At 47.9% G+C, this 142,502-nt stretch overlaps 3 protein-coding genes across 3 annotated transcripts; 1 reads left to right on the plus strand and 2 right to left on the minus strand.

The window, feature by feature from the left end:
* The first annotated feature begins 12,191 nt into the window (after window positions 1–12,191).
* On the plus strand, window positions 12,192–66,249 carry CCNJL (cyclin J like). Its single transcript, XM_057749138.1, has 5 exons — window positions 12,192–12,257; window positions 40,008–40,221; window positions 62,235–62,537; window positions 64,108–64,267; window positions 65,826–66,249. The coding sequence occupies exons 1-5, from the start codon at window positions 12,192–12,194 to the stop codon at window positions 66,247–66,249; spliced, it is 1,167 nt and encodes a 388-aa protein (XP_057605121.1).
* A 7,910-nt stretch (window positions 66,250–74,159) lies between these two features.
* On the minus strand, window positions 74,160–79,495 carry FABP6 (fatty acid binding protein 6). The gene is made up of 4 exons (XM_057710383.1): window positions 79,384–79,495; window positions 78,091–78,266; window positions 76,727–76,816; window positions 74,160–74,266 (listed from the first exon to the last, which is right to left on the minus strand). Exons 1-4 carry the CDS (start codon window positions 79,448–79,450, stop codon window positions 74,213–74,215), a joined length of 387 nt encoding a protein of 128 aa, XP_057566366.1. The 5' UTR covers window positions 79,451–79,495; the 3' UTR covers window positions 74,160–74,212.
* A 28,502-nt stretch (window positions 79,496–107,997) lies between these two features.
* LOC130850394 (NADH dehydrogenase [ubiquinone] flavoprotein 3, mitochondrial-like) lies at window positions 107,998–108,327 on the minus strand. Its single transcript, XM_057729914.1, has one exon. It carries the CDS (start codon window positions 108,325–108,327, stop codon window positions 107,998–108,000), a length of 330 nt encoding a protein of 109 aa, XP_057585897.1.
* Between the last annotated feature and the right edge of the window lie 34,175 nt (window positions 108,328–142,502).

Below are 142,502 nucleotides of genomic sequence, written 5' to 3' on the forward strand. Positions count from 1 at the left end.
AGAGTGTAGACCCTTAGTGAGAGATGACTTTGTCCTTTCTGTTCACTGCTGTATCCCAAGAGCCCAGCACGGTGCCTGGCAGAGAGCAGGTATCAATAAATACTAGTTGAAGGAACTTTATGCTCATTTTTTAAAATTAATTAATTTATTTTTATTATTTTTGGCTGTGTCAGGTCTTAGTTGCAGCGTGTGGGATCTTTCGTTGGGGCACGAGGGCTCTTTGCTGTGGTGCATGCGCGTCTCTCTAGTTGGGGCATGCAGGTTTTCTCTTCACTAGTTTGTGTGTGCACGCACGCGCGTGGGGCCTCTAGGGCTCATGGGCTCTATGGTTTGCGGCACATGGGCTCTCTAGTTGAGGTGGGCAGGCTCAGTAGTTGTGGTGTGACGGCTTAGTTGCCCCAAGGCATGTGGGATCTTAGTTCCCCGACCAGGGATGGAACCTGTGTCCCCTGCATCGCAGGATGGATTCTTTACCACTGGACCACCAGGGAAGTCCCTATCCTCATTTTTTGATGAGGAAATTGAGACTCAGTCTTGCTCACTGTGGTCACCCAGCTCACTGGTGATACAGCTAGCATATCAACGCAGGCAATTTGACTTTAGACCCCAAAGCTGTGAACTACAAGAACTTCCTTCATCAGCAGCTATAGTTTGACTTAGTCATCAAATTTAGTATTGGCAGCATAAGGTTTTTAGGTATTTCCTAGAGATTATCTTGCTTATACGGCATCATGGCTTTCATGTTGTATTAGGGAGTGATTTAGAGGACGAAAAAGAATGAAAAATGCAAATGTATGAAAGGCCTTGGAGGGCAAGATAAATGCTTGGAACCAGCTGGGTTTGATATGAGTGGGGAAGTTCTGGCATAAACTGGAGGGCACGTGCTCCATTTAAAGGAAGCCTCTATGGCGGCCCACCGTTGGTGCCTAATAGCAGGGGTCAGCGAATCTTTTTTGCAAAGGGCCTTGCAGTAAATAGGCTTAGGGAGCCATATAAACTCTGTGGCAGCTACTCACCTCTGCCTTGCAGATGAAAGTAGCCCCTGAGCATTTGTAAGCAAATGGGTGTGGCTGTGTTCCAATAAAACATCATTTACAAAACATCATTTACAAAAACAGATGACAGGTGAGATTTGGCCCTAGGGCTGTAGTTTGCAGACCCCTGCCTTATAGGAATGTAGTCCAGATCTTCTGATTTTTCAACAGAAGATGGAAATTGGGATTGTATGTGAAATTTCCCAGTTCTGAAAATATCATCTAGGCTGTCAGCTTGCACTCACTGCGTACAGTGGCTTCTCATATTGCCCCAGAGCTTTGTATACTTCTGTCCAGGAAGTAAGACATAAATATCAACAGTCAGGGACTTCCCTGGTGGTCCAGTGGTTAAGAATCTGCCTTCCAATGCAGGGGATGCAGGTTCAGTCCCTGGTTGGGGAACTAAGATCCCACGTGCCCGTGTGCTCTGGAGCCCACACACCACAACTAGAGAGGAGCCAGCATGCCACAATGAAAGATCCCATGTGCTGCAACTAAGACCCCATGCAGCCAAATAAATAAATATTTTTAAAAATATATATCAATAGCCATAATACATGTGGCATGTGAAAAACACTGCAGTTCCAAAGAGAAAATTCCCTCCGGACTGGGAAGCAGTTACTAAAGGCTTTATGGTGCATAGCTGGGGTTAAGAGTTTGGTGATATTTTTCCACGTAAAATTTACAGTGTGGGAGCATTCCCAGCAAAGGCAATGGTATGAGCAGAAATATTTGGGGAACCACAACTATTCATTTTGACAGGGAGCAGGAGGCGATAAGCCTGGGCGAGCAGGAAGGAGATCAAAGGCTCGGTTGGGGTCTGGCTTATGGGCCTTGAGCAAGGTGCTCAGAGCTGTCCTTTCAGAAGGTCCCTGATGATAGCGATGCTGTTAAAGATCTGAGCACGGAGGGATCGAAAATGGGAAGCCAGTTAGGAGACTGACTGTTTGTATCCTCCACCTTCACTGCATAAGTTGAAGTTCTAATCCCCATTGTGATGGTATTTGGAGGCGGGGCCTTTGGGAAGTAATGAGGGTTGAATAATATCAGACAAGTGGAGCCTGCGTGATGGGATTGGTGCCTTATAAGGGGATGAAGGGACCAGAGCTTTCTCTCCCTGCCTTGTGAGGATACGGCAAGAAAGAGGCCATCTGTTAACTAGGAATAGGGCCCTCCCCAAGAACCTGACCATGCTGACACCCTGATCTTGGACTTCCAGCCTCCAGAACTGTGAGAAGTAAATATCTGTTATCTAAGTCACCCAGTCTACGGCAATTTGTTGTAGCAGCCCCAGGTAAGATAGAGAGCATTGTAATGGGCAATGATAGCCTCTTGAAATAAGCTGTGAGCTCGGAGCCAAATTTCCAGCCCTAGAACTAGAATCAGAGGAGGCCAGAGTTGGGAAGAAGCTCGAGGCCTAATCAGATCTGCCCCCCACTGACAGGTGGGTGTATTCTGTGATCTGAGTGATGTTGCGTGCCCACAGGTGCATATCAAGTTAGGGCAGGGTGGGCCTGCACCCTGGGTTCCCAGGTGCATTTGGAAATGCATACTCTCAGGAAGGGAAGAGTGGTTTGACTACATGTGTCATAAAAACCCAACATAGGGACTTCCCTGATGGTCCAGTGGGTGAGACTCTGAGCTCCCAATGCAGGGGGCCAGGGTTGGATCCCTGGTCAGGGAACTAGATCCCACATGCATGCCACAACGAAGATCCTGTCTGCTGCAACTAAGACCTGACACAGCCAAAATAAATACATATTTTGAAAATGAATAAATAAAAATAAAAACCCAACATAAAATTTAAAGACAGCAGGAAAAACATCCGCCTCAAATGCAACGGTCATCTTAGTTTTAATATACAACTAGCACTTCCTTTAGCAAGACTAATATGCCAACAGGAAGATGGATAAAGGACAGTTTGTAGAAGAAATACAATCACATTTTAAAACTCCAGTCTCACTGCAGAGCAAAGAAATGTGAACTAAAACAATATATTCAATTTCATAATCAGTTTGGAGGAAATTTTAACATACTTTTTCTTTTAGTTTTTTTTTATTAGTTTTTATTGGAGTATGGTTGCTTTACAATATTGTGTACATACTTTTTCTTTAAAAACAATTTTTTTAATGATAATTTAGTCTTGGTGACAGTCCAGGGAAGCAGGCAGTTTCTAACACTGTGTTTATAGAAATGTGTTTTGATAGAACCTTGCCGGAGGTCCATTTATAATCTATTTCAGAAGGTGTAAAACTGGTTCATACCCTTTATTACAGCAATTTAACTTCTATGAGTGAATCCTCAGGATACAATTGGAGAAGTATAAAGAAAGGATGTTTTTAGAATTTTATTTATGACGTGCAGAAGAAAACCAATGTGTTACCAATGGTTCCTAGTCGTATTTTAAAATATCCCACAATGAAAGACTGATTAAATAAATGATTTAGCAACATGATGGAATATTATGCAGCCACTGAAAATATTATTATTATCATTATTATTTTTAACACAGTATCTTTTTTTTTTTTTTTGGCCACATTGTGTGCCTTGCAGGATCTCAGCTCCCCAACCAGGGATTGAACCCTGGCTACAGCAGTGAAAGCCCAGAATCCTAACCACTAGGCAAACAGGGGACTCCCTGAAAATATTTTGAAAGATATTTTTCAGAGATCTTGGGAATTCCCTGGCAGTTCAGTGATTAGGACTCCGCACTTCCACTGTAGGGGGCAAGGTTCCATCCCTGGTCGGGGAACTAAGATCCCCCATGCTGTGCTGCACAGCCAAAAAAATAAAAGACATTTCATGAAAAATGTTTGTGAGCTAATTTGGGGCTTAGAAGCAGCAGGATACAAAACTGCATTTAGATGATCATAACATCATGATTATATAGCAATTTTGGTTCTTGCTTACTCTGTGCCCTCTACATACCAGGCATTATATGATTTGATCTTCATATAACTCTATAAACGATGTACCCTTTATTATCCCCATTCTACAAATGAGGAATTTGGGGTTAAGCAACTTGCCCAAGATCATCAACTGGAAAGAAGCAAGGTCAAGATTGCAGTCTGGGCAGTCTCACTCAGAGCCCTGATTTAGCCACTGAGCTGGCAGGAGGTGGTGGAAGCCAGGGTAGCAGAGGGCAAGACATCAAAAATGTCCTGGGTGATGAGATTAAGTTCTCGGGAAATGCGAACTTCCAACTCTAGGTGCTCAGAACTAAAACCTTGAGGTCATCTTGATTCCCCTCTTTCACACCCCACATCTGTTCCATCAGCAGATCCTATCAGCTCAAACTTCCAAACATGCTCACAGTCTGGCCCCTTCTCACCTCCTCCACCACTTCCACCTGGAGCCTCGGATCTGGTCTCCCTCACCCCGCCCCCCGTCTATGTGCCCAGCCCAGGATACCATCACGTTGATGTCACGTGGTTGTCTAGTGGCGGTAGAAGAGTGGGGTTGTTCAGGATCTTAAACATATTTTAATCAAATTTTAAGTGTTGGGACTTTCCTGTGGGGCAGTGGTTAAGAATCCGCCTGCCAATGCAGGGGACAGGGTTTTGACCCCTGGTCCGGGGAGATCCCACATGCTGCAGAGCAACTAAGCCCGCGAGCTGCAACTACTGAGCCCGCATGCTGCAACTACTGAAGCCCGCGTGCCTACAGCCTGTCCTCTGCAACAAGAGAAGGCACCGCACTGAGAAACCTGTGCACCGCAACCAAGAGTAGCCCCCGATCGCCACAACTAGAGAAAGCCCGCACGCAGCAACAAAGACCCAACGCAGCCAAAAATGAATAAATAAAATAATAAATAAATCTTTTTTAAAAAGTTTGAATATTGTTACAAGGAGGGTGATACCTGTATAATCCAAAAATGTCAAACTACCCAGCACCCTCCCCTGCCCCCAGCCTCAGACCCCGCCAGCTGAGCAGCTGCTGGCCTAATTCTTGGCTCTTCAAGCCTGGGTCTCTGTGCACCTGCAAGTTTTGGAAGCCCCTCATAGAAGGTAACCTCATGGCATCCTGTGGCCTGGGGAAAGCGGCCCTCTGCTGCAGGCGGTCAGGACCTCCTCCGCTCGAGGGTCCCACCGGCAGGCCCCAGCAGGCTTGTCTGGTTGCTCTTTTACTGTCCAGTCTCAGTTTCCTTCCTGTTCATTGTCTGTCAGAGGAGGGGCGTCTGGCAGGCTCAGGGGCTTTTAAGTTAATGGCTGCTTTTATTTCCTCCTGGAGTCTGGGAGTTCTTAGGCTCTGGTTCCATTGTTCCCCACAGACTCCTGGTCAGGCTGGAACGCTCCTTATCACACACCTAGTTCAGAGTCCACAAACTAGCGTGGATGCAGAGGGTGGCCACAGCATTAAAAAAAAAGAAAAAAGAAAAGAAAAGGGAAAAAAGGCCAGTATTTTAAAAATCAGGAGATACCTTGGTTTCTTCTTTCTTTGAAAAACCTAGCAAACTGGCAATAATGGGCCCAAACTCTGGAGCTGGAACAATCAGAGCGGCACAGCGGGCACCTCGCTCTGGATGCTCCAGGAGCTGTCTGGCTCACTGCAATCCTCACCACTCCCTATTGCCCCTGGCACCTCGGCTGCATGGCCCTTGACCTTCAAACTTGTGCTGTTGTTTTCCTCACAGAGAAGAATACTTCTCCATCCCCGTGTCTCTTCCAGAGTGGGGAGTGGGGGTAGGGGGAGTTACACAGGAGGGCTGTGAGAGCTTCCTTCCACCCAGCAAGACTCTGTTGCCTTGTCTTCCTGACCCCCGATCCCCCTGGCTTTGTGTCCCCCATGAGGATCTAATCTCATCCCCCCCCCCCCATTGACAGAAGGAGAAACTGAGGTCTGTGGAAGGAGAGCTGCTTGCCAAGTCCCCACAGTGAGTTTACACAGCGCTTGCTTCAGGCTCTAAAGAGCAATGTCCTAGGAAGTTTCTGGCATGTTGTTATGAGTGACACATTAGAGAACAGTCTGTACTTCCACTCACCTTTCTTCTTCTCGTAGTCAAAACAGTGTTTTGTTTTGTTTTGCCATGCTCCTCCGCTTGCGGGATCTTAGTTCCCTGACTGGGGATCAAACCCTGGTCTTCTGCAGTGAAAGCGTGGAGTCCTAACCACTGGACCGCCAGGGAATTCCCACCACAGTCTTTTAAGGAAGTGGTAGTTCCTCTATTTTACTACCAAAGAGCACAAGTGTCCAAGGTCACACAACTTTCTGAGTCTCATTTGAAAACTGGAGATAACACCTTACCAAGCAGAAGTTTAAGTCAGGTGATTCCTTCAGACCCCATTAGCTCTGCTAGCCGTACGTCCCTCGTTGATCTCTTAATTCAGGAAAGCTGTACTGACCACCTCCTTTACATAAGGCACTGTGCTTGTCTTCAAGGAGTCTGAGTGGTGTGAGGGTAAATAGTAATGGTAGGGAGAAGCGGAAATTTTTGCCCCAAGGATTGCCCATGGAAAGGGATGGGTAAATTCAGATTAAGAATTATAAGGTGGAACTTCCCTGGAGGCACAGTGGTTAAGAATCCGCCTGCCAATGCAGGGAACACAGATTCAGTCTCTGGTCCAGGAAGATCCCATATGTCGAGGAGCAACTAAGCCCGTGTGTCACAACTACTGAGCCTGTGCTTCAGAGCCTTCGAGCCACAACTACTGAAGCCACACGCCTAGAGTCTGTGGTCCGCAACAAGAGAAGCCACCGCAATGAGAAACCCAGGCACCACAGTGAAGAGAACCCTCTGATTGCCACAACTAGAGAAAGCCTGTGAGCAGCAACGAAGACCCAAAGCAGCCAAAAATAAATAATAAAACAATAAAATAAATCATTAAAAAAAAAGTAGTATGAACCAGCTTTATAAATATCCTAGGTTTTGAGTTTTGTTTGCAAACTACTGCTTTTTAAAATTCTTCCTGCTGGGGTGTCAGATCTAATCTGTAGAATTATATCTCAAGAATTTCTAATCAAGGATCATAAAGGATTTGGCCAATGTTCATTTGACTATGTGGAGCATAGAACTAGAAAGAGTTTAAAGGGGTTGGCTTGGTGTTTGGTTAAAGACCGAAGTGATAAACAAAGCTTGTCTCAAAGTTTATAGCCCAGATGTCTTCCTTCTGTCCCTATAAACTGAGCCAGGCTTCATGCCTTTGGTCCTAAATGGAGCAACGCAAACCATTAAGACTCTAAGGAAATACTACTCAAAGTCTGCCTCAGCTTAGGCTGAAAAGCTGAGTGCCCGAAGAATTTATATCACTGACTCTCCTGCCACCCAGAACTTTCACTGCAGTGTGGCTGTGGCAGCAAAAGACTGGAAACAACCTGTGTCCAGCAAAAGAAGGCTGGTTACATATATCCTGATAGATTCATACTATGGGACTGTAGGGTGAGTGTGCAGCTCGTGGGCACTGCCATGAAACAACCAAGAGGGAAAAAGAAGGTGCAGAAGGATGTGTTCCATATGCTGCCACTGGTGTAAAGGGGGGAACGGTGTGGGTGTTCATGTTGCTAAGTGCGTGGGTCACTTCTGGAAGGAAACACAAGGTGCCGTTTATCCTTGGAGAGGAGAACAAGGCCTGGGACCAGGATGAGAACACATCCATTTCACCATAAATATATATTTGAAACATGAGAGCTCATATCCACAGGGGGGAAAAAAAAGACAAAGGAACGTTAAAGTGAGCAGTTGATAATATTAGATTGATTTGTTCTCTGAGGAAGATTGGAAAGGTCAGAGAAAAAAAAATTATTTTCTTATTTTATACCTGGGACAGTTTTAGGTAGGATGGTTTTGCTCTAAATGTTTGGTTCCCAACCTGTGAGCTTCAGAGGCAGAGATTGGAAGTGGGAGGGTGGTAATCTGCTCACAGTAAGCACTTGATAAAGGTTTTTGGTTTTGAGTGAATGAGTGAGTAAATGAATGGGTGCTTCTTGGCTTAGTTGGGGATGGAGTGGGTGGGAGAAGTAACTCCAGTTGCATTGTTCCCTGCTGTCCACCCGAGGAAGCTTCTTCTGCTAAGGGCACCGACATCATTTCTGCAAGTGGGCAGGACTCACTACCAAAACAATCAGTGCAACATATTTTTATCTTTCAGAGACACTGGGAAAATGAGAGACTCCTGAGAATGATACACAAAGAATATGCAGAATATGAATGAGGTTTAGTAATCCTCTTAAAATAGCCCTGGGAGAAAAGCCCAAATATTCTTCCTCTTTCTCACCTATCAGAACTCCAGATAACTGAGAGCTGAAGTTTAGGAAAAGAGGACTCCAAATCAGTGAATAATAAAGGGTTGCCCTTTTTTGGTGTACCCTGAGAAAGAAGTAATACTGCTATGAAAAAACCAAAACCAAACCAAAAATGAAACAACACTATGAATTGTTATTCAATGGAAGGCCACGCTAGTAAATATACCACGTGATTATTTAAAAATAACACTCACCCTTTTTTTTTCTGATCGTGAAAGTAATGCATATTTCTTACAGAAAATTTAGAAAATTCAGATATATTTTATATAGAATAAAAAGTAAATTAAAATTTCCCATAATCCTACCACTCTGATTACACAGTTAATATTTTTACGGATATTTTTTGTTCCTTTTGAGTGTGTGTGTGAATGTAATATATAATTGGGATCATAATCTAATCTTTTTCACTCAATATCTTGTGAACATTTTCTCAAGTCATTATTCATTCTTCATGTTAAGAGCCAAGTTATTTAACCAGTCCCTGTTCTAACAGTTCATTATAATAAAAAAGCATTGTTGATGAAACCCCTTGTGAAGAAATCTTTGTACTCATGTGCTTATTTTTTTAGAATAAATTTTCAGATGTGGAATAGTTGGATCCAACGATACATTTTTTAAAAATAAAATTATTTATTTATTTATGGGCTGTTTTGGGTCTTCGTTGCTGCACACAGGCTTTCTCTAGATGTGGCGAGCGGGGGCTACTCTTCGTTGTGGTCCCCTGCATTGGCAGGCGGATTCTTAACCACTGCGCCACCTAGGAAGTCCCCAATGATACATTTTTCAGGTTTTTGAGTGATGTCTTTCAGAAGATGGTATTAATTTATATTCCCACCAACACTGTGTATTTGTCAATCCTGTGTATTGTGTTTTTAAAAATTCTTGACAAAGATACATCTTGTTTCTAAAACATGTTTAATGTCTTTGCTCATGAGTATAAGCACTTAAAAAATAATTGTCTTCTTTCATGCATGCCTGTTCATCCATTTCTGCATTTCATGTGTTAGTATTTCAAAATAAATATCGATTTACAAGAGGTCTATATAGTAAGATCAACCTTTGACAAATTTGTTAAAAATATTTTCTCCAATTTGTCATTTGTCTTTTTGGTGATATCTGATGTCTAAGTCTTGCATATTTATTCAAGCGTGTATACTCATCCTGGGCTTTTGTTTCTTCCTATGCCTTAACCTCTAGGCCTTCTCCTCTGAAGTAACCCATGTTTTCTTTTAATTTTCGTGTGTGTTTGTCTGTGTGTGTGTGTGTGTGTGTGTGTGTGTGTGTGTGTGTGTGTGTGTGTGTCTTTGGCGGGGAGGGTTGTTATTTGTTTGTAGTTCTTTGGGTTTGATAAAGTTAATTCGTATGTTGGGACCCACAAAATGGAGGCCACCCTGTGGCATGGCCTACATCACAAACCTAAACCTCAATCAAGCCCACATTTATGGGAAGTGTCTAGGAAACCTAACCGCACCAATCACAGTCCTCCAACTCAGCTAAAGCTGGCTCACCTTACCCTAGAAAACAGAACCTCCTACCCAATCATGCCCTGTTTCCTCATTGCCTCTTCTAACGCTCTATAAAACTGACTTTTGCCCAAAATCCCTTGGGAAGAATGTTCCACCGCTTGTGAGGCACTGTACTCTCCCAATTCATGAATTCTTTTCCCTTAAATAAAGAACATCAAACTCATTACTAAATTGTTTTACTTTTGTCATTTGACAGATTCTTACATTTATTTTGATGATGCTTTAAATAAATCCCTTGTTTTACTTTTCCCCCCAATTAACTAATTTCCCCTCCCCAATTTATTGAAGAATTTATCGTTTTCCTCTCAAAAGTGAAACGCCACATTTATCACACAGTTAATTTTCAAATATGTAGGATATTTTCTAAACTTTCAATTATTCCACTGATACTTATCTATCCATTCTTATGTCAACACCACACTATTTGAATTATAGCTTTGCAATATGTTTTAAGATTTGCCAATTTATAGATCTATCCCCCATTTTTAAAATATAAGAATTTTAGCTTTTCTCATATTCTTCCATTTGAGTGTTAGTAAAAATGTTGCATCCTTCTCCCACCCCCACCTACCCACAATTGTTAGAATTTTATTAAAAGAGCTAATTTGAGTAAAGTTGATATTTTCACCTTTTTCTATTTCAAGTCTTTCTTATTATGTTTAACCTTTATAATTTCTTTATTAAGAGCCTACACTTATTGTTTATTCTTAGACAATTTTCAATTTTACAGGAGTTTTTAAAATTTATTTTATTTTTTTAATTAAAACTTCTCTTTAAACACCTATCAAAGCTGATTTAAAAATTTTTTTTTCCAGGTGGGTACTTGCTTGCAGGAAACCCGCCAGAAACCAAAGGCTCTTTAGTAGCAGCTACTTATTTTTTTTATACTTGGCATGGCGATTATCCCTTTATATGAATTATTTAATGATACAATATCTACAGCAGGTTGGTGCAATTTTTATTCCCAATTTACCCATGAGGGTTCCCAAGCTTGGAGAGTCTGAGGAACATGGCAAAACTCACCCAGCTGGTAGTGGGATTTGAAACAGATCTGTGAATCTCCAAAAGTATCACAGAAAGCAGTCAACCTGTTGTGCCAAGAGAGGAGCTGATTCAAGGGCGTGCGAAAACAATCAACTCAATTAAAAAGACAATGCTTTCCATCCACCGGACCCTCCAAAAAGATCGGTTTTCTCCCACGGTAAGGCGTAGAATCTATAATTTGCAGAAGCACAAAAAAATCCGTTGATTTACTGAGCCCGCTTTAGAATCAGGGACTCGTGGATAATCAAGAACGGGTTCTCTGGCGCTTTCGTGGGAACTGTCCGTTTGGAAATCCACCTCCCCACGGCAGGGCCGGTTTTAAAAAGAAGAGAGAGCGAGAGAGAAACAGGTGGAACCGACGCAAGGTCGGCGAGAGCAACGCGCGCGGGAGAGCGCTATCGGGGGGCTTCCCGCCCGCGCCGTTCACGAGTGGCGCGCGCAGGTGGCGCTGCGGTGCCAGCGCGGCGCGCGCCAGTCCGCGGGCTGCGCAGGAGGCCACCGGGAGCCTTCGCGAAGGTGAGGGGAAGCTTTCCACCGAGGCGGGGGAGGAGAGCTGACAGGAAACCCAGCCAGCGCCGCCGAAAGAAAGACTCCAATTCCCAGCCCCCCGCCCCGCGGGGTGCGGGGGCCGGCGGCGCATGCGCGAGGCCCGGCCCCCAATTCCCCCAGCGAGGGAGGAGGCCCCCGGCGGCCCGGAGGCTGCGAGCCGCGGCGGGACCCGAGCGCACGGAGGGGCGCGGCGGCGGCGGCTGCGGGGGCGAGGCGGGCTACGGAGGCGGCCGTCAAGCGCGTGGAGCGCCCCGCGCCAGGCCCCATCCGCGTGCAGGCACCCGAGGGCACCGCCGGCTCGGCCCTGGGGGGCGGGGGGCCCGGCGCCCGCAGCCCCCCACGCCCGGCGAGGGATGCGTGAGTTTCGCCCCGGCTGGAGGGCAGGATGTGGGAGCAGGACAAAGGCTGGGCGGCGGGGGTGGAGTTGGGGACGGCGAGCCGGTGGCCGCAGCCGGAGCCACGGCCTCTGGAGAGCTAGCGGGGTCGGCAACTTTCTCTGAAACTTTTGCAAAAGGGAAGATAAAAATTCTGCAAGTTGTCGCACGGCTCCAGGTCGCCCCGGGTCCCGCGAGTAGAGGGGAGGGGCCACCGCAACCTTCCCGGGATGGGAGGCGACCACCAGCTCCGCTGAGCGGGGCAGGAAGGGGCGCCCGGCAGAGCCCCCGGCCGAGGACGAGAGAGCATGGGGATGCCGGGGGTCGGAGCCGGGGGGCGCTCTGCGGCCGCTGAAGTTGGCCCGTGTCCACGCAGGGTGCGCCCTGAGAGCCCGGTAGCTTCGGATCGCGGCGTTGTAGACGAGATGATGGATGAGCCTTGGTGGGAAGGGCGTGTCGCCTCGGACATCCACTGCACCCTGCGCGAGAAGGTCAGTCCCTCCCCGCGCTTGTCACTCGCGGGGCCGGGTATTTAAAGTTCCTCTTGTACTCGACTCCGTATCCTCAGGTCGCCCTGCGTGGGAACTAGGAACTCCCGGTGCTTTTCTTTCCTCCTCCTCTTAGCCTCCTCCTGGGACAGTCGTGAGGTGAGAGCTTAAATTGGTTTTTCTGCTTAGGAGCCGAGTTCTTAGACAACTAAACTTACTCCTTAAGGTGGTGTTTCCCGTAGTACTGTCACCCGACGTTATTTTAAAGGGTACATGAATGAACTTTAAAAAAATAATTATCGTGTATTTAATGTGCAATTTAAAAACATACATCTAGCAAGTTCTGCATAGGCTAAATGATGCTGATTTTTCATATGTTGTAACGATGTAGCAGTTACTTTCAAAATAAATTTAAGTAAAAGCAGTGACTTGATATAAAGAATAATTAAGTAAATGGTAGTATGTCATAGGTAGTTATGACCCCACACCAAATATACCTAGGATGGGACTGAATAAGATTTAAGAAACACTCATCTAAAGGAGAGGCTACAAAACTAGGAGAATGTGGGGAGGAAACAAACACACCCCTGCCAGTTTGCCTTGCCTCCCTTGCCAGAAGGTGGGGGCAGCTGAAATGTGATCTCTGCTCTCCTCTCCCCTCAAAGGGAGAAGTGCTGATGGGCTCTGGGAAGGTGGAAGAGTCCAGGTGGGTTAGAGGTGTGGCCTGTGTGTCTTGTCTCCTACCCCTGGGCTGAGACTGGGAAGGGTGGTTTGGGGAACAGGTATGAAATAAAGGTGTGTATTGTGTATTTCCTAGGGCTGCTGGGACAAAGTACCATAAACCTGGGGACTTAATAAAAATGTGCTCTCTCACAGTTCTGGAGACTGGAAGTCCGAAATCAAGGTGTTGGCAGGGCCGTGCTACTCCTTGGCATTCCTTGGCTTGTAGACCCATCATCCCTGTCTCTGTCTCTGTTGTCACATGGTCTGCTCTCTGTATGTCTGGCTGTGTCTCTGTTTTCTCTCCTTATAAGAACACCAGTCATGGGAACAGGGGCTACTTTAATCCAGTCTGATCTCATCTTAATTTAACTAATAACATCAGAAAAGACCCAGTTTCCAAATAAGGCCACATTCTTAGGTTCTGGGTAGACATGAATTTTGGGGGGACACTGTTCAACCCAGTACAGGGAGGGAGAGGTCTTCTTAGTGGATTACCTGGCTCCTTACACAAACAGGTCTCACATCCAGTGCATTTGCACCCGGTGTCTATGGAGTTCCTCTTAAAAAGTCACCAGCTATTCACGGTTTTTTCCTCATGGGGGGTAGCTGTCTTCTAGTCAAATTATTTTTTCTCTTTCATGTACCTACTAGTCTGTCTCTGTCTTGCATTGCTTGTCTGGGCTATGGCTTTTCTCTGCTTCCTTTGCTCTTCTCCCCAGAACAGAATGGCCCAGGGTGCAAGCACATCTTAGGCATCTGGGGAAGAAATCCAGGTCTTGGTGGTTCAGTTAAAAAGCTGGGGCAGTGGGATGGTGGACCAGGCAGTAAGATCTTGGTCCTTTTCTGGAGGTGGTGGCTAAATAAATGAGTGAGGCCTGCCATGGAAATCAGGCTTCCCTGTTCATTGTAGGCTCGAGTGGTTGTCAGTTCTGCTCATACATTAAGGAGGAAAGGCTTTGACTTCATTGGTCCCTTTCTAGCAGGATTGATTTCTGAGAGCAGTATAAACTCAACCAGCTCAATTACCTGAGCATTCTCAACCTTTTGTATATAAGCAAGAATGTTCTAATCTCTCCTCCAGCCGCTCAAAGGAGCAGGGCAGGCAGTTCCCCATTCATTGTGCCTCACCCATGCCATAACGCCGTTAGTTCACTACAGGGCTGCCTACCTTGAAGGAGGACGGGTTTGTCCAGGTTTTATGGGTTAGAGATAGAAAAGTCACTCAGGGGTTGGTGCTCGGGGTCACCTGTGACTTGAAGGTGGTTTTGTTTTGTGTTGTTTTAAATTAATTAATTTGTTTATTTATTGGCTGCATTGGGTCTTCATTGCTGCGCCCGGGCTTTCTCTAGTTGCCAAGAGCCAGGGCTACTCTTCTGCTGCGCCCGGGCTTTCTCTAGTTGCCAAGAGCCAGGGCTACTCTTCGTTGTGGTGCACAGGCTTCTCATTGCAGTGGCTTTTCTTGCTTCAGAGCATGGGCTCTAGGGACGCAGGCTTCAGTAGTTGTGGCTCATGGGCTCTAGAGCACAGATTCGGTAGTTGTGGGCCCACGGGCTTAGTTGCTCTGTGGCATGTGGGATCTTCCCCGACCAGGGCTCGAACCCATGTCCCCTGCATTGGTAGGCACCACCAAGGAAGTCCTTCTGCCCAGTATTTGATTGGGTTGTTTGTTTTTTGTTATTGAGTTGTGTGAGCTGTTTGTATATTTTGGAAATTGAGCTCTTGTAGGTTGCATCATTTGCAAATATTAAATTACTCCTTTGATACCCTGCCTAGCCCTGCTGCTTGTGCTGGAGCAGACCTAGAGCCCCCCTCATGTGGCTGCTCCTCCGCTGGGGCTGGGGGTGCCAGCCAGTATAGGGGAGTCAGGATTCTTCCTCAAACCTGTGCCCTTGAACTTCTTCACTGAACAATGAGCAGATCATCCCCGCCAGCTGGTGGTGACAATGAGGCTGTTGGTGATGTTCTTCTGGCACCAGGTGTATGCCCCAAGGAGTGTTCCGATTAGACTGACAGCCACTTTTTTTTTTTTTTTTTGGACTAAAGATGCATCCACTCAGGTTTAAAATTAGCAGGTTCTGGGTACACGTGATAGAATTAGGTCACAAGACAGCTCTCAGCTTGAGGGCCAACTTCCTTGTCCTTCAAGCCTCTCTCCCCTCCCCTGTGTGTCCTGGCCCCAACCTCGTGCTTCTCTCATTGCCCTTGTCACCTGTGTAATAACGTGTCCTTCGCACTGGACTGTGAGCCCCTCCCAGGCAGGAGGCGTGTGTGATAGCTGGGCATTCCCAGACCAGTGTGACATGTGGAGGGAGGACAGGGGGTGTCCACCCCCTCACCTGCTGGAGACCCAGCCACTGGGGGAGGCACAGAATGGAAGGATGAGGCTCCGATGGACTTTCCTGGGGCATGTTGAATGGTGGTGCAGGAATGCTTCCCAGGAACCCTCCGTCAGGTCTGCGGCATGTCCCCGGGGGTGCTCCTGGCCTGGCTGGGGCAGTCTGTGTGTGCCAGAGCACAGGACCAGGTGGAGGCTTGCCTCCCCGCCTCCTACAGACTTAGATAGTAGCCAGTCTTGTTCTCTGCTTGGATAATGTCGGCGGCGGGGTGGGGGGGGCTAGAAAAGAATTCCCCACAAGGGCAGATCTACTGACCTGGACCAAAGTCCAGCCTCTGGATCTTAGGAAAAGAACTACAGGTTAAGCCCGAATAGTAGGAGTCTAGATCATTCCTCCCATACTTCTGCCTAGAGGTTCCATTTTTCCTTACTGAATTTTACCTTTTAATGAGCAGTACAGTAGATAGAACTTGCTCTGGTCTCTATTTATTTATTTATTTATTTATTTATTGGCTGCATTGGGTCTTCATTGCTGCACATAGGCTTTCTCTAGTTGTGGCGAGTTGGGGCTACTCTTCATTGTGGTGCACAGGCTTCTCATTGCAGTGGCTTCTCTTGTTGTGGAGCATAGGCTCTAGGCGCATGGGCTTCAGTAGTTGCGGCACACGGCCTCAATAGTTGTGGCTCACAGGCTCTAGAACACAGGATTAGCTCTGCTGCATGTGGGATCTTCCTGGAGCAGGGATCTAACCCATGTCCCCTGCATTTGCTGGCAGACTCTTAACCAGTGTGCCACCTAGGAAATCCCTCTGGTCTCCTTTTGACTTGTGTCCATTTTATACATAATCGTCATTCCAGTTAAGAGGAAGCGCTTCTGTTAGTAAAGCAAGGAACGTGTGTAAGGACCCTCATCCCTGTGATTTAAGTCTTCTTGGGTATGTGAAAGGCTTTCTCAGTATAGGGATTTTGGAGGGTACTTGGGGAAAAAGTACCCCACCCTCCTGAAGCCACGTTGACAAGCCCTGCTTGGCCTGACCTGGTAGCCTTATCTTCCGGGGCTCCAGGGAGCCCACGTACCAGAGGCTCCCTCCTCCACCTTCAGGCATTTGTCTTCTCCCAGGATTGGAGTCACTTGGTACCTTAGGAGTCTTCTCCATCACCACAGATTTGAGATTGGCAGAGCAACCAGCCACTGAATGTGTTTTCCCTACTGAAGCAGGCTTCCTTGTACACTTGAAGGTCTTTAGCTTGTGAGACCATGTTTTTTCAACCAGTGGAGTGATAAAGGACATTTTTACTGATTTGTGACTGAATTTATACAAAGAGCTTCTAAAACAACAACAAAAAAGACATTTAGTGATGATAATGTTAGTGGCTCCTGCTTATGGAGCATGTCCCGTGTTTCAGGCAGTGTGCCAGGCACGCCCGTGTGTTATTTCACGTACCCCTCACATCTGCCCCGGTGCTGGGATTGACCCTGTTTTATAGATGGAAATTACAAGACTCAGAAGATGTAACTGTCTTGAGATCAAATCCCTGATTGTATCAGAGCCTGAACATAAATTTGGGGGAAAAACATCCATTTTAGCAAAGAATGGAAGTGCAAGGCAGAGAACAATCGAGGTTCTGCCCTCCATGACACTGTAGGCTCTGTATTTTATTTTATTTTTAAATAAATTTTATTTATTTTATTGACTGTGTTGGGTCTTCGTTGCTGCACACGGGCTTTCTCTAGTTCCAGCGAGTGGGGAGGGGCTGCTTTTTGTTGCGGTTCACGGGCTCCTCATTGTGGTGGCCTCTTTTGTTGCAGAGCACGGGCTCTAGGCACGTGGGCTGCAGTAGTTGTGGCACATGGACTCAATAGTTGTGGCTCACAGGCTCTAGAGCTGTGGCACATGGGCTTAGTTGCTCCGTGGCATGTGGTATCTTCCTGGGGCAGGGATTGAACTCATGTCCCCTGCATTGGCAGGTAGATTCTTAACCACTGCACCACCTAGCAAGTCTGGCTTTGTATTTTAGTTTATGGTACGATGGTTCTCCAAGAGCTGAGCTCTCCCTAAACCATCCCAAGAAGCCTTGCTCTGGACATTGCGGAAGGCTGACTGCCGGCCGGGGCCTCCCTTATTTGGTCCTGGAGGGTCCTGGTGCCCCACCTGTGCATGGTGCTTCTCACCTTGAAGTGATTTGGCCTCTGCCGCTGCCTGCCCTGGGGTGCACTTGGTGGGCTGCTCGTGTTTCCCCCGGCCAGGGAAAGGGAGAGGCCCCTCAGGGCCTTCTTCTCGTGCCCAAACTCTGACAGCTGCATGTGGTAGAATCTTATCCCAGCTCTGTCCTTCACCTGGGTTAAAACTGCACCATTTTCTAGTGACCCCTGAAGCTTGCACATTCTTTTATTTATTTGTTTATTTGCACCAGATCTTAGTTGTGGCTCGCTGGCTTCTTAGTTGTGGCTCACTGACTCCTTAGCTGTGGCATGTGAACTCTTGGTTGTGGCATGCATGTGGGATCTAGTTCCCTGACCAGGGATTGAACCCAGGCCCCTGCATTGGGAGCGAAGAGTCTTAACCACTGCTGCACCAGGGAAGTCCCTTGCACGTTCTTTTATTTTTCTTTTCCAACATCAATAGCCTCTCTTCTCACTCCTCCACTTAAATTCGTTGAATTTCCCCACTGCAAGGCTGAACATCTGTCTCCTTATAGAAGGTGGTGACCCAGATCCATGCTCAGCCATTTGGCTAGGTCACCCCCTAATTGGTTTTTCTGTTCCTTTCCCCTCCTTTTGGGTTTCTGCACCCCCAGGGAGCAGATGTTCCCAAATCATGAAGCACACCCAGATCCACCCATAGGAAAATGTTCCAGACACTGGGACGTGTCTGCCCAGCTTCATTCCAGGAATGTGTCACTCAGGCCTCGCAAACCCACATGCTGGTTTTGACAAGCCCTTGGGTACTAACAGGGCCACCTTGTGGTGGTCTTCAAGCGAGACCCTAAATAGCCCTCCGGGCCCTTTTCTGGAGATAAGGGTGAGGCTTTTAGTATAAGCGGGAGTTTCCTGCGTGCATCCTGCAGAGATGATCCAGGCTGCTCCCGAGGTGTGTGCAGAGGATGGAAGGTGGGTTGAGGAATGGGCTTCAGAGGTGGGATGAGATGTCATTCAAAGTGGCATCTAGCTCGGAGACATCCTGACTCCACTGCCTCCTGTATTCCGTAGGAAGCTGGGGACAAAACTGAATCAGAATTCAGTGTTTTCTCTTGAGTCCTACATGCCTTAGGATACGGCAGTGTTCAGTGTGCCCTCAACACACAGCTGAGACTTGGTCTCTGCACCTTATCTGTGGAAGAAGCAGATTATCTTGGAGCCTCCCTTTCATCTGTAAAGGAGGAAAGTGATCCCTGCCCCCTACCTCCCAGGAGACAATGGGTGTGGGTGTCCTCCATCAGTCTCCCAGGCCTCTGGATTGTGGGGTAGGGAAGGGTCTTGGGGGGCACCCTTGTTGGCTGGGGAAGCGTGTCCTCCCTCAGTGAGGGGAGGACAGTTAAGGCTTTGGGTTGGCCTTGTGCCCTTGCCCTTGACTTGGTCTTTGTCTTCTTAAACCACATAGCCGCTTGGGTGAAGGGAGTGCAGCCATCAGTTCTCTCTGAGAGAACCTGGCAGAAAGAGGTGACATTGTTGGTCTACTGTTTTCTCTCTTTTCTTTTTTTTTTTTTGGCCACACCGTGCAACTTGTGGGATCTTAGTTCCCCGACCAGGGATCGAATCCATGCCCCCTGCAGTGGAAGCACCAAGTCCTAACCACTGGACTGCTAGGGAATTCCCTTCATTTTTTTTTTTTAAGTTATTAAACACACAGAATGGGGCTTTTGTTTGTTTAGGAAACTTCAAAAATAAATACAAACAAACAGAAGAAAGTAAAATTCCCCCCCCACAATCCCACCCCTTGAAAGTAATCTGTTGACAGCTTGGTGTAGGTTTTTCTGTTCTTTTGTGTGCATGTCATCACAATACATTTTTATTTTGGATTTTTTTTTTTTTAGTAAAAATGGAAAGTATCTTTTCTGAAAACACTTTGTTGATCTCATAGCATATCATGCTCACATTTCCATATCGTTCTTCCCCACCCAATTCCTGATTATTGGACTTTTGTAAAAAATTAGAAAAGATTGTATTTATTTAGAATAGACAATATAAGAACATGGTAAAAAAAAACAAAAAAAACAACAACAAACCCAAGTTATATTAAAAAGTGGATGGTGAAGAGGCTCTAGTTTCCCTCCCTGAAAGGTACCACTGATTCCAATTCCTCATGAATCCTTACAGAGTTACTCTGTGCGTGAACAAACCAAGAGTGTGTGTTCTAACACAAGTGGTAGTAGAATTTACACACTTCCCTGTACCATTTGATTTATTTTTAATGTTTACATTTTAATAATTTAAATTTTTTTTTATGAAACCACCAAAACAGAAGCTTCATGACCAGAAAGGAATTTTTTTTTGTCTTTTCTGCTCATTGTAACAATAAAGGTATAGCGCAGATATTCAATATATTTGTCTTTTTGGTCTTTTTAAAAATCTAAATATATACATTTTATTTTACATAAATGCTATTATAGTATATTATAGTTTCATAACAGTTTTTTTCTTAATGCATATACTAAATAACTATGTGTCATTAACTATTTGTGGTATCATGCATAATGTTTTATTGTACAGATACACCATGATTTGATTAACACTTCTTTTTTGGATACTTAGATGGAGATGCTTATTCATTTTTTAAAATTGAAGTTAATTTATATACAGTATACAGATCTTAAGTGCATATGCAGTTTCAAATATACAGCGAGTTTTTTGTTTGTTTGTTTTTAGGCTCTTTATTGGAATATAATTGCTTTACACTCTTGTACCAGTTTTTGAGGTACACCAAAGTCAATCAGCTGTATTTATACACATATCCCCGTATTCCCTCCCTCCCGCGACTCCCCCCCACCCTCCCCATCCCGGCCCTCTAAGGCATCATCCATCATCGAGTTAATCTCCCTTTGTTATACAGCAACTTCCCACTGGCTATCTGTTTTATAGTTGGTAGTATATATATGTCTATGCTACTCTCTCACTTCGTCCCAGCTTCCCCTTCACCCCCTGCCCCCCCCCAACCCCGTGTCCTCCAGTCCATTCTCTGCATCTGCGTCTTTATTCTTGTCTTGTCACTGGGTTCACCAGTACCTTTTTTTTTTTTTTTTAGATTCCATATAATGAGTTAGCATACAGTATTTGTTTTTCTCTTTCTGGCTTACTTCACTCTGTGTGACAGACTCTAGGTCTATCCACCTCATTATATATTGCTGCATTTCATTCCTTTTTATGGCTGAGTAATATTCCATTGTATATATATGCCACATCTTCTTTATCCATTCATTTGTTGATGGGCATTTAGGTTGCTTCCATGTCCTAGCTATTGTAAATAGTGCTGCAATAAACATTACAGTACATGTTTCTTTTTGGATTATGGTTTTCTCTGGGTATATGCCCAGTAGTGGGATTACTGGATCATATGGTAGTTCTATTTTTAGTTTTTTAAGGAACCTCCAAACTGTTTTCCATAGTGGCATACAGCAAGTTTTGATGAATGTATACACTTATGTAACTACCATCACAGTCAAGATACAGAACATTGCCATCAACCTAGAAAGGTCCCAGGTACCTTTTCTCAGTCACTCACCCCATCATGGTCCCAGCCCCCGGCAATCACTGACTTGCTTTTTGTCTGTGTGGATTAGTTTGTGTTTTCCAGAATGTCATATAAATGGAGTTACATGTATGTGCTCTTTTCTGTCTTCCTTTTTTAACTTAGTTTAACATTTTTGAGATTTACCTATGTTGTATCTATTAGGAGTTTATTTCTTTTTTATTTCTTTTTTATTACTGAGTAATATTCCACTGTATGTGTATTACATAATTTGTTCATTCATCCCTCTCTTGATGGTCTTTTGGGTCATTTCTCCTGTACCATTTGATTTTACACAGCACTGCAGTGGTGATCCTGTTCTATCCACAAGTGTGCTTACGAGAATAAATGCCTAAAATAGAATTGCTGGTCGTGGGGTATGATTTTAAGAACTTGGCATTTCGCCAGTTAATAAATTCTGAAAAGTCACACCAGCCTGCACTTGCACTGGTGGTATGGGAGGGTCCCTGCTTCCCAGTAACTTTGCTAACCCTGGATATTAGCCTTTAAAAAAAGTCCATGCCATTTCAGTAGGTCAAAATGGTGTCTATTGGCTCTGTTTAAAAGAATCAAGAACACAGAATGGGAAAAGCACTAAAGGATGAAACGGAAGGGGTACAGAACTCTGAATACTTTCCAGGATCTGGGGGGCCCATCTGCAGCAGGGGAGCAGCCTGAGACCTGTGTCAGGCTGGGTGAGGGCTGGGCGAGGGCTGCTGACCTTTGGCCACGGCCAGAAAATCCCCGTGCTCCCTCTGAGCCCCATCGTTTGCACTGTGTGCCTCCCTCTACCCCCAGGTGGCAGTTACTTGGAAACTGAATCCTGAGGCCAAATCAGGTCACTGGAGCAGATGGTACCAGAGCCTGGGCATTCTTTGTGGTAGGGACATCCACACTGGTAGTACCAACTACTTACTCTGTGGGAAAATGGTCATCCAGTGACTTGAGTGGGTGGATTGGGGTGAGAAGGAAGGGTAGGGAGGATCATAAGAACAGAAAGAAGCATCAGGAATTGGATCGGGTCAGTTATCGTAAGGAGAAGGAGAAAACCTAAATGCCCATCGGAAAGGAATTGGTTTCACTGTGGTGCATCGGTGCTTTGAAATAGGTGGGGTCATTAGATGTGACGAGGTAGATAATGTTGTACAACAATTGATTTTTGTCATCATTGTAAAAAATCCACGTGATTCAGTACTTCTGCCTCTTTGAAGCGAACCACTGCGTTTTCCTTTTTATTATAGACATTTAAAAAGATACACAAAAGTAGAAAGAAAAGTGGAATGAATCCCCATGTACCCTCCACCCGGCTTCAGTACCCCTTTCATCTTCCCCAGACAGCATGTCATTTCACCCATAAATATCTGCTAAGAGATAAAGGCCTTTTTTTGACATAGCAACTGTGCCATTATTACCAAACTCACCGTCATTCATTAATAATCTTCTATGGCTCAGTCCATATTCAGTTCTCACAGTTGTCTCAGAAATGACTCTTATAGTTGCTTTGTTCAAATCACAATTCAGATAAGAGCCATGCATTACGTTTTTTAAAAAGTTGAATGAGAGGTTCTTTAAATTCTGTAGTGCTTTATAATTTTCAAAAGTTTCACATACCTGATTTCATATAATCCCATAATAATCCCCTTTTAAAATCTGCTACTTCTATCTTGCCCCTCCCCCTTTCCCTCTCCCCGCTGGTAACCACTAGTTTGTCCTCTGTATCTGTAAGTCTGCTTCTTTTTCGTTTTATTCACTAGTTTGTTGTATTTTTTAGCCTCCACATATGATATCCTGCAGTATTTGTCTTTCTCAATCTGACTTATTTCACATAGTGTAACACCCTCCACGTCCATCCATGTTGCTGCAGATGGCAAAATTTCATTCCTTTTTATGGCGGAGTGGTATTCTGTTGTACACATGTACCCCATCTTTATCCATTCATCTGTTGAAGGGCAGTTAGGTTGCTCCCATACCTTGGCAATTGTAAATAACGCTGCTATGAACATTGGGGTACATGTACTTTTTTGAAGTAGTGTTTCTGTTTTGTTTTGTTTTTTTCCCCAGATATATATACCCAGGAGTAGAACTGCTGGATCATATAGTAGTTCTGTTTTTAGTTTTTTTGGAAATCGCATACTTTTTTCCGCACTGGCTGCACCGATTTGCATTCCCACCAACAGTGTAGGAGGGCTCTCTCTTCTCCACATCCTCGCCAACATTTGTTGTGTTCTTTTTGATGACGGCCATTCTACAAGTGTGAGGTGATATCTCCGTGTGGTTTTCATTTGCATTTCCCTGATGATTAGTGATGTTGAGTGTCTTTTCATGTGCCTGTTGGCCATCTGCATTTCCTCTTAGGAAAAATATCTGTTCAGTTCTGCCCGTTTTTCAATCGGGTTTTTTTCTGATGTTGAGTTGTATGAGCTATTTATATATGTTGGATATTAGCACCTTGCAAATATCTTCTCCTATTCAGTAGGTTTTAAAAAATTACTCGTAAGTCTTTTATTCTATAATGATTTCCCTGTCTCCCATCCCCTTAAAAAAATTTTTTTTCATGCCATTGGGTTTTGGAGAAACCAGGTCATTTGTCCTGAGAGACAGCCACTGTTCTAGATTTGGCCTGTGACTTCATAGTATCCTTAAGTTGCATTCACTGTTAAGAGTCTGGCTGGTATACTTCCCTACTCTGTGGGACTAAAATATGCTGTAATCTGCTCCTTCTCTAGCTGTCAGTCAAATGTCAGTTCCTCAGAGGAACCTTCCGACTCCCACACAAGGTCAGTCTGGGCCTCTTTCATGTTCTCAGACTACCCTCCATTACTCCTCCAGCACCCAGCACAGTGTGTAATTGTACACTCATTAGTGGGATTATTCCATTTGCATCTGGCCCCCTAGACAGCAGGCTGGTGAGGGCAGGCTGGGGCTGTGCCTCCCCTGAGCACAGCAGCTGCTGCCTACGAGCCCCCGTTAGTGGGAGCTCATCCCGGACGCCTGGTCTGGGGTCTGTGCCTTACAGCCCACACATGGCCTTCCTGGACTTCACTGTCTGGTGGGGTAGGTAGCACGGCTGCCCAGTGACTCCATCTGCTGGGAGAGAAACAGCCTCTGGGGGCTTAGGACTTGGCCAACGTCCCCCATTAAGTGGGAGAGGTGGGACCTTAAAACCTCGCGATCTGCTGTCCGGAGTCTGACTTTTGACACGCAGAGGAGTGGCCGCAGCCTTGAAGGCAGTGATCTGTAACAGGAACTTCCCCTCTGCGGAGCGACACCCTGGGCACCCACGCAGGGAGGTGAGAAGGTGGGGGCGAGGGATACAGAGCGGCCCGGAGTGGAAGTCTCCCGTTGCTCTCTTCTTTTGTGTTAACTTTCTGTTTTGAAATAATAACAAACCCAGCAGAGTTGCCAGCACAGTACACAATTATAAACACTTCAACACATTTGCCTTATCATCCCCTTTTACTGTCTTCAGGGTTTTTTTTTTAATCTCTTCAACCAAGATGCAGACATAATACCCTATTCTCCCTTAGTATTTCAGGGTTTATTTTGCATGGTTACTTTTTTTTTTTTAAGATTTATTTATTTTATTATTATTTGGCTGCTTTGGGTCTTCATTGCTGCACGTGGGCTTTCTCTAGTTGCGGCAAGCGGGGGCTACTCTGTTGTGGCACACGGGCTTCTCATTGCGGTGGCTTCTCTTGTTGCGGAGCACAGGCTCTAGGCTCTCGGGCTTCAGTAGTTGTGGCACATGGGCTCAGTAGTTGTGGTGCACGGGCTTAGTTGCTCCACGGCATGTGGGAACTTCCAGGACCGAGGCTCAAACCCGTGTCCCCTGCATTGGCAGGCAGATTCTTAACCACTGCGCCACCAGGGAAGTCCCTGCATGGTTACTTTTAAGATGGGCCATAAAGTGGTTTCTGGGGGGAGTTTTTGTCAGACCACTAGTGACACCTTCCCAGATGTAAGGATCCTCCCTGGAAGCCTGTTTTGGGTGAAGGGGATTCAGCATCTGGATCAGGAGGGAGGAAGCTGGTGGCCACGGGTGGCTGGGCCATGAGTCTGGGAAGGCAGAGTTCTGTCTCATTTCCTTGGACCGTCCCTGTGGCTTGTTGGCAGACAGCTTCTTTATTAATCAATCATTTACTGAACCTGTGTATCACCTGCAGACCCTGAGAGGCTCTACCACAGCCCCAAGCCCCGCTGGGGAGGAGGGGTTGTTCTTACCACAGCTGAGGATAATCATCTCATACCACTTCTGGCCAATCTGTTTGTAATGCTCGTAATAGCTAGTGAAATGTAGCAATGCTGTTCCCCATTAATGGGTGCCTGTTGTGTGCTCCACCATGTTCCCTGCTGTTATCTAAATCCTCGGGCAACCCCCTGTAGTAAGTACTAAGGTTATTCTCATTTTATCCCCACTTTGCAGATGAGACTGGCTAAAGTTTAGAGAGTTAAATCATTTACCCAAGATCATTCAGTAGGTAGATGACAGAGGCAAAATTTGAACCCAGGTGACCTGGTTCCAAAGTGCACTCTTAACCACTCTACCCAAGTCTAGGGACATGTGAGAAGCTTCCAAGAGAAGGTGAGATGTGGAGGAGGTTAATCTGCCAGGGCCCAGAGCCGAGTGTGATAGTCAAACATCAGTGACCTGCCAGGGGCGGTGTGGTGAGATGGGGAGGAGGGGGAGATGGACCGGGAGCATTGGCTCTGGGATGCAGGTCTCTGTACATGTTCACAGTTATCCTGAGATGCATGGAGAGCTGTGAGGAGCGAGGGCTGGATCACTGGAAAATGGCGTTGGCCTTGGAGACTGGGTATTGGCAGTGATGCAAAGAGATGGCCTCTGCACCAGAGCAGGAAGTGGGGAGACGTGAGAGTTTTAGGAAATAGGGTCAAAAGGACCAGTTAACAAACAGTGAAAGATTTCACATTTCTTACTTGTTGAAACAATGAGATTTTCTGTTGCTTAGGTTCTGGCCTTTTTCACGGTGAACAGTGTTCTTAGAAAGCGCCTTCCAGCAGTTGCTAGTTTCTGTGTAATCTTTCAAGACTCCCACTGCCCTCTAAATTAAGGGAGTAGTTTACTGGGCACAGTGTGCCAGACATTGTTGAATGTTTGATGCACGTAATCTCATTTGGTTATTAAAGTTGCTTTAATGTCCAGACCAAGGCACTGGTAGTTCTTGCACACTGGCCCACACTCATTCTCACATTCAACACATGTTTTTTAGCAGCCGACCACATGCCACACACTGCTAGTCACTGGGGATAAAAGTGATGAACGAAACAAAATTCTCTACCTTCGTGGAGCTTGTAGTTGAGTGTCAGGCTCACGTGAAGTGCTTGTAAAGCGCAGATAGGTGCCTGACTCCGTCCCAGGACATCTGATTCAGTAAGTCAGGAAATGGGCAGTGTAGTAGATTCCTAGGGCTGCCTCAAACTGGGTGACGTAAAACAACAGAAATTTATTCTCTCACAGTTCTGGAGGCCAGAAGTTAGAAATCAAGGTGTCTGCAGGGTGGTGCCAAAGGCTCACAGGAAGGATGCCTCCTTGCTTCTTCCAACATCTGGTGGTTGCACAACGGCCCTCCTTGGCATTCCTTGGCGTGTAGCTGCGTCCCTCCGTTCTCTGCCTCCATCGTCACCTGGCCCTCTTCCTGTGCTTGTCTTTGCCTAGTCTTCCCTCTGTATGTCTGTGTGTCTCTGTTTTCTCTTCCTATAAGGACACCAGTCATTGGATTAGGGCCCACCCTAATCCAGTATGACTTCGTTTTAACTTGGTTGCATCTGTAAAGACTCTGTTTCCAAATGAGGTCATGTTCTGAGGTTCTGGGTGGACATGAATCTGGCGGAGATGCTATCCAACTCAGTATCGGGGGGGGCAGCCTCCACGTTTCAGTAGATCCCCTGGAGATCCCAGTGCCTGTGATCGACTGACCACAGTCGCAGAAACCCAGGTCACTGGAGACCAGCGTCCCAGCTGGAGCGAGTGGGGGTTACTGGTGGTGGTTACCCTAAATGATGCGTTTCAGGCTGCACAGTAGGGTCCGGGTGCCCAGGAGAATCAATCAGAAGGAATCTGGAAATTGGGGAGGGGAGCTGGAAGTGGGGAGTGAAGAGCTTTTGAGGCCACTGCCTAAGAATGGTGACCCAGTGGGAAAGGAGGAGAGATTCAAGGGTTGGACCTGTTGCAAAGAACCAGTGTGGAAGGGGGCATATCCTGACCTCTGCTCTTAGGTGATGGAGGGCGTGGGAGAATGAGGGGCACCCCCAGTCGAGAAGGTGTGGGGTATGGTCATGTCAGGAAGCTGCTGAAGGGAGCTCGGAGGGAGGGGGGCATTTTAGGGAAAGGTTGTGGGTGTTTTCTGTGGGGGGTGTTGGCAGAGCTCAGTGGTGGTGGGAGGGGGGCCACCCCAGGGCCCAGGGGCAGGCAGGCATGCCTATGTGCCCAGAGGGCAGTGGCTCTGTCTGCTGGGAATGAGAAGATATGTTTGGAGCTGGCCCTCCTGCTGTTTGCAGAGTTCAGGGGGCCTGTGAGAGATGGGGTGGCTGGGGGTGACCTCTCTCTCTGCTGGAAGGAGGCTGCAGGCCAGACATCAGCGGGAGAGGATGTCACCAGCATTGTTGGCTTCATTTTCTGCAAGCCACCCTCTCGAGAATGTTGAAATAATGTTCCCGCAGAGAAGTTGATTCTTTACGGAAAATGCCTCCTCAGGCTTTATGAAGCAATCGGGTGAGAGGGGAAGGGAGGGGAGTGATCCTCCAGCTTTGCAGGGCCTCTCGGGTCTGTGGTGTGTCCTCCTGAGGCCTCTGAAGAACCAACCCACCCCCTCCCCTTTCTTTTTCCCTTTCAGTTTGCAAGTCCCCACTTCCTGTTGGTCACCTTGGTTACCCATGGTGTTTCTTCACGTCTTGCTGTTCTTTGTTCTCAGGCGGACTCAACCCCTGGAGCCGTTTCCCAGGCAGCTGGCCTAGCGCCTGGAGGCCCAGCCTCCCTCAGGAGGCAGCAGTTGGCAGCAGGGAGGGTGGGCATGGTGGGAAGCACGGGCGGGAGACCCAGAGTGGTTTTCTTTCAGTGGCTGGTGTGGGAGAGTGCTCAGCCATGCCCTGCACCTCTAGCGGGTTATGAAGCTGTTGTCACACTCAGAGCCGTGTCACACCCCAGGCCTGCCCGGCCAGCTCTTCCGATGTCCAAGCCAGTGCGGCCTTGGCCATTAAACTTCTGTGCCTCAGTCTCCTGGGTGCTCGTGTCAGTGACAGTACTTCTGCTTGGGCCCATGTCTAGGAGGTGGCTGTTGGGATGGAGAGCCTAAATTGGGTTAAATTGTCGGGGGCGTCTGCATGCAGAGAAACAGTGTCGGAAGGGCATATATTGGCAGTCGTACAGACAGTTATCTCCTGGTGGGGGGTTTGCTGTTGATTTTAATTTTCTTTGTACTCATCGTATTTTCTAAAATTTCTGTAGTGGTGAGATATTTTATAATCAGTTACGTATAGCATTATTTTGGAAGGAAGACAAACCTAAACTATCCCATGGAGCCCCAAAATGTAGTGTTAAGATCAGGGAGTGAGAAAACCCAGGCTCAGATCCATCCTTTGTGACCTGGGTGCCCTTCAGCGGGTTACTTAGCCTCTCTGAGCCGTCCATGTCTGGACACCTGGATGGTAGTGGTCCCCGTCTCATGGGCCTGTGGGAGGACAAGAGGACTAAATGCATGGGACCCAGTGTCTGGCAAATGACATGTAAGCTTTCAAATTTTATCTATAACACACACATATATATAATGGAAGCTCGTTTAAAACTAACATAACGAGCAATTCCAAATACTCACGAAGACCAGAGGGGAGGTACAAAACTCAGAGAGCTGAATTCCAGGGGAAAGGGAAAGCTGTCCTTGCCTCGGGGTGGTGTGTGCCTCAGTCTACCCCCGTAGCAACAGAGATTACCAAGGAGGAGCCAGGTCTGTGTTTACAGAGAATTGGGAGCTGCCAAAGTTATAAATATATATATATATATATATATATATGAGTTGGGATGGGGCAGGAGATTTAATCTTGGGCCCAGTCTCTGGACCCCTAAAGGCAGAGACTTTTTTTTAATTAATTAACTAATTACTTTGTTGGCTGCGTTGGGTCTTCGTTGCTGCGTACAGGCTTTCTCTAGTTGCAGCGAGCAGGGCCTACTCTTCATTGCAGTGTGCAGGCTTCTCATTGCGGTGGCTTTTCTTGTTGCGGAGCACGGGCTCTAGGCACTCGGGCTTCAGTAGTTGTGGCTTGCGGGCTCTAGAGCACAGGCTGAGCAGTTGTGGTGCAGGGGCTTAGTTGCTCCGCAGCATATGGGATCTTCCCGGCCCAGGGCTCGAACCCGTGTTCCCTGCACTGGCAGGCTGATTCTTAACCACTGCGCCACCAGGGAGGTTCCTCAAGGCAGAGATTTAATCTTGGGCCCGGTGCCTGGACCCCTCAAGGGGTCCTCTGAACCTACCCTCGGCTGCCTGGGGCTTCTGTGGCTGGTGTCTGTGGCCTCTTGTGCCCCTGCTAGGCTCCTAATACCATGGTCGTGTGGAAATTCTTGCCGAGGGCCATCCTGCAGGTGGAAGCTTTGGTTTTTAATATCAGCAAACTTTTCAGTTAATCTCTCGGTTCAGAATCATCCAGTCATTAGGCACTGAGCCAAGGATTTTCACCAATCTTGCCTTGCGGACATGCTGGGGTTTCATCTTCCCCAGCGCACCAGGGCCCAGCTGCCAGCACCCTATGGCACCATTTCACAGAACAAGCTCTCTGGGACATTGTTAGTCTGCCCCTCACAAAAGCATGAGGGCTGGTAGTGGCCTATGGATAAATAAATTTAACCTAGAGTTTCTCAAAACTATGTAAGTTTTTTCCTGAACAGATGTTTCAGGGCCTCTAATGGGCTAATATGTATGCAGTGTTTCCCAAACTAACAGCCCAGAGAACCCTTTTCTCAGGGGCTGATGTGTCAGGGAACGCATATCGGGAAGCATCACCTTTGGAATGACCAAGTATGGGGGGCATAATTTATGATTCTTAAAGCTCCCAGTCCTCTGTAAACACTGACCAGCTTCCTCCTGGGTTATCCTGTGTTGCTACGGGGTAGAATGAGGCACATGCCAGCCCGAGGCAAGGACAGCTTTCCCTTTCCCCTGGAATTCAGCATCCGCCCCACCCCCACCCCCATCCCAGCTCTGCTCCTGCACTGCCAGGCTTTGTGAGTAGTTGGAATTCCTCGACTAGATGAATAGTTTTATTCAGCCTAAGATCAGGAGCACCTCATTTTTTTCTTACCTTTTATTTCAAGTATTTGCCTTTCGCCAAAAGTTGGAGATTTGGGTATTGAGTTTCTCTTTTGTGTCAGGCTCTGGGGTCACTGAGCTGAACAAGACAGTCCGGTTGTCGTGATGCCTACAGTCAGGGATGAGGAAGGCTAGTGCTTGGACGGATGGAGGGATGGATGGGAAGTCCTGGATGCTCCGGGACTGTCTGACAGGAGCATGACCAGGGAACACTCTTCTCAGAAGTGACTTTTAAGCTGAGATTGGAAGGAAGAGTGAGTTAATAGTGAGGCAGTTAGAAAGTAACACAGTGCGGGACACCCAGGGGTCAAGTGAAGACTTCCCTTCTGCCCCTAATATGAGAAACCAGGGGTGACTGGCTGAACTTTGACAGTGCACGTGACCTTCAAAGCCCTACGAGGTTAGCCTCAAAATGATGGCAGAGGCTGTGTGCGAGGGGCACACGCTGGATTTTCTCCCCCGTCTGTCCTGCAGCGGTGACAAGCTGGGGTCCCTGCCCAGCAGGGCTGGCCGTGGGCTTGGGGTCTGTCGAACTGCACTTGGGGCTGGCCTTGCCCGTGCTCCCAGGCACATCTGAGCCCATCACAGGTGCAAAGGGTTTGCTACCTCTGCCGAGGTCAGCACCTCTGTGCTGGGGGTGGGGGAGGGGGAAACCTGGAATCCTCTGAAGCCTCTCCAGGTAGCCCTGCTGCCTCTGTGTAGCTCAGTTTGGGGCTTCACGTCGGTCACGCTTCACTTGTCCCTGGCCTCTCTTGGAGCCCTGCCCCTCTCAGGTAATTCTCTTTTTGCTTTGGAAACCTCAGGCAGAGCTCTTGGGCAGCAAAGAGAGTGTTTCTAAAGGACTCAAGTCTGTCCTGACATCCACCACCTTCGTCTCCCCAGAATGGCACCTCTGGTCTTCTTGGGGTTTCCCATTTGGGGGCCGTTACCCCACAGAAGGGTGCAGGACCAGGTAAGGGAGACCTGGGGGAGGAGGGCAGAGAAGGCCCCAGGTGGAGGAAAGATCCCCCAGGTGGTGTTTGCTTGGGTCGCACCTGTGTTCATCACAGAACACTCCATTCATAGGTTTGTTCACTGATTCAACAGGTAGTCATTTGCCCTGTGTGCCAGGTACCAGGGGTACAGCTAAGACCTGGAGAGAAGTGGCTCCATCCCTCCCGGAGATCACATTGTGGGTGGTGGTGAGGGTGGAGGACAGATGAACACTTGAGTCAGCAGTAAGTGCTGATTGTGGGGGCGTTGCAGTCTCAGAGGAGACCAGAAGGAAGAGAGCTACAGCCCAAATGTCCAAAATCAAGGTCTAGTTAAGTCACAGCACAACCTTACAGTGAAACTCCAGGCTGCCATTGAAACCAGAGATTCTGATGCTGTCTGAAGGGGGAGGGGACATGCTTGTAGATGAGGATCCCGTTTTGTGAAAGTTTGTGCAGAGAAACATCAGAAGAATCCATGTGAAATGTAATAGTGCTTTTCTCTGCACCAGGGATTATAAGTGATATTTGTTATTCTTTTTTTCTTTAGAAAATTTATCAGTGAACACATAATTAGTGAAAAGAAAAAACAAACACTGCTTCTGGGTAGTGCCTTGGTGGGTTCTCTGCATCTTGTGAGGATGAAGCAGGATATTTGGCACGGCACCGGCAGGGGGGATGCTGATATTAAAGGGCTGATTTTGTCAAAGCGATGATGCAGGCTTGCCAGGGAATCTTCTGGGATACGGTTTGAGCTGGGCCTTAATACAGTGGGTAACTAGTGCCTCTCTCTCCATTTTTTTCAGACTGGAAATACAGTCATTGAAATAATAAAGTGAATGTTTTTTACATTGAATGTTTAAAAAAAAAAGCTGGGTAGTGTTGAAAAGCTTGAAAGTAAAAATCACATGGGATCCCAGCCCTCTGAGATAACCACTCTTTAACCTTTTGCTGTATATCTAGTAGTTTTTTCCTAGTCCGTTGTTATCATTTTTTAAAATACAGTAAACTCTTGAGATAGCAAAAGCAGCGTTTTTTTTTTTAGGTGGATTCCCACCCCCTCCAACCCCATCTCGGCCATCTGTCCTTGTGCACCCACCTGTAGGTGTACCTGAGGCACAGGTGCTCTCCCATCTGGCTCAGGTGATAAACGCCCAGAGCTGGGGAGGGAGTTTCAGGACGCCTCTGCCCGGCCCTCCACCCCCTCCTCATCGGTGCCCTCCCCGCAGCCTCTGTGCCTGTGCCGGCCACACTGATGCTGCCCCTGGCCCCACTGTGAGCAGGGTCACCCTGTCTGGCTGGTTCTCGCCCCCTTTCCGCCCTCGCCGGCGGCTGCATGCCTGCCAAGTGCCTGCCTAATCCAGGAGAGCTTCCTGAGCCGCGCCTCGCAGGCTGCTCTTTTGTTTCTGGAATCCAGGCCACTCAGTGCTCAGCGGAGGGGCTGGCTTCATGCACCCGGCTGCTGTAGCCTTCAAGCTGACTTAGGTCAAGAGTGCTTGGGGAGGAATGCGATCCTTAGAGCAAAGCCCTTGTAATGAATGCCTTTCCCCGCTAATTGGGTTAAGGGAGTAATCAGCTGGACTCTCAACTAAACAGGGTAGGCACGCTGGCTTCCCGCATTGTTGTGCATTTGCCAAAGAATCACCCTGCTCGGAGGTGCAGCGGGGAAGTGAAGGCTCAGAGCTCCTAATTCAACTGCGGGGCTCTGTAGAGCTCGTGGGGTGGGCAGACTTCCTTTTCTGCACAGCTCCCCCAGACCCAGCTATAAACCCTCATTCCACCATACAAAGCAGGTTCCTTTGAGAGCCCAGCAGAGGCAGATAAGCTCAACTTATCTGGGGTTCGATCGCCCAGTTTGAGGGAAAGGCCACTAACGCCGTTAAGTGCCAGATGCTTTACATTATGGCACCGTGACCCCCGTTGTTCAGATGAGGACACTGGGGTTCAGAATTCACATGCCTCAAGTTAGTAAGTAGTGGAGGTGAGATTCCACCCCAGAGCTGCCTGACCTGCTCCCCCATAGGTGGCAGGGAGGGGTGTATTTGGAACAGGGAGGGATGTCTTTGTGTTCATCCCTATTTTTTGTAGTTGACTTTATGTTTTAGGGCAGTTTGAGGTTCACAGCAGTATTGAACGGAAGGTACAGAGCTTCCCCATGTACCCTGGCGTCGCCCCTCCCCACATGCACAGCCTCCTCCACCATCAGTAACCCCCACCAGAGGGGTTCATTTGTTACAACCAGTGAACCAACATGGACACATTATTGTCACCCAGAGTCCACAGTTGACATTGGGGTTTACTGTTGGTGTTGTGCATTCTGTGAGTTTGGACAGGTATCCATCATTATAGTATCATACAGAGTAGTTTCACTGCCCTAAAAATCCTCTGTGCTCCCCCTGTTCATCTGTCTCCCACCCAACCCCTGGCAACCACTGATCTTTTTTCACTCTCTCCATAGTTTCTACTTTTCCAGAATGTCACATAGTTGGAGTCATATAGTCTGTGGCCTTTTCAGCTTGGCTTCTCTCACTTACTAATATGCGTGTAAGTTTCCTCCATGACTTTTGGTGGCTATTCATTCCTTTTTACTGATAAGGATATTTTTTTGAGCACCCACCCCTGTGCCAGGCTCTGGGCACTGGGCAGATGGTATCAGCAAGGTGGACGTGGCTGCTGCTCTCTGAAGCTAGAGTTTAGCAGGAAGAGACACATAGATAAGTAGATACCTGGCCACGAAGAAGCGCGTGCTAAGGGAGAGGACAAGGGGAACCTGATTTAGAATGATGAAGGGTCAGAGAAAGCCTCTCTCAGGAAGTGACGTTTAAACCCGTGTCTGAGGTTTAAACAAGCAGAGATGGGGGCTGGGGAGCACCGCAGGCAGCCGTTGTCCCAGCTTTCAGACGCCTGCCACCCTGGAGGGCAGACTTTTCCAGGAAGCCCTGCCTGCTGACTCCTTCTTGAGCTGTTGTTGCCTGTTCCAAAGGTCCCCAGCTTTTTCTTTTACGCAGCGATGGCTTCCTGTGAGAATCTGCTCAATCCAGTGGGCCGTTTTCTCAGGGGAGAGTTCAGAGGGAAGACCTGCAGCGTGTTGCTTTGAGCTTCCCTCCACACGAGGGAGAGTCCAGAGGGAGGGAGTGAAGCTTGGTCGGGCTGAGCTGAGCTGAGCTGCGAGGGAGGTCAGGACATTGCATATCTGACTGCTTGTGTTTGGGGCCTTTGAACCGCTTTGATGAGGGCAGTGTGGCCCAGGCCAAAGGTCACTTGGCTAATTTCCGGCAGCTGCTGCCTGCGGAACACCAAGGATCTGTTACTTCTTGTCCAGAGCCTTGGAGCCCCCTGCTTAGAGGAATTACCCAAGTAGGCTGCAAGCTTGTGGGGGCTGTTGGAGGGTGGGGAGGGGGGCCTGTTGTTAAGGGGGCTGCGGCCGCACAGTGGCTGCTGCTACAGCTGTCTGGCTGTAGCCCACAAGCCCGGCTGAGAGATCTTCCCACGTAGATGTTCTGCTCGTGTCGGTGCCCTGCTCTAAACCCTTCCATGGCTCCCCATTGCCCTCAGGGCAGGCCGGATATCTCAGCAGGACATACAGGCTGGGACCCTGCCCAGCCTTGCCGCCTGCTGTGCTCAAGCATGCACTCCCTCTCCGGCTGCTCCGAGGGCTCCAGGTCCCACAGACGGGACACCAGTGTGGCCTTGCCGGTGCTGTTTTTCCTGCTGGGCTTCCTTTCCTTCCGGTTTCTTCAACAGGTTAATTCCTAGACATCCTTCCCGAGTTTGGCTACACCGGTCTCGTCTCCTTGAAGTCCCCACTGACCTGCTACCCCGTACAGATGGCCACACCCTCCCCTGGGCCCCGGGTGGTCAGTGCTCACCACTGCAGTCCCTCCCTTCTTCTCCCCCTCCCTTCTTTCACGCCTTCACAATTCAGTGTCGGGCACCTGCCCAACCATGTCCGCGTCACGCCAGGGTGGTGGCAGAACAAGCACAAGCAAGAGCAGGCGCGGACGCCCCCCTCGAGGCTTTCCACGGTGGCCGTGTGAACCTGTCAAACCATGCAGGTTATGAAACACAAAGAAGTCGCATCTTTTCCGTAAAGAAGTTTAGATTTTCTCCATGATTCAAATGTCTACAAATAATAAATGCTGGAGAGGATCTGGAGAAAAGGGAGCCCTCCTGCACTGTTGGTGGGAATGTAAATTGGTGCAGCCACTATGGAATACAGTATGGAGATCCCTCAAAAAATTAAAAATAGAGTTGCCATATGACCCTGCCATCCCACTCCTGGGCATATAGCTAGAAAAGACAAAAGCTCTAACTCAAAGATACATGCACCCCAATGTTCACAGCAGCACTATGTACAATAGCCAAGACATGGAAGCAGCCTAAGTGTCCATCCACAGATGAGTGGATAAAGAAGATGTGGTGCATATATACAATGGAGTATTACTCAGCCATGAAAAGAATGAAATAATGCCATTTGCAGCAACATGGATGGATGGATCTAGAGATTATCATGCTAAGTCAAGTAAGTTAGGTTAGAGAAAGACAGACAAATATGTGATATTGCTTATATGTGGAATCTAAAAAATGATGCAAATCAATTTATTTATAAAACAGAAACACAGTCAGAAAACAAACTTATGGTTACCAAAGGGGAAAGGGAGGGTGGATAAATTAGGAGTATGGGATTAATAGGTACTACTGTATATAAATATATAAACAATAAGGATTTACTGTGTAGCACAGGGAACTATATTCAATATCTTGTAATAACATAGTGGGAATCTGAAAAAATATGTATATGTTAACTGAATCACTTTGCTGTACATCTGAAACTAACAAGATATTGTGAATCAACTATACTTCAATTTAAAAATTGTTTATTAAAAAACAGATTTTCTCTGTAATTTAAAAAATAGGTTGAGAAAAAGGGTTCGTTAGAATTCTTCTAGTCTCAGATCTAATATTGCTAGTTAGTTAAGCCCTGAGGTTATAGGACTTTCAGTTTCTTCATGTGTAATGTTAGGGACAGGAAATAATTGATTCAGGCTTTGGGCACTTTCCTTGAGCACAGCTTTAGGGTTACTAAGAGAGCTGTGTTGTGGCCTCAAGGCTCTGGGGGAATAAGCCAGAAGAGAAGAGACCCCAGCATGAAATCTCCACCAGGCTTCGCTTTCAGAGGGCAGACCTCTCCTCTGTCAGGGAAGATGAGCTTTCCCAGTGACCACAGCTTTCCACTGTAGTGTTGATCATGGTTTGGAATTTTTTTTTTTTTAAGGTTTGTTTGTTTGTTTATTTATTGGCTGCATTGGGTCTTCGTTGCTGTGCATGGGCTTTCTCTAGTTGCGGTGAGCAGGGGTCTACTCTTCTTTGTGATGCATGAGCTTCTCGCTGGGGTGGCTTCTCTTGTCATGGAGCACAGGCTCTAGGCACAGGGGCTTCATTGCTGCATGCAGGCTTCCTCTAGTTGCAGAGAGTGGGAGCTACTCTTCGTTGCAGTGTGTGGGCTTCTCATTGCGGTGGCTTCTTTTGTTGCAGAGCATGGGCTCTAGGTGCTCGGGCTTCAGTAGTTGTGGTGCATGGGCTCAGTAGTTGTGGCACACAGGCTTAGTTGCTCTGAAGCATGTGGGAGCTTCCCGGAGCAGGGATCAAAGCTTTATCCCCTGCATTGGCAGGCAGATTCTTAACCACTGTGCTGCCAGGGAAGTCCCATGGTTTGGAATTCTGCAGTTGCCTGTTCTTTGATGGCCATCTCTTTCTCACTGGACCATAAACTCTGAGAGTGGGTGATGTGTCCATCTTATTTTTTTATAATAGGTTTATTGAGATATAATTCACATACCATAAAATTCACCCTTTTGAAGTATGCATTCAGTTGCTTTTAGTGTATTCACAGAGTTGTGCAACCATCCACACTGCTAATTTCACAACATTTTCATCATCCCTAAAAGAAACCCCATATCCATTAGCAGGTCCCCCCTGCCGTTAACCACCCCACCCACCCCCAGCTCCTAGCTATCACTGATACACTTTCTGTTTGTATGGATTTGTTACTGAAAGGGGGACCCATTCCAGGACCCCAGCACGGGCTCTTGTCTAATACTCGGAAATGAATTGTCCGAGGAGACACATGTCCTTACAAAGCAAAGGGCAGAGAACAGCGGGATAAGGGAGCCCAGGAGAACTGCTCTGCTGGGTGGCTTGCAGTCTCGGGTTTTATGGTGACGGAATTAGCTTTCCGGGTTGTCTCTGGCCAGTCGTCTTGCTTGTGCCCATATTTGGTCTGAATCAGGGTCCTTCCTGGTGGCGTGCGCATCTCTCAGCCAAGATGGATTCCAGCGTGAGGGTTTCTGGGAGGTTGAGATTGGCAGCACACATTATGGGCCGGCGTCTCCTCCCTCCTTCTGGCCCCTCCCGTATTCTCCTGGTTAGTTTTCAGGGGCAGCACCGCATCCCTTATCAGGACCTCCTGTTGTGAGACAACGTATGCAAGAGGTTATTATCCTCACTGGCCAAAGCAGGCAGTTTTGGTCAGCGATTCCCTAACAGATTTTCCTATACTGGACATTTCATATAAAGGGAATCGTATGATACCTGGCCTTTTATGACTGAATTTTTTTTCACTTAACATAAAACTTTCAAGGTTCATCTACGTTGTAACACACATTAGTATCTCATCCCTTTTTGTGGTCTAATACTGTTCCATGGTATGGATAAGCCATATTTTATCCCTACATTCATCAGTTGATGGACATTTGGGTTGTTTCCGTTTTGAGGCTGTAATGAATAACGCCTCTATAAACATTCCAGTGCAAGTGTTTGTGTGGTCATGTGTTTCCATTCTCTTGGGTGTGCACCAGGGGTTGGAATTGCTGGGTCATGTGGTAACTCTGTTTCACATTTTGAGAAACTGCCAAGTCATTTTCCACAGTGGCTGCACCATTTTACTTTCCCACCAGCAGTGTATGAGAGTCCCAGTTTGTCCATATTCTCACCAACACTTCTGTTTTTTCTTTGTTGCTGTTTTTTTCTTTATAATAGCCATTCTAGTGGATGTGAATTGGTATCCGATTGTGGTTTTGATTTGCTTTTTCCTAATGATTAGTAATGTTGAGCATCTTTTCAGGGGCTTATTGGCAATTTCTATATCTTCTTTGAAGAAATAATCTATTCAGTCTTTTGCCCATTTTTAAATTGGGTTGTTTGTCTTTTTATTGCTGAGTTGTAAGTAGTTCCTTATATGTTCTGAATCAGTCTCTTATTGATCTATGATTTCCAAACATTTTCTCCCATCCTGTGGGTTGTCTTTTTACTTTCTTGATGGTATCTTTTGAAAGTTTTAAATTTTGAAGTCTAATATATGTATTTTCTTCTTCTTTTGTTCCTTCTGATTTGGATGTCATATCAAAGGAAACCATTGCCTAATCCAAAGTCAAAAACATTTGCTCCTGTTTTTTTCCCTAAGGTTTTATAGTTTTAATCTTACGTTTAGGCCTGTGTCTGTCTCATTCCAGATTGTACCTCCTGTGCCTAGAATAATGTCTGATGTACAGGAGGTACTTGATACTGAGTGAAATGAATGAATTGGTATCTTTTGAATGAGTGAATGAACAGCTATCTTCTTGTCTCAGAGCTGTTGCTACTTCAGTAAAGCCCCAGGGTTAAGAGAGGGCATTATAACACTGAGGACAGGCACCAGTTTGTTTTAATCTCCTCCCCCGGTGAACCTACCCTTAGTGGGCTTTCACAGTTCCTTTTCTGGCAGCTTTTCTTTTCCTGTTTTTCCTCAATTTTGCTTCTCTTTAGTTTCCTATTTGACAAAATGTTGCTAAGACACTTCCTAAATAAATTGTGTCTGGTCTACTTTGGTTAAATTGTAAATTTGGTAGACATACAAGAAAAATTTTTCCGTCATAAAAATCTTGGTTGGATGACATTTGTCTTGTTGGTTTTTCTTGTGTTAGACTAATAAATTCAGATGACACAGCATTGTATATATTAACAAAGGAAAAGTGGGTGGATGTATGATGTCTGGATGTATGATGTCTGGAACTTACTTTTAGAAAAAAGTGTGTGTGTGTGCAGAGAGAAAAGGTAAAAATGTCAACTGATGAATCTGGGTGAAGGCTACTGGGGAGTTCTTTCTACTCTAATTTTAACAACTTTTGTAACATTAAATTTTTTCAAAACAGTGTCTCTCACAGTTCCACTCACAGAGGGAATTAAGCCAAGGGCCCTGAGAGGTTGCTGTGCGCTAGGTGCTTCGCATCTATTTTTCATTTAATCCTCAGCTGTTGAGGAGAAAACAAAGATGAAGGCAGGTTGACCAAGGTCGTACAGCCTGGTTGAGTAGAAGAGCCAGAATTTGGACATGGGTCTCCTACTCAAGGCCTCCTACACGTTTTATGGCCTCAGGCATCGCAGATAGTCGACCTTTTGCTGGAAATGACCCACTCCTTCACCTGCCTCTGTCCTCATGTTCTTGATACTTTATGAGCCTGTGCTCAGTGAGGGCGGGTGGGAGACAGTCCAGGAGTTTCTAGAGTAGAGGGGCTGCTATCCTGGGACTTGAAGGAAAACAAAGAGCGTGTGGAGGGAGTTGATGCCCCCTCACCAGCCAGCAGGTGGGCTCCTGAGGCTCTCGGGAGGCAGCCCTGACCCCCATTCTGCCCTGCCTGTTCCAGGAGCTGAAGCTACCCGCCTTCCGAGCCCACTCCCCGCTCCTGAAGAGCCGCCGGTTCTTTGTCGACATCTTGACCCTGCTGAGCAGCCACTGCCGGCTCTGCCCCGCCGCCCGGCACCTGGCCGTCTACCTGCTGGACCACTTCCTTGATCGCTATAACATCACCACCTCCAAGCAGCTCTACGCCGTGGTGGTCTCCTGCCTCCTGCTCGCAAGTACGTGGAACCCGCTTCCTTCTCCGTGCCGTCTCCTACTCACTGAGCCCAGGTGCTCCTGAATCGTTCTGCGTTTCCGTGATCTTTGCATGTCTTCCGTGTTCCTCCTTAGCTGAATGCGAACCATAGTAATAAGCAACATTTTCTTTAGCATCTGTAATATACCAGGCCAAGGGATAAGGGTCATAGCAGCTTGATCTTAACGGATCCACGTGATGACCCTAGAAGACAGGTGCTTTTAGTACCCATTTCACCAAGGCACAGAGAGGTTAAGAAACTTGCCTTGGGTCACCTAGCTCATCTGTAGCGGACAGGATTTGAGCCCAAAACTGCATGCTGCCAGAACCTGCGTCTTAACCCCATGTCGCCTGCTTTCAGGCATAGGACCTCTGAAATTGCTGGGTGGAGCTCTAGCAACCACTGTTATTGGAGGTGTTTAGAAATGTGACAGTTTGTGTGGGGCCCAAGCAGGACCCATTATGTAGTCATCAGGCCCGGGCACAGCCCTCTTGGAGTTTGTATCTTCCAATGAGGCCTCACTAAAAATACAGCATGATTCTGACCATCTGTCTGTCTGCCTTGGTAGGAAATGAATATGCACCTGGTCTGGTCATCTGCTTAAAACAGTCTGCCATGCCACGCTGCCACTAAAAATTGCCCCCTGGTTTACCAGCAGTCTTAGAAGGACCCTCCGTCAGGGTCCTGCCTCTCTGACTTCAGGCCTTTTTCCTCTTCCATCCCTGAGTTCCAGCCAAGCCCCTCCTGTCACAGATCTTTGCACATGCTGTTCGCTCTGTCCGGAGCGCTTCCTCTTCCCTCCCCCTGCCCATCTGGTCCTGGTTAAATGGCACTCAGGCCCTGCACTCACATCCCCGAGAAAGCCGCCCCTGCTGCCTTCCGAGTGGTGTGTACATAAGGCGTCCCTGAGGGGCAGCCGCACCGCGTCATGGACGTTTGATTAACACCCACCTCCCCCACTAGGCAGTGAGTTTCAGGGAGGGAAAGGAGCACGTAGTAAGGCCTCAAAAAATATCTGTGGACTATCGTGCTTCCAGTGCAGGGGGGTCGAGGGTTCGATCCCTGGTTGGGGAACTAGGATCCCACATGCCACGTGGTGCAGCCAAAAAAATAAAATAAAATAAAATGAAAGTAATATTTGTGAACTAAAGGAAAGGATGGAGCCAGGGGTTCCCTTAGAGCTGAGCTTCCGTGCTTCTCCAAGTTTCCCTTCACGCAGAAGAGCCAGACACCCCAGAACGGCCAGCTGCCGTCCCATTTCCTTGACATCTGGTCTTTTCTCCTTGAGATTCAGTCAGGTTTTACCTTCTCCGCTGCAGTATGTTCCTGTCCCATTTTATTCTGTGGACCCCTTCCACAGTCTTTGACTCCCGTTGAGGCTTCGAGGAGACCATGCCCATCTTCTCCCGTGGCTCTGTCTGCCCTGGCATGCTGCTGCGGCCCTCCCGCACGATCACCCAGGTCCAGACACACGGCGTTAGCGTGTTCCAGTTCTGCCTTGTTCTCCGCTCTGGCACCTGCCACCTGCTGTTATCTATAATCCCTTTGGCTGCTGTGGGTTTACGGCCTCCCAATTTATGATTTTCTCTGCCTTGGGCAAGCTGGGTTTCCCGTGTTACACAGGGGAGCCTGTGTTGCCCGGAGTCCAGCCTGCTCGCTACTTCAAAGTCTCACATCAGCACGCGGCTCTCTTTTGTCTTGGGAGGAGCTGGGGGGCCTGCGAGACGGCCCCGTCCGCCCCGCCAGCGGAGGGCAGGACGGGCGTCGCATTTCGGGGGCCCTAGAAGAGCCTCTGGCCTGCCACCGTCTGTGATCTGTGGGCTGCGTCGAGGCCCCTGGGGGCAGGGGACTTGGATTTCCATGGGGCCACCGAGGCTCCCGGCGTCTGTCTGGGGAGCTGGGACCGGAGGCCCACACTGGGGACTCCTTTGTGCCGCTGCTGCCGTGGCAGAGGGAGGGGGCCTTTCAGACAGAGAGGCAGACGCCCCAACCCACACGTCTGAGGGCAGCAGCCAGCCTTGGGCGGCAGGAACAGATTTTTCAGGACACCTGCCATAGGCTCAGAGGCCCCAGGAAAGAAAAGTTTCCATGACAGCCTGAACTCCCATTCATTCCTCCCTCCCCTCCCCCAGGCTGTCTGTCAGCCACAGGGGGTCACCTTGCCTCAGGAAGTTTTGAGTTCTGCTAATTTTGTTGCAAATAATTAATTCTCAGGTAAGAAAGGGGACAGTTCTTGCCTCCAGCTGTCCGTTCTTAGGTTTATAAGCTGCTTCCAGGTCTTTGCGTAGACGGAACCCTCTCACCTACACACAACCCCTTCTGCCCCCATGAAACAGTGGCCAGTCAAGGACCCATGTCTTCAAGCCTGTGAAGGGAGGCAGAAAAGTAAGAGCTTGTGGGTCGTTCCATGGCAGACCAGTGGCAAAGCCACCCTTTGCCTCTCTGTGACCAAGTCAACTGCATTTCCTTCCTTAACCCAGGAGAAAATCCTACTGTAAATATAATCTAGATGTAAATATACCATAAATAGCTTAGAGCCACTCTCTTCTTTAGTCTCTCATCTTATATAGCACCCCTCCCTAACTGTCTTTTGGTTGTTGTTTAATTAAAAGGACAATTTGGGGCTCCCCTGGTAGCACAGTGGTTAAGAATCTGTCTGCCAGTGCAGGGGACATAGGTTGGATCCCTGGTTCGGGAAGATCCCACATGCCTCGGAGCAACTAAGCCCATGTGCCACAACTAATGAACCCACATGCTGCAACTACTGAAGCCCACGTGCCTAGAGCCTCTGCTCTGCAACAATAGAAGCCACCACAATGAGAAGCCTGCGCACCACAAGGAAGAGTAGCCCCTGCTCGCCACGACTAGACAAAGCCCACAGCGTAGCAATGAAGACCCAATACAGCCAATAAATAAAAATAAATAAGTAAATTTTAAAAAATAAAAAACAAAAGGACAATTTGACAACACAGACACCCTGCCACTTGCAGGTGAGTTGGCTTTGACAGTGCCACATAATAACTGTCATCCTGGCAGGGGCCCCTTCATTGCTTACTGATCCCTTTCTACACACCCAGCCCTCTGCCAAGCACTTTACACACACGTCACTTGGAAGCCTCACAACCAGCTTTTGTAGTCATGCTGTTATCTGACCATTCTGTAGGTTCAGAGAGGCCCAAGGTCACACAGTTTAGCATTTTGCTTTCTTTTTTTAAATTGAGGTAGAATTCATATCACAACATAGAATCTACCATTTTAACCACTGTAAAGTGTACAGTTCCGTGACATGCAGTACATTTAACACTGTTGTGCAGCCATCACCTCCCTCCAGTTCCAGAACATGTTCATCACCCCGAAAGGAGCCCATGTACCCATTAAGCAGTAACTCCCCGTTCCTCCCAGCCCCTGGCAGCCATGAATCTGTTCTGTGCCTGTATGGAGTTGCCTATTCTGGATATTTTATATGAAAAGGAATCATACAATATGTGACCTTTTGTGTCTGGTTTCTTTCACTTTGTGTTTTCAAGGTTCATCCATGTTGTAGCAAATATTTTGGCTACTAGGATCAGTGCTACTATGAATATTTGGATACCAATTTTGTTTGAACTCCTATTTTCAATTGCTTTTTTTTTTTTTTTTTGGCTGTGTTGGTTCTTTGTTGTTGCTGGCGGGCTGTCTATTTGCGGCGAGCGGGGGCTACTCATTGTGGTGCGCGGGCTTCTTGAAGAGCGCAAGCTCGTGGCACATGGGCTTCAGTAGTTGTGGCACATGGGCTTCAGTAGTTGTGGCATGTGGGCTCAATAGTTGTGGCATGCAGGCTCTAGAGTGCAGGCTCAGTAATTGTGGTTCATGGGTGTAGTTATTCTGCAGCAGGTGGAATCTTCCCAGACCAGGGATCAAACCTGTGTCCCCTGCGCTGGCAGGCGGATTCTTAACCACTGCGCCACCAGGGAAGTCCTATTTTCACTTCTTTTGCGTATCAATCTAGGAGTGGAATTGCTGCTCATATGTGGTTATTCTATGTTGAACTTTTTAAGGAAACTTGGAGTTTTGCTTTTGCCTGGTTGTTGCTGCTCAGGGATGACTGGGTGCTGAGTCTTTAGCCTCAGGGCATGGACCAGCCTGAGGAAGGAGAGAGGGAGGGAAAGAAAAACAGAAGGGCAAGAGGCATGCTCAGTGGCATTTTGCTAGGGTACCATGCCTTAAATGTAAGACCCTATGGTGATGATACAAAAAGTATGAGATACATTTTTATTGTTAAAAAAAAATCTAAAAGATACAGAGGCACGTAGTGTAAAAAAAATCAGTTTACCCCCAAATCCATAGTCCCATTCCCAGAGTTTGGTATGTGTCCTTCCAGATCTAGATGTACTTATGTATTTTCTTAATTGGGAAGATAAACCTATTTTCATTTCTGGGGGTGTGAGAGGGAATGAATCATAGATTAATAGCTGTATAAACTACCCAGTGAACAAAATTGCCAGATTCCCTCCCTTCCTCCTTTTTCCATTCCTTTTTTTTTTTTTTTCCCTTCCCAGCTAATCCCAGTTCCATCATACTTTCTCTTTGCAAACTTGTGTTTTCTTTCATTGTGACTTTTAGATCCCCACCCACCTCCCTGGAAAAAACAAGGGTTCTTAGTGCTGAGTTGGTGGGCCCGTCCTGCCCCTGGCTTCTGGTTTGTGAAAAGCAGTCCATCTGTTTCTTGGGATAAAGTTCTGACTTCCATATTTTTGTAGTTGAGCCTGAATCCAGTGCTGGCTTTCATCTCAGCCCTCATCCTCCTCCCCAGGAGAGGGAGGCATCAGGCAGGAGGGTGGTCCCATGGTCTCTACAAGGAAAGGACCCCTCTCTGCACATGGGTCCTCCTTCAGGGCAGGCTCCCTTAGCCTGGTGTGAGTCTGTCATGCTGCACTTTGCTTACCTGTAGAAAGGCCCATCTCCCCGCTGCAGAGTTTTAAAATTAGAAACCTCACTTGTCAATGAGGTTCAAAGAATAAAATTTAAAAATCTGTTGCTTCTATCTCACTCTCCAGAGATAACTTCTGGGAACAGTTTCTTACATCTTTTTCTGAAACCAATTGAGTATATTTTCTAGAAATGTTCTGTGTGCACACACACACATACAGTCAGCCCTCATGAGTCCAAGATTCTGTACTGGTGAATTCACCTACTCACTAAAATTTATTTGTAACCCAAGACCAGCACTCCTGGAACTTTCGGGGTCGTTCATGGACTCGAGCAGAGCAATGGAATTTGTGAGTTGCCTAGTGTGCGCGTTCTCCCCGGAGGTCGAACAAGGCAGTGCTGTGCTTTCTCTTTTTAGCCCTCATACTAATAACAAATAACAGGTGTCCTGTTTTTGCCCTGTTTAGTGCCATGTTTTCTCATTTTTCTGCTGGTTGGTGATTTTGTTATGTAAAATGGGCCCCGGCGGGGGCTATTTACATTGCCAACCTTTTTTTTTTTTTTTTTAACTGCTATAAACACTATGACAACAACTGTCCTTTTCCCTGCGTTTTCACACACTAAAGTATGACTGTGAGATAAATTCCCAGAGGTGGAATTGCTTTGCTCAGAGGTGTGTGCATTTAAGATTTGGGTAGGACTTCCTAGGTGGCGCAATGGTAAAGAATCTGCCTGCCAAGGCAGGAGACATGGGTTCGAGCCCTGCTCTGGGAAGATTCCACATGCCACGGAGCAACTAAGCCCGTGCGCCATAAAAAAAAAAAAAAAAAAAAAGATTTGGGTAGGTAGCGCTGAATTGCCTTGCAGAGATTTTCACCAATAGCTGAGGAGATCCCTTTTTTCTTTTCTTTTTTTTTTAATTAATGTATTTATCTATTTTATTTATTGGCTGTGTTGGGTCTTCATTGCTGTGCATGGACTTTAGTTGCGGCAAGCAGGGGCTACTCTTTTGGCGGTGTGCAGGCTTCTCATTGCAGTGGCTTCTCTTGTTGCAGAGCATGGGTTCTACGCGCACGGGCTTCAGTAGTTGCAGCACGTGCGGGCTCAGTAGTTGTGACTCACGGGCTCTAGAGTGCAAGCTTAGTAGTTGTGGCACATCGTGGGGTTAGTCGCTCCGGGGCATGTGGGATCTTCCCAGACTAGGGATCAAACCTGTGTCCCTTGCATTGGCAGGCGGATTCTTTACCACTGCGCCACCAGGGAAGTCCCCCCCTTTTTTCTTAAATTGAATTTAATATGCAGGAGCCTTTGGAACCATGCTTCTCCACCAGAGCAACACACCATAAGAAGAGGAGCAATGTCCCTCCCCCATCCTGGCCCCTCCGCACTGTCCACTTGGGGCTTCTGTCTGTGCTCCCAGCGGGGAGTGCATTTGTATCTCACCTCTCTGCCCTGTCCTTTCCAGGGTACCCAGGTGAGAAATGAGTTCCCAGACCAACTGCCTTTAAGGCTCCTTGAGCCAGAAATCAGTAGCCTTGTCTCTGAGGTCAGGTACCAAAAAAGGCAGTGCCTCTGAGCCTCGGGAGATTCTGGGAGAGGCCTTTCTCCTCGTAAACTGCCTCAGTTCCCCTCTCTCACCCTGCATCCCTCCCTTCCCCTGCCCCGCTTTGATTACTGAGAAGCAGCTTATTTGACAGCAGAATGGGGGGATGAGGTTGCCCCTGCAGAGATTTCAGAAACTTGAAAGCAGTCCTAATCCCTCCTGGATGTCCTTTCTAGACAAGGATGAAGGAAGGCACCCCAGCTCCCCCCAAAGTTAGGAATGCATGGGACCCCTCCAGGGTACTAATCGTTGGCAGCAGATGCAAAGGGGCAATTTTTCCAGGTGGCCTTGTTCAGGGGTGTACTTCACACAAAGCGTGAGACTTACAGGATTAAACCCAAATCTGCGAGGAAATGTGTCTGCCCCCATGCAGGAGATAATTTAACACTCCCTGCCTCTCCTGCAAGAGTTGCCAGCACTGAGCTTCCTCCCTGCCATGGTTTCACACTTCAGAATCCAGGATGGGCCTTACCTTTGATGTGTGTGCTTCATATGACCATAGTCTATTATTTCCTCCAAAAAGCTGCTGCAGCATCAGTGGTACATCCCCTAATTGGTGGCATTTCGGCGGTGGCCACACAGCACAGGGCCGACTGGAAACAGTGGTCTGTCACAGGAGGGCCACGCTGAGCAGATCTGGGCTCGGGGCTCCAGTGTTACTGCACAGTGAGTGAGGACATGGTGATTTTCTATTTCCTGTTCCCGTCTCTGCAGACTTGCAGGCTTAGAACTGTTTGGGGGGAGGGATTTTGTGTGATGTCTGTCAGACAGCTGGCTGGGCTGGAAACTCAGAAATCACACCATTTGCCTAAGCAGTTCTAGCGCTCAGACCCGTTTGGCCAAGGCCTGGGGTTTCTTGAGGGGAGGGGGGATCTTGAGCTGCATGGGTTCATTAATCATGCAGTGTTTAGGGGCCATTGACCGCACGTGGGTAAACCAGTTAAAAGTTTATTCCGCCTCTTATATATGCCAGACACTGTGTGCAGCCCCGGGGAGACGGGGGTATCTGCAGGGCCTTTTGTTGACACTGATTCATTCCACACACACGTACCTACGACGCGCTGAGCCTGGGAGACAGTGGGTCACGAAGCAGATCAAGTCCCCGTCCTCAAGAAGCAGCCTTCAAGCCAGGCGTGACCAGCAGGTCTCTGGGCACATGCCAAGAACAAGCCAGTCCCCCTTCTCAGAAAATCCACGTGTCCTTACTGTCAGGAGAGCAGCCCGGCTCACACAGTTGGCATTGGGCGCTCTCTCTGCTCCTCATGCTGCCTGCACTTTGGCTGCTGGGAGTTAGGTGTTCATCTTTATTTTGTTTTTATTTACAGTAACCTTGAACCCTCTCTGTAGTGAATACTCGTGTCCTGTAGTACCTTCTCCGCTCTTACGACCAGGATTGCATCATACACGTTCTCCTGCTAGTGCTGAAGTCTGAGAGGGCAGAGCTCGGAGTCCTTCTTCTTAGGCACTTGTTCCCCACACCGAGAGACTGTCCTCCAGATTAGAGCCCCTCCTTTCCTTGCCTAGAAGACCCAGGCTCCACGTGGTGGGGCATTCATTCCCCTGGTCACAGCAGCCGGTCCTCCACGGGGCTCGCACCACCTGTTGGCGTTGGTTACAGTCGTACCATCAGGGCAGCTTTCAGTTGGTTTTAAAACCCCTTCCAAATAGATAACTAACGAGAACCTGCTGTGTAGCACAGGGCACGCCACGCAATACTCTGTAATGGCCTATATGGGAAAAGAATCCGGAAAAAAAAAAAAAAAAAAGGTGGATATATGTATGTGTATTGGGCTGGCCAGAAAGTTCACTCGGGTTTTCCCATAACATCTTGCGGAGAAACCTGAATGAACATTTTGGCCAACGTGATATAACTGATTCACTTTGCTGTACACCTGAAACTAACACGACATTGTAAACTATACTCCAATAAAAATTTATTTCTGCAAGGCAGAAATAGAGACACAGATGTAGAGGACAAATATATGGACACCAAGGCGGGGCACGGTGGGGGGTGGTGGTGGGATGAATTGGGAGATTGGGATTGATATATATACACTAATATGTATAAAATAGATAACTAATAAGGACCTGCTGTATAGCACAGGGAACTCCACTTCGCTGTACAGTAGAAACTAACACAACATTGTAAAACAACTGTATCCCAATGAAAGAAAGAAAGGAAGGAAGGAAAGAAGGAAGGAAATAAAAAAATAAAAATGCAGGGAAATACCTTGCTACACAAAAGCCATCAACCTTGTTACAGAAAAGAGGCAATGCATGTTCAATACCAAAAAAATAAAATAAAAAAACCCACAAGAAAAATCCAGGTCCAAAGGAAATATGCCAGACTGTCCCCTCCCTGGGTGGTGAGATGAGATGATTTTTATGTTAGGAGTGCTTGCCTGGATTTTCAGGATGGTCTTCAAGGAGCATGCCTTGCCTTTTCCTACTTCCTAGTCTTGGACTAGGGCAGATACACATTCAGGAACCTTCTCTGGCAGTTACTTTGCCAGTTCTGGCTTCTAGGGGTCCATCAGTGGCATCTTGTCTTCTGAGAAGTTGAAACTGTTTTTCCTCAGAGGGAGAGTGATATTTGTTCCTTGTAGAAGATTAGAAAATAGAAAAAAATATAAAGAATAAAATAAGGACTTCCTAGGTGGCGCGGTGATAAAGAACCTGCCTGCCAATGCAGGGGACACAGGTTCGAGCCCTGCTCTGGGAAGATTCCACGTGCCACGGAGCAGCTAAGCCCGTGGCCACAACTGTTGAGCCTATGCTCTAGAGCCCGTGAACCACAACTATTGAGCCCATGTGCCACAGCTGTGGAAGCCCATGCACCTAGGGCCCGTGCTCCACAACAAGAGAAGCCACTACAATGAGGAGCCTGAGCACCACAGTGAAGAGTAGCCCCCATTCGCAGCAACTAGAGAAATACCGTGTGCAGCAACGAAGACCCAACGCAGCCAATAAATAAAATAAAATAAATAAGTAAATAAATTTATAAAAAATTAAATAAAATAAAATGGGCCAAAGACCTTAACAGATTCCTCACTGAAAAAGATACACAGATAGCAAATAAGTATATGAACAAGTACTCCACATCGTATGTCATCAGGGAAATGCAAATTAAAAAAAAAAAGAATAAAATAAAAACTCCTTGCAAACTCACTGCATTTTTTTTTTCTATAATCAGAATTTGGGGCTGGAGGGCAGATCCTGGCCTCAGTAATCATGGAATGGTTAATATTGATTGTTTATGCCAGGCAGTGTTTTGAATTTTTTGTGTGGATTTGCTTATTTAATCCTCAGAACAATCCTGTGAAGTAGGCACTGTTGTTTTCCCCATTAGTTGGGTAACTTGCCCATGGGCACACAGCTAGGATGGGGACCCAGGTGGCTGTCCCCCCTGAGCCCCTGCTCTCAGCCACTGCACAACAGCAGCCTTTGTCCCACATCAGATCACTTTCCTCCTTGGCTGTAGCAGGAAGACTCAAATCAGCAAATGGAGAGGTTGCTGGGAGATGCCTGGCTCCTCTGCTTTCCAAGTCTGCCGAGCCATGTCTTAGCTGACCCGGATGAAGACTTCAGCCCTAAGGACTGAGTTTCCCGTCTGGAAGTGGCTCCCCTTCTAACCTTGAGAGAGGCGGCCAGGTTGCCACCCTCCTCCCCCTTCCCCTCCCCCTCCGCCCTTCTCTGAGCAGAGAGGTTGGAACAACAAAGGAACCAGGGCCCCTGACATCCATGCCTTCAGCACCGCAGCCTAGAAGGACTCCTTCTCAGCTCTTCCGGCAGGCAGCAGCCTGGTCAGGCCCGGTCCAGAGCAGCCCCTGGTGAGCCGGGAGTGGGCATCCTGCAAAGCAGTGACCCTCGTTACAGGGGAGAACTCTCTTCCTCTGTTCCTGAAGCACTTGCTAGACCCTGGCCCCAGATGCCAGCCATGTACACGACAAGGGGCCACATCCCATGGCCCCTACTTTTACAGTCAGTGAAGTTACTTGGGTCCCTTGTAAAGAGAAGCACAAAGGAGCCTGGGCTTTGCTGGGGCCACCACGTGAAGTCATCGCACCAGTTGCTCCATCCTGAGATGGGGAAGTCCTTGCAGCCAGAAGGGAAGCCAGTGTGTGACCCAGCTGGCTGGATGCATTTTTACAGTTTCTTCCTGGAGAAAACAACCACTTGCAACCTCACCTCCATTCCACAGTTGGACTCAGGAATTGAGTCAGCCTGTCAGACATGTGCTTTCATTCATTCATTCATTCAGTGTTTATTGAGCTCTGCTCTGCCGGAGACTGGAGATGCAGCCGCCACAGAACAGCCTTGCTCTGTGGAGAGGAGGGAGGGAGGCTCTATGAGGCAGGGTGAGGACGGGGACCTGATCTGTGTCCCAGGCTCAGCAAACAGTAAGTACAGTGTGTGTGGAAGGAGTCTTCAGTGACAGGCACCGTGGACGTTCCTTCAGGGCATGTCTTTGTGTCCTGAGGAAGGAAGGGAGCTCAGCCAGGCAAGGTCCCAGCTTCACCTTCATGCCGTGTCACCCTGACGCCCAGGTCTGGCTGAGATTACAGGCTTGTTTCTGCAGGACATTTCCTAACCTCCAGATCCCTGCAGGGGCTGGGGATCTTGGATGCAGCGCATCTGCTGCGGGTCTCCAAGGAAGGGGGGTGGTGTGTGGCAGGCAGTCTCCCTGCTTCCCACCTGCTGTGGTCTTCACAGCTTCCTCCCTTCCCTGAAGACCACCCCTGGATCAGTCTTATAGCTGGAGGGTTTTCTTGCTCTGTTCCAGGCTTTCTCCCACCTCAAATCCTGTCCACAAATGAAGCTGTCATTGCGCCTGTGACCGTGACTGCACAGTCGGTCCTGAAGCGAACAGAGGTTTATAAGCAGTGCGTGTTCCAGTCCTTGTTGAGTGCTGGGCGCGCTTCTGTGTCATCCTCACCACGCTTTGTCTCCTCCTGTTACTCCCATTGCCCTGGCACGAGAGGTTGAGACTTGCCCCAGACCACACAGCCAATGAGTGGCTGAGCCTCCAGAGAACCCAGAGTGACTCGGCGCCGTGCTCACTCTGCCCGTCTGTGCTGCATTTCTAAGTCAAACAGCCTTTTGGAGGGTGTAATTTCCTGGCTTCTCCATCAGGTTGCTCAAAATCTGTCTCTTTCCTGGTTCCTCGGAAAGACACTTGTCTGCTGGAAATATGAGCAATGTCCTTTTGGGGACAAGTAGGAAGCAACCTTCTGGCCTCAATAACTACAAAAAGCCAAAGAGCATTTTTTTTTTTAATGAAAAGCCGATATGGGTGGAGGGGAGGCTATTCTTTTTTTTCTTTTATTTTTTAAATTTTCTAAAATTGAAACAGTTGATTTACAGTGTTGGTGTTAATTACTACTTTACAGCACAGTGAATCAGTTATACATATATATATATATATACACACATTCTTTTTAATATATTTTTTTCCATTATGGTTTGTCATAGGATGTGGAATATAGTTCTGCTATAGCGTAGGACCTTGTTGTTTATCCAGTCGATATATAAAAGCTTACATCTGCTACACCTGACCTCCCACTCCATCCCTCGAACACCTCTCTCCCCCTTGGCAATCACCAGTCTGTCCTCTATGTCCGTGATTCTGTTTCTGTTTCATAGATAGGTTCATTTGTGTCATATTTTAGATTCCACGTGTAAGTGATATCATACGGTATTTGTCTTTTTCTTCATGACTTCACTTTTTATGGTAATCTCTAGTTGCATCCATATTGCTGCAAATGGCATTATTTCATTCTTTTTTTATGGCTGAGTAGCATTCCATTGTATATATGTACCACGTCTTCTTCATCCAGTCATCTGTCGATGGACATTTATGTTGCTTCCATGTCTTGACTATTATAAATAGTGCTGCTGTGAATATTGGGGTGCATGTATCCTTCAGACCATGTGTTTTTCCAGATATATGTCCAGGAGTGGGATTGCTGGGTCCTAATGGTAGTTCTATTTTTAGTTTTCTGAGGAACCTCTGTACTGTTTTCCACAGCGGCTACACCAACTTACATTCCCACCAACAGTGTGGGAGGGTTCCCTTTTCTCCACATCCTCTAGGGGTGGCTTTTCTTTATTACAGAAAGTATCCCTGTTGGAGATTTACTCTTGCGACTTCAGTTCTTCCATTGGAAGAAAAAACTAAGTCTTGCTGATCATACGAATCTTTAGTGGAAAGGCTCTGGAATTAAATTACTAAATAGCATAAGCAAGAGGATTGATGGCAGTGAGTATTTGTGGAGAATAGGGTGGTGAGACGGGGAGGCTGCGGCTGGCCTGACACCCACATCCATGGGAGTTCCTGCGCCCAGGTAGATACACTCACTTTGGAGACTTTCTGGGATTGCGGGGATCTTTGTGACTGTATCTGAGATTTCCTGCTTGTGGTCTAGAAAGCTCTGGACTTTGGAGCCAGTATGTATTCGTTTTTTAAAAAACTACTGAGTATTAAATTTGTGCTGGCTGCTGTGCTAGGTGAAGGGAATCTGTAATGTTCTACAAGACAGATGTGGTCCCCATCCTCATGGGATAAGTAGCCAGCCAGACTTGTCATTTTGCTTTCGCCCTTCATAGCTGGGCGATTGGGACAACTCACTTATAACCTTTCTGAGCATCTGATTCCATGTGGAAAACACTCGCAGCCCCTGGGGTTGTTCCCAGGATGCCCTGAGTTCACTTGTCAAGGGCATAAGAAGCATGGTCCGTGGAGGCTGCCCCTCCCTGGGGACTGCGTGCATTGCTTGATGCCTGCTGTGCTGTGCGTGGAGCCTGGTATGCGAGGGGAGCCAAGCGTGAAACTCCCTGCCTTCTGGGGCTCACGTCCTGGTGTGTGGATTCTCCGCCTCTCGCTAATCAGCTGGGAGACCTGGGAAAGTCCCGCCCCTGTGGGGAGGACCCATTTGGGAAAGGCCTCGGACCCCAAGCTGCCCTCAGCCGCCCTCTCTGTGAACCTTGGAACCCCCAGCAGAAGGGTGGACTTCAAGGTCACAGTCCAGGGGAAGGAAGCTGGAGCCACTCTGGGGGTCCGGCACAGCCCAGCCAGTGGCATCGTTGGGGCTGGGGGAGCCTTTGGTTGGACTTATTTCCACCCCGTTTTCAGAGCCTGTAAGAAAGTGTTTGTAGCATTGGCTGCCAACTCTAGTTCATCTCTACCCAGCTCCCGGCGGCAGAGAGTAAGTACAATGTTCAGTAAATAATAGCAGCAGCTGCTACGTTTGTGGAGCACTTCCTGTACCCTGGATCCTGTGCTGGTCACGATACCTACTATCTGCTTGAGCCCTCCCGACCATGTTTGGCTGTGTAGGTTTCCAAGTGATTGCCCAAAATCACACAGGTCATAGCAGCAGTGAGGATGGAGAACTAGTACTTGAGCCTGAACTTGAGGTCCTGGGTGGGGGGAGGTGGGGGGCGGGGAGGGTGGCATTCTTGCCTGTTACCAGTCAGGACCTCCCCCCAGAATCCAGGCTGCTCCTGATAGCAGGTAAATATCATCAGGACTGGCCATAAATAAAGCTGGCCGGGCCTGCCCCTCCTCATGCCCCACTTCTCTCCCCTCCGCTGAAGGAAGAATCTGAGGAAGGAAGGATTCGCATCAGAAAGGTCTCCGTGTACACTGCCAAATGTAACATAGATAGCTAGTGGGAAGCTGCTGCATAACACAGGGAGATGACGGGTGATGGCTTGGAGGGCTAGGATAGGGAGGGTGGGAGGGAGTCGCTAGAGGGAGGGGTTGTGGGGATGTATGTATAAATATAGCTGATTCACTTTGGTGTACAACAGAAACGCACAACAGTGTAAAGCAATTATATTCCGATAAATAGCTAATAAAGAAATAAGGAAAATCAAAAAAAGAAAAAAGAAAGGTCTCCATTCAGCCTGGCCCAGCCTGGGAACTAAAGAGCCCAGTGCTTCCTCTCCCAGGAGCTGGTGAAAAGCCCTTTCCACCAGGGCTTTCTCTTTCGCTCGGGTCCCCACCTCCTCTACCTCCCGTCCCTTTCTGCAGGGCCAGGCCGCCGTGGGGGCCGCTCTTTACCGCTGACCTGCTTCCCTCCCTTCCCTCATCAGCAGCAGCTTACAGAGTAGGGCAGGGGGCTGCTGGAAGGAGGAGGGTGGCCATGGGGTCTCGATTCCTGATCAAATTTTGTTTCTCATTCTCAGATGAAAAGAGGGGGAAAAAGACTTTCAAACAGGAGAGTGGCCTTTCTTGAGAAAGAGCAGTGTTGCCTGTTTTTTTTTTTTTTTTTTAAATTTTTATTTATTTTTATTTTTGGCTGCATTGGGTCTTTGTTGCTGTGCACCGGCTTTCTCGAGTTGTGGCGATCTGGGGCTACTCTCCATTGTGGTGCATGGGCTTCTCATTGTGGAGCACGAGCTCTAGGGCGCAGGCTCAGTAGTTGTGGCCCACAGGCTTAGTGGCTCCGCCGCATGTGGGATCTTCCCGGACCAGGGCTCGAACCCATGCCCCCTGCATTGGCAGCTGGACTCTTAACCACTGCGCCACCAGGGAAGTCCCTGTTGCCTGTTTTTAAAGGCATTGTTTGCACTTCTTTAGCAAAGAATACTTTTAGTAGTTGTTACATGAAAACCTGGTTCTCTTCAGCCAGGAAACTTTGGCCTCATGTCTGAGCCTAGGTTTAGCTCCTGAATGGGCAGCAGGTCATCCTGAATGAGTCTGTAAATGGGCATCTTGCCAGGCATGAAGGACTGCTGGGGGGATTAACTGGGACCTGTGTAGTAGAGAGTGGGCAGCACTGGGCCTGGGCATGAGAAATGGGCAACTCTGGCTTTTTAGGGTCCCATTCTCTGTTGTTTACCTTTTGTTTAAGAATTTTTCTGAAGACAGTTATAGATCATAGATCGTAGAGCTGCATAGTGCATTCATGGGGGTTCATTATAACATTTTCTCTTTCTTTTTTTTTTTTTTTTTGGTGTATTTAAAAATTTCCAAAATAAAGAGTTGGGGGTTTTTTGTTTGTTTTCTTTTGTTTTTGTTTTAGCAATTAAAAATATTGCTTCTCTTGACCCTACTACAGAGAAGTCATGAATCTGGTGTGCTTTAAGGCTTGATTGTCAGGACAGTAGGTAGAAGAAGATCAGTCAATTCATAGAGACGGAAAAAAGAAAGGTGGTTATCGGGCTGGGGGAGGGGAACGGAGTTGTTTAATGGGTATAGAGTTTCAGTTTTGCAAGATGAAAAGAATTCTGGAGATTGGTTACACAGCAGTGGGAATGGACTTAATGCCACTGAACAGTACAGTTAAAAATGGTTAAAATGGTACATTTTCTGTTATGTGCGTTTTACTACAATTTTTTTAAATTCCATTTTAAAAAAAAAGAAAGAAAAAGAAAAGCCAGTGTGTGAGTGCTGAGGCTTGCTGGCTGGCAGCGTCTGCCCCTGGCCTACTCTGTGGTTAAGAGTCTAGGCCACTTGTTAGACTCACGGTCATCAGTCCAGTGACTAACTGTGTGACCTGTCAGGAGTGGCCCAGGCTCTCTCTGCACCAGCCCTGGGAGCGTGGGAGCAGTCACCACCAACACTGAGGGCTCACGTGCATGTGCCCGGCCTCCCAGATTCAAGGTGAATGCTTTGATAGGCTTAGGATTTGTTTGTAAGCTTTAGTATGTTGACAGTGCTCCCACTGTTCCACTTTGGGACAGTGTGAATATCCAAAAAGAAAAATGTAGATGAAACGGTAGAGTTGTTAAAAATTCTTTTTTTCAACCCCAATGTAATAATTTACCCAGGAAAGGATGCCAAACCATGGAGTGAAAGGTTGTTGGGAAACAGGATATTCACTTCGTCTGGAGGTGTCCCCTCACAAGATGACTTACTAATTTCACAGGAGCATGGTACCTTTAAAATGGAGAAATCTGGTGTCAGCATTTTAACCAGGTGATCAAACTTAGCATCGCTCTTGCTGGGACAAACTGACATTGTATATGTATAATTCCTGATGTGATCCAGTGAGAAGGACAAAACGTCACCTTAGTAGTTTCCTTGCCCAAACTCTTTGTCACAGGGAAACTTTCAGGCAATCCAGAATATGGGACATTGTACAAGACAAAAGATTCATCCAAAGAGTCTGTGTCATGAAAAACAAACAAAGAATGGGACCAAAGAGATGTAACAGACACCACGTGTAGCCTTGTTGGATCTGGATCTGAAAAACAAAGGGTACAGAGGCATTTGCGGGACCCTTGGGGAAAGTCAAATATGGATTGAATGTTAGAAAATGTTACTGCATTGAGGCTGATGTTCTTGGGATGGCTAATAGCATTATGATTGTGTAGGAAAATGACCTCAGGGATGGATTCCGAAGTATCCAGAGGTGGCATGTCGTGTGTGCAACTTAATTAAAATGGTGCAGCAGAACCAGTATTTATGTACCACTCCCCCCTCTATGCCACACACACACACACACACACACACACACACACACACACACACAGCAATTGTGTGGCTCCGTGTCAGCAGTCGGTGAAGCTGGGGAAGGGTCATCTTGGTTCGTTGTTCTGTTCTTTCGTCTTTCCTGTGGATTTGAAAATTTTCCAAATAAAAAGTGCATCAAACAAGTTGAAGACAGTCTGTGGCTCTTGTCTGACTGGGAAAGACTGGGACTTCTGTCCCCCGCCCCTCCCAGGGGACCCTCCTGGAGACCCCCAGGCATCTGCTGTCTGTGCCGTTTGTCAATAAAGAGCAAGCAGCAAGCTCAGTGGTGGCGAGCTGGGGACAAAGGGCCGCCCGGCTCACGGTCACGGGAGGAGGGGAGGAAACGTCTGCCGGGCACGTGCAACACCAGGAAACTCATAAAATCTTCGCTGGCTGTCAAATGCGGTGTTCGCTAAGAGCAGGGGCTGCGGGGTCGTTCCTAGGTGTGGAGCTGAGTGCTCGTGTGCACTTTTGCTCTGAGCCTCTGGGGCTCCGAACAGAACCTACCCGGGGGGATCCGGTGTGTGCCCAGCACAAAGCCCGGTGCCCAGCCCTACATGGGAGCTCTGTCCGGTTCTGTGTGCTGGGCACTTCTTACAGCACTTTGCATCCTGCATGGCCTTGCTTTCTCCATGTGATGCGTATTCCTAGAGAAGAAGTGAACAGCCTGTGGAGTTTAGTGCTTTTAGGTCCAGGGTTAACTTGGGGGATTCAGACCCAGCTCTGCTCTGCTCTGCTCTGCAGCGCAGTGGGTCCCCGTGTAGCCTCCCCAGTGTGGGAGCAGAGGAAAAGCAGGCTTTGATTTTCAAAAAAAAAAAAAAAAAAGATTCCCCAGTAGTCCATGACGCCTTCCATTGGAGGGTGATCCTTTTGGTTCTGGTGGCTGAGGAGAAGGAGAACTCAGAAAAGTTTGAAAAGCGCTGAGGGCAGGAAGAAATTAACCTAATTGAACACATCTGCCCATCGGAATAGATTGCTGGCTGCCAGCAGGGCCATGGGAGGGTCTTAGTGCCACTGCTGGCACGATGCACGTTTCTGCCAGAGCCTTGACCTTCACCATGCCCCCTGTGCTCCGGGAAGAAAAGAGCTCTAGCTGTTGAGTGCCTGCGAACAGCATTGGCTCGGGTCAGCCCAAGGTTCAGGGAAACCTTGACAATTTTGGGAAAAAAAATTTTTTTTGGCTGCGTCGACGAGGGATCAAACCCGTGCCCCCTGCAATGGAAGCAGAGTCTTAACCACTGGATCACCAGGGAAGTCCCGTTTCTTCCTTTTTTCTTTCTTCCTTTCTTTTTTTTTTTTTTAAGCATCTGGCTCTTTTTCGTTCTTTTTTTTTTTTAATTTATTTTTATTGGCTGTGTTGGGTCTTTGTTGCTACATGTGGGCTTTCTCTAGTTGTGGCGAGCAGGGGCTACTCTTGGTTGGGATGCACGGGCTTCTCATTGTGGTGGCTTCTCTTGTTGCAGAAAACAGGCTCTAGGCATGCAACCTTCAGTAGTTGTGGCGAGTGGGCTCAGTAGTTGTGGTGAGTGGGCTCTAGAGTGCAGGCTCAGTAATTGTGGTGCAGGGGCTTAGTTGCTCTGTGGCATGTGGGAGATTCCTGGACCAGGGATCCAACCCTTGTCCTCTGCGTTGGCAGGCGGATTCCTAAACACTGCACCACTGCAGAAGTCTCCCTTTTCTTTCTTTTTAAATTGCAGAAAGTATACATGAATTGCTGGAGAGAAAATTAGGGAATACAGATAATCAGAAGCATCAGAGAACAATTCAGTGGCCTACGGGGAGTTCCCTGGGGGTCTAGTGGTTAGGATCCGGCACTTTCACTGCTGTGGGCTAGGGTTCAGTCCCTGGTCAGGGAACTAAGATTCCACAAGCCACACGGTGCAGCTGAAAAAACAAACAAAAAAACCAATAGCCTACAATTCAATTATCCAGAGAGAACCATTCATTCTCTCAACAAATAGGCATTGGGCATCTACTGTGTGCCGGGGACTGTGCTGAGACCTGGGGGCACACCAGCAAATGCGCGCGACATGGTTCCTATCCTTCTGGGCTCACACTTGTCAATGACCTATTAATGGTCAGGTACTAATATTTGAAATTAAACTATCTGAGTGTAAGAAGTGCCTTGATGACACTGCGTGGCCTCTGATCTGAGCTCTGGAGGACATGGGATAAGGTGGTTGAGGGGATGAGCCTGCCCTGCTGGAGGAGGGGTCAGATGCCAAGTGTGGCTGCATCCTGTGCTTGGGGAGGGCACAGGGCCGTGGGGCTGTGGAAGGCGGCAAGGCCTGGTAAGCAGGTCCCCCCCCACCCCAGGATTTCAGCATACAAGAGCCTCTTCCCCTTGCGGAAGGGGCAACTCTGTCCTTGCCTTTTCCTGCCAGAGTTGCCCTGGTACGAGGCAAGGGAAGAAGGTGTGTGCTCTGGAGGCAGGGCCATGCTTGGATGGGGCTCGGGAAGGAGGTGAGTCTGGGTTGCTGTAAGCTGCTCCGGCACCTGTCAGCATCATCTCTGCTCCTCCAAGGCAAGCACCAGAGCTTCACGTCACCATCTCTGTCCACCCAGGGGGCTGTTGCCTGTCTCCCTGAGAAGAAAGATGCTTTCCAGAGTTGGTGTTGCATTTCTCAGTGACATCTTTTGAGGCCTTGGTGAGGAATGTGTTGTATCTGCTGCAGAGGCGGCTGCCCACAGGGGTTACTTCCTTATCTCTCAGCCAGCGTGAGCGTCTGCTGAGAACTGGGTCAGAGGGCGCTGGCAGTTGTGCACAGGTGTGTGGACGCTTTGTTGGTGCTTCCCTTCACGGGCACAGATGTGTGCTCGGAGCGCAACTGGGTCGCCCACTGCCCCTTCCGACACCCGCTGCAGCAGCTGTTCTGCACCCAGTGAGGTTGGGCTTGGAGGCCGAGGTGACCAGACCGGGGCGCGCTGTCTGATGTGGACGTCGGGCAGCATGTGGGGACTGTGGTCAGGGAAGGCTTCCAAGGGGCAGCGGCTTCGAGGTGAAGGACAGAGCGAGCTTGGCGGAGTGAAGAGGTGGTGGGGAAGGGTGCTCCGGGAGAGGGGCTGTGCGGACGAAGGCTCGTAGGCAGGGGGGGCACGGTGCCTGCAGAGAACGTCAGTGGCCGCGGCCGCAGCGCGGGGTGCATGGCTCCCCCTGAGTGAGGGTGTAATGCCTGCACACCCCCCGCCTGCGGAGCCCTCCGCAGTGGAGGCTGCCACTGCTGACTGCCCCGGGGGCATTGCTGTGGAAATACGCTGTTCCCTTGACCCTTGAATGGGATAACCCCGGGCTTGTGTGTTATTTTTGTTTGTATCTAGCTCCATGCGGATTTATTTCATGCAGTTTATTTCTGGGACTTTTCGGTATGTCGTCATTCCTCAGTACTTCCCGAGCTGTGTGACACGTCTGTCTGTGGGGTGTGACATCTTTTTGCCATTGTGCATTGATATGAGTGTATTCCAGTTACCTGTTCCTGCAAAACAGATCCCCCTGAAACGTAGTGATTTAAAACGGCAGTGGTGTGGGTTGCTTGGAGTTCCTGTGCTGGCAATCCCCCGGGCTCATTCACACAGATGCTGGAGGATCCGCTGGCCTGCAAGGTCCAGGGTGGCCTCATTCACGTGTGTGAGAGTCAGTGCTGGCTGTCACCTGGGCACCTTGGTTCTCCTTCTTGTGGCCTCTTCGTCTCCAGTAGGCTAGACTTGCTTCTTACACGGAGATCTGGGAATGGCACCGCAGGCCGGGCCAAGGCAGGAGTTGAAAGGCCTCTTAGAGCCTCACCTTGGAAGTCACCTGATGCCACTTTTTTTGTTCTTCAGTTTATTGAGGTACAGTTGGGATACGCCATTCGTTTAAGGTGTACAGTAGTATAGTTTGACACATGCATATATTGTGAAATGATCACCACAATGTTTAGTTAAATCCATAATCTCACATAGAATTTTTTTTCTTGCAGTGAGTGCTTTTAAGATCTACTCTCTCAGCAATTTTCAAGTATACAATACAGTATTGTTAACTATAGTCACGACACCCTACGTGACGTCCCCAGGACTAATTTATCTTGTAACTGGAAGTTTGTACCTTCTGACCATCTTCACCCATCCCCCACCCCACCCCCACTCTGGCAACAAACCAGAAAATCTATAAGCTTGATTTTTTAAGATTTCACACGTATGAGATATCATACAATATTTGTCTTTCTTTGTCTGACTTATTCACTTAGCATAATGCCCATAAGGTCCGTTCGTGTTGCCCCAAATGACAGGATTTCCTTCTTTTTATGGCTGAATACTATCCTATTGTCTATAAATACCATATTTTCTTTATCCATTCATCTGTCAGTGGACATTTTGGTTGTCTGGGCTATTACGAATAATGCTGCAGTGAACATAGGGGTGCAGACACCTCTTCAAGATAAAATACTCTTTTGGTTTTTGTCCCTTTCCTGTCTTTTCCTACTTACAGATGTTTCTTAGTCTCGCCTCCTAAGAAAACTGTTTCTGAGGGAATCCAAACAAAGAACCCACTGACAGCTTAAACTCAGTATTGAAGATCCTGGGGAGCCACCAAAGGACTTTTCCTTGTCTGGAGGGACAGGGCCAGGTTTGCAAGGTCACTGTGACTGTGGCCCCTCGACCAGTCCTGAGGTTGAATTAGTGAGGCCCGAACGGGAGGGCCGCCTTATTCCCCAGGCCCTTGCTGCGGTTGCTGTTGTTGAGCACCTTCTGTGATCCACATGCTGGTCTGAACATTTGGTGTGCGTTGTCTCATTGAATCTAACAAAAGCTTTAGGAGGTATAAGTTCCATTTTACATGTGAGAGAATTGAGGAACAGAGAGGGTGAGACACCTTTCCATGATCACACAGCTGGAAGTGATGGCGTGGGGATTCGAGCCCAGGTGTGACAGATCTGGAGTGTGTGTCTTTGGGCTAGCTCTTCTCCCTGCCAGCACCATCCGGGTACTTGAAGGTGGGCCTTTACAGCGAGTGCCGTCTCCCAGTAACCTCTTCTTCTCCCTCAGGTAAGTTCGAGGATAGGGAAGACCACGTCCCCAAGCTGGAGCAGATCAACAGCACGAGGATGCTGAGCAGCCAGAATTTCTCCCTCACCAAGAAGGAGCTGCTGGGCACAGAGCTGCTGCTGCTGGAGGCCTTTGGCTGGAACCTCTGCCTGCCCACGCCCGCCCACTTCCTCGACTACTACCTCTTGGCCTCCGTCAGCCAGAAGGACCACCACTGCCACAGCTGGCCCACCACCTGCCCCCGCAAGACCAAAGAGTGCCTCAAGGAATACGCCCACTACTTCCTGGAGGTCACCCTGCAAGGTGGGGCGGATGTCAGGGCCTGTCTGCCCTTCCCCAGCCACATGGGGCCGGGGGTCAGGGGGCCCTGAGAGGCCTGCCCCAGGGAGTCCTTGCTGACAGGGGCCCGTCCACCCAAATCACCAGACCACCCCACTTCACAGGGATATGCAGAGAAGGAGCAAGGATTCACCCACATGTTAGCAATAACGTGTAAGAGAGCAATAGCAGCTTGCATGCAGGCAGCTGGTAGCCTGTTTACTGATCACCTGGTAGTTTTTTATGCACTGACCTGGAGCACTACAAATGATCTGAGTAGCACAGGTTCACAGGTACGTCATTTGGGAAGAGTTATCATCATTACAGGTAGGGTGGGAGAGAAGATGATGTTTACAGCTGCTTTAGCAATAAACTTTTACTCTGGTAACTTTTATTTGAAATGTCTTAAGATCTAGGTATTAGGTACAACATTAGGTCAGAAATACCGTTGATATAACCAGCTGATAACCCATCGCAAACCAAAATGGTTATGAGTAACAATATCAACAACTGTGCTGTCAGGCATTAAGTGAGCACTTACTGTGTAGCTGACACCTTACTTTAGTGCTCTGCGCACAGTCTCTCATTTGAGCCGCACAACGACTCACGTGAAAGTCATTTCTGCTGTTCTCATTTTACGTATGTTTCCTTAATTGATACTCAAGACATGAAGTAACTTACCCGAGGCCATTGCTGGGATTTGAACCTGGGGAGGCTGACTCTGTGCCTATAACCAGACCACCCTACCTAATTCATATTTTAACAGACAAGTGTTGAAATCATTGAAAGTCACAAACAGTTTAAGACAGCATGGGAAGGCACTGATAACCACCTCTTCTTCACGAGACTTGTGGGAATTTCAACAGTTTGCCTTTGCACGTAGGCAGCACCAGCTTCGCCATGTTGCCAGATACCTTAGTAGGACATGATGACTTCTCAGAGCATTTCACAGTGTGTACATGTACCAAAACATGCTATACACCGTACATAAGTACAGTTTTTGTCAGTTGTATGTCAGTAAAGCTGGGGGGTGGGGGGGACAGATTCCCCAGTAAATGTAAGTCAAGTTCCAGTTTTAGTTACGATATCAAACACTTATAGGCGTTCATTCATCTGTTCGTGTTATCAACAGATTTTCAGTGAGTGTGTACTGTGGGCCAGGCTTTGCTACTAAGTAGGCTTCAGTCATACCCTCAAAAAGAAGCCTTTGACATGGTGTGTTGTTCACCCTTAGCAGCCAAAGGAAGGACAGATGATTGGCAGTTCTGCTTGTAGCCTATCAGCAAGCCGCTGGCAGCCCCTGGAAGCCAGGGGCGATATTTTGAAAATTGCTGCTCTAGGCTGACATAAGAAATCCCAGCCTGAGAGAGCCAAGGTGTTTTAAGATTCAAGAATGGAACTTCATGCTGTTTTAAGTTTTCATCGTGTGTGTGCGTGTGCAGTGAACAACCCTGGGCCTAATCATTTGTCTGCCAGTTCCCAGGGAGCACAAGGCAGGACTCCAGTGCTAGGCTTTCTGATGTGGACTCTCTCTCTCTCTGTGATTCTCTTTCAGATCATATTTTCTACAAATTCCAGCCTTCTGTGGTGGCCGCAGCCTGCGTTGGGGCCTCTAGGATTTGCCTTCAGCTTTCTCCCTATTGGACCAGAGACCTGCAGAGGATCTCAAACTACTCCCTGGAACACCTCAGCACGTGCATCGAAATCCTGCTGGTGTAAGTTCCTCTCCTGATCCTTCGTGTTTCTGAAATAGCGAAGTTCCACTTGCTGGTAAGGCCCACCTCAGGCAGTTTCCTGCAGTCTGAGGCTTATGGTGGGCTGGTGGCTCACGGAGAGTGGGCCTTGGTGACTCCTGAGAGAACTGGGATTTGGGGAGTTAGTCCTTCCCATTTTGAATAGCTTTGGGTTTGCAGTTTTCAGGTCAAGAGTGTGGGAGAAGAAGGGCTCTGTGCACATTTTTCTGAGTGTCTGGGCTCTTTGACTAACCTAGTGTATCAGTCAGTCTTCTGGGTGATCACATTGAAAGACCCTCATTATGAGCTGCTTTTCTCAGAAGTGGCCACAAAGCTGGCTCTTAGTCGGCTAAGCCCAGAGTGGCTTCGTGTAAGAGGCCACAGCCTCCTTGCAAGGGTCCCTGGGAATCTTGGGGAGGAAGTATTCAGTGTTTCAGAGGGGATGCTTAAAGGCATCATAGACAGAACACCCTGAAACTGATATTGGAGGCAAAAGAGCTCAGTAGTGACTGCAGGGAGGAGGACAGAGACAATAGAAAGCTCCCGCCTGGCTGCACCTGGACTCTCTGCCGCCCAGCGGCTGGCGGCATCTTCCGGATGTTGGCCCCACTGACCACGGGGCCAGGCCCCTAAAGAGCCACCTCTCAGCCTCCTGGTGCAGCTGCCTTTGTCCCATTCCTCTGAAGCCAGTCCTGCTCCCTAGCCCTGATTTTAAATCTGTGCCTTTTAGAAGGCGCCCAAGGCCAGAGAACGTGGTCCGGCCTGAGTGAGGATGGCTGTCCCTAGATACTGAGCCACTGGCCTGGCCTCTTCCCCAAGGCTGTCTCTCTGGGGTAGCCCCCTGCTCAGACCTGCTGCAGCCTCTCTTGCACCTTTCTTATTGAAGCCTCTGATGGATTTGTTTTCCAAAAAAGCTTTATTTTGGGAAGCTGGGGTTTTTTTTTGTTTTTTTGTGTTTTTTTTTGAGATGGAAAAAACCTGTTCCATCCCCCTTTTTAGATGGAGACATTTAGGCCTCTGGGGACAACCTGCTTGAAGTCTGCCAGCTCACAAGTGACCCATTCAGGGATGGAGCGGTCCAGAAGTGCCTTGAAGGCAGAGGTTGTGCTCGCCTAAGCACCGGGAGCTCTGCCCTCTCCGGGCAGGCACTGTACCCAGTGTGGGATGCAGTGATGAACGAAAGCAGACTAGTCCCCCCTGTTGAAGTGCAAACGCTGCACAGGGGGCCAGGTAGTGACCTGGAAGTTAGTCGTCTGCGGTGTTGACCACCCGGGTGGTACAGTGCAGAGAGGCTGCAGGGACAGCTAGGCTAGTCTTGAGGGGTCGGAAGAGGGTTTCTGTAGGAAGTAGATCCAAGCTGAGATCTGAGGCCTGAGTTTAGTCAGAGAGCAGCTGAGGCAGTGCCGCAGGCAGTGAGCACAGGCTGGGAGAGACCTGGCAGAAACAGCACACAGATCTCCTGGCATCCCACTCAGCAAGGCAGGTGTCTGGTGCTGCGGCCTCTGACCTCCCAAGTCTCACCCAAGTCCTTTCCTTTCAGAGCTTATGACAACGTCCTCAAGGATGCCGTTGCGGTCAAGAGCCAGGCCTTGGCGATGGTGCCTGGCACACCCGCAGCCCCCACCCAGGTGCTGTTCCAGCCACCCGCCTACGCCGGCCTCAGTCAGCCCCCAGCGACGGCCCTGGCCCAGTTCCAGACCCCCGTGCAGGACCTGTGCTTGGCCTATCGGGACTCGCTGCGGCCCCACCATTCGGGGACCCTGCTCTCAGGGGGCACCGGTTCGTCCCTCCACGCCCTGTACCCCACGCTGCAGCCCCTAGACGTGTGTCCCGTGCCGCTGCCCGCGGCCCTCAGCATGCAGATGGCCATCACAGCCGAGCCCAGGCACTGCCTCGCCGCCACCTATGGGAGCAGCTACTTCAGCGGGAGCCACGCGTTCCCCGCGGGCTGTTTCGACAGATAGGGCACCTTTAGCCACACAGCGAGGCCTTGGAGACCCGGGCGGAGGAAGAGGACGCTGACGAGGAGAGCTCCGGCCAGCGAGGCACCTGGGACGCTGTCCCCACAGAGCCTCAGGGCCCTTGAACAGAGAAGGTCCGTGCTCTTTTTAAATAAAACTGACCCAGAGCAAAACAGGCAATGATATACCTCACCCAAGAGCATTCCTCTGGAAAACGTCTTCCATCTGTGGCTGGGTGCAAGAGGATGGCTCGGTGGCTACCCCCTGGAGAGGAGCCCAGCAGGTCGAGAAAGACCTGGGAAGAGGCCAGGAGACTGGGGTCTGGATGCAGACCCGCAGTCCACGAGCACATCCAGGTTTTAGCATCAGAGACTCCTTTATTCTTTGCCGATGGCAGCTACACCACTGAAAAGGGGGCAGCCTGACGTGTTCTCAGGAGCCCCGGTAGATGCCATCCGTGGTGCTTTTTTTCTCTGGCTCCATCCATAGGGGTCTATGTGTGTGTTCATGCCCAAGCGTCTGCTTTCCGAGGCATGGTGGGCAGCTGTCTTGCTTTGTTGAGGAACCTAAAATATTTTTCAGCCTTTTAGATATTTCGTGTGCTGCTGCTTCCCAAAGTGACCTCGCTTTCTGTTCCGTAAGATGTCTTGTTTACATGCTGTATCAGGGATTTTGTGATACTTGAAAATTCCTTAGGAGAAAAACGATGGTGATTGCCGCACTGCCTGTCCCGCTCGAGGGCCGTAGGTTTTAACCCACCTTGGAGCAGGCCCGTGGTTAATCACAGAGCTCCCTTTGCAAAAGCGTGTTGTTGGGGAGAACCACTTTCCAGGCTCTCGGTTCCAGAAGATTCCACGTCTTGGATGCTCTGTTTACCTGTAGAACTTCGATAACCACCCAGAGGAAAAAGGTTGTTGAAAAGTAGACAAAGCTTTAAAGCCAGTGACCCCCACCTCCCTCCACCGCATGCTTCTAGTGTGTGAGGTTAAACCCAGCCTCAGCCTTGAGTTTGGCTCAGAGCAAAGGCTCGTAACGTGGGATGCATGCCTGATGCCAGCTGGATTTGGGGGCGTGCAGAGTCTGTGACACCACTGACAGCCAGCGATAGGTTGGATCGAAAGCCAGTATTTGGGTGTCTGCAGTGGAGGGCTCTCAGGAAGACTCTTGGAACCATGTGCAATATGTTTTTATTCCAGCTCGCAGCTTGTGCTCAGCGTGTTTCGTTTTTGGTTGGTTTGGGGTCAGAAGTCACGTTGTTCACCCCCCAGGACTGGGAGGTGCAAAGAACCACAAAAGCGTTTTTTGGTTTGTTTTTTTAAGAAGAACCCATCTTGGTTTTCTTGACTTGGTTGCCAGTCCAGGAGACTGGCAGGGGGACGGCCAGGAGTCAGAGCCGAAGGCGGTTTTCGCAGCAGGTGGGAGCCTCGGCGTGGAAGCCAAGAAAGAGAAGAGCCTGGACGCAGGCACGACAGGGCCACTTTGTCACACTAGCATAGGAGAGTGCACGTTCGTTTGTTGTTTTCTCTTTTTCCTTTGCCACCCTCCTTCTATTTATGTGCCGCTGGTTTGGAATCCAAGTTATTGTGTCTGTCTTTTCTGGGCCTGGTGTTTGTGAGGGTCCTCCCCCCACCCCAGCTCCCAGTAGAGCCTCCCAGCCAGCCCAGCCCCTAGAAAAAGTGGTCCCACAATAAACACATCCCCTGCTCGTGGCCTCTCTCTGGGTTCTCTTCCTGACCTTCTCTCAGCCAGCCCTCCCTCCCTCTCCCACGTCAGCTCCCAGGGCTGGGTGTCCGCACCGGTGCCAAGAGGTTGTGAGGGGGTGGGTGACAGCAAGACGGGCTCCTCCCTCTGACCCGGAGCTGGGCCGCCCTGGGACACAGGCTGGGCAGCAGGAGTGAGTGAGGCTTGACATCCCAGCTCTCCCACTGAATCAGGTGGGGCTCTCCAGAGAAACAGAACCCATCATGTGTGTAGTGAGAGTGATTTATTTGAAGGAAATTGGCAAACCATTGCAAATGCCTGGATTAGGGTCAGGGTTAAGGTTCCACGTCCTCATACCCTCTGGATTCAAAGTCCATCTCTCCAAAGCCATCTGTTCTGTCATGTGAATGCCCCTCTTAATCCCTCGCATCACTGATTCTCAGCAGGGCTCATTGGTGTCCTCCAGGGGACTTCTGGCCTGTGTGGAGATCGTTTTGGCTGTCACAGTTGGGAGAGGGGCATGGTTGGCATTTAGCAGGTGGAGACAAGGGATGCTGTTCAACATCATGCAATGCACAGGACGGCCCCCACACTAAAGAACGGACTGGCCCCAAGTGACAGCAGTGCCAAGCTTGAGAAACCTCAACCCACATGTCACCTTCCAAAGAGGTCTCTGTCATCCCCCAGGTCTCTTTCCTTACCCCTTTTATTTTCATCATAGCTGTTAAATCATCTGATATGATCTTGTTAGTTTGTTTACTGGGTTTGATGGCTGTGCCCTAAACCACCTCCAGCTAATAGAATGTATAGGTACCTGGTGATGGTGGTACTAACCGCACAGCTGGCGTTTATTAAGTGTTTGCTGCGTTTAAAGCACTCTGCTAAGGAACTTGCTAATATTCTTTCCTGTAATCATCCTGATAATCCTACGAGGTAGAAACTGTTATTAGCTGTATCTTACAGATGAGGAAACAGGGGCACAGGGAGGTTCTTTGTCTAAGGACAGAGTGGGTGAAGGAAGGAGCCACAATTCAGATGCAGGCAGCCTGGAGCAGCCCCGCCCTGAATGAGCGCAAGGCTCCAGCGGGCCATCCCGCTCACCTTTTGGAGAAGACAGGACAGAATGATGGACATGCATTCTTAAAGAGTTTCCAGGCATTCGTGCTCCTGGTTGACGGGTTGCGGGGGTTCTCAGAGCCTGCTCAGCAGCAGACAGAATTACAGAAACATAGCTTCTTGCGCAGCTGCCACAGGCCAACGTGATTTACGGGTCCATCTGCCTGCCTCCAACAGGTTGTGATCTGGGAGGGGTCCCCCCAGCCCCGTCTGTGAAGGTGTAAAGATCTGGGACCAGGCTTGGGGCTTCCCTGGAGCATCCCCTGCGAGGGACCCCCACCTCTGGGCTGCCTCTGGCAATCCCTGGCACCCAAGTTCCTGGGAAAGAATCTTACCAGCCTCGTTAACTTCATTCTCTGTTCCTCAGGGAAGCCCTTTGTGACGAATTTCAGCAGGGAGGCCGTAGCGTTTGGCAGGAGTCGCAAATCCAAAGGCCCACCAGGACCAGGCAGGTGCCACAGTGAGTGAATCAGCTGGATGACAGAGAGAGCGTGAGGTGGCAGGGACTGTTGAAGCCAGTGTCCCCTGTAGGGGGTGTGGCTTCTGTTCAGCTCTGACTAATTACAGCCTTTCAGGGATGTAAGCTGTGTGTTGCCACAACTTCAGATTTTCAGAGAAACTGCAAATCTACACTTTCTAGGAAATCTCATTTTTCGTGATTTAAAAAAAAATTCAAAAATTTGTAATACAACAGAAGACTAATAAAACACATCGTAGGTTAGGGTGGCTCTTAGGCTGAAAGCTTGCAATATAGTATATAGACAAGAACGTTAGGCCAAGAGGTGGAAGGTCCGAGTTTGTCTGCTCATAGCTAGATGACCATGCGAAAAGCTTCCTCTCCACTCTGAACTTGTCTCCTCGTTTGTAAGGTGAGAAAGCTGTCAGCCTGGGCTACGTTTCAGGTTTATGATGAGAAAGCATGGAATACATGGAATCATTATTCAGTGGAGAGTTCTATGAGGAATATTGTAGGTAAGTGGGCCTCTCCCTTTTGAGGAGGGGCCAGATGAGCCCCAGGGCTTCACCTCCCTCCATCCCAGCTTTAGCTTTAAAGGAAGAAGAACTCAAGTGGTCAGCCTTCTGCTGGCCCAGCTCCAACCAGCATTTCAGGCCCTGCCCTTGCCAGAGCCACCGCAGGCAGGGTATACTGGAAGTCCGACCTTCTGCTACTCCCTAGCCATGTGAATGTGAGCAGGTCAGTCCCCTTTTCTAGATCTCAGTTTTCTTATCTGCAAAATGGGAGGGTTGGGACTGGAATGGTCTCCAAAGTCACACCTGGCTCGGGAGCGCTTCAGCACAGTGACGGCTCTCTGGTCTTGGTACCCAAAGTGTCCCATTCTCCAGGTTTGCGGTGGGGCTTGGGCTATCCTTTTAATAGGACAGCCAGGAGATGCACATGCACGCCAGGTTTGGACACATCTCTCTGCTCTAGAAGCACTGACCCAGTGTGTTCCCAGTCACAGCAGGAGAACCTCCAGGAAGGGCCCTGTTTAGTGAGCACTTGCTGTGTTCCAGGCCCTGTACTTGACACTTTCCTCTTGGTCTCTTGTTCCCCCTGCTCTTTTCTCCTCACGACAATATTATCACCGTTTTCCAGATGAAGATACTGAGGTTCAGAGAGGCCCAAGGTCTCACATGGGTGAGTGATGGGACTCAGTTTTACACTTAGGCATGCTGGACTGAGGAGCCATGGGGCCTCCACGTTGCCCCCCTGCCCAGGGGAAACATACACACCCACACCACTGCCCAGTCACTCGGGATTTCACTGCTTACCCCCCGGCCCCACCCCCAGCGTGCACACACACCTTGGTGTCCTTGGGGCCCCAGGTGTGGTGGAATGCCACCTCGTGGTGGTCTTTAAAGATACTTTGAGAAGCTCCTGTTTCACCAGATGAGCTTGGCAGGAGGGAGATAGTTGCTGGAGATGACTTCCACGGATCAGGGTGAAAGGCACTTGAACTGAGTAGGGAGTCGCTACCGCACCTTGGACGGCACAGCAAAATGGTGAAGCGCCTGTAACTGTGTGGAGGCCACTAGCATGGATTTTTACCCTTTACCCTTGCAACTCTTCTGTGACCCAAGAAGGGAAGGTCTTATTAGCCTGTTTCACACATGGACAAGAAGGACGCCCAGAAATGCCGCGGCGTGCCCAGGTGCCTCACGAGTGAGTGGAGCAGGCACTGCTAACATGCCTCACGCTGGTTTGAGGACGACGGTGTGGATGATGGAGGTGATGGTGACCGTGGTCGCAGTGGCTAGTATTTAATTCGTAGCACGGCGACTCTATTAGGTAAGTGTAGTTTTCCCCACTGACAAGGTGGGAAACTGAGGCTCAGAGAAATGGATGAACTTATCCCAAGGTGACACAGCTTTTAGGTGGTACAAGAGGGATTTGAACCCTGGCAAAGTGACTCCAGAGTTGAAGCTCTTAACCCCTGTCCCTTCTACTGGCTGAGGAAGCCTCTTTTCCAAGATGCCAGCAAAATGGACACTTCACCCCATCTCACCTTCCTCCACTTACACCCAAGAGCTAGGATGAGAAACTGTAGCCTTCATCAGTCAGTGATGCACAGCCCCTCATTAATCTGCTGTGTGATCTTAGATGAATTTCTTCCCCTCTCTGAGCCTTGGTTTCCGTATCTGTGAAATACGGAGTTTAAACTAATGGAGCTCTGAGTTCCTTCTCTTCCATGAATCTGTGACTCTGTAACACTGGCTGCAGTGTTTGAATTTGTCCTTGAATCGATTACCAAAGTAAAAACAACCTCTCTCTCCCCGGCTCTTTCTTTTCTACTCTTTCTCCTCTCCTTCTCTCTCTCTCAATTTTCAGCCTCATTATGGTTAACGCTGTTATTTAGAGACTTATTATCCAAGCTCATTATGAGTAATTATTCAGTCTGGAGGGAAAATGGCAACACTGCTAGTTTAATTTAATGCTTACCTAGTTCACTTAATTAGCAATAAGTCTTGACAAAATGATGGAATTTGCAGGGTCCTGGCTTGGTGGGTGGGTGGTGGAGGCTGAGTGCTATTCTTGGAAAGATACACAGGTTTCAGGACACAATGCGGGAGGAGGCAAAGACTGAGCTGCCAGGGAGCTGGGCTGTGCTGTCTGTCCACACTGAGGCTGGCCCCCGAGACTGAAAGGCCATGGGTTACATGGGCTGCAAGGACCTGAGGGCAGATAGCACTTATTAAGCACCTGCTGTGTGCCAGGCCCTTCGCAAGGTGTCAGGGAAACCTTATGTCTAATACCCCATATATGGGACTTGTATATTCAAGATAATTTAGACAATTCCGCTCTTTCTGTATTATATAAGTTTCAGGTGTACAGCATTATAATTCAACATCTGCATACACTACAAAGGCATGACCACCACAAGTTTAGTTACCAACCATCATCATATAGTAGACCCCCGTAACCATTTCACCTCCTTACCCTAACCTCCTTCCCCTCTGGTAACCGCCAGTCTGTTCTGTGTATCTATGAGTTTGTTTTGTTTATTTTGAAATCATACGATATTTGTCTTTCTCCATCTGACTTATTTCACATAACATAATATGTTCAGGGTCCGTCTGTGTTGTCACACATGGCAGGACTTCATTCTTTTTTATGGCTGAATAGTATTCCACTGTGTGTGTGTGTGTGTGTGTGTGTGTGTGAGAGAGAGAGAGAGAGAGAGAGAGAGAGAGACATCTTTATCCATTCATCCACTGATGGAGATTTAGATAATTCAACTCATAATGAGTGCATTCTTCTCTTTTCAAGGAGTTCTACAGAAGTTTTGATTAGGAAAGGAGAGAGTTTCCTGTTTGATGCTACTGCTCATATATGGTTCTTCCCCTTTTCACTAAGGGAGGCCTCAGACTCACAGCTTTGGCAGCAGAATCCAGCTAGAAGTTGACATTTTTCAGCTTTGACTTTTTTTTAATAGTTTTAATCTATTTATGGCAAATGATGTTGGCTTTCCATGTAGTGATATAAAGTTTCCATTGGAGTAAAAATAAGTGAATTGTCGTAGAGAAAAATATGGGGTAAAAGAAGTCAGGGTGGGGACTTCCCTGGTGGTCCAGTGGTAAAGACTCTGCACTTTCACTACAGGGGTCATGGGTTTGATCCGTGGTCAGGAAACTAAAGATCCCGCATGCTGCGTGGCGTAGCCAAAAAAAGTAATAAAATAAAACTCAGGGTGGTACCCAGATGGGGAACACTCCCAGGGAGAGAAGAGAATGAAAAAAAGCCTGTTCAGGGTTAGAGATTATCTATCCAGGGGATAGGCAGACCTCCCTCCTCTTCCATGCCCCGGACAGAGGCCGTAATCAGGCAGGGATGTCTGCTCTGTCCAAATGCTGCCTTGGAATCCTTCCTGACGCAGGGCTCCAGGCACCTACCAGAGGATCAGAGGGACACTTCCAACCACCTTTCTCAGCCCACCGCAGCCTCTCCAAGTTTCTCCCAGGCCCCTTCCAAGCCCTACTAGTACAAACCATGACACCTTGCTTCCCGCCTGACACTCCCATAATTGGTCCTCCTGGCCCCCTCTTGTACCAGCAGGTAAACTAAAACCCGAAGGAACGACTCCACAGACATTAGCGGAGAACCACAGCCTTGTTGAAACACCTGCCCTGGCTAAGCCCTGGTGGGTCCACCCTAGTGTCTGCAGCCCCAGGGCCCTGCAGTGGGGGGCCCTTCCTGGAAATGCCAGTCCTGCCCCCCCTCTTCTGTGACACCTTCCTGTGGCCCTTCTGAGAGTCCGTGTGTCTCCCCTCCCAGGGGATGTTTGTCTCTTGAAAGGATGGTCTCCGCCCAGAGTGTGGGTGGTAGGCTGGGGCAAGGGGTCCACAGAAGTGTGCCCGCCATGAGCACACTGCTGAGTGTGCTCCTGAGCACCACCTTTGCCCTGTCCCCAGGGCCAGGGGCCTTCTGTCCACACCCATGTCCCTCTGCCGTGACACAGGTCCCACAGGGGTCTGAGGGCCAAGGTGTGGCCTGTGTAGCCAATCCTCAGGGGTTTCCCACCCCCACCAGCCAGAACTGCCCCAAGACACCGGAGAACAAAGGCAAAGAGGTTCTGGAACAAACAGAATGTCTGTCGTTACATCAGTTTTATTGGTGGCTCTGCAGCTTCATGGAGCCCCGCCCGCCAGCTCAGGCCAGCCTTCTGCTCACGCGTTCGTAGGACACGCCTCCGACAGTGGAGATCTGGAAGAAGCAGTGGGGACAGATGGTGTCAGTGCAGGGGCCCCAGGATGACCATGGAGCCCAGAGAAGGTAGCCCAGCCTCTAGTCCCAGCTCTGAGTGGGAGTGAGCCTGCCACACCGCTTCTCTGGGCCCCAGTTTCCCGATTTGTTACAGGACCCACTGTGCGGACTCTGCGTGGCCGAAGTGCTAATGGATGTTGGCATGATGTGGCTTTTCGTGGGATAACCTTCCACCCATCTGTCTATTTCAGTTCACCCATGCTGGGCATACCCCCACAACACTGAGCTTGTCCCCATTGTACAGATGAGAAAACTGAAGGTTAGAGAAATCAGTCACCCCTCTAAGGCCAAGGGGCTACGCTCAACCTCTGCACCACTTATGGGGCCCCTGTGTTTGGTGATGGGAAGATAACGGTCCCTGCCCTCTTCCATGAAACCCCTTCCACGAGGTTTCGTGGAAGAGGCTGGCAAAAGTCTGCTGTTGAGCCAAGGCCCACTGAGTGCGGTGCGCTGGGCTCGAGGCCAGGACACGCTCTCATGGGGTGTGCGCGTAGCATCAGTTGGTCCTGACCCCCGGCAGAGAAAAGCAGCTTTCTTGTGGGGAGGGGTGGGTGGCAAATGGAGTTTTGTGGAAGCAGTTTTGTCAAAGGGCAGCCGTGTGAAGTGATGGGTGATTTGCATGTGGGATGGATGGAAGATGGAGTGGAGGGGGAGGCTGGGAGGAGGCTGGGGCTCTATGTAGAGGAGAGGTGATGAGAGAAGGGGTGCTGTGGTGGGTGGAGATGGGAGGAGGCGTGCTTGCAAAATGCACCCGTGTTGGTGGAGGTGGAGGGAGGTGTCCAGAGTGATTCTGGGCCTCCAGATGTAGGAGATCTGCAACCAGGAGAGCTTGTCTCTGGTGTCGAGTCTGTGTGCGTGTGTGTGTGTGTGTGCATGTCTGTGCCTGCGTGTGTGCGTGCGCATGTGTGTGTAATGGCCCTGAGCTCTGGGCTCAGCTCACACCACACAGGCGCCATAGTCAGGCACCTCTAGGAATTAGGAAACGGGGTTTGTTCCATCTGGGAAGATCAGTTCTCCTGGTAGATACAAACCTGCTCCATTCTCCTGCCCTGTACTCTCCCTGCACATCTCACAGGCTGGGGAGCTGTGCCTTTGGCGGTCAGAACCCTCTAGCTTTCATCAGATTCTCCAAGAGGTAGATTTCCATCCAGAAAAAAATGTATGGTCATTTATGTATATGTACGTATGTGTGTGTGTACACATACACACACGTTCACATACATACATAGATATATTTTTAAAACACTACATCTATTTGTTTTTAGATTTTTTTTTTTCAACTAAAATGAAGGGGAGAAAGAAGACCCACTGGCCTGGGAAGAGCAGGCAGAGAATTTAGTCTAGAAGTCAGCTAATGTGATCTACCTCCACCACGAACCAGCTGTGTGGCTTTGGGCAAGTTACGTGTGTCTCTGAGCCTCTGTGGCCTCTCTGTAAAGTGGGAGTAATGGGAGGGCACTGAGCTTTTTGGGCCACGTGCTCCTTTTCTCTAGACTGGGCTTGAGGTGAGGAAAACAAGGAAACAAGTGAGAGATTGAGAGGCAGAGGGGACAGGGAGAGGCAAACCCTGCTTCCCTCATCACTTTCCTTCTGGAGAGGCTTGGGGAGAACACATCAGACATCCCCCGGGGGGACACTAGCCCAAGACCCAGGCTCATGAAGGGGGAATGACGTGCAGAAACGCCTTCCTTTTTCTCTTAACCTCACACAATTTCTTTCACCTGGGGAGAACTCTGGAGCCCCAGGGGGAAGAGATGGATGTGAGTTGAAGGCCTTCCATGGCAGCCCCTCCAACCTATGTTTACAGAGAATGGTGTATAGGAGGGGTCAGTCCACAGGTGTGTGAGTTGTCCCTGTCAGCATTTCAAAAAATGTTTAATTAGTTGGCAACATTTGCTAGTCTGGAAATTTCACTTAGAAGTGCGAATTTCCAACTTCTCTTGAAACACCAAAAGATCTAGCAGCAAGGGCCTGAAGTTCCTTGCAGAAGCGGAGTGGAGTGATGGCTGCCCTTGCAGGGCCAACCCAGACTCCCCACTTCCTTTACACTCAGAAGGGCCCAGACTTGTGCCCCCGGGGTGGCCGAGTATGGGCACTGGAGTCAGACTGCCCAGCACTAAATCCCTGGTCTGTCCCAAAAAAAGCTCTATGCCCTCTGGCCAATCACTTAGCCACCCTGTGCCTCAGTTTCCTCACCTGCAAAATGGGGATAAAAATCCTTACCTAGCAGAGTGATTGTGAAGGTCGAATGAGGTCATGTGCACCCTGTGCTCAGCACAGAGTCCAGCCCATGGGGAGTGCCCATAAAGCCAGCTGCCCAGAGGCCCACCTCTTGGGAGCTGTGGCTGAGGTCAGGAAAGCATTCTCATTTATCGTGCCGGGAACCAGCAGGACACTCACCTCCACCAGTTTGCCATCCACGATCTCCGCAGTGTGGTGGTACTGGGGGAAGTTCACCACCACTTTCCCACCCTCCATCTGCACAGTGACCTGGGAGAGAAGCAGAAACACAACCAGAGTTGCAGAGGTCCCCTCAAAGGCAGGCCAGCCCCTCAGGGGTGAAGGGCCTGCCTGCAGCCCCAGCAGTCCTCTCTAGGAACTAATTTGCCTTACGGACATTACATATATCCAGAGACACAGATAACCCATGCAAGTCACTGAAACTTTCTGCGCCTCGGTTTTCTCATCTCTAAAATGGGGATTGTAACTGTACCTACTTCCTGGAGTTGCAGCGAGGATTAAATGATTCACTGTGATACATGTGAAGTGCTTAGAGCAGTGCCTGGCTCGGTGTTGAGCACCGCTTGTTAACTACGGGGTCGGGGTCGGTTATGATCACCATTGCTGGGATGATGCTGACATCATCCAAGGGTGTTAATTGCAGCATTGTTTGTAATAGTGAACGACTTAAATATCCCAACCTGTGTTATCCACTGGTAAATATCTATTAATGAGGGAGTTGTAAGTAAATGATAGCATTTCCATACTACAGGACACCATACCACCATTAAAAAAGAATAAGGCCAGTCAATAGGTGCTGACACAGAAAGACATCTGTGAGAAGGTGTTAAATTTGTAAAATACCCAAGTGGCAGAATATGGATATTATGACTACTTACCCTCCACCTTGGCAGCCTGAAGGAGGAAAGTACTCTCTTGGCCAGGGTCGGAGGCTACAGAGGGGAGCGGGTGGAAGACCTGGGGGACCAGTCTGGGTAGCAAGGAATAAACAGCCACCTTTTCACGTCTTCGCTACCCAAGATTGCAGTTTCAAACCCAGATGAGTCTGGTTCTAAGGCCTGGGCGATTTATCTTTAGGCCACCCTGGAGGCAGCATAAAAATGTGGTTATGCTCTCTGGAACCAGACCGCCTGGGTGTGCAGGCCTGCCGCTCCTGTGGGGTCCGGGCAGCTGTTTAATCCTGTGACTCAGCCCAACTCCCACATCTGTAAAATGGGGCAGTAATTGTAGCGCCCGCATGGGCTTACCTGCATGAAGACATGTGACACATCCAGCAGGTGTCTGAAATATATGTGTGAAGGGTTCAGCAAATGTTAACAGTTTTTACTGTCATCATAGTGTCCATTATGACGGTGGCATTAAAAACGAGAAGCTAAATTGTCAAGTAACTCAAGCTCTTAAAGCTGGAGGGTACACTCAAGAAGAAGCCTCAGCTTGAGGAGCAGCCCCAGGGCACATGGGGGAGACCAAGAAGTCAGCCAGAGGCCTGGGGAAGGAGGGAGGGGTGGCTAGCTGCCTCTCACCTTGAACTTCTTGCCCAGCACGGTATCCATGTCGCACTCCTTGCCAATGGTGAAATTGTTGGTAGTGGAGGGGCCTCCGGGGTAGTGCTGGGACCAGATGAAGTTCTGCCCATCCTGCTTCACCTCCGAGACGATCTTGATACTGCGACCCTTTTCAATCCCGTCGCTGGAGACCCCTGAGTGGGCGGCAAGCAGAGTGGCCATGTAAGAGCTGCCTACAACCTATGGCTTTGGGCACAAGTTTGCCTCCCCTATGGCAGGCTAGCCTGACAGTCGAGCATAAACCCCAGTTCTGTCATGAGTGGTGTGGCTTGGGCAAGTCACTGTCTCTCCCAGCCTCAGTGTTTTCATCCACAAAATGGGGATAATAAGGCCCATTTCACAGGGCTGTTGCAGGATTAAATTATGGTGATCGTGTCTGGTAAAACTCCTGGCATATAGTTAACAATAAACAACAGCTGCTCTTCTGATAGTATAATAAGAATTTGCCAAGCTCTGAAGTTCTAAAGTGAATAAGACCTTCAAGACTATCTTGTCATGCTCTTGTTTTACAGATGAAGATTCCTGCAACCAGACTGTTGTAGGTGAAGCCAAGTCACTGTTCCTTCAGGGCCAGTCCCAGGAATTGACTCAGAAGGGCTCTTGCCTTCCCAGGACACACAGATCCCGCTCTTGGGGCTTCTTTCCTCCCGGAAGGTGGGGCCCAAGTCCCCTGGGGCTGTCCTCTGAATCTAGACAACTGTACTGCCTCACACTTCGCTAGCACACCAAGATTTCTGCAGGACTGTCGAGCCTACTGTCTCTTTGGTTCCTCACAACCAGTGCTGTAAATCAGGCAGAAGAGTGGGGTCTTCCATCTCCCCCCTCGGTGCCTAGCAGTGTAAGAGGCCCCTGTTTGCTCAGTGACTGAGTGAATGAGTGGCTTGTCAAACCTGATCCCTGTGCTCCCATCCCTTGGTCACCTCTTCCCAGGCAGGATGTGGTGACACCACTCATCATCTCATCCTCGAGTCCTGGGGGTCTCATGACCTCTGCCACTGTTGGCACAGTGAGACCTTGGGCAAGGCTTGCTGAGTCGCCCCATCAGTAACATTGGGTTGGCCCGTGCGTATAGCAGGCGTTCAGTAAATGTTTGAATTAAAAAACCAGTCAGCTCTCCACCTCACCCATTACCAGCTGTGTGACCTTGCGCTAGCCACTCAGCCTCTCTGAGCCTCATGAATTTGGGGTTCCCTGTGCAGAGCTGGCTGTGACAGCTCAGCCCCAGGAATGTGGTCTCAGGAGCTCACTCACCCAGGCGCTTCATGAACTCTTCATAGTTCCTCTCACTCTCGATCTCGTACTTGCCGGTGAAGGCCATGCTGCTGGAGAGCTGGAAGCTCGGGAGCAGAAGGAGGAGCAAGGAGAGGTGCAGTGCTCAGGGGTCTGGTGCCTCGGCTTATAAACCCTCCCAGATGCTGAGGCTCAGCCCCAAAGTCACCCCACTTCTCCTTCCCGCCCCTGAAGAGGAAGCACTTGCAATTTTATGATGTGGGCAGGACCCGGAGGAACAGAACCCCGAGGTTATTCACCCTGGGGACTTGCTGGCTGGAATCCCATTGCTGTTGGCAAGGCCACGGCCAGCTCTGCCCCAGGGTTTGAGGTGTCATCCACCTCTGCCCAGCCCTCCCTCCATCCATGCTCCCATCTTCCCTCATTTACTCAGTCACCCCCGCATTCATCAACCAAAGTGTGCCGCACCTCAATGTGGGGCCAGCACTGAGGAAACAGTGAGACATACCTCCTTCCCAAAAGAGCTTCCAGTCTTGTCCAGGGACAAACCACACCTGCAGAGGACCCTCGTGCAAGCAGGATGGGATGTGTGCTGAGAGGCATGCAGTTGTGTGGCCTGGGGAAGGAGCGATGGTGTCCAGCTGGCTGGTGTAGCTTTGCATAGGGGATGGCATTTAATACAGGTCTTGAAGGCATTTGGGTGTTTAGAGAAGTGGTAAGGTTAGAAGAGACTGAGAATGTAGGCAGATAGCATTCTAAGTTGAGGGAATTTAGATGGTGGGAAGGGCCACAATGAAAGGAAGCAATGAGTTTGGCTGCAGCAAAGGGCACTTGAAAGAAAATAGGCGTGAGGTGGGTGCAGAGGGAGGCAGCAGCCCGTGGGCTCAGGGAGCCGATCGGAGGAGGCAGTGCCAGGTGCGCTGAAGACCTGCTCTGTGCCAGGCACGGGCTGGGAGCGTGGAGACTTTTACTCTGTTCCGTCTTCACAGCTGGAAAGGCTAGGAGTTCAGCCCCCACTTCCTGTGCCTGTTCTGATTCTGGCACCACTTCACACTCAAGGACTCCATCTCCTCGGTGGTAACTCCTACCCTGCGTGTCTTGTGGGACTGCTCCCTGGATCAGTTTCGCCATGCAAAGTGAGAAGCACTTGTAAAGGCTGTCCCTCTTATTATTAATTAAGGAAAGTTTTGAGTCTATCTCCTTTTCCAGTGTTGGCTCTCCGAGAATCCCCATCATTTCTATCCAAAGCAGAATTCACCGCAGTTGCTAACCCCAGACCTGAGACTGAGTGGTTTCTGAACTGATGAAACCAGCTTTGCCACATTTTGCCAGTCTGTAGTCTCCAATCTGAGAATTCCTTACCCCAGCCAGGGGTCTCACTTTAAAAAAACAAAAACTATGCACCCACACTACCCCCACCCACACCTCATCATGGATTTTCTGATGCTGAATTATATATATTAAAATTTATAATTCAGAGCAGTGACAGTTCTGGCAGAGATGGCCCTTGATAACAGTTGGTAGCTATCCTAGACTTTTAAATGCATACCTATACTCTCTAAGTAAGATTATATTGTTCTGTCACCTCTTTTTTATATAATGATGTAAGTACCTGTGCATATCATTACATAAAGATACATCATACGTATTCTATGGTATGTATGTTTCATAATTTATGTAACTATTGCTGGGTCCTTAGGTTGTTCCCAGTCTTTTTCTATTATAAATAACTCTGAGATAAACATTCTCATTCACACCTCTTGGTGTACATGTCATATTATTTACTAAGATTATTTGCTAAGGATAAATTCCTAGACAGGCAGTTCCTAGAACAAAGGGGTTTTGTATATAAAGTTATAGCTAAACTTATATATAAGTTTATACTGTAGCGCCTCTCTGAAAGGCTAGAGCGATTTACGCTCCCACCTAGAGCCTATGAGAATTTCCCCTCATTGATAACGGTGATGAAATAGCGATGACGATAACAGCTAACACTCACGAAGTATTTATCGTGCATTGGGCATGCCGCTGAGTCTTCTCTATGGATTGTATCATTTAAACTTCCAAACAACTCTATGAAGTAGCTGCCATTATTGGTCCCCATTTTGCCAAGGAGGAAGCTGAGGTTCAGAGAAGTTGAGTAGGTTGCTCACAGTCACAGAGCCCTTGTTTTCTTCCTACCTCTTTCACTCATCTCCTCTCGAATCCCTGCTTTCTTTCCCACTGACTCTAATTACAGCTCTTAGGATGTTTTGCCATGTTGAGACTGCTTTGATTTCGCCCCAGATTGCCTGGGTGCTGATACTCTTGGAACTCAGAGTTTAGAACATCTTTAGTACTTTTCCCCCAAACATCCTGCTTCCCAGCACCACCAGTGGTGCCACCTTGAGAGTCTATTTCTTTTCTTTTTAAACAATCTTTATGGAGGAAAGAGTTTTTAATTTTCTGATTATAAAAGTAATAGATATTCCTAGTAGATACTTTGGGAGGAGCAAAGCACAAGTGAACTAAAAACTACCTGTCATCCCACCATGGGGCCTTGTTTTTTGGTTGTAAATTAATACATACTCAGTGTTTAAGAAGACAAAAGCTCCACGCTGGGCAAAGTAAAGGTGAAAGCCTCACACCCTACATCTCCTTTTCCAGAGCAGCTGCTCTTACATTCAGTATATAACCTTCTGGACATTTCCCACATGCACACAAACATATTTGTGCTTATTGGGGCTATTTTTTTTTTCAGGTTTGTTTTTTTTTAAACAAAAATTAAATCCAAAGACACTGTTTTGTCTTGCTTTTTTTCCCCACTTAGCAGTATATCATAGACATTAATGGATCTTATTTCTTCATGGAAACTGAAACTATCCCATTAATTATTAAAAGGGACTTTCCAAATGGAGGAACCCACTAATAGAAAACATGCCATACTGGTCTGGGCATGGGGACACAATAGAGCATTTGCCATCTCCCTGTAAACCTTGGAGGAAAATCATTTCACAATAGTATTTGGGATGGAGTTTAGATATAAGATGTTACGCTAGAGAGGCTTAGGGGATGGGGTGTAATCTCCTGAAATCCCCTGGGGTCTCTAGTCTTGGAGGAGGTGTGCCCTTTGTAGAATCTCACCTTCACGCCTTGGTCTGCCTGGAATGACTGCTCACCTTTCTCTTGTCTTTCCAAATTTGAATTGTCCTTCCAACTCCAACTCCTCCAGGGAGCCTTCTCTGATTACTCTGACCTATAGATTGTCCCTTAGAGGAATCCCCCTGGTGTGTACCAGCTACTTGTAATGGCTCAGGGGGAAACTTGGGCTTTGGAGTCACAGTATTAGCCCTGAGACTTCACACACACAATCTTTATTCATTCAAAAAGCACTGAGTACCTACTGTGCACCGGACTCTGGAACTACCAAGTATTTGTCCTCAAATCTTGTGAGAGACCCAGCCTAGTAAACAGACAGTTGCAACATGGTGTGAAAAATGAGATAAAGTCTGTAACATTAGGGTATCATGGGAAAACAGAGGCATCACCCTGATCACCTCTTAAGGGTTAGGGAAGGCTGATGTGAAAGAAATTGGCAAATAAGCCAAAGGCTTAATTTACTCATTATTAAGTGGGAATAAAAATACCTGTCTTCCAGGATTTTAATGAGATTAAATCAGAGTATATAAATAAAGGGCTTAGCACAGGATCTAGTATTTTGTAGGTGCTCATTGAATGATACTGTTATTCGCATTCATTGGCAATTTGTCCGGCTTATCTGCCTATTGTTTTGAATTATTCTTTTCTTGTAGCATTAATTTAACTCTTCACAAAGTATGTTTTTTAACTCCCAGTTAGATTATAATCCCTTTAAGGAAAGAGGCTGCATTTCATACTTCCTTAGGGCTACGCACCTAGTAGGCACTGGGATACCTCTGATTTTATTTGCTCAGGTCAGTCTGGAATAGGCTGTGAGACTGTCAAAGTGTGGTCTTCACCATACACTGCTGAGGGTGCAGGAGGGGAGGGCTTGTGAGGAATGGAAACCTCTGGGCCCTGACCACAGAAGTTCTGATTTGGTAGGCCTGGTAGGGCCCTGGAATCTGCATCTGGCAGGTTCCCCGGTGATTGTGCTGCAGCTACCCCGAGAACTCCAGGCCAAGGGACATGGGCAGGAGCTGGCAGGTGGGCCTGATGGGCTCTCCAGACCCCCATTAAGTCCGTTTCCCATTGACTTCCTTGTACACGGTCAGAACCGTTTTCTCTTTAGAAGCTCATCCAAAGTCAGCATCGGGGCAGGATGGGAGTGGCAGGGGTGTGGGGAAGGACAGTCTTGGCACCGGGATGCCTGACTCAGCTGTGCTCTCCTTCACTGGAGTCTATGTGTGCACTGACCCTCCAGCCTCCCTTCTCTCTCTCCCTCTTCAGCTGGGGTTCACCTGTTTGCTCAGACACTCATTGAGAACCTTCCAAGAGGGGTAAATGAACTCCAACTGCCTCCGTATCACAGTGAGATTTTATGGGGCAATTGAACAAATAGAGCAGCTATACCCCATGGAGATAAAGAATGGTCCCAAGGCTAATCCCCCTGGGCCACCCCAACTTCCCACCTGGACTCTGGCTCCTGCCTCAAACCAGCCACCATTAGTCTGAGAGTAATTATTGAAGGAAGTGGGAAATACAGGTGCTTGAGCCCATGGTTGGAAGAGGAGCCCTTGACCTCCCCATAACCTCCCCACCCCAAGACTTTCCAGGGCTGTGTGGAGTAAGTGATCCACCAGGGTTATAGTTTCCTTGATCAAACCCCCCTTTTCTCTTCTTGCCTCAACCAAGAATCTGCAGTGCTAATTGGGGTTAATCCTGGAGTATCAAGGCCGAATGGGACCTCTGATGGCCGTTCATTCCAGGATGATTTTCCTAGCTCTGCTCTCAAAGGTCAGAGACTAGGAAATTCAGCATTCCCTTGGAAATTCCAGTTGGCAATTTGTTTATCCACAGTAGAAATTAGAATTAAAATTTTAAAATCAGAAGAGAGAGAGACTCTGAGGTCAGGCTGCCTGGGTTTGAATCCCTGCTCTGCTACTTGCTGGCCGTGTGTCCTTGGCGCAAGTTAGCTATCTTCCTGTGTCTCAGTTTTCTCATCTGCAAAACGGAGATGATAACTGCTTCTAACTTAAAGGGTTGTTATGAGTACTAAATGAGTTAACTTTTGTAAAGCACTTTTTTCAGAGCCCGGCAGGGCATATAAGAGCGTGTTAAGTGAATGTTGCCGGGGCAGGCTGGCTGTGCAGCTTCAGCACCACCGTGTCTGGTCACCAGCTTTGCACTGACAGTTATCTCCATCATTGCTAAGCATCAGATGACCCCGAGTTCAGTCCTCGCATGTGTCTTTTCTCTAAGCACTCACTTCCTTGGTGATCTCATCCAGGCCGTGGCTTTAAATATCATCTATATGCCAATGACTGCCAGCTATTTTCCCCATCTCAGACCTCCCCTCTGGGCTTACATCCAACTGCCCACCTAGCAGCTGCACTTCATGTCTTATGCCACCTCAAACCTGACAGGTCCAAAACTCCTGTTCTTCCACTTCCACCCTCAACAAAGCCAGCTCCTCTCAAGGTCTTCTCCATCTCAGATAATGAGGAATCCTAGCAGCCAGTATCTACTGTGCACCTGCAGTGTGCTAAATGCTTTACGTAAATTATCACCCAGTTTTCCCCATCAGTCTATCGGGTAGGTCCTTATATTATTCGCACTATATAAATGAGGAAACAGGCTTATAAATGTCACAGTCAGGAAGGAGTTTAGCTTCAGGCCTTGCACTCATGACCTCCAACTAAATGCAGCAATTGGATTTGGATGCAGCCTCCAGAACCAACCAGGTTCTTGGAGACAATTATTCCTCGATACTTAGCAAGTGAGCTCAAAGTGCCAGACACTGTGCTAAGTGCTCAACACATGGCGTCTCATTTAATCCTTGCAACAAACTTCCAAGAAAGCCGTCATTATCCCTATGTACAGAAAAGAAAGCCTAAGCTCAGAAAGCTTAGGTGACTTGTTCAAGGTCACACAGCTTGTTGTTGATGAAGCTTGGATCTGAACTCAGTTTTCTCTGACCTGAAGTGGTACTTGCCACCACTGTGGATACCGCTGGTTCTCTGATGAAAAGCAGAATGCCAGTCTCTGGCTCTAATGTCAGAGTTATAACCCACACATTCATTCATTCAAAATACATTTACCGAGCACCAGCTGTGTTAGGGAAGGAAGACACACAGCAGAAGAGAAAACAGTGTGCAACCCATGGAATGAACCTCTTAGCTTCACAACTCATCCCCTTTCCCCCAGTCCATCCCCTGCTCTTAGCCTCACTTCTTTCCTATCCAGCCCATGGAAGCTTCACTCTTGCTTGGGTCCTCAATGTCCCCTGGCCACCTTGGCTTCCCAGGTCCCATCTTTGGACACGCCCCCCCCCCCCCCCCAAATTGTCTTTCCACCAGCCGTCTCCAGGACTGCTGGCTACAACCAGATGAAAAGACACAAGAAGTGGGGGGGGCGCATCCGTACGCATTCATGGTCCGCCCTCAGCCAAGGTTGGAAGAGCTCAGTGGTACTTCCCTTCATCAGTGAGTGGTTCTCAACCCTGATCTCCATGCTCACTACCCTTATCAAGTCTTCAACATCACTTCCACTGCCTGCCCGCCTACCCCAGCCCCAGCCATCACTTGAACGGTCATATAGCAATCCACTCTATGAATGTATCACAGTTTATTCAACCAGTTCTCTATTATTGGACAATTAGGTTAGGTAGGAAGAAGTGCACACATGACTAGCAAACACCACCATGTGGAGAAAACAAAAACGAAAACATTACTCAAGACCATGTATTAACATGAGTACAGTTGAACAATGTGAGTGATTAGGGCCACGGACCCTCTGCATAGTTGAAAATCCGTGAAAAACTTTCAGCTCCCCCTGTATCTGTGGTTCCTCTGCATTTGTGGATTCAACCAACTGTGGATCGTGTAGTACTGTAGTATTTACTATTTTAAAAAATCTGCGTAAAAGCAGACCCTGGCAGTTCATTCCCCTGTTGTTCAGGGGTCAACTATGGTATTATTTGAGGTAAGTAGGGTGGGGCTGAAGGTCTCTTGGATGTTCATGGATTATAAATCAGCGGAGGACACTGACCTCAGAGTCAGTGCCCAGAGAGGAGATGGGAAGTCCTTTAGCCACTGATCTGCAGGGCAGCCTCCTCACTGGGGACTGTCTTTGCCAGACATGGAAAACCCTTATTTCCTGCTTCTGTTCTGTGTCTCTGCCTGCTCCACTCCCTTTTTTTTTTTTAAATAAATCTATATTATTTATTTATTTTTATTTTTGGCTGCATTGGGTCTTCGTTGCTGCGGGCAGGCTTTCTCTATTTGCAGTGAGCTGGGGCTACTCTTTGTTGCGGTGTCTGGGCTTCTCATTGCTGTGGCTTCTCTTGTGGAGCACGGGCTCTAGGCGCATGGGCTTCAGTAATTGTGGCTCACGAACTCTAGTGCGCAGACTCAGTAGTTGTGGCACATAGGCTTAGTTGCTCCGTGGCATGGGGGATCTTCCCAGACCAGGGCACGAAGCTGTGTCCCCTGCATTGTCAGGTGAACTCCCAACCAGTGAGCCACCAGGGAAGCCCCTCTCCCTATTTTTGAGCTAATGGAATGTCTGACTGTTGTAGACAAAGCCCTTTGTGTTGCAAGTAAACAAACCCTTGGGGACTTCCCTCCTGGTGTAGTGGTTAAGACTCTGCTTTCCCAATGCAGGGGGACCTGGTTCCATCCCTGGTCAGAGAACTAGATCCCACATGCATGCTGCAACTGAGAGTTCGCATGCCATAATTAAGGAGCCCACCTGTCACAACTAAGCACCGGCTCAACCAAAATAAGTAAGTAATTAATTAATTAGAAAGAAAGAAAGAAAGAAAGAAAGAAAGAAAGAAAGAAAGAAAGAAAGAAAGAAAGAAAGAAAGAAAGAAAGAAAGAGAAAGGAAGGAAGGGAGGGAGGGAGGGAGGGAGGGAGGAAGGGAAAGAAAGAAACCCAACTTGATTCAGCTTAGGCCAAAAGGGGAATTTACTAGGTTACAGCATACATAATTGCTGCTATTTGACCTTTTGACCTATAAAAACAACAATTTCATATAATTCAACCTAGCATTTTAAGGATGCAAGGGCAACTTGGAGAACCCAAGGGGAAACAGAGGGATTCATGAGGATCTAGAGAAATCTGTCTCTCTCTCTCTCTCCTTCCCTCCTTCCCACCCTCTCTCCCTCCTTCCTCTTTCTCTCACTCTCTCTCCATCTGCAGCTTCTCTCTTTTTCTATTTAATTCTCCATAGACGTCCTTTCTTAGCTGTCCCTGTGCTCACAGACAACGGGGGCTGTTGGAACACAGCAGAATTGTCAGGAGAGAGAGGATCTGATTGGTCTATCATGAGTCAAGTGTCCGCCTCTGGTCCAATCACCTGTGGGCAGGGAGGCGGAGCTCTTCATTGCAAACAATGGAAACTGATTTGAGCAGAACATAAATTTATTGTGAGGTTATCAATTAGATCACAGAATTTTCAGGTTTGGAAAACAAGCAGGGAGGAGAGTGGACAAAGAGCTAGAACCATTGGCACAACCACATCACAGAAATGGTTTTGTGAGGACCCCGCTGCCAGTACCTCGGAAAGCCGGACTGGGCAGTTTGTAGCCCTTACCGACGCTGGCACTGCATACTGGCACTGCATACTGGCACTGCAGCCACCGTTCCCCTGCGCACTGGACATGTCCCCCCCCCGCCACCAGAGTGGACTCTCTGGCACCTGCTTCTTTGCATCGCAAGCTGCAGAGAAAATGTCTTTGTGAGAATGTCTGATAGGTCGAGCCCAAGCCACAGGCAGGCACCTCGTTGCCACGTGATGGGGTGATGAGAACATGAGTATCTGGCCTTTTCAGCCTCATACTGGAAGGTGGGGTCCATGCAGTGAGGAATGGGGTGCAGATGTTCTACCCCACCAGCAGGGTCCTGAGGTACCACCTCGTCCATCAGAACCAACTGTTCTGAGTAGAGAGGGACAGTGTTTGAAGAAGGGACTGTGGGATGGGCAGATGATCAAAAGGTCCACAATAGTGACTGTCCCCAAAGGTCATGTACTGTGCCCTCCATGAAGCCTTTTCTCCACTGATCTAGCCCACCCAGGTCTGGCTCTCTTTCGCTTAGAACCTGCGCAGGAGGGCATGGGATTCAATTGTTACCATTGCTTTTGTTTTCTTTTTCTTTTCTTTTTTTTGGCTGCGTTGGGTCTTCGTTGCTTCGTTGTGGCACACAGCTCCTCAGTGCGATGGCTTCTCTTGTTGTGGAGCATGGGCTCTAGGTCCGTGGGCTTCAGTGGTTGTGGCTCACGGGATCTAGAGCGCAGGCTCAGTAGTTGTGGCGCACAGGCTTAATTGATCTTCCTAGACCAGGGATCGAATCCGTGACACTTGCATTGGCAAGCGGGTTCTTAACCACTGCGCCACCAGGGAAGTCCCTCCCATTGCTTTTCTTTTATTTTTCTTTTTTTAAATTAATTAATTAATTTATTTTATTGGCTGTGTTGGGTCTTTTTTGCTGTGCACTGGCTTCCTTCAGTTGCAGTGAGAGTTCCTACTCTTCGTTGTGGTGTGTGGGCTCCTCATTGCCATGGCTTCTCTTGCTGCAGAGCACGGGCTCCAGGCACGTGGGCCTCAGCAGCTGCAGCACACGGGCTCAATAGTTGTGGCTCACGGGCTCTAAAGCGCAGGCTGTGGCATACAGGCTTAGTCGCTCCGCAGCATGTGGCATCCTCCTGGAGCAGGGATCGAACCCTTGTCCCCTGCATTGGCAGGCGGATTCTCAACCACTGCGCCACCTAGGAAGCCCTCGCACTGGTTTTCTATCTGAGGTGTAAGCAGCCGGAGGACAGGAAATCTGCCTTATGTTTCTGTGTGACCTGTGTGTCAGCTGACCCAGGGCAGGCCTGTCTTAGGGGCTTTACAGGTACTTGTCGGATGACTCGGGAATCTTTCAGTTGTATATACAGACACTGATTCTTGGTGACAAGCAAAATTTTAAAAAATGGGAGTGGGTTTCTTGGAGGGTATGGGGTAGCTCATAGAAGGCATGGAAAAGCTAAAGCACCAGACCTCCAGATAGCCCATAGCACTAGAGAGCAAGAAGGAAGGAAGAGACAGACCCCATGGGGTACTGCCATCCAGTGAATCACCTTCAGCCACGCTCCATCCCTATAGCCCTCCACCCAAGACTCAAATTCTCAGCTCAACCAATTACTGGCTGTATCACTTGGACACATTACTTAACCTCTGTGTTTGGGATTCCTGGTTGGCAGAATGGGGCTAACAATTAAACCCGCCTCCTAGGGACATGGGAGGACTGGACAACTCAATACACGAAGGTCCTAGGAAGGGGACTGGCACCTAGCAAATACTTAATAGATGCTAGCTTAAAAAAAATAAAAATGTGGCAGGAGACAAAGCTCAGTTGGCCTAGCTAGGTTGTATCCAATTCCTGGGGGTGGGCGCAGGGGCTTGACTGACAGTCCCATGAAGAGCCATGTGCAGCAGGGGGAAGGGTGGCTCTTCAAGGAACGTGGAAAGAACACAGAACAGCTCATACAGAGGAAGGGGAAATGCATGCTGGGCAGGCCAGAACCCTAAGTCCTCTCGATAATTTCTCAGCACCCCAGAACTGGGCATGCCCACCCCCATGTCTCCCGGCCTGATCCTTGCTGGGGCAGCAGCCAGCAAGGAGGAGGAAGCAAGGGCAGTAGATCCAACAACATCCAAACAGCCTCGCCTCCAAACTTTACAACCAAAACAGCCCATGACCCTCGAAAAATATTGCTTCAGGCCAAAGTCAGATGCCAAAAGGTCTTCATCCAGTTCCTGTGCAATTATTCATCGCCCCTCCCCTGCTGCTGGCTAACCGTGATTAATTCCTGTGGCAGCCACAGGAATCGCTCCTGATGAATTTCTAATGAACTCATTTGGTGTTAATGCGGTGTGTAATTCTGCAGGACACTCATTATAATTTAGCCTTATTAAGTCTCTAGTTATTGGGAACTACTATTGCTCTAAGCTCCTAAGCAGGAGAAAAGTAATTATCCGGAGCCGGCAGTTACATTATGGAAAGGATTGGACATTCAGAGGCCAGAAAGTGGCCACTCCTCTATTTTTTCTTCTTGGGGTGTACTGCTCTACAGAGGGGAACAGGCTCTGTGGGGCTTTGAGCTCAGACAACGCGTGCCCTTCCTGACTTTATATTCTGTAATGTCAGAGCTGTTCAGGCTGCAGCCTGCGTGGTGGGATGTTTAAGGACCATCCAAAGATGGCCCTCCCCCCAAATGGGCTACTCCACTTGCCTACTGCTTGGGTCTGAATTTCCATCATAGGGATGGATTCCTTTGCACTGGAGGCTCTGTTGCAGGCTGCAGGGTGACCTGTGGCACACCTCAGAGTTCACAGAGGAGTCACAGATAGGGTATCTCATCTAATCATCACAACATCCCAATTACCGTCATTATGCCTCTCTGACAGATAAGAGACTGAGGTTCACAGAGGTGACGCGACTTGCCCAAGGTCGTTGGGTGCCAGAGCTGGGCACAGAACCCATGTCTCCCCACCCCCAGGTGAGTTAGCTCTCCAGCTCACCTCATTTACTGCCTGGCATACTTTTCCTGTGCACATGACTCAGACTGCCACCTAGATCAGATGTTCGTTGAGATGGGAGCTGTTTCTATGATCCTCTACCTATTTGACTGGCCTTGGTTCAGAGGATGGGCTGCAAGATTCCCTTGATAAGGGTAGGTCAGGGCTCCTGAAGCCACTTGGAAGATTCCATTATGCACAAGTTGATTTCATGTCTCCTTTCCCCACTTCTCCCTGAAATTTTCTCCTTATTCTCACTTTCTTACAACCAACTTCATACTTTTGGCTAAAATGTAGATTAAACTCTTCTTTTAGTTTGAAATCATTTTCTCCTGCTGATAAAAGTAACATGCTTTTTGCATAAAATTCAGAAAAATGCACAAAAGCCTAAAAAACTGTAAGGATCATCTGTAATCCCATTACTGAGATATAACTATTGTTTACCAGTGGTGTATGTATCCTTCCAGATCTTATTATGATGCACACATAAATATACATGCCAGCATTTTACCCAAAATGGGATTGTATCATATGTGCTATTTTAGAACGTGCATTTTATTAAGCTTAGAAGTAGGAAGTTTCTGGAAGATGAATTTACATTATCAGATGATAAATAAAAACTAATTTAACAAAAAATATCCTTGGTAACTCCTCTGGCTTATGGGAACGTACAAAAGAAGGGGGATTGAGAGAATAAAGTCCAAATATCATTGTACGCAAGGCAGAAAGGTAATTTGCTTATTGCTTATAAGCAAATCTTCCAGAATATCTTGTTTAGGGAATTCCCTGGCAGTCCAGTGGCTAGGGCTCTGCACTTTTACTGCTGAGGGCTGGGTTCATTCCCTGATTGCACTAAGATGCCACAAGCCACACAGCACAGCCAAACAAGCAAACAAACATCTTGTTTATCAATTTGAGGTAGGAGTTTGGCACGAGAAGACCAGTGGATGGAGGATAAAGACCTACGTGCAAAGTCAGTTGACACCGGGGTCAGGGTGAGTGGACGGGGCTGGGGAGTTTAGGGGCCAACTGTGGCCCTTGCCCACCTCCCCAGCCTCATTTTCTGTCGCACCCTGACTCTGCTGCAAACTCATGGTCCCTGGAACCCCCCACACACACTACACTGTTTGGCACCTCTGTGCCTTTGCATACACTTGTCTCTCTACCTAAAACACCCACTGCCATAAATGGTGAAAATCCACTTTCATGCAATGTGTGAGTCCATTGTTTGCCTATGAGGAAAGCCAAAAGAGGCCCTTGGAGGGCAAGCTAGCTTGGGCTTCCTCACAGCACAGGTTTTGTGTCAGTGTGGAAGGAGGTGCTTGGCAGGTGGAGGAAAGTTTTCTTTCCCCTTTGAGGGTGGAAACAGGCTTCTCGCAGCCTGCCTTGGTGCAGTGTTGAGTTCAGCCTCCATGGCCACGGGGCTGTGGTGCACGTCCGGGTCACACTAGAACTGACCTCCCGCCTCCTGGGCCATGTTCTGGTCTGCAAGTCCCTCTTCCCCATCTCTCTCCAGAACTTTCTATCAGTCCCAGGTGAGGTGCTGTTGGCCTCTGCCAGTGGCCTCTCACTGTAGCCAAGGAGCCCTTCAGAGCTGTACATATGTTGTGGTGATTCAGACATGGACAGGAATGGGTAAATTCACATTGATATTAACATGATCCGTGTGTGTCTCTGTGGTATTGTACGTAAGAACTGCGTGCATGTGTGAGAAAGTACGCGTAGGTTCGCCTGTATCTGTGTGTATGCTTTCTCTGTGTGTAGGTGTGCATCACTGAGTACACATGCAGATATTATTGTGTGCTTGTGTACACGTGCAGAGCAGAGTGCACACGTGCTCCACTGTGACTTGCTGAGTACGGCTCTGGATCCGTGTGTGTACAAGTATGTGTGCGTGTTTATTTACTGCAGGGAGGGTAGATAGTAGTTGGATGCCTTAGACGACAAACAAAAACAAACCACCCTCTCCAAACAATAAATAAGTCTTTATCTCACATGACTGGAATTCCAGAGGTGGGGAGAGAGGACTCTCAAGTTGACTGAGTGCCTGGATCAATAATGTCTTTAAGGGCCTGTCCGCCTCTCCACTTGGCTTAATTCGGCATCCTCATGGTCGCAGAATGACGGTAGCATTTCCATATCCCACACTTGCGCATTAGGAATCCAGTGACTGAGAAACACATCTTTGCTTCTGGGTGACTTTCCTGAGGATGAGGAAGTTTTCCCAGAAGCCCAAGCCTACCTGCCCCCATGCCTCATTGGCTAGAACTAAACGTGGCCAAAGCTATACCCCTCTCTGTTGAGGGGACGAGACCACCAAGCGTGGTTTAGGCTCATCAGGGTCCCTCTCCTGGAACTGAGGATGGTATCAGCCTTTCAAAGCACAAAGCTGCTTGGAGGAAGGGTAGTCAGCTGACAGAGCTCTGTCCGGAAGGAAGACAGTGGGAATGGATGTTGGATAGACAGTCAGTAGCGTCTAGTACAGGAGTTCCCTTGTGGCCTCGTGGTTAGGATTCCGGGCTTTCACAGGGTTGAGTCCCTGGTCAGGGAATCCCGCAGGCCACGTGACATGACCCAAAAAAAAAAACATCTAATACAAAGGTATGTGCATGTATGCAAACATGTCTATGTATAAGTGTACAGGAGTTTGTGTAGATATGAACATAAGTGAGTACGTAATACGTGTGGGTGTTTCAGTGACCTATTGTTGCTATCCTAATACATAGTGGCTGAAGACAACAAAGGTTTATGTATTACTTCCCACCATTCTGTGGGTCAGAAATTTGGGCAGGGTGTGGCTGGGTGACCATCTGCACCCAATGACATCACGGGGGTCACTCACAAAGCGCTGGTCCACTAGTAGCTAGGCTGAGCTGGAAGGTCTAAGAAGGCTTCCCTCCCGTGCCTGACACGGTCGTGCCCCTCAGCATGCCTCCTCTCTCTCTGGGCTTGCTCACAGCATGGTAGTCTCAGAGTGGCTGCCCTTCCTCTGTGGCAGCTGACGTCCAACAAGGAGGAAGTAAAAGCCGCCAGTTCTCTTAAAGCCTGGATTCAGAAATCTCAGAATGTCTCTCCTTCCACAAACGTTCAAGAGGAAGGGAGTAGAATTTGCCTTTTGATATGAAGGCAGCAGGCACGTGCAGAGAAGAAAAGAATTGATGGCAGCCATCTTTAGAAATGTTCTACCGCCGCGGGAGTCTGTCTTGAACATGAGGTCGGGTGCATCTGAGTGTGTGCATTTCTCTGTGTGTGTGTGTGTTTTAAGGATTGTGGGTATGTGCAGGTGGCAGGGTGTGTGTACGTGTGCAGGCGTATGTACGTGTCGGTTTACACATGCATGCCTGTTTATGTGTATATATGCACAGGCAGGTGGGTAAGTATGCGTGGAGAAAAGGGCACATACACGTGAGGAAATGTGTCCGGCGTGCAGGTGCAAGCGTCCGCCTGAGCCAGGGGCTTGCGTACGTGTGCATACACAGGAGCAGAGTTGATGGGGTCGAGCTGTGGCCTTCCTGGGGAGGTACGCTGAGACTGCAGATCCTGGCCAAGGGTGAGAATCTAATCACTACTGGGATCTTGTCCTTGACTGGGAGGCCTTGGGTCCCGAGCCAGGCAGAAGATTCAGGCCTTATCAGAAACCACAGCCACACTGCTGGCAGGGGAGGAGGAGACCCGCCACAGGTTTTGATTTCCCAAGAAACTGTGGTTTTCCACCTGGGACACCGCTGGTCTCACACAGCCAGTAGGAAAGCTTAGCTGCCATACCGCTTCCCTCCCCCAGCCCCGCCCGAACCCCACCCATGGGGCTGTAAACCTCGGGACAGGATTTCAGGGACAGCAGGAAGCCGAGCTCAAGGCTGCTGGCAGGGTGAGGCCTGCTGCCCCAGGCGGGCCCTGAGCCCGTGGCTTCTCCTTCACTCTCTACAGGGCATTTCCCAATAAAGACAAGACGGCGGGGACAGGAAGCAGGGAGGGAAAGGCCTGTCACTGTGACTCCCCTGTGGAATGTCACTCCATCTCCACCGTGAGCTCTGAAGCAAGGGCTCTCTGGGCCTTTTTACACATGAGGAAAAGGATGCTTGGAAAGGGAGAGAGACTTCCCCATAGCCACACCCCTTAGAAAGAGCAGAGGTGGGATTTGAACTCCAATCAGCCTGATTCCAGAGCTCACACTCTGTCACACAGGAACACAGATGGCTAAACATCTTGAAGGAGAGAAATAACTGCTCAACCTGCAGAACATGAAAGCACAGTTCGGGCTCAATGAGGAAGCCAGGTATTCGGCTAGAATAATTTCTTTCACTGCCCACAGATCATCTCTCAACATTGATTAAAGCCATTCAGGCGCTGCTCATTGCTTTGAGGATAACATTTAAAGCCAGACTCCTTACTGCAGCTTACAAAGCCCCAGATGGTCTGGCCGCTGCCCCACCACCCTTGTCTTCTTTGCTTCAGCCACATGGGCCTTCTCTTTATTCCTTAAATCTACTTATATGTGTGCCCCTCTTTTGGGGGGGGGTGGGGAGCGGGGCCACACCACGCCGCAGCATGTGCAATCTTCGCTCTCCAACCAGGGACAGAACCCACGCCCCCTACATTGGAAGCACAGAGTCATAACCACTGGGCCACCAGGGAAGTCCCATATATACGCCCCTCTCTGCCTCAGGCCTTTGCACCTGCATGGCCTGCTCTCAGGTTAAATGCCCACTTCCTCTCCTAAGGAAAGGTTCATTTTGTTTAGGCATGTTGATGGTGTTGTGACTATATTTTTCTTTTTAAAGAATCCTTATCTTTTAGAGATACATAATGAAGTATTTACAGATGAAATAATAAGATGCCTGGGATTTTCTTTCTTTTTTTTTTTTTTTTTCAAAATAATTGGGTGGGGGTGAAGTGGGGGAGTGAGTCGTGCAGACGCAAAACAAAATTAGCCATGTTGCACATTGTGGGAGCTGGGTGATGGGTGCATGGGGTCATGATAATATTTTCTCTGTTTTTGTATGTGTGTTTGAATTCTTTCATAAGAGATTATAAGAGCTTGCTCAAGAACAAATGGGAAGAAAAAGTCACTTCCTCAGAAAAGCCTTTCCAACCCAGAGGCTAGGTCAGGTTCTCTTTTCTGTGCTGCCATGTCACCTCTCCTTCACGGCAGTTATGCTAATTGTAATGACATTGTCGGATAGTTGTGTGTTCACAATATCTCTCTCCTGCACAGACAGCAGAAAGTGGAGTTATGTCTGTCTAAATCCTGCTTCTGTCCCAGAGCACATTTGGTGAATAACCCTAACCCTAACCCTAAACCTAACCCTACCTGGATGGTAGGGAGTAAATCAATGACAAGGGAATGAATGAATGAATGAGTTCAGAGACAGCTCACCATGTGGGCTGATCTAGAAAAGGCAGCTTCCTGAAGAGAGGGAAGAGGAAGAGGAAAAAGGAATGAAAAAGAGGGAGCAGACAGGGGAGAAGGATCCCAGCTGGATTCTCTCCAACCCAAATATATTACATCATGTCCTATCATATTATGTTGTATTATATAATTTTTCTTTGGGCACCATTTCTTTTCATTAAAGTGAGTTTTAAAATCAATTTTCAAAATAGGTAATATATTCAAGTGTTTCAATATTCAAGAGTAACAAAAGGGGCTACAAAGAAAATCTCCTTTGGGAATTCCCTGGCGGTCCAGTGGTTAGGACTCTCCTCTTTCATTACCAAGGGTGCAGATTCAATCCCTGGTTGCCGAACTAAGATCCCACAAGCCTTTTGCAGCAAGGCAAAACAAAACCAAACCAAACAAAAAAACTCCCCTCACACCCAGGTCTGTTGCCACCCTAATATCCCTCCGCCCCAGGTAAACAGAATGATCAGTTTTGTGTGTGTCCTTCAGAGCAATCTGTTGCATATATACGCAAGTGATGTATACCCTCCTTTGTCACACTTTGATTTGATTTTTTTATTTAATATAATGTTCCATGTTGATTTTGATTCCAAAGATGTCTTTGGTTTTTTTTTTTAATTAATTAATTTCTTTAATTGGCTGTGTTGGGTCCTTTTTTTGGTTGCGTGAGTGGGGGCTACTCTTCATTGTGGTTGGCGGGTTCCTCTTATTGCAGAGCACTTAAGCCCACGGGCTCTAGGCGCACGGGGCTTAGCTGCTCCGGGCATGTGGGATCTTCCTGGAGCGGGGATCGAACACATGTTTCCTGCATTGGCAGGCAGATTCTTAACCACTGCGCCACCTAGGAAGCCCCGTCCTCATTCTTTCCTGCAGCGGTCTAGTGTTTCATTCTATGACTCCACCATAACATATTTGACCAATCGCCTACTGAATGGCCGTTTAGGTTACTTCCCATCTGTTGTAATTACAAACCAAGCTGCAGCGGAAAATGTGCCTTACTTTACTTTAATCTGTGAGATCATGTCTGTAAGGTTAAGTCTCCTGAAGAAGATCGGCTGGGACAGAGTATGTGCTAGATCCTGGCAGATGGTTGGAGACCGCCTCTGCCTCCCCCCACCCCTGGGCTGGTGAGAAGGGAGCTCAGGTGTAGCCAGGCCAGGAGGAAGGGTGGAGCCATTCCCGAGGGAAGCCCACGGCAGGAAAACACAGGTGAGGCACCTCGGTACAGTCCTGTGACATCAGCTGGTAACACAGACCTCTTCCCCAAATAGGGACATAACCAGAGGTGGCCTCTGCCCACCACCGCAGGAAGGGCTGGGGCTGAGAGTTAGAGGGCTCTGGGCCCAGGTCTGCCACCTCAGCTCGACAGGTGGCCTTCAGCAGGCCACTTTCATAATGATAATGGCTCTCTCCAGGCGCATAGTGCTAAGCCCCTCCTGCAGCCTTCAGAGGCTGGAACGTCTGCAGCCCGAGCCCAGAGAGGTTAGGGAACCCACTCAAAGCGGTCCAGCTCTTGTGACGAGAGTCCGGATATAAATCCAGGCTCAAAGCTGTGTTTCACTGCCTTGAATTAACCCTCAGCGAGGTAAGGCAGCGAGGCCCTGACTAAGCCTTACCCATCTCAGAAGGTCAAGTGGCCTGTGACTGCGCAGCGACGGGCTCAGTCAGAGGAACGGGCTGCAGGCAGGGGGTGGGGACGTGGAGCCCCCTCCGCAGAGAAGGCCACGTCCAACCCCACTTCTTGCAGGAAGCCCTGAGAGGGAGACGGGGAGGGAGAGAAGGAGAAAGGCCCCAGCCGGTGCGACAGGCAGCGCAACCCAACCCAGCCCCGCCCGCCTCGGGCGTCCAGCACGGTGGCCTGGAGCGCCCTCTGGCGGCGCGCTCCGCACGCTGGCCTGGAAGGCTGGGCCCAGGGCGGGCAGGGCGGCCTCCTTTCCCCCCAAGCTCATCTCTGGGCGCAGGCCAGGCGGGCCGGCGGCTACTCCTCGGAGTGTCCTTCCGCGGAGAGACGCCAGCTTAATAATAATAACAATGAGGCACCCTCAAAAAGGGTCACAAAGAGACTGGTGAAAGGAGGGAAAGGATTCTTGAAGCCATGGAGTCATCACTAGAGTCGGGTGGAAAGATGTCCAAGTTCCCCAAGTATCCTCCCCACTGTGACCAAGAACATCTTTGAGTTGCGGGAGGGAGGGGATATAGGGTTATATATATAAATGTAGCTGATTCACTTTGGTGTACCTCAAAAGCTGGTACAAGAGTGTAAAGCAATTATATTCCAATAAAGAGCTTAAAAAAAAAAAAAAAAAAGGACATCTTGGCATTCGCCTCTGATGGACGTCTTTACACCTTCACAGGGCTGCCAGATCTGCGCCTGCTGCCCCATCACCATGGGCTGAGCCGGCCCTGCCAATCAGCCTCACTGAGCCTAAGGCCACAAGGCCGGTGATGAGACACAGCCACAGCAAGGACAGGGTCTCTTGAGGCCATCAAATCATCCATTTGTCTGTTCAATAAATAGTTATGGAGCCCCTACTACGTGCCAGCCACATGGGCTCTGGGGATGCCGAAATTAATGACAGGCAAGGAATTGAGGTTCCAGGCAAGGCAAGGCAGACCACAAAGAAACAAGGTAAGCCATGTGGTTGAAAGTGCTTTGAAGACTACACAACAGGCGAAGGTGGCAGAGTTTGAGGAGGCTGTTTTAGACGGGGTGGGCAGGGAAGTCCTGTCTGGTGAGGGACATCTTAATGCTGAGGACACAGGACTGGGGAGAGCAGGCAGGGGAACTTCAGGTAAAAAGATGGGGGCTGGGGACCACATATGCCTGAAAGTGTGCCAGGGCTTTGGATTTGATTCTGGGGGCCAAGGAAGTCATTGGAAGGCTTTGAGCGAGGACGGCGTGATCTGAATTGCAATTTTAGTAGGTTATTCCATCTGCTTTGTGGAGAACAAATGATAGGGAGGGTGAGGGTGGAAGCAGGGAGGCAGCCAGGAGGTGACTCCAGGTCTCCAGGTACAGAGGGATGGTTGCTAAACCAGGCTGGGGAGGAGTCAGGTTCTGATGAATCTGAGAGGCTTGGTGGACACGACCAGCTGGTGCGCTGTCTGGCAGACCAGGCTGTTGCCTCCCCCTCTCCCTCCACACCCCTTCCAGCCTGAGGATGGGGCCACTGAGTCATCTTTCTTGGATCACTTAGAGGAGGGGCAAAGGACCCTAGATTCCATTGCCAGAGGCCCCCAGGGCTTGGTGTGTTCAGAGGCTTGGCACCTGGGGATCAGAGGGGCTTCCAGCATCACAGAGCTCTTTTCTCTTCCCCTGCATCTGCAGTCTCTCTCTCATTCTCCTCCCAACCTCTCTCTCCCTCTCTTTCTCCCTCTCTCCCTTCCCTCTTCAGCTCTCGCACACACACACACCACACACATGCGCACAAACAGACAGACACACACACACACACAGTTTACTGCAGCCTTATCGGAAGGAAGCCTCCAGCAGAGACAAAGGGTCTCCAGGGACAGAGCGAGAGGAGCTGACTGTGGAGTTTTGCATGGAGGGGGAGGCAGGCTTTGCTGCCTTTCACATTCCACCTCCTGCTTCTGCTGCCTCCACGCCACCCTCTCCTCTCGGCTTCTGCAGCATTTCCCCCAAGACCCATGTTTCTCAGCTGGAGGCTATTTTGTCTCCTTGGGTCGTTTGGCAATATCTGGAAACATTTCTGGTTATCATAATTGAGGAGGAGGTGCCACCAGCTTCTAGTGGGTGGAGGCCAGGGATGTTGCTAAATATCCTTCGAGGCACAGGATGGCCCCCACAACAAAAGAATGGTCTGGCCCCAAATGTCAACAGTGCTGAGGTGGAGGAGAGAGCCTGGAAGAGACTGTCCTCTTGATCGCAGTCCCAACTGTCATCACGCTGCAGTTTACCAGGTGGTCATTTTGTGACAACACTGTGCCTGCATTATCTCTTGCAGTCTCTCAGCCACACTGGAAGGTAGGAAGCCACTGAGGCTGGGGCAAAGGGAATGTGGCCATGCGTGGGGGGCAGGGGAGAGCCACGGGCTAGATGGTACAGTGCCCTGGGGGCAAGGTAAGGTTTGGGATTTTATTCCAAGTCCAACTAGGAAAGCTTCCAAGGTTCTAATCTGCATTTTCAAAAAATCACAGTAGCCCCAAAGCAGCTCTTCTCTCTCCCCCATATGATAGATTCAGGATATGTTTTCAAGGATGAATCAAAACAACTTGCCAACATATTGGACATGGGGGAAGGGACAGGAGGAGACCTAGAGGGCTCCTAGGTTTGGAGCTTATGCAACCAGGTGAGAGGAAACTGTTCTCAGTTAAAAGGGCTCAGTTTAGGGGTCAGACAGGCTCATATTTCAATCCTCAACCTCTTCAAGCCTCAATTTGCTCTTCTGAAAAATGGGAGCAAAATGACAGGTGCGCATAATGGGTATTAATTCTTGTCCTTTGTCCAAAGAGTTTATAGATGTCAAGAAAAATAGTGTTCTGTTTGAGGTCACTGCCAGACTAAGAGACTCTTAAGTTTGTTCAAACAGAGAAAAATAAGGAAACAAAGGAAGGGGTTCTGGAGGCTGACCTAACACCCAGGTCAAATCTGGTCTCTGAGCCTCAGCTTCCTTACCTGTAAAGTAGGAATGTGTCATTTTGTTACCCCAAAACTGGGTTTGCCTCTTGCTGGGTGTTGAGCCAAAAGGCACAACCAAGCCAAAGAAAGGGAGAAGGAAGGATTTATTACTTGCAACAACTAAAGAGAACACTGGGGATTTTTCCCAAAGCAGTGTCTCCCAACAGCAAAATTAGGGACGTTCTAAGCTAAGGATACATGCATATTCATGAAGGGGCCAAGGTTGTCCAAGCTTTAGTTGATTGAAGTCAGGAGTCATCATTCCTTCTTCCACCTGGGTGGGGGCCTTGGTTCCTGCAGAACGCAAAGACGTAATCAGATTGTTATGCATATCCCTTGAGGAGCAACTAGGACTGTTTTATTGCTGAACTATTGTTTCTCGACTGCTTTTCCTTTGTTACTGCATTTCCTCACTTCCTTAAGATCATTAATTACTGAGACCTGTTCAAGGGCAAGCTCTGTGCCCCAGGCTTAGATCACAAAATGACTTAAGCCAGAAATGGCTTCTCTTCTGTCATGAACACCATGCTGGTTCCCCTTCTCTAGGACCCTATCTGCCTACAGTTTCTATCTCCTAAAAACATAGAATGAGATTTGCATGTTGAGCAACTAACACAGTGCCTGTCACATAGTAAGCACTCAGGAAATGAGGGGTGTGTGGGACCCAACAGGACACCATCCTGACCTCTAAGTCCCCATCGTCTGCTGGGGACACGTACCAGCTACAACACAGAGAATGACATCAATTATGCAGTAGCTTCATCTGTGGTCTGACTTCATCCTCACAACCATGCTGAAGTTTGTCAGTGTTTTGCAGATGAGGAAACAGCTCCAGAAAAGTGAAGGAATCAGCCCCAAAGCCAACATTACAAAGGCTGGGCCGTAAACCAGTGGCTACAAACTGATTTAGTGCAGCCTATTAGGCTAGGCATGCGTTCTGTGTTTTTAAGTGAAAGAAAAAAATGTATAAAAAGAAGAATAAAAACTTCTCGACGCCTGAGAATTATAAGAAATTCAAATCAGCTGCCGTAAACCAAGTCTTATGGGAACACAGCCCTGCTCATTAGTTTACCATCCTCCGTGGCTGCTTTTGCTACAAGGGCAGAGTTGAATCGTGACAGAAAACGCATGGCCTAGAAAGCCTAAAATATTTCTCATCTGGCCCTTCTTAGAAAAAGTATGCAGACCTCTGCTGGGAAGCACAGCTGCACTGCAACAGTTCTGCCGGCAAGGATGCAGAAAGGATAATTATCATCGGAGATAACCCAGCCTCCACCCGAAAGCTGCGGAGAGGGAAGCGTTTCAAATCCGGAGAAGGTAGGTCATTGCAGGGACTGCCCCAGCCTGGAGGGACCTTGTAGAAACTGAGTCTAGCCGTCCTCTTTTTAGACGAGAAAAACGGAGGCCCAGAGACTGGCGGCAACCTGCCCAAGGCCACCCAGCATGTGGCTAACAGCCTGGTCCGAGGCTGCCTCCCTGCGAGTGGGAGGACGTGGGCCAGCGCCTGGGTGGGGGGCGCCAGCGCCTGGGTGGGGGGCGCCTCCGCCCCTGGGGCCTCTGAAGTTGGGTCGGGCGGGGAGGCGGGCTGCAGCGGGAGGCAGCGGAGGCGCTCCCGGGCGGGAAAGGGGAGGCGCCTGCGTCTCGGCCTCCGCCCCTCTCCCCGCTCTCCGCTGGGTGCTCAACGCGACTTCGGCCCCCGCTCGCCGCCGCCCGGTTCTAAGGCGAGTTCCACGCTCAGCCAGCCGGCTACCTGCGCCAGGAGATTCGCCGAGGCTTTTTTTTTTCCCCCCTCGATTTTGCAAAGCAGGGAAGGCACACCCAGCTCCCTGGGGCTCTGAAAGCGGCATGTGATCCGCGCCTGGTTGGGGAGCTCTTGGCTGATAAGGAATCGGGAGGAGCTGCCAGAGGGCAGCTGCGGGGTGCGCGGTGGCTCCGGCCACAGGGCTGGAATCCGAAACCCGCCCCAGCCTGTTTCCCTCCGGGCTGAGCTGGGAGGGCCGCCCTGAGGAATTCAGAAGCTCCTTCCTCTGGCTGCCTGGAGAAATAATAGAAGTAATAGCAAACATTTATTAAAGGTGTGGCTCAGAAGAGGTGTATCCAGAGTAACTGTGGAACTGTTCGATCCCTCACTACCAGAAGCCCGAGCTTCCCACGGCGTCCGCCCTCCATCACTTGGACCCTGGTTCCCACGAGTCCCGGCACAGCTCATCTGACCCAGTGTCCCCCTTTCGTGACCACCCTGCCATGGTGCTGTCAGGAGACCACAGTCCTCATCAGAAAGCTCCTGGAGTCTCAGCCTCCTGACCTGAACCCCACCCCCCCACCGCATACACACCGCCCCCGGGACTGTGTTTCCTTATAGTCCCCTCAAGGGAAGCTGTTAATTTTCCCACGTATTCTTGTAGATCAGGGTCTAGGGGGTAAGGTCACTCTCTTGCTCGCTCCTTGTGGAGCTTTGCAACCTGTTTCTCCCCTCTCCCTCCACATTGCTTCCTGGGGACTTATTACTGCCAGTCTAGACAGCCCACAACCCCTCTTGTTACTTTTTCCTTCAAGCTTCTCATAGGCGGCTCTTAGTGGTCAGACCTCTACTGCCTTAAATCTTGTTGTTACCCGAAAACTGGGTTTGCTTTTTGGTGGGTGTCAGCCAAAAGATATAACCAAGCCAAAGATCAGGAAAAGGAAAGATTTATTACTTGCAGCAAGCTAAGGAGGACACAGGGGATCTTTCCTAAAATAATGTCTCCCTGAACAGCAAACTTGGGGAAGTTTCAGGCTAAGGGTACATGCATGTTCACGAAGGGGTTTGAGCAGAGGAAGAGTCAGCATACAGTTGGCACCATAGTTGACAGAGTCCAAGCTTTAGTTGATTGAAGTCATGTGGGTCAACATCATTCCCTTCTCCACCTGGGTGGGTGCCTGAATTCCTGCAGAACTCAAAGACTGTGTTAGATTATATGTATATCTGCTGAGGAGGAACCAGGACTCTGTTTTATCACTGAACTATTGTTTCATGACTGCTTTTCCTTTCTTCCTGTATTCCCTCACTTCCCTTAAGATTACTGATTACTGAGACCTGTTCAAGGGTAAGCTTTGTGCCCCAGGCTTAGATTACAAAATGGCTTAGGCCAAAAGTGACTTCTTTTATGTCAAGAAAGCCATGTCTGTTACTCTCTCTCTCTCCAGGTTTCCCTACCCTATCTGCTTACATCCCTACAGTGACCTATAAGTCCCAATGACATGGGCCCCATGACCTCCTGTCTTAGTCTGTTGGGGCTGAGTAACCAAATACTACAGACTGACTGGCTTATAAACAACAAAAATTTATTTCTTATAGTTCTGGAGGCTGGAAGTCAGGGATTAGGGTGCCACCACGGGGGACAAGGACACCTCTGGAGCCTCCTTTATAAAGGCACTAATCCCATGAGAGCCCTTCTGACCTAATCCCCTCTCAAAGGCCCCACCTCCTAATGACACCAAGGATCTCAGATTGGGACTTGAACCCACGGTCTTTTAGTTGAGATCACATACCTGGTCTCAGGATTTAATGAAGTTCAGATGTCTCGTCGCAGAAAGAATTCAGCGAGAGACAAAGTGATAGGTAAGAAGTGGATTTGTTTAGGGAGAAACACACTCCACAGACAGAGTGTGGGCCATCTCAGAAGGTGAGAGGCACAGGGTATGGGGGCGGGTGTCAGTTTTATAGGGGTGGGTAATTTCATAGGCTAATGAGTGGAAGGATTATTCCAACAATTTTGGGGAAGGGATGGGGATTGCCAGGAATTGGGCCACCAACCACATTTTGACATTCTGTGGTCAGTCTTGGGACTGTCCTGGTGCCTGTGGGTATGTCATTTAGCTAATGTATTACAATGAGCATATAATGAGGCTCAAGGTCTAGTGGAAGTTGACTTGTTCACCATCTTGGACCTAGTTGGTTCTAACCAGATTTTGTCCTGCCCGCTTCCGTCGTGTTTCACCAATACCTTCACCTTGGAGGATTTTAACATATAAATTTGGGGAGAACACAAACATTCAGACCATAGCCCTTTTCTGACTCATCTCTTGCTTGTCTGCTTAGCCATACTGGCCTCCCCCTTCCTTCCACATAGTCCCTCCCACCGCAGGACCACTGCACTGGTGGTCCCCGCTTCCTGGGAAAGTCCCTCCCTCACCTCGCGTATGTGTTTCAGTGTCACCTTCTCAGTGCCCAGGGGAGGCACTTTTCCTCATTGTTATAGTCTCCTTAGGGACTGGAGGCTGCGCTGTTGTGAGGGCAGGAATTGGTATCTGTATTGTGCTATGGTTTATGCACTGCACCTGGGACACTGCCTGACACACAGGAAGCACTGCAGTTGTATTTTCAGAATAAATGAAACCAGATTCTCCACAGCTTTTAGGGCCTTGGCCCTGGCAGTTGCATTCCCCCAGCTCTTTGCAGTTGAAAAGTCAAGGTCTCTTCCCTGTGCTACAGCCCCCAGCATCGCTCACATTCTCCTGATAACACTCACCATCACCTGATGAATTTAGTGCTGTCTCCCCTACCTGGTAGCAGAGTTGACTGCTTTCCCTAGTATCTCCTAGTAGGCATACAGTAGGTTCTCAGTACCACCTAGATCAGAATTTCTCCACTGCCCCACTATGGACATTTTGGGCTGGGAAATTCTTTGTTGTGGGGATTATCTTGTGCATTTGGGAATATTTAGCAACATCCCTGGCCTCTACCCACTGAATGCCAACAGCACACCTCCCCCTCCCCACCAGTTGTGACATCCTAAAATGTCTCCAGGTATTGACAAGTGTTCACCAGGGGACAAAATCACCCCTGGTTGAGAACCACTTAATTAGTTGAATGAATAGATGAATGCGTGAATGAATGAATGAATGAACCCAGTTCTGAGCTCTGCCTTGAGCTCTTTCCTCTACTCCCAGCTTCAGAAATGCTTTCAGGCAGAAAGATCCCCAGCTCTATTGAGAGGGAGCACCGAAAAGTCCTGGCCATTCCTTTCCTTCGCAAACTATGTCCCAAGGCCTTACATCCATAGAATGTCCTCCACCCCCTCCATTCCCCCAGTTGTATAGGTTTATAGTTACTCAATATCTAGAAAAGATTTTACCTCCTAGAGGGGTGTGTGTGTGTTTCCAGGGTAGACGTGAGGATGGAAAATGGGACCATCCCCTCCCTTACCCAATCCTTTCCAGATTAACATTGGCAATACTATACTTCTCCCCTACCCTCCAACCCAGCCCTGAATACTGAGGAGGAGGAAAAATGTCCATGAATTTTAATTTTAATTTTTTCCCTTTTTAAAAAATTTTTATTTTTATTTTATATTAGCGTATAGTTGATGTACAATATTGTGTTAGCTTCAGGTATACAGCAAAGTGATTCAGTTTATATATATATATGCATACATATAAATATATGTATATGTGTACACACACACACACACACACACACACATCCACTCTTTTTCAGATTCTTTTCCCATATAGGTTATAGTAGAATATTGAGTAGAGTTCCCTGTGCTATAGAGTAGTTCCTTGTTAATTATTTTATATATACTGGTGTGTACATGTTAATGCCAAACTCCTCATTTACCCCTCCCCCCTCCTTTCCCCTTTGGTAACCATAAGTTTGTTTCCTAAGTCTATGAGTCTGTTTCTATTTTGTAACTGAGTTCATTTGTATCATTTTTTTAGATTCTACATACAAGCCATAATATATTTCTCTTTCTCTGACTTACTTCACTCACAATAACAATCTTTAGGTCCATCCATATTTCTGCAAATGGCATTGTTTCATTTTTTTATAGCTGAGTAATATTCCATTCTATATATGTACCATGTCTTCTTTATCTAGTCCTCTGTCATTGGACATTTAGGTTTCTTCCATGTCTTGGCTGTCATAAATAGTGCTGCAATGAACATTGAGGTGCATGTGTTTTTCCGAACCATGCTTTTCTCCAAGAGTGAGATTGTGGAATCATATGGTAGCTCTATTTCTAGTTTTTTAAGGAACCTCTATACTGTTCTCCATAGTGGTTGTGCCAGTTTATAGTCCCACCAACAGTGTAGGAGGGTTCCCTTTTCTACACACCCTCTCCAGCATTTATTGTTTGTAGACTTTTTGATGATGGCCATTCTGACTGGTGTGAGGTAATACCTCATTATAGTTTTTTGTTTGTTTTTGTTTTTTGTTTTTAAACTTTTTATTTTGTATTGGAGTTGATTGCATACAGTTAGCTGTACATTGTATAGTTGATTAACAATGTTGTGTTAGTTTCAGGTGTACAGCAAAGTGATTCAGTTATACATATACATGTATCTATTCTTTTTCATATTCTTTTCCCATTTAGGTTGTTACATAATATTGAGCAGATTCCCTGTGCTATATAGTAGGTCCTTGTTGGTTATCCATTTTATTTATTTACTTATATTATATTATTATTATTATTATTATTATTTGGACTGCTGAACAGATTTTATTTTCACAGGCAAGAATGCAGAAAGCACTGAAAGGTTAATCTTTTTCTTTTTAATTATTTATTTATTTATTTATTGGCTATGTTGGGTCTTCAATGCTGCACATGGGCTTTTTCTAGTTGTGGAGAGTGGGGGCTACTCTTCATTGTGGTGCAGAGGTTCCTCATTGTGGTGGCTTCTTTTGTTGCAGAGCATGGGCTCTAGGCATGTGGGCTTCAGTAGTTGCAGCACACAGGCTCAGTAGTTGTAGCTCACAGGCTCTAGAGTGCAGGCTCAGTAGTTGTGGTGCACGGGCTTAATTGCTCCTTGGCATGTGGGATCTTCCTGGAGCAGGGATCAAACCCGTGTCCCCTGTATTGGCAGGTGGATTCTTAACCACTGCACCACCTACAAAGTCCTGAAAGGTTAATCTTTAAACTGAGTTCTCAGTGGCAAGGTGACCCTCGTCCTGAAGAGGGCTGAGGCATCCTGAACTTCAAGAGCTCCAGGTTTAGGTCTAAGAAGGTATGCATGCTGTACTCATGATGCCGGAGATTCTCGTAGGTGGTGTGGTCAAACAGCTCAGTGGGGGCGGCTGGCGCAGGCTTTTTTGGTGGACTTTGCTTCTTGGGATTCAGTGGCAATCCTTTCTCATTCTTTGCTGATTCTGCAGAGAGAGAAACTGTAGAAGCAAGTCCTTGAAACACTCCTGCTTCTAGGAGCACAGCCTTCAGCACCCTGGCTCGTCCTTGCCACAGCAAAAGTGAGGCCACCATGGCTGTAACTTGGGCACGGGCCGGGTGACGGGCCAGGTGGGCGGAGGTCACACTGGACTGATGGGGTTGCAGTGTGCTCCCTGTAGCAGTGTGTCCATGTCAGTCCCAAACTCCCTAACTATCTCTTCTCCCCACCCTTCCCCCGTTTTCTAAGTCTGTGAGTCTGTTTCTGTTTTGTAAATATGTTCATTTCTATCATTTCTTTTTGAATTCTGCATATAAGTGATATATTTCTCTTTCTCTGACTTACTTCACTCAGTATGATAATCTCTAGGTACATCCATGTTGTTGCAAATGGCATTATTTCATTCTTTTTAATGGCTAATATTCCATTGTATATATGTACCACATCTTTTTTTTTAAGAACTTTTATTGAGATACAGTTGACATACAACAAACCGCATATATTTAAAGTGTACAATTTGATATTTTTTCTTATTAGTAATGTATATATGGCAATCCCAATCTCCCAATTCATTCCTCCCAACCCTCCCCACTTTCCCTACTTGCTGTCCATATGTTTGTTCTCTACATCTCTGTCTCTATTTCTGCCTTGCAAACTGGTTGATTTATACCATTTTTCTATATTCCGCATATATGTGTTAACATACGATATTTGTTTTTCTCTTTCTGACTCACTTCACTCTGTATGACAGTCTCTAGGTCCATCCGTGTCTGTACAAATGCCCCAATTTCGTTCCTTTTTACAGCTGAGTAATATTCCATTGTATACATGTACCACATCTTCTTTATCCATTCCTCTGTCGATGGACATTTAGGTTGCTTCCATGTCTTGGCTATTGTAAACAGTGGCTATTGCAATGAACACAGGGGTGCACATATCCTTTCAGACCATGTTTTTCTCTGAATATATGCCCAGGAGTGGAATTGCAGGATCATATGATAGCTCTACTTTTAGTTTTGTTTTGTTGTTGTTGTTGTTGTTGTTGTTGTTGTTGTTGTTTTGGGCTGTACCACGCAGCTTGCAGGATCTTAGTTTCCTGACCATGAATTGAACCTAGGCCCTTGGCAGTGAAAGTGCAAAGTCCTAACCACTGGACCACCAGGGAATGCCCTATTTTTAGTGTTTTTAAGGAACTTCCATACTATTCTCCATAGTGACTGTATCAATTTACATTCCCACCAACAGTGCAAGAGGGTTCCGTTCTCCCCATACCCTCTCCAGTATTTATTGTTTGCTCATTTTTTGATGATGGCCATTCTGACTGGTGTGAGATGATATCTCATTGTAGTTTTGATTTGCATTTCTCTAATAATTAGAGATATTGGGCATTTTTTCATGTGCCTCTTGGCCATCTATATGTCCTCTTTGGAGAAATGTCTATTTAGGTTTTCTGCCCATTTTTTGATTGGGTTTTTTGTTTTGATGATATCGAGACACATGAGCTGTTTGTAAATTGTGCAGACTAATCCCTTGTCGTTCACGTTATTTGCAAATATTTTCTCCCAATCTGTGGCTTATCTTTTTGTTTTGTTTATGGTTTTCTTTGCTGTGCAAAAGCTTTTAAGTTTAATTAGGTCCCATTTGTTTATTTTTGTTTTTATTTTCATTGCTCCAAGAGGTGGATCCAAAAAGATATTGCTGCGATTCATGTCAAAGAGTGTTTTGCCTATGTTTTCCTCTAAGAGTTTTATAATACCTGGTCTTACATTTAGGTCTTTAATCCATTTTGAGTTTTTATTTATTTATTTATTTATTTATTTATTTGACTGTGCCAGATCTTAATTGTGGCATGCAGTTGTGGCATGTGGGATCTAGTTCCCTGACCGGGGATCAAACCTGGGCCCCCTGCGTTGGGAGCGCAGAGTATTAACCACTGGACAACCAGGGAAGTCCTTGAGTTTATTTTTGTGTATGGTGTTAAAGATTGTTCTAAGTTCATTCTTTTACATGCAGCTGTCCACTTGTCCCGGCACCACTTATTGAAGAGACTGTTTTTCCTGCATTGTATATTCTTGCCTCTTTTGTCATAGATTAATTGACCATAGATGTGTGGGTTTATTTCTGGGCTTTCTATCCTGTTCCATTGATCTGTATGTCTGTTTTCATGACAATACCATACTGTTTTGGTGACTGTAGCTTTGTAGTATAGTCTGAAGTCAGGGAGCCTGACTCCTCCAGCTCCGTTTTTCTCTCTCAGGGTTGCTTTGGCTATTCAGTGGGGTCTTTTGTGTTTCCATACAAATTTAAAATTTTTTTGTTGTAGTTCTGTGAAAAGTGCCATTGGTAATTTGATAGGAATTGCATTGAATTTGTAGATTGCCTTGGATAGTATACTCTTTTGACAATATTGATTCTTCCACCCAAGAACATGGTATATCTTTCCATTTGTTTGTGTCATCTTCAATTTCTTTCATCAGCATCCTATAGTTTTCAGAGTACAGGTCTTTTGCCTCCTTAGGTAGGTTTATTCCTAGGTCTTTTATTCTTTTTGATGCAATGTAAATAGGATTGTTTCCTTAATTTCTCTTTCTGATCTTTTATTAGTGTATAGAAATGCAAGAGATTTCTGTGTATTAATTTTGTATCCTGCAACTTTACTGAATTCATTGATGAGCTCTAGTAATTTTCTGGTAGCATCTTTAGGACTTTCTATGTATAATATCATGTCATCTGCATACAGTAACAGTGTTACTTCTTTTTTTCCAATTTGGATTCCTTTTACTTCTTTTTTCTTCTCTGATTGCCATGGCTAGGACTTCCAAAACTATGTTGAATAAAGGTGGTAAGAGTGGACATCCTTGTCTTGTTCCTGATCTTAGAGGAAAAGCTTTCAGCTTTTCACCATTAAGGATGATGTTAGCTGTAGGTTTGTCATAAATAGCCTTTATTATGTTGAGATAAGTTCCCTCTATGCCCACTTTTTGGAGAGTTTTTATCATAAATGGGTATTGAATTTTGTCAAAAGTTTTTTCTGCATCCATTGAGATGATCATATGGCTTTTATTCTTCAGTTTGTTAATGTGGTGTATCACAGGGATTGATTTGTGGATACTGAAAAATCCTTGCATCCCTGGGGTAAATCTCACTTGATTATGGTGTATGAAAAAGGTCCATGAACTTTTTTAAAAAATAATTTTATTTATTAATTTATTGGCTGTGTTGGATCTTCATTGCTGCACGCAGGCTTTCTGTAGTTGTGGTGAGCAGGGGTTACTCTTCATTGTGGTATGTGGGCTTCTCACTGCGTTGGCTTCTCTTCTTGTGCAGCACAGGCTCTAGGCGCATGGGCTTCAGTAGTTGTGTCATGCAGGCTCAATAGTTATGGCTCACGGGCTCTAGAGCGCAGGCTCAGTAGTTGCAGCACACAGGCTTACTTGCTCTCTGGTATGTGGGATCTTCCCAGACCAGCGATCTAACCAGTGTCCCCTGCATTGGCAGGAGGATTCTTAACGACTGAGCTACCAGGGATGCCACGGTCCATGAACTTTTAAATCAACTCTTTCTTTCCAAACAACTTCTAGGAGCCACAGCCCAAAGAATCTTCCATTCGTGTATTTATTCAACTAACCTTTATTAAGCATCCCTATGTACCTGAGAATGTGTTAAATGCTTTATACATTAATTATATATTTTATATATCCTTTTAATCTTCACAATCCATTTTACACATGAGGAAACTTTTTTAAATTTTTTAAAAATTAATTATTTATTTTGGCTGCTCCAGGTCTTAGTTGCAGCATGTGGGATCTTTAGTTGTGGCATGCAGACTTCTTAGTTGTGGCATGCAATGCAGGATCTAGTTCTGCGACCAGGGACAGAACCCAGGCCACCTGCATAGGGAGCACGGACCCACTGGACCATGAGGGAAGTCCCCAGATGAGGAAACTGAGGCACAGGGTAAGAAGGTCTGGAGTCAGTTCTCTGCAAAATCTTAAGACCAGTAGGCCTGAAATCCAGCCCAGGCACACTCTAGACAGAGCCCCTTGCATGCCCTTAGGCATCTCATACTCAGCAGGTCTAAGGAACTTGTCTCTCCTCCTCCCAACCCCCACCCCCATTCTCCTGTCACCCCAGTCAGTAACAGGCCTCTTCCCTGCCTCTCACTCCCAGATCTAATCAATCACCCTAGTACTCCTTATCTTTGGAAACTCTACCAAATTGGACTCCCAAATTGGGCATTTACCCCCAGCCTATCACATTCTTCTTCCAGAGTCAAGCTTTCTAAAAGCACATCTTCATGACACAAGTAATACCCTACAGTAGTCCCCCATTGTCTTGGGGATAAAGTCTACACTCCAGCCACTTCTTGAATCTCTAGTTCCACCTGGCTCCTCCTAGAGCTGAAGCTCTGGCCCCACCCAGCTTTTGCTGGAATTGGGGCTCTCTTGTACCTCTGGGCCTCTGCCTGGGCTGCTCCCAGCTCCTCTCTGCCTGGACAGTGCTTAATTGGCCTATAAGACTCAGCCCAGCCTTCTCTGTCCCCTACAACTAGGTGATGCCACGACACCCAATGCTTATCCCTACCCTATTGGAATTTCTGTCTGTCTTTCCTGTCCCCCAAGTAGAATGGAAGCTGCACAAGTGCTGGAATCGCACTGGTCTTGTAAGCAAGGGCCTGGTAGACACAGCAGGCATGCGGTATTACATTTGTTGTGTGAGTGAATGAACAGATGAACAAGTATGCTGCAGGAAGGGGGACCCCTTCCAGTGCCTGAGAGTGGGCCTAACCCTCGGAAATGAATTGTCTGAGGAGACACACATGCGGACAAAAAAACAGACTTTATTTGGAAGGGGCATCTGGGCGGAGAGCAGCAGGGTAAGGGAACCCAGAAGAACTGCTCTGCCATGCGACTTGCAGGCTCGAGTTTTATGGTCATGGGGTTAGTTTCTGAGTTGCCTCTGGCCACTCACTCTGACTCAGGGTCCTTCTTGGTGGTGTACGCATCACTCAGCCAGGATGGATTCTAGGAAGAAGGGCTCTGGGAGGTTGGTAGGACATATGGACTGGAGTCTCCTCTCTCCTTTTGACCTTTCCCGAATTCTTCCAGTTGGTGGTAGCTTGCTAGTTCCGCATTCCTTACCAGGACCTTCTGTTTAAGATAACTCATGCAAGTGGTTACTATGGTGCATGGACAGGGCAGGCAGTTTCAGTCAGTGGTTCTCCTAACAAGTAGAAGGATCAGTCTGGATGCCAGGCAGAGAGGTAGGTACATTTACATGCTTGTCCTAGAGTGGGGTTCCTCACATTCACAGAGTGGAGTGGCCCAGAGCCTTGGCAATGGAGTGAGATCAACGGGTTTGCGTTCTGATTCTGACAGTATCTGTGTGGGTGACATTAGGTGGGCTCCTTGGCCTCACTGTGCCTTGGGTTTTCCACTTGTAAAATAGGACAGTAGTATCATCTTCAAGTGATAAAATAAAAAGCATGACCGAGTGAAGGGCTCTGCACATCGTGTGTATCAAATGGTGGTTCTGTCCGTTTCTGCTGCTCGGAAGATGGCATGATGACAAAGGTGAGGATTTGGTGATCAATCCGCCTGGGTCTGAATACTGGCTCTTCCACATGTTAACTGTGTGACTGGGGCAGTTACTCAACCCTCTGAGCCTCAGTTTTGGAGTAATAGTACCTACCTCCCAGGGTCTCTGTGAGAGTAAGATAAATATGTAAAGCAGTTAGCTTGGTGCTCCAATAATGGTTGGCTGTATTTTTAGTCATAACTCCTGTAGCATATTTGAGTCCTGTAATGTAGTGTGATGGCCAGGAAGCCTGGGTTCTCCACAAGTGATCCTCCTCTCTGTTGTTCAGTTTTCACGTCGGTACAAAGAATCAGCTCAACTGGCTCCTTCCAGCTCTGAAATGCCATACTTCTGAGTCCTGCCTGGTCTTCTTCACCCCTGACACTACCTGGCACCCTCTCCAAGGAAAGTCACCTTCCAAGGAAAGACCCCTTTTCTGTCTCTCCAGCTCTTCTCCCTTGGCCTTGTCAAAGCTGGCTCACTCCATTACTCATCCCCTCTGGGGTGGGGGGGTGGTCTCTGTGCCTCCCATTTCCAGCGGGTGCTAATGGGTTAATCAGAGGCATTAGTGGAAATCGCAGGAACTCAGTGTTAGCTCACTAATGGGCTGCCCCATCTGCCCTCCCTGTAACACAATGCCTTCACCCTGGTAAAAGGCACTCAGGGATTTTCTGCTGGCTCCAATCTGCTAGCTTCTGACATCTTGAAAGGCAGAAGGCTGGAGAAGGAGGGAGGGGGACGGGTGGGAGTGGGGACAGGGTGGGGGAGGCTCTGCACCACCAGTCAGGACATCTTGGCTCCCATCCCAGCTCTGCCATTGACCTGCTGTGTGAGTTTGCACAAATCAATTCCCGTTTCTGGGCCTCAGTTTCCTCATTGGTAACGAGGGGCAGGTTGAGCTGTAAAGACTTTGCTGGAGCTCTTCTGGAATTATCAAGTCCTGTCACCTTTGCGTCTGAGGTGTGAATATCCTTTCAGCATCAGTCGATGTCCAGAAACTATGGAGCACCTACGATGCGCCAGTCTGGGCCTGGCACTGAGTGAGGCATGGTCCCTATCCCGGGAGCTCCTGGGCTCTGGCCATCCTGCTACAGTTTCTCTATTCACCATGTACGAGAGAGCTGGGAGGCGTCCATGCTTACTGAGGACCCCCATGTGCCGGCTAGGCTGAGGGCATGGAGAAGATACAGGTAGCTGCAGATCTGTCAGTCCTTTCGATTTTCTGATTATACCATATTCTCTTGACTCCTGTCCTTTGCACAAGCCATCTCCTCTGCCTGGACCTTACCTCCCCTGCTCTTTGCCTGTCTAAGTCAATTCATTTTTCAGGCCTCACCTTTATTCATTTGTTCACTCATTCATTCAACCCATACTTATAGAGTGCTTTTTTTTTAATTAAAAAAAATTTTTTTTAATTTTTTTTTTGGCCGCACCGCATGGCATGCAGGATCTTAGTTCCTTGACCGGGGATCAAACCTGTGCCCCCTGCAATGGAGTCTTAACCAATGGACCGCCAGGGAAGTCCCCCTGTACTTATAGAGTGCTCATCATATGCTGGGCTGTGCTGAGGCTAGGGGATCCAGGAGTGAAGAAAACACAGTCTGTTCTTATCCCCTCACAGATTCTTTTTTTTATATATAAATTTATTTATTTATTTTATTTATTTATTGGCTGCGTTGGGTCTTCGTTGCTGCACACGGGCTTTCTCTAGTTGCTGAGAGCGGGGGCTACTCTTCATTGTGGTGCACAGGCTCCTCATTGCAGTGGCTTCTCTTGTTGTGGAGCACGGGCCCTAGGCACGTGAGCTTCAATAGTTGTGGCACACGGGCTCAGCAGTTGTGGCTCACGGACTCTAGAGCACAGGCGCACGGGCTTAGTTGCTCCGTGGCATGTGGAATCTTCCCAGGGCAGGGCTCGAACCCGTGTCCCCTGCATTGGCAGGTGGATTCTTTACCACTGCGCCACCTAGGAAGTCCTCTATTTCTTTTTTCTTTTTAATAAATTTATTTATTTATTGACTGTGTTGGGTCTTCGTTGCTGCACACGGGCTTTCTTCTAGTTGTGGAGAGTGGGGGCTACTCTTCATTGTGGTGCATGGGCTCTTAATTGCGGGGGCTTCTCTTGTTGCGGAGCACAGGCTCTAGGCATGTGGGCTTCAGTAGTTGCAGCACATGGGCTCAACAGTTGTGGCTTACAGGCTCTAGAGCGCAGGTTCAATAGTTGTAGCACACGGGCTTAGTTGCTTCGTGGCATGTGGGATCTTCCCAGACCAGGGATCGAACCTGTATCCCCTGCGCTGGCAGGCGGATTCTTAACCACTGCACCACCTAGAAAGTTCCAGGCATTTTCTTTTTTAAAAATTGTGGAGACTGAAAAGCAAAATAGAAACAAAAGCATAGTCACTTCACCATGCTTAAAATAAAACCTTCATCCTGTCCTACACGTCTTTGCTCTCTGGCCTTGTCTAGTCTCCAAGCTCATCTCCTACATTCTCCTTTTTGCTCTTCTAGCCACGCTGGCCCCTCTCTTTTCTTTTTCTAACTCTTGGATATCCCAAGGTTTGCTCTTGCCTCAGGACCTTTACCTGCGCTGTTCCCTCTGCCTAAGATGCTGTCTCCCCAGATTTTCACCTGGCTGTGTCCTCCTCGTCCCAACTCAACTCCAGTGTCACCTCTTTGGAGGGGCCTTCAGGCCATCCCACCCCCACCGTCGTCACTTGCCATTCTCCATCCTATGCCCTGTCGGCTCTACCTACTATTTCCTGTTTGTCCGTTCAGTTACTTGTTGCTGGTCTTCCCTCTCTCCAAGGTGAACTGCCTGAGAGCAGGGATCTTATCTGCCTTGCTCAGAGCTGTAGCCCCAGAACCTGGCACGTGGTAGGCCCTCAGTTATTCGTTATTGAACAAAAACATCTCTTGATCTCCTTTATATGCCAGGCTCTGTCCTAAGCACTTTATCCATATCATCTGACATCTCACAGGCAACCTGGAGACGGAAGCTGCAGCTTACAGAGCCGAAGTGACGTGCCCAAGTTCGTGTAGCGAGGGAGCGATGGAGCCTGGATTCAAACCATCCTGCCCCCTGAGACCACACTAGCAATCATAATGAAGTGCTGGTCCTCACAGCAAACCCGCACGCTGCATGAATGAATGAATGAGTGTACAAATGATAAACACCTGGGCTGAGAGGCATGGCTGAACGAGAACACTCCCAGCTTTAAGAAGCTCACTTCTTGGGTCTCTGTTTTTGTAGTGGAGAGAGAGCAGAGTGCGCTCATTGGCTTGAGGGACTGCTGTGTGCCAGGTCCTGTACCCAGTGGCCCGCGTGGTTATCTGCTCTGTCCAGAGCAGCTGCCTTGTCAACCTTGGCGGCAGGGGGGCTCTCCCTGGGCGGCTGGGCTATCTTGTGAGAGCCGTGTCTCTGGCTGGCTGCCCACCCGCCTGCCAGCCAGAGCTCCCCAGCTCATCAATCACTCCGCTGTGCTCTGCCAGGCTGGATCTCAGAGGAAGACAAGTCAGCTGAAGATGGAATGGGCCGCAGGCTCAGGAGGGAATCGAAGATACTGAGGAGTGGGGGCTGGGGGCAGAGGCCCAGGGAGACAGCTGAGGACGGGATCGATCCTGCCTCCACTAAGGAGGGTGGATCAGGAGAGGAGGCAGGGGAAGGGTTCCCATTGGAAGAGCAGTGGAGTGAGCAGAAGAGGTGGAGAAAATGGCTGGTGTGGGCGGAGGTGGTTTCCCATTGCAATGGAAATTCAGTCTCTCTTGGTGCCCTGGCTGCTCCCGCAGCCCCAGAGAGCAGACTGACAGCTCTGGGAAGGAGGGCGGCTTATGGCGGCTGATTGACCGCAGGCTCAGCTGCCCTCCAGCACTGCTGTGGCTCCCTGTGGCCTGGCTTCCTGGCGCCCCCTGCCTCCCCTCCCCACCACTGGAGAGGCTGGGGCGTCTCTGTTTTCACCACCCCTCTCCCTTCTCAGATCTGAGTCTCTTGGGGTTGGAATTGTGCTATCTCCCTGGGGAGGCTCTGCTGAAAGTCAGGATGTCTGCGCCAAAACTCCTTGGAGATCTTCTAGTCCAGAGAGGCAAATCCACAGGCTTTTGTTTTTGTTTTGCAAAACAAAAACACAGTTAAAAAAATAAAATAAAATAAACACACACACACACACACAAAACTAGTTGCCAACATTAAAACAGAAATAGACTGCACACAAAAATCTGATTTCTGGATTCTATTTTAAAAAATCCAACTATCTGGCAACTCTGAGCTGGTTTTCTCAGAGCTGAGCCCACCACACCCACGTCACCCCTCTGTGTTACTGACCAGGCCCCCGTGAGCTGTGAGTTTTTCCCCCTCACCTCTTCCCAACCCCTCACTGGGGTGAGGCCCACAGTGGGAAGGAGTGAGAGCAGGGTCCCAGGAGGGACAGTTAGCCCTGGGAATGAGAGGCCTCCTGGTCTCTTATCCTAGGGCTGCCTTTTGTGAGGTGTGATCTGTAACTCGGAAGCCCTCAGAGTTTCAGTTTTCTCATCTGTGAAATGGAGATAATTGCAGTGGACTTGTGAGGAATAAATGAGATACTGCACATTTACCGTTTAGCACCGTCCCTGTATGTTTATAAGGAAGATGGTCTTAATTTTGAATAGGTAATATGTGTGATGATATATACGTTGCAGTTAATATTCACATGCACACAAAGAATGACCCCAAAACTCAGTGTCTTTTTTTTTTTTTTTCCAGCTGCATTGGGTCTTAGTTGTGGCATAGGGGATCTTTGTTGAGGCATGCAGGATCTTTTGTTGTGGCACGTGGGCTTCTCTCTAGTTGTGACGTGTGGATTTTCTCTTATCTAGTTGTGGCGCGAAGGCTCCAGGGCACGTGGGCTCTGTAGTTGTGGCACACGGGCTTAGCTGCACCACGGCAGGTGGGATCTTAGTTCCCCGACCGGGGATCGAACCCGCCTCCCCTGCGTTGCCAGCTGGATTCTTTACTCAGTGTCTTGAAACAACAATGTGTTATTGTCTCTGGCAGTTCTGTGTGTGGACTTGGTGCATGTGAGTGGTTCTCACCTGGGGTCTCTGGCATTGATGTGGTCACGTGGCAGCTGAAGTTACAGTCTTTCGAATGGTTGATGGAGGCTGAACTCCCGAGATGGCTCACTCACACAGCTGCATGTGACGTTCGCTGCAGCTGAAGCCCAGGTGGCACTGTGGATCACGGTGCCCACACGCGGCCACTCCCTATGGCTTGGCCTTTTTTTTTTTTTCTTTAAGAACTTTTATTGAGATACAGTTGACATACAATAAACGGCATATGTTTAAAGTGTACACCTGACGTCTTTATCCAGTTCAAAAGGAACTTTTACATGGGACTTAATGATCTGATAATTATGATTTATAATTTTATGGAAAAAAGTGTACAATTTGATATTTTTTTTCTTACTAGTAATGTATATACGGCAACCCCAGTCTCCCAATTCATCCTCCCCAAAGCCCCCCACCCACCCACCGCCGCCCCCCACCGCTTTCCCCGCTTGGTGTCCATATGTTTGTCCTCTGCATCTGTGTCTCTCTTTCTGCATATGGCTTGGACTGCTCCCAGCATGGTGGCTGGGGTCTGAGAGAAAGGTCCCAGATGACCTTTTATGACCTAGCCTTCAAAGTCACATAGTATCACTTCCACCATCCTTTATCCGTCTAAGTAGATGCACACCCACTCAGATGGAATAGAACAAGATGCAGACCCCGGCCTCTCAAAGAATTGGGGGGCCATGTTTTAAAACCACCACAACATATATGTAAACTGAAAAATAAGTCTCACTTCTACCCCATTCCCCCAGGGCTGAATTACCCTCCCTAGTGGCAACCACTACTAAGCAATTCCCAGTGTATCTTCCCAGAGAGAGTCCACACATACACGGGTGTGAGAGTTTTACATACACAGATATCCCTACTGTCTGCTCTGGTTATCCAAACACTATTCTAACTCAGGAGCAAAATGGGTTCAGATAGCCGCTTGGATGAACTGTTTGCTAATGAACTGTTGCTATTTGCTATCTGAAATAAAAGACAGGAGTCAAAGATTCCAATAATGTAGCATCCCTCACTTTGAACCCCTGCTCGCCGAATTCAGAAACCAAATAGATTTGGATAGCAAGAGGTGCTTGTATAAATATACAGTAAAAACATTCCCCACCCCACCCCCCCACACGTGAGCATACTAGACACACGGTTCCCTCCTTTGCCTTTTTCACTTAGCAATCTGTCTGGAAGTTCAGCCTGTTTCAGCGCATATAGATGTTTCATGCCTTGTAGGTGCACAGAGCATTCCGTTGTTCAAGTACACCATTATTTGCTTAATCAAATCGCCTCCGATTGGCTACTTTTTTTCCCTGGTCTTCTGTGAATCGTAACCCACACTGCAGCGAATAGCCTTGTCCAGAAGGCTTTATGCACTTGTGTCAGGTTATCTCTGTGATAAATCCCTAGAGGCAGAATTCTGGTCAAAGGGAAGGCTTCCCACGCCCATCTCTACTCCATCCTGGCAGGAGCTGCTCAGACTCCACAGCTCTTGTGCTCTGGCCTGGACCTTGCTCATGCTGTCACCTGTGGGATCCTGCCGGCTTCCAGGGCAGCAGATGGCAGCTGCTTCCCAGCTACTCACCGAGGTCATGTGGGGCCTGCAGGAGAGGGGAATGAGGGGACTCTGCAGGGACAGAGATGACGGCCTTTTTAAAAGGAGGGCGTGGGGAGCTGAGAGGCATCTCACCCCACTTATTCGCCTCCTGTTTTTCAGCAGCAGCTGCATCTGTTTCTTTCAGATCCCAGAGCAGTTGCTGGGACCATTCAGGCTGCTCTCCCTCCCTTTAAAGAGAAAAACGATGCCTGCTTCTTGCGGCAGGTCTGCACCCAGCTGCGTAGAGCCGTCTGTAGAAGCTTCCAGGTGTGCAAAGGCCAAAGACAGGAGGCACCATCAGGAGCCCCAGTTGCCCCTCCTCTGCTTTTCAGTGTCACAGGATGCCCGTAACTGTTGGGTTGTACTCCTGTACCAGACACCACGCTGAACCAGGAGTCAGAGACCTAAGTTCCCATTTATGGGCACAGTTGCCCTTGAACGCCCCGCCTGTTAGTGAGGAGGCTGTATGGCACCGGGGGTATGCAGGTCATTTACTGTTTGCTCTCAGACCCATTCCTTGCCCTTCCCCCGCCGGGCTCACATCTAGGGGGCTGAACCACATTTCCCAGGCTCCCCTGCCCACTGGCTTCCTATTAAGCTTGGCCAACGGGAGGTGCTGGCAGATTGGAGAGCAGGGGGTGTGAAGAAGGTGGGATGTGTCCACCCTACCCCCTATCCCCTTCCACCCCTGGCACCACCACTTCTGCAGCCTCTGGCAGTGACTCCGGAGGATGGCCCCTTCCTCCCATGTCCTAGATCCTACCAGGGAAAGGCTCTCCTTGGGCTGCAGTGACACCAGCTCCTCCCTTTGTCCCATCAGCCCTGAGGAAATAGTGATTTCCTACATTTGTTAACCTCTGGGGTGCCCCTCTCTTTCCTCGGTTTTCATCTCTTCTCGCCCCTCTCTGACTCGTTGCCCATATTAAATTCCTTCTCTTGAACTCTCTGGCATAGGTTTAGGTTTCCTGCCTGGACCCCTATTGATATGGACTCCGATCAGGATGCCTGGATTCAAATCCCAGCTCTACCCCTTTCTGGGCAAGTTATTAACCTCTCCGTGCCTCAGTTTCTTCATCTGTAAAGTGGGAATAATAATAGTACCTACCTCCTTGGCTTATTGTGGAGGTCAATTTGACTAATAGTTCATAAAGTGGTTAGAACAATGCCTGGAATATATCAAGCATACTATCAGTACTAGATTTGTTATTCATTTTTGCTCCTTTAGTCCTCACAACTTCTCTGAGACACAGGGGCTGTTATTGTCCCAGGTTTATAGACAAGGAAACAGAAGCCCAGAAAGATAAAGTGACTGAGACACACTTTTGAAGTGAGAGGATACAGGATACAGGCCAGTGGCACTCCAGTTGATGGCCGCTCTACCAGGCAGCCTGCAACCTAGGCCAGAAGGAAAGGGGTGAGACTGTATTCTGGGAGGGAAAGGGGTGATGGTGAAGGAGCCTAGGATCATTTTCACCCTCTTTATTGTAGTGACAGTTCACTGAGCTCTTCCCATGGGGACAGATATTGTGCTCAGGGTTTCACACACCAAATGGCATGGAAGTCTTGGAGCTGCAGGCAAAGAAAACCAAACTAGATTGGCTTAAGGGAAATGTGAATGAATTTTTTCTTCAAACTGGGAAGTTCAGGAACGGATTTGCATGGCGATGTCCTCATCATCATCGTTATCTTGGCTGTATCTCCTTCTAAGAAATGACTTCATCCATAGGTAGATGTGCTCTCTCCAAACTCATATTCTCCCAGCTCAGTAACACCAGCAAGGAAAGATCCAAACTCTGGTTGGCCTGCTTGAATCTCAAGTACACCCTAAGAACCAATCACTGTTACCAAGAAGGGATAGCATACTGGCTGGATGTGGTCCATGCCCCCCTTTCCTGTGGCCTGGGAGAGGCCAAGGCTCTGTGACTGAAAGTCTCAACAGAGCACATAGAATGATGCGGATCCCCGAAGAAAGGGATGCTATGAGACAATATAAAAAGAAAGAGTAAATGAATGAATGCAGGACTGTGTCATCAGGTAGACATTACTTTATTGAATCTGTACTATTATTAGCTGTATTTTGCAGAGGAGGAGACAGACACAGAGAGGTTGAAGAAGATCACATTTGGGACCTCCCTGGTAGTCCAGTGGTTAAAAATCCACCCTCCAGTGCAGGGAACGCGGGTTTGATCCCTAGTCAGGGAACTAAGATCCCACATGCCGTGGGGCACCTAAGCCCTCCCGCCACAACTACTGAGCCCACGTGCCGCAGCTACTGAGCCGGAGTGCTCTGGAGCCCTTGTGCCACAACTAGGGAGAAGCCTACACACCGCAACTAGAGAAGCCCGCACACCACAATGAAGAGCCTGCATGCCACAGCTAAGAGCTGATGCAGCCAAATAACTTTTTTTTTTTTTAATTTAAAAAAAAAGAAGACCACACTTCATGGCTCAGCTAGGATTGGGACCCAGGATTGCCTGACTCCAAAAGTACCTACTTTTACCCATGATCACTCCATCCTCACAGGCCCTAGAGCTCAAGGAAACCCATGGGAAAGGGAGGACTTGGGAGTGGGAGAGGAGATGGAAGACGAGGCTCTGGGCCCTGCCTTCAGTCATTTCCAATAGAGAGGTCCAAGCTTTCTCTTTGGCCAGGGCTCTGCCTTTCCCTTTGACCTGGGTCCCTGGCTAGGGATCCTCCAGTTTGTTTTTTCCTCTGCGGCATGACTCAGGCTTCGCCCTGGCCTCAGGTTTGGGGCTGAGCTGTCTGTGTGATCATAGGCTCAGGAAGCAGTCCTCATCAAAGCCAACTTGTCAAACGGGCCCAGCTCCCTGATGGGAATCCCCTGCCCCTCCCCCGACTCCAACTCTACCCCAGGCAGTCCCACTGATGGGCCACTGCCTCTCCCATCCCCTGGAGTTTGTATCTCCTGCTGCTCCTTCCTTCTGCCTGCCTGGAAAGCCTTTCCTCTATCCTCTATCCGGCTGACTCCTTCTCATCCTGTGGAAGTCATCTCAGAGGTCACTTCCTTCAGGAAGTTTCTCTGACATGCCTGCGACTCTCCCCAGTCTAGAGGTCCCTTCTCTATGTTTATTTCTAGCATAGCAGTCATCACATTCTGATGAAATTCTTCTTGCTGGTCTGCTTTCCTCACCAAATTCTAAGATCTCTGAGGATAAGAACTTCATTTCTGAACACAGTTTGTGCTCCATAAATGTGTGTTGAATTAACAAATGAATGAATAAGGACACTACTGGGACCTGTGACATTCTTTTTTGCAGGTCTAGGCACTGACCAGTGCTGTCTAGTGTGTATGTTGGGTGTGCAGGCAAGGCAGGAAGGCAGTCAGGATCCTTGAGGCTTCTTGGGCAAATTCCTCTAGTTTCAGGCAACAAGGGCAGGATTTCAGAGGCCTGCATCATTGCTGGCTTCTCTATGTCCTAAAAAAAAGTAGACAAAGTAGAATTTACTCCTTAAGCAAATTATACAGTAAATCACAGATTTACTGTATAATTACATAATATAATTATATAATCTCATGTGGAATATTGGAGTCCTGGAGGCTGATGTCAGAGGTAGATTTTTTTTTAATTTAAAAAAAAATTTTTTTTTTTTTTTTTTGCTTATATAACTGATATGAGAGGAAAAACTTTTCTTATTCCCTCTTAGGTTATGAAACTGGGGGCCTGTGAATCAAACCAAAAACAGACAGAGTAGTAAAAAAAAATAGATTTAATCGCATAATATACAGTAGTTTACAGAAAAATGTGACTCAAGGAGGTGGTTAGAATTTGGGGTTTATACACCATCTTAATAGGGGAAGGGGAGGGTGGGAGAAGGGCAGTTATAGGAAAACACATGACTATGAGGAAAGAGAAATGGGCCCTTAGGAGACTAGATGGAAAATATGATCACTTTAATGTCTGTTTAGATGGGTAATTCTAGCCTGTAGTCAATCTTCCCTTGTTGCTCCCCAGGGAGGGATTTAGGACAATTGAGTTCTTTTGAGAAGCTGTGCTTTTGGGCAGATAAGAAATATCAGGAACTCAAATGCCTTCTGCTCAAAGTAATTTTTATGTCACAGTGGCATATTCTTGACCATTTCACTAAAAAAAAATCCAGAGATTCAATATGTCATCAGTTAAAGCTGGATCCAGGTGCTCAAACCATTTCATCAACTCTTGGGTCTCTGTCTCCTTCTTATACACATCAATGCATCCATCAATCTGGTCCCCTTTCCCTCCTCCTATTTCTCTCCCTCTCTTCCCATGGGGTCTCCTTCTGTGATGGCTTCGTCCTCAAGGAAGCTCCTCCTGTGTCATGGCCAGATGGTCTCCAGCACCTCCAGATGTGCAGGAAGCTGATTGCTGACAATGTCTCTTTTCCCAAGAGTTCCAGCAAAATTCTTTAGGGTGGTCTCATTGGACCCAGCAGAGGAAGAGATTGGCTGATCAGCCAGGCCAGGCCTGGCACATATACCCACCCTGAAGCCAGGCAGGTAGAAAGGCCAGGTTAGCCTCACCTGATCCGCATGGACTGAACGTGGAGGAGGGGGTGGCTTCTGGAAGGATACCTAGGGTGCTGCTAACAAAAGGAGAGAAGTGGACTCTAGGCAAGGGGAAACCACAGATATCCAGAAAGACGGCTACAGTGTGAGAAAAGCTGAATCATAGTTGTGAACTCACAGAGTCTCAGAAGGTTGAAAGGCCCCTTAAAAGTGAACTCCTACGGCCCTTTTGTGACAGCTGCTTTCCTGGTGCCCCAGGGAGCGCCATCCTGTCCCTGGCTGATGCCTGAGTGCAGGAAGCCTGAGGGGTCGGGGGGAAGGGTCCCCCGGTGTTCCTCCTCCCTGCTTACTTCTCTTCTGCTGGAAGAGTCTGGGTTACAGCGACCCACCAGGGGCCTTGTTTATACTCCTTCCCAATGCGCTCTGGGCTCTGGCCATCTGCCAGGCTGGCGGCCAGCCATGCTGACCATGGGCTATAAACTCCCTTCTTGACACAGAGGCCCAGTTGGAAAGATATCCAGGGCTCCTCGGGAGTTAGAAGCAAGCCAGGGAGCAGGCAGCAGTCCAGCCTGAGGCCAAGGCCCGGGGCCCCCCCTCTGGCCTAGGATGCTGAGTGCCTGCTCCCCTCCTCTCCCCTCCCCCTCTCCATCAGCCCTGGGAGCCAGGGCACCGCCTCTCCAACTGCAAACTGGAGCCTCCTGTTCAGACCTGCTCAGACACTCCCGAGGCCTGGGGCCATTATGTTTCTCCCTAGTGAGAACTGAAAGCAAGAGGAGAGGACGGTGTACTAAACACAGCCTCCCAGCCTGGAAAGGCCAAGCCTTCCTCTCCCCCTCCCCTCTGCTGAACCAGCAGAGGTTCAGAGGCTCAGCAGAGGCCAAACCAGGTCTCAGAGTTTCCCCTGCGGCTCCTGCCATCTTTCCCTCCTTCCTATCCTCCTCCTCTCTTCACTTCTCCCTCCACAGAATGTTCCAGCAGAAAGGGAGCTTTAAAAACACTGACTCCAGAGATTGCAGACTGGTGGATCACAGTTCAGAACATGTTGTATTTGGCCCTCCTACTGTTTAAGAAAAATCTGAGCCAACATTCTAAAAATTGGGAGATTTCACATAAAAACTCATGTGTCCGGCATCTTTAAAAAACACATAAGATCTTCTAATATCAGGCCTCTGTGTCCACATTGGTGATGCTGAGTGTCAAATGCCCTGTGGACAAAGAGTCAACATCCCACAGCTGCCCCTGCAGACAGGAAGTGGGTGGCAGTCCCCTTGTGTCCCTTCCACTGAGACCAAGTGCCTATTGCCATTTTCTTCACCGTTGGCAGTTTTTTTCTTTCTTTAATATTGATTAATTGACTGATTGACTGATTTGGCTGTGCCGGGTCTTAATTGCGGCACTTGGCATCTTCGTTGCTGCGTGCAGGTTCTTTAGTTGTGGCATGCAGGTTCTTAGTTGCGACATGTGGGATCTAGTTCCCTGACCACGGGTAGAACCTGGGACCCCTACATCGGGAGCACAGAATCTTAGCCACTGGACCACGAGGGAAGTCCACGCTGGCAGTTTTGTCTTTAGAACTTTAGATAATTTGCCTCCAGGGCTTCATCAGATATAGAAGATGAGAGTGGCATGTTTGAAGGAAATCAGAAGAGAACCTTCTTCTTTGTAGAGGAAATGAATATTTCTAGATATTTTTGTCATCAGCTTGGCCCCAATGAGAATTAGGGTTTGCAAACTCAGTCTAATTATATCCCTCCCTCCCCCCACCTCCGGTTTTGCAGAAGAATTAACCTGGGCCCAGAAAGGTGCAGTCTGGTGTCTCATCAAGAGTGCATGGCACTGAAGAAATCAAAGAGGAAATCAAAAAATACCTAGAGACAAATGACAATGAAAACACAACGATCCAAAACCTATGGGATGCAGCAAAGGCAGTTCTAAGAGGGAAGTTTACAGCAATACAATCCTAGCTCAAGAAACAAGAAAAATCCCCAATAAACAATCTAACCTTAAACCTAAAGAAACTAGAGAAAGAAGAGCAAACAAAGCCCAAAGTTAGAAGACAAACTGGGACATTTGTAGAGACATGGATGGACTTAGAGACTGTCACGCAGAGTGAAATGAGTCAGAAAGAGAAAAACAAATATATATTAACACATATATGTGGATTATAGAAAAATGGTACAAATCAAGCGGTTTGCAAGGCAGAAACAGAGACACAGATGTAGAGAACAAACATATGGACACCAAGTGGGGAAAGCAGGGAGGGCTGGGGGGGAATGAATTGGGAGATTGGGATACCAAATTGTGCACTCTAAATATATGCAGTTTATTGTCTAACTGTATCTCAATAAAAGTTCTTAAAAAAAAAAAAAAGAATCCAACTTTCAATGCAAAGGACGCAGGTTCGATACCTGGTCAGGGAACTAGATGCCACATGCATGCTGCAACTAAGCATTTGCATGCCGTAGCTAAGGAACCTGCCTGCTGCAACTAAGACCTTTGCAACCAAAATAAATAAATAAAATTTAAAAATTAAAAAAAAAAGTGCATGGCAAGCCAGTGGAAGGATATATCCACACCTGCACTGCTTGGATCAGGAGCAGTCTTTAGGCTCCCTCCCCCAACACCTGCTCTCAGCAAGGAGGAGGACATCCTTTCTGAAGCATCGCTCTCATCTCTACTTCTCTTGCTTCAAGAGGGAGACAACAATTGGATAAGAGGCCTGCACTCTCTGCCTATCAGAAACTTTCCAGGAAGTAGGAGTGGGATGGGATGGACCCAGGGCTGTCATCTGAAGAGCTGTCTGGGAGCTCCAAGGCTCCAGGCTCTGTGGGCTCTGGGAGGCAACAGCATCTCAGCAGAGGGGAAATGTTTCTATTAAATCTTGCCGTTTGAAGAATGAGCTGCCTGGAAGCTAGGACGTTCCCACTCTTGGAGATGGCAGGCAAGGCTAAAGGCCAGTGATGGGGGTGTTGTGGGGGGACTAGAGGTAGAGAGTCTGGACTGAACTGAGGTCACTTTTTGGAGGTTTTCTGATAAATATCAGACAGAGGCTCTGGGAAGCCCCTGAAATCACAAAGAGTTATGTGTCTGAGGAGAGTATTTATGGCCTTTTATTTTTCAGATTCACAAAGAGTCACCTGCGCCTACAAACATCCCACAAACAGATTATCAAGCAACTGGGCAGGTCATTTACCACGAGGCAGAACAGGGCAAAGTGAAGACACAAGGTTGCCGGTGGCTTGCTTGGGTTCAACTCCCTGCTCCCCTTATCAGCCATCAGCCACGCCATCCCAGCGGCCACTGACTTAACCTCTCTCTGCCTCTGTTAGATAAGAATAATAATGGCTTCTACATTGCAGTCTTGCTTTTAAAGTTTACATGAGCTTAAAATAATAGTTGACACGGTATTAGCTGTTATTATTGCTAATACTCCTGTCACCTCTGAGTTTCTACTGTGAACAGATTCATACATTTTGAATATATACATAACTGCCAGGGCTTAGTATAGTCTTATATACCATAATAAGTTTAATATATAAGATGCTCTAGGGCTTCCTGGTGGCACATTGGTTAAGAATCTGCCGGCCAGTGCCAGGGACACAGCTTCGAGCTCTGGTCTGGGAAGATCCCATATGCCATGGAGCAACTAAGCCCGTGTGCCAGAGCTACTGAAACCTGTGCGCCTAGAGCCTGTGCTCTGCAACAAGAGAAGCCATGGCAATAACAAGCCTGCACATTGTAATGAAGAGTAGCCCCTGTTCTCCGCAACTACAGAAAGCCCGTGCACAGCAACAAAGACCCAATACAGCCAATAATAAATAAATAAATAAATAAATAAATAAATAAATAAATAAATAATTTTTTACAAAAAGATGCTAAGGTCCAGGAATTCCCTGGCAGTCCAGTGGTTAAGACTCCGCACTTTCACTGCTGAGGGCCCAGATTTGATCCCTGGTTGGGGAACTAAAATCCCACAAGCCATGTGGCATGGCCAAAAAATAAGAAAAGGAAAAAAAAAGATGCTATGATCCATACGCAGGACTCTTTAATACTGGAATGTCGATCTGTGGTGGGGCAAAGAGGGAATGCCACATAGTTCCACTTAGAACTTTCTTATCTTTAATTTTTTAAAAATTTTTATTTATATTTTGCCTTTTTTTGGTCTCACCACGTGGCTTGAGGGATCTTAGTTCCCTGACCAGGGATTTAACCAGGGCCCTCGGCAGTGAAAGCGCAGAGTCCTAACTACTGGACCACGAGGGAATTTCCTAGAACTTTCTTAATATGGCCTTGAACCAGTTAAACTTCTTATGGTCTTAATTTCCACATCTGTAAAATGGGTGTCATGATAGCTCCTACTGCCAGGATTGCTCTGGAGATTAAATAACATAATTGTTTTAGGCACTCGAACTATGTCTTGTACACATGAGAAAGCACTCAATAAACTATGTTACCGTCATTCTGAATAGGGGGTTCTTTCTGAAGATCCTAACATCATAAGTCATGGGTCCAGTTGGCTACGCATACTAAGCCTCATTTGTCATCCTTGTAGTGTCCTGAGATTTGTTTTTCACATATTCAGACTCCCCTTTTAGACCTAAGGCCCCCAGGACGAGAGATGGCAGCCACCACAGACAGTGGACAGAGCCTGAACCAAGAGCAGTGAGTTCTAAGCTCTGCCACCAACTAGCAGTCGTGTCTCTACGCTGGATCTCAACATTTCATCTGGATGAAAATATAACTAAGGATGATTCTGCTGCTCCCCTGTGCTGAATGCTATTAAAAATGACTAAAGAAGACAATTTGGGTGATACATACACTTTATTTAACACTTCATGAAGCGGGCAGTCTCTGTTCCGAAGGATCCAAAGAATTGCAAAATGGGACAGAAGGCGGAAAGCTTTTATAGGATAAAGAATAGGAACAACGAAGAGAAAATTAGAAAATGAACAAAGAACAAGGAAATAAGATTGGGGCCCAGAGTTAGCTTGGATTTGAGGATTGGCTGCCTGGGTGTACTATGGTTCTGCTCAGGCAGAGCATTTACAGGGACTTGAAAGTTGTTTAAGTTTTGGTTTGCTGACTTAGCATCCCAGGTGGGAGTGGCTCCATCTTGAGACTAGAAATGTGTGTCAATAGCACACTACACTAACTGTTGGGTGACTGATCTTATTTAACCAGGGGATAACTTTGTAAAATACCTTGTATTTTTTTTTATACAGGTTTTTTTTTTTAATAAATTTATTTATTTATTTATTGGCTGTGTTGGGTCTTCATTGCTGCGTGCAGGCTTTCTCTAGTTGTGGCGAGTGGGGGCTACTCTTCGTTGTGGTGCATGGGCTTCTCATTGCGGTGGCTTCTCTTGTTGCAGAGCATGAACTCTAGGCGCGCGGGCTTCAGTAGTTGTGGCATGTGGGCTCAATAGTTGTGGCTCGCGGGCTCTAGAGCACGGGCTCTGGAGCACAGGCTCAGTAGTTGTGGTGCATGAGCTTAGTTGCTCCGAGGCATGTGGTATCTTCCCGGACGAGGGATCAAACCCATATCCCCTGCATTGACAGGCAGATTCTTAACCTCTGTGCCACCAGGGAAGTCCAATACCTTGTATTATCATCACCCCATTTCACAGGTGAGGAAACTGAAACCCAGAGAGGAAACAAACCTGACTCCAGATTGTTGCTGAGCAAAGGGCTCACTGCCCTTCGTGCATAGAAGCCAGTATTACGGCAGCGGCATTTGAGAAAGGAAACCTTTATTGCATAGTCAGCCTGCAAGGAGACAGGAGGCAAGGCTCAAATCTGTCTCCCCACCTGGGGTTGTGTCAAACTTTTATGAATTAGGGGAGGAGGACTGGTGTGTTGAAGCCCTAGCCGGGCAGGTTCTGATTGGAGGGCTCTGGAACTTGGCCGTTTAGGGTAAAAGGTGTGGAAAAGGGGCTTCAACACCAGATCTTCCTGGACAACAGATCCTTCCCTTCTGGGTCCTGACGTTCAAGTTCCAGTCCTGTTCCCATCCTCTAGTTTCGTGGGGGAGGGGGCGAATTTGGTCCGGGTGTTGTTTGAGGTTAAATTTTCTCCTCTGCGCATGCTTCAGCTGCATGACTTGCCGTTTTGTTCTGTCCTCTGGGAAAAACAGCTCAGTGTCTTGTTAGAACCAGGATAGGGCCAGTGTGAGGCTGGTTCTGCGATGACAAGATCACACAGGAGGTAAGGGGTGAACCTAGGTTTGGACCTGGAGCCTAGTATTTCACTGCGAAGCTGCCCTGTTTCAACACAGTGATTTCTAAGAACCCAGCTCTGCAATGTACTGCATGGCCAAGATTCAGAGTCCTAGAAAAGCCAGTCCCACCCTGGGCTGTTTTATTCCCCCTACTCAGCCTTACCCTCCTCACATCCATCTTCTTCCCACCTCTACCCTCAGAACCCCAGTGCTTCTCCCAGCTTACCTGGACATTGGGTTCCAGCAAAGGAGGGACTGGTAGAAAAGGCTTTCATTTTATTTTTTCTCCTTTTCCGGGCCTTGGAGATACAAACTACTTCTGGTCCACACAGCTAAATGTCTCTCTCTTAGGCTGATGACTTCTCAACAGTCCCTGAAATAATTTACCCAAAGTGCCCATGTGTTGTACGGCAATTTGAAGAAACGAGGCTTGGTCTAACCCCAGAGAGACCCGAGTGCCATTTGTTCCGCAAGTGTTTGCTAGGTGCCATTAATGTGCTAGACCCAGCCCTAGCTGCTGAGCCAGAGTGGGTCAGAGTTACTTTCTGGTGGAGGAAGGGGGAAGAATAAACCCAACGAGTATGCACACAAACAATTTCAGGTGAGGATAAATGTCAGGGAGACAGTAACCCTGGGTGAGAGATGGAGCGTGAAAAGATGTGGCTGGTAGAGGGAACATTCTTGGAGGAGGTGCCGCCAAGCTTCCCTCTAGCCAGCTGCCGCGAGTTTAAAACTCCACCTTGGCCTTCATTTCTCAGAAGATCTCCAAGAGAAAGGTATTATTATCCATATTTTACTGAGGAGGAATGAGGCTTCCAGAAGTTAAAGAACTTGCTCTAAGTTGCAGATTTGGAAGTGGTCAGCTGGCATTTGAACTGTAGCCCTTGCCCTCCAAGCCTGTTGACTTCTCTGGCGTTGTGCTGGCTTCACTGTGAAATGAGTGGGTTAAGCTAAGTCTTCTAAAAGTCTTTCCCCTAGAATGGTATATAAAGAATGTCCCAGGGAGATCTGGTGGCAACTGACGCCGCTAAGAGCAGGTGCTCTGGCTGTTTTCTCTACACGAGGAATAAAATACTAATTATGACACAAAAGCTGGGGAAGGCCAGGCTAACTTATTTTTTGCCTGCCCATTGGGTTTCAGAGAAAGCATATCATGGTTTAGCAGCTGCTGGGACAGGTCAGGAGTCAAGTTACCAAATGGAAATGTCCCCAGGCCCAGAAATTCCTGCCGGCTGAAGACAAAGGATGGGCCCTCAGGCAGTTATGGGGAAGGGCTTGCCCAGGTGGACCACCTGCCACCCAGCTCCTGCCCTATAAGCCTGTGGAGCCTCCTGCTAGAGATTATGATGCTTTCAGGCTCATAGGAGCTGCAGCTTTGGGCTCCCAGAGCCTCACCCTCCAACTCTGTAGCAAAGTCTCACTCCAGTGTCGCCTCAGCTGTGCACAGTTCCTGAGGCAGACCAGACAGCCAGCTGCTTGCTTCTGCTCTGCTCGCCCTTGGTTCTGCCCTTTACTAGAACACTAATAGGAAAAAAGTGATAATAATATTTGTCCCTGTGCTAAGAGGCCTTAGCAAGTGATCTCATTTAATCTTTCTGTTGTGGTGGTGGCGGTAAAATATATGCAGCATAAAATTGACCATCTTAACCGTCTTTAAGCATACAGTTCAGTGTCATTAAGTACACTCACATTGCTGTGCAACCAGCCTCTGGTAACCACTGTTCTACTTTCTGTCTCTATGGATTTTCCTATTCTAGGCATCTCATAAAAGTAGAATCACAAAATATTTGTTCTTTTGTGTCTGGCTTATTTCACTTAGCATGACGTCTTCAAGGTTCATGTTGTAGCATGTATGAAAATTTCACTTAGTTTCAAATTGGGTTGCTTCTACCTTTTTGCTATTGTGAATAGTGCTACTGTGAGCATGGGTGTACAAATATCTGTTTATAAAAATCAGGTTCCTGATTTCAGTTCTTTTGGGTATATACCCTGTCAACTGAAAGAAAAATGCAAAATGTAAAAGTTGGAAGTTTTATCTGGGGACCTTACTAAGGACTCTAGCCTGGGATATGACCTCTCAGATAATTGTGAGGAAGTGCTCTGAGAAGGTAAGTTAGGAGCCAGAATATATGTGAACTTTTTTTGCCAGGAAAATATGTAGTCAAATATGAAAAGAATACTGCTAATCACAAAGAATACACATCTCAAGTTATTAGTGCCTTTCTATGTATAGAGGAATTTGAAATTTTTCCTTAGATATGTACCTTAACTATCTAGGGGCCAGAATATCCAAAACACAGAATGTTTCCTGTTTTTTCCCTCCAACCTGAATTCCCTTCTGGTGGGTGACTGCAGTGGCTAGTGGCTTGATTCTTGTAAAACTGGAATGGCAGGCAACATTTTTTCTTTACAACCCAGAAGTGGGATTGCTGGATTGTTCATTTAATCCTAATACTTAGTTAAGAAGGAGAGTTACCAGTATCATCTTCATTTTACAGATGGGAAAAACCAAAGCTCAAAAGAATTAATTTGGCCAAATCCAGGAACTGAATTAAAAGATACACCATCCCTGCCTTCTTGGAGCTTCAGTCCAGTGGGAGAGAAGAAAGACATGAAGCAGCTAATTATGTTACTGAATTGAATTTGGGTCCCTTGCCTGCCATGCAGCAAAACCAATATACTGACGCCAGGTTGTGGTAAAGGAAAGTGCAGCAGGTATTTGCAGGGTGCCAAGCAAGGAGTACAGTGGCTTGTGCTCAAAAGGCCTGAATTCTTCGATGACTTTCAGGAAAGAGTTTTTAAAGGTAACATTTGGGGTGAGGGTGGCAGGGGGCATGATTTTCTCCTGATTGGTTGGTGCTGAGGTAACAGAGTGGTGCTTTGGAACTCTTAATCACCTGCCTCCCGGTTCCAGCCAGTCTGGGGCCTGTGTGCTTCTCCTCAGCATGGAGTCACCATCCTCCACTTGAGTGGGGGTCTTAGTTCCGTCAGAACAACTCAAAGATATGTGTCAGATTGTTACATATATCCCTTGAGGATGAACTAGGACCCTTATGCTGAACTATTGTTCCTTTTTTTTTTTTTTAATTTATTTATTTATTGGCTGGATTGGGTCTTCATTGCTGCACACGGGCTTTCTCTAGTTGCAGCAAGTGGGGGCTACTCTTCATTGTGGTGCGCGGGCTCCTCATTGCAGTGGCTTCTCTTGTTGCAGAGCACGGGCTCTAGGTGCATGGGCTTCAGTAGTTGCGGTACATAGGCTCAATAGTTGCGTCTCATGGGCTCTAGAGAGCAGGCTCAATAGTTGTGACACACGGCCTTTGTTGCTCCACAGCATGTGGTATCCTCCTGGGGCAAGGCTTGAACCCATGTCCCCTGCATTGGCAGGCAGATTCTTAACCACTCTGCCACCTAGGAAGTCCCTGAACTATTGTTTCTTTCTTTTTTTTTTTAATAAATTTATTTATTTATTTATTTTATTGGCTGTGTTGGGTCTTTCTTGCTGTGCGCGGGCTTTCTTTTAGTTGCGGTGAGTGGGGGCTAATCTTTGTTGTGGTGCGCGGGCTCCTCATTGCCGTGGTTTCTCTTGTTGTGGAGCACGGGCTCTAGGCACGTGGGCTTCAATAGTTGCAGCACATGGGCTCAATAGTTGTGGCTCACGGGCTTAGTTGCTCCGCGGCATGTGGGATCTTCCTGGAGCAGGGCTCAAACCCATGTCCCCTGCATTGGAAGGTGGATTCTTAACCACTGCACCACCTAGGAAGCCCTGAACTATTGTTTCTTGACTGCTTTTCCTTTGTTTCTGCATGCCCTCACTTCCCTAATTAGTAACAGCTTGGAACTCAGGGAAGACCTAGGAGCCAAAACTTTTTTCTACAAATAAGAACAGTGGGGCACAGAGGGTCTTTTGTACCTAGGAGGGCCCCGCACGGTCCTGCTCAGTTTCAATTACACAAAAAATTATTCAGTCACAACTGTGACTGGGTCTTCTCCTATTCTGCTACAGCCCATCACCAAGCCTATCACCAAACTCCACCATCCACCTTCTTTCTATTTCTCCATGGCCACCACCATCAACAGCATCCCCAGAGGTCTCCCAGCTTGCATGCCCTCCAGTCCGTTTCTCACCCAGTAATTGGGGGAGGGGAGGGTGTCGGGGAGGGGGAAATTTTCCCCTCTACTCTTGTTGAGTTCTGTGGTTGGATTAATAATAAAATTGGCACAAGACAGATTAACAGGAGAGAAACACATTTTAATTCACATATGAGGATGTCCCATAGAAATGAAGTGGCCAAAGTAGGCAGCTTTTATACTTTTTAGACAAAGAAATAATACATTTGTGAGAAATTGATAGGACAAAGAAACTTAGGGTTTGGCTGCTCAATTAATGAAGAATTGAAACAGCATTTGGGCTTGAAGTAGTAAATTAAAGACTGTAACAGGGTTTGTTTGTATAGGATTCTTGGCCCAGATTCCTTATCTCTGGTGATAAAGGAATCCTTTTACCTCCAGATGTGGGGAGTGCACCTTTCACAGAAGAGAGAGATTTCCTGCTTTCAAGGAGACAGAAAGGAGGGCCAAGTGTCCCTTTTGCATTGGCCATTTCTTAAGAGACTTTAATTCAAAATAATCAATGTGCCATTGAGACACATTTTGGTGTGGCCTACCCTGGATCCCAACAGGGGCCTTTCTAAAGTACAAATCTAATCCTGCCACTGGATCTGTTAGAATTCTTCAGTGGCTTCCTGCATCCCTCTAAACTAGTTTCTCAGTTCCTGGGGCTCCCACTCACCTTCCCTTCTCCGTGACAGTGGGACAGACGACTGGCACCTGCAGAGCTCCAGTGCAGACCCTGCCCAGGGTTTCTCCACCCTGATGCTAACGACATTTGGGGTGGGAGCATTCCTTGTCGTGGGGGCTGTCCTGTGCAGTATAGTCTGTTGAGTGGCATCCCTGGTCTCTACCCACTGGGATGCCAGTAGCACCCCTTTCCCCAGTTGTGACGACCAAAAATGTCTCCAGACATTGCCAAAGTTCCCTAGGGGACGAAAGCACCTTACAGCTGCTCAGTTCTTTGTCCTTTGTGGTCACAGACGTATTTACCTACGTGGCAAATCATTCTATAGGTGTTCTTCCTCGATGCTTCCATCAAGATGTACCTTGTGTTTCCCCTACTAGACCTTGAACATCCCGAGGGCAAGATCCACATCTCACTCATCTTGGTATCCCTAGCACCCTGCTTAGTGCCTGGCTCTAGACTGAACCTGATAAAGCTTTGTTGGAGGAGTGAATGGGTAAATGAAGTCATGAACTGTACACCTTTCCTGACAAATAATGACTTCCTTTTGCAGAAAACAGTCCATCTCTGGGTCCCTAGTAGCTCCAGGAGGATTTGTACTTGGGTGGATATTTCTGTTAACATCCACGTTTACATACCCCTTATCATAATTCACCATCACCAACCACTGCCAGATGGGTTGCCAAGGGAAACAAAGGTGTTTGGGGGATGTCCTAACTTTTGAAGCTGAGGTCAAAGGGGCAGCATGGGTAGTAGTAGGTCCAGGGCAGTGCTGCCCAGTAGAACTTTTCTCCATGATGGAACTCTGCTAATAACATGCGCTCATTGAATACAGTGGCCACCAGCCACATGTGGCTATTGAGTACTTGAAATGTGGCAAGTGCAAATGAGGAACTAAACTCTTATTTTATTTAGTTTGACTAACTTAAATCTAAATCTGAACAGGTCTAGAGCATCAGTGTCAGAGTCAAGGGGCTTGGATTCTAGTCCTGCCTCTGATTTTAACTCACCTGTGTGGCCTTGAGTAAATAGCTTTCTTTCTCTGAGCCTCAGTTTCTGGCTCTGTAAAATGAAGGGTTAAGGTTAGGGTAGGGTTGTTGCCAGCCCCCATGGACTGCTGCTGGCTGTCTGGAGCACAGTCTGAAGGAGAATTCTGAAGCCCCATGTTGCCTTGGAGAAGAAATGCAGTGTCTGCATGAGCACATGTGGTGGATCCTAAGGCCAGTTTACGGCTCCAGGACTGTTGTTCATCCACCCATCTGCTAGGGTGTTGTTGGGGCTCCTCTCCAGGACCTGGCCTTGGCTGAAGAGCACCGCCCCACTGGTCAGCGTAGGTTAATAAGAGGCAAGGCTGCCCACATCACTCCAGCTCCTGAGCTCCCAGTAGGATGCACTGGGGCCTTTGTTGCATATACATCAACTTCTCCAGTACTCCATCCTGCTTCCCTGTCTCCCCACAACTGTTGATTCTGAAAGCATCTTTAGTAAATTTTCACATGCTCATCTCTGTCTCACAGTCTACTTCCCAGAGAACCCAGCTCTAAGACAGCACAGTGATGGGGAGTGGGCTAAGGTAAAGAGATTGGCAGTACTTGGGCCATGAACTTCCCACCCAGGGCCTATAAACTAAGTTTTCCCCACAGTGGCCCTGGGCACTTATACTAAATGACAGAAAAATAGCCCAGCTACAGTCCTGCTTCTAGGAAACTATATTCCCACCTGTACCCAGTATCTGGTGCTGCTGCTGTTAGGCCAAAGTCAAGCATGACAATCAGGGGGAAAGCCCACAGTTCACTGATCTCTGATGCTTCTTTCCAGCTTCTGCCTTGCCCAGAAGAACTGTGAGGCTGCTCTGAGCTCCCTGACGTGCTGGCAGGCCCCAGGGAGTGTTGGAAGGGCAGAGAACCATCTGACATTGACAGAAGAGACAGCCCTGGGAGGAGGGGACTTCAGGCAGCACACGTCAGGAGCCACTTGTCAGGGCTTCTCTGCTGTGTGGGATGGAGAGGGGAGCATAGCGGGGTAGAAGACAAGTCTCTTATACACATTTACTGGATGTGTCTTGTGTGTTCATGTGCAAGCAAAAGGCGCATTGCAAGCATTGTCTAATTTAATTTGTACAACTGTGTATGTGTTAGGGACCCTGATTCTGTTTTACAGAGGAGACTAAACTAAGATTCAAAGAGAACTAAGAGACTAAACTAAGATTCAAAGAGAACTAACTCACCCAAGACTGCAAAACTAGTAAGTGGCACTTTTGGGATTCAAACCCAGGACTTTCTGACTCTAATGCCCATGTTCCTTTCCTACCACTCCCACGCCCCACTTCTGTTGTACTTACAAACTTAGAGGCTCAGATTCATCAGGATATTAGAAACAACCCAGTTCAGGCACATGGCTAGTAGGTGCTAGGCTGTGTGCTAACTCTGACCCCTTAGTGGTGTGGTAGCTGATTAGAGCACTGTGTTGAGAAGGATTCTGAAGCTGAATCTCAAGAGTGGTGTGATCCATTAGTGACATCTGCATGGCAGGAGTATGTGTGGCAGAATCCAGATCTGGTCTTATTCAGCCCAGAACTGGTCCAACCCTCTCAGTTTACAAAAGGAGAAACAAAGTCCCCAAAAAGTTTTAAGACTTAGTTGGGGGCTTCCCTGGTGGCGCCGTGGTTAAGAAACTGCCTGCCAATGCAGAGGACACAGGTTCGATCCCTGGGCCGGGAAGGTCCCACATGCTGAGGAGCAACTAAGCCCGTGAGCCACAACTACTGAGCCCACGTGCTGCAACTACTGAAGCTCGCTTGCCTAGAGCCCGTGCTTCACGACAAGAGAAGCCACTGCAATGAGAAACCCCCACACCACACTGAAGAGTGGCCCCCGCTCTCCACAACTAGAGAAAGCCCATACACAGCAACGACGACCCAATATAGCCAAAAATTAAATAAATAAATAATAAAATAAATCTTAAAAAAAAGGACTTGGTAGCAGAACTGGGACCAGAATTTGGGCCACCAATTCTTCCCATTGTCTCCAGGGTTCAGTCTGTTTTTTGTGCCTTCTGCCTCAGATCCTGGTGAAGGGGTTGCTTGCTGTACTTAAGGTCAGAAATACCACTTCTGGTGGCATTCAAACAGGTGGTGAGCCCTTAGGAGTCAGAGGTCTCAGAGCCACGCAGCGCTACCTGTGTCACCGGACTGGGATTAGGGTCCTGATAGGGAAAGCCATGAACTCACATAGAAACTCAAAGAACTGTTCTGACACCAGGGTCTGGACCCCAGGTCTTGGAATTGTTGAGCAGAGGCTGCAGCCTGACCAACTTGCAGTTTCATCCTCTAGGACTCTCATTTGTCAACCAGGTTTATGTAAGAGCTGGGAGAATTCCCAGGGGCTTCAACAAAACCAGTCTGTTTAGTCTGTGGCACTTATTTTGAGAAAATGTTTGCTTTATTTTCTGGTTTTCTCTGCAATTTTTGAATGATTTTTATTTCACTGTCCCAAGGTGAAGTAGTTTTTGCTGTCTCCCTCCCTCCCACCAGACAATGGGAAAGATGCTATACAGACATTTCCCAAATCAGATGGGCACCAAGCTGAACAAGGAAACAGATTAGTCAACCAGGAAAAGCATTGTTGGAAGCTAAGAGTTGGCCATGGAATGAGTTCCTATCACAGGGCCTGCAGGAGCTCAGGAGATGTTTGCAGAAGGAAGGAAGGAAGGAAGGAAGGAAGGAAGGAAGGAAGGAAGGAAGGAAGGAGTAACTCAGTTAAAGACCACCTCCTCAAAGAAGCCTTTCTTGGCAACGCTGTTTAAAGTAACTCACTTCCCTTTCAACCAGTCACTTTCTATCTTAAAAAACCCCATTTAGTTTATTTCTAATTAATCATTTAACTAGTTAGTTAATTTATTTATTGAAATATAATTGACCTATAATACCATGTTAGTTCCAGGTACACAACCTAGTGATTCAATGTTTCTATACATTACAAAATGATCACCACCATTTCATTTCTCTATAGCATGCATCAATATCTGAAATGTTCTCTCTAAAATTTCTTTTCTTTTTTTTTTGCCTCACCAGGCAGAATCTCAGTTCCCAGACCAGGGATCAAACCCATGCCCCCTGCATTGGGAGTGCAGAGTCTTAACCACTGGGCCACCAGTGCAGTCCTGATCTCTCTAAAATTTCTTTGTCTTTATTCTGCCTCCCTACATTAGAGAATAAGCCTTGTAAATGCAGGGCCCTTGTCTCGCTTGTAAACCACTGTATCCTCAGTGCCCAGAACGGTGCCTGGCACACAGTAGGTATTTAAGAAATGTTTGTTGAATGACTGACTGAATGAGAAACTGAGTCCCTGACAAACCATGTGGTAGCCCAGGACTTATTTTTTTTAACAGCTTTATTGATATGTAAATCAAATGCAGCTCATTCATGTAAAGTATACGGTTCAGTGCTTTTTAGTATATTCACAGAGCTGTGCAACCATCACCAAAATCAATTTTAGAATATTCTCATCATCTCAAAAAGAAGCCTCTTTTAGTAGTCACTATCCATTTGCTTTTGACTCCCCTCAGCCCCAGGCAACCACTAATCTGCTTTCTGTCTCTATGGATTTGCCTATTCTGGACATTTCATATAAATGAAATCAAATGATATGTGGTCCTTCTGTGTCTGGCGTCTTACAGTTAGCATAATATTCTCACGGTTCAGCCAGCTTATAGCAAGTATCAGTACTTCATTTTTTTTTTAAGCTCTTTATTGGAGTATAATTGCTTTACACTGTTGTGCCAGTTTCTGCTGTACAACAAAGTGAGTCAGCTGTATTTATACATATATCCCCATATCCCCTCCCTCCCGAGGCTCCTTCCCACCCTCCCTATCCCACCCCTCGAAGTCATCACCCGTCATCAAGTTGATCTCCCTGTGTTACGCAGCAGCTTCCCACTAGCTATCTATTTTACATTGGGTGGGGTATATATGTCAATGCTACTCTCTCACTTTGTCCCAGCTTCCCCTTCCCCGCCTGTGTCCTCAAGTCCGTTCTCTACATCTGCATCTTTATTCTTGCCCTGTCACTGAGTTCATGAGAGTACTTCATTTCTATTGCCAAGTAATTTCTGTTGTATGAGTATTCCACACTTTATTCATTCATCAGTTGATGGGCATTTGAGTTATTTTTGCTTTTTGGCTATTCTGAATAATGCTGCTATGAACTTTCACATACAAGTATTTGTGTGAGCATATGCTTGCATTTCTCATTAGTATTTATCTAGGATTGGAATTGCTGGGTCACGTGGTAACCCTGTTTTAACCTTTTGAGGAGCATCCAGCTGCATCTTTTCAAAGCAGCTGCACAATTTTAAATTCCCATCAAGAGTGTTATGAGGGTCCCAATCTCGCCAGGTCCTGACCAAACCCTGCTCTCCTTCATCTGTTTAATGTAGCCCTCCTAGTGGGTATGACTGGTAGCTCTTAATATTAATTTACATTGCATGATAGCTAATGATATTATGCAGCTTTTCATGTCCTTGTTGGTCATTGGTATATCTTTGGAGCAATGTCTACTCAAGGTCTTTGCCCATTTTTCAATTGGGTTGTCTTTTTTATTATTGAGATGTGAGAATTCTTTATATGTTCTAGATAAAGCTCCCTTATCAGATATATGATTTGCAAAAATTTTCTCCCACTCTGCAGGTTATGTTTTTTTTTTTTTTAAGAACTTTTATTGAGATACAGTTAGACAATAAACTGTATATATTTAGAGTGTACCATTTGGTATCCCAATTTCCCAATTCATTCCCCCCCAACCCTCCCCGCTTTCCCCACTTGGTGTCCATATGTTTGTTCTCTACATCTGTGTCTCTATTTCTGTCTTGCAAACTGGTTGATTTGTGCAGGTTATGTTTTCACTTTCAACACAGGCTTTAAAATCAGAAAGATTGGGTTTAAATTCCAATTCTCCTATCTGGTAAGTTACTCAGCTTCTCTCATCCTCAATTTCTTATCCATAAAATAGGCATGAAAATACCTACCTTGCAGGCATATTGTGAAGAAAAAAAAAAAGATAAATAGTGCAAAGCAATTGGCACATGGTAACGACTAGCATGGTTATCATGTGAAATCAATGAATAAATCACAAAAGCAACAATACATCAAACCCCCAAAAGCTTCTGGTGCAATGATGCCCAAACTTGTTTTGGGGACACCTAGAAAGGTCTCTAGTACCCTAGGGAGATTCTGTGAATATCTGTAAAAGAGGTAATGTCAATTTATTTTAGACGGAAACAAAAGCTAACCCCGCGTGTCCTAAAGGAGTTAGGGGTGGGGGCTATCTCGGTGTTTTGGGAATGAGTAACGAGGAGAGAGGTGATGATTAAAAATCAAGCCAAGGCACTTTCTCCTGGTGGTCACTGCTGAGCAAGCATCACCACAGCCTCCTCCCCCTGCCGTCTTGGTTAGTTAGAGGCTCCCAAAGAGGGCTAACAGCTGTGAGGCCCCTCAGTAGAGGCCT

The sequence above is a fragment of the Hippopotamus amphibius genome, chromosome 1 (genome assembly GCF_030028045.1).
Source record: "Hippopotamus amphibius kiboko isolate mHipAmp2 chromosome 1, mHipAmp2.hap2, whole genome shotgun sequence".
In the NCBI taxonomy this organism is placed as follows: domain Eukaryota; kingdom Metazoa; phylum Chordata; class Mammalia; order Artiodactyla; family Hippopotamidae; genus Hippopotamus; species Hippopotamus amphibius.

What these genes read in the sequence shown, in the direction of transcription:
- CCNJL (XM_057749138.1), top strand. Translation starts at nt 12,192, where the DNA reads ATGATGGATGAGCCTTGGTGGGAAGGGCGTGTCGCCTCGGACATCCAC. An exon ending in CCTGGAGGTCACCCTGCAAG is followed by an intron (nt 62,538 to 64,107) that starts GTGGGGCGGATG and finishes ATTCTCTTTCAG; the next exon opens with ATCATATTTTCTACAAATTC. An exon ending in TGCATCGAAATCCTGCTGGT is followed by an intron (nt 64,268 to 65,825) that starts GTAAGTTCCTCT and finishes CTTTCCTTTCAG; the next exon opens with AGCTTATGACAACGTCCTCA.
- FABP6 (XM_057710383.1), bottom strand. Translation starts at nt 79,450, where the DNA reads ATGGCCTTCACCGGCAAGTACGAGATCGAGAGTGAGAGGAACTATGAA. An exon ending in AGAGTTCATGAAGCGCCTGG is followed by an intron (nt 78,267 to 79,383) that starts GTGAGTGAGCTC and finishes CCGCCCACTCAG; the next exon opens with GGGTCTCCAGCGACGGGATT. An exon ending in TGGATGGCAAACTGGTGGAG is followed by an intron (nt 74,267 to 76,726) that starts GTGAGTGTCCTG and finishes TGCTTCTTCCAG; the next exon opens with ATCTCCACTGTCGGAGGCGT.
- LOC130850394 (XM_057729914.1), bottom strand. Translation starts at nt 108,327, where the DNA reads ATGGTGGCCTCACTTTTGCTGTGGCAAGGACGAGCCAGGGTGCTGAAG.